The sequence below is a fragment of the Marmota monax genome, unplaced genomic scaffold, assembly GCF_021218885.2.
Source record: "Marmota monax isolate L192 unplaced genomic scaffold, Marmota_monax_Labrador192_F-V1.1 WCK01_AAM20220418_F8-fsc00083, whole genome shotgun sequence".
NCBI lineage: Eukaryota > Metazoa > Chordata > Mammalia > Rodentia > Sciuridae > Marmota > Marmota monax.
This window is the reverse complement of record NW_026692848.1, coordinates 132,303-274,120: the sequence shown is the minus strand read 5'-3', so window position 1 is coordinate 274,120 and position 141,818 is coordinate 132,303. Positions and strand designations below refer to the sequence as shown.

Below are 141,818 nucleotides of genomic sequence, written 5' to 3'. Positions count from 1 at the left end.
AGGTCATGGTCAGCACAGACGAAAACAGAAGCAGACCTAAGCCACATTCGCCAAAGGCAAGAAAGGCTCAGACACAGCTCTCCTCGCCTCCTGCCCACTGTGCCCACTCTCGAAGGGCTCCATGTCCACTGGCTTTCCAGTGTACAGTATTGTTTCTTTCAAGAAAAACCCCAAAGGGGCTTCATTTTCTTTCAACTTTATAAGGAGTACTTTCTCCACAGCCCACATGGAGGGGCTGATGTCAATGACCTGACTCCATGGAGCACCCTACTCCCTACTTCCTGCCCACGCTTGACTCTGATCTTGGCTGGCCAGCATCCTGATGCCCAGGATGTCCCTCTGCTCACCTCTGAAAGCCCTGAATCCTGGAGCAAAGCCTCCGCACTGGGTAAACAGGGAAGCCCTGCAAGCCTGAAAACCTGCCCGCTGCCTGCACTGGGCACTCACTGGGCCTGGACTAAACCTCAGGGTCAGCCTGCGGTGTCAGTGCCTACTCGGCCCCGGGCACACAGATGTGAGCCAATATCTGTGTTCAGGGCTGCTCAGCTCCCTGCAGAGTGCTTTCAGAGGGGCGAGGAGATGCCAGCTCAGCAGTCTCCAGGACAGAACGCGGTAATGCCCGGCACTTCCTCATAGGGAGCACGGGGTTTGGCCCTCTGGTCATCAGGGGCGAGTGGCTGCCAGCACCAGGCACGACTCTCCATCTCACTCAAGAGCTCTGACGCCCGCAGCGGGGATCCCGGGGAGCGACGCTACTGATCTTGGACCCAGAAAACCAAGCGGACTGCGGGAACGAACGCACGTGTGCGCCTGTGCGCAGGAGCACGGGTACGCGAGGTACGCGAGGTACGCGAGGTACGCGAGGTACGCGAGGTACGCGAGGTACGCGAGGTAGGTACGCGAGGTACGCGAGGTAGGTACGCGAGGTACGCGAGGTAGGTACGCGAGGTACGCGAGGTAGGTACGCGAGGTACGCGAGGTAGGTACGCGAGGTACGCGAGGTAGGTACGCGAGGTACGCGAGGTAGGTACGCGAGGTACGCGAGGTAGGTACGCGAGGTACGCGAGGTAGGTACGCGAGGTACGCGAGGTAGGTACGCGAGGTACGCGAGGTAGGTACGCGAGGTAGGGGCTAAGTGTCCAAGGCAGCCAAGAGTGGAAAGCAGAACTCGAGTGCCTGCAGGACAACGGGACGAATAAATCACAGAAGAGGGAGGAGGGTCAGACAGTCTGTTCTGAGGTGGAAGATTTGAGAAAGAAGAGGAGCTCCAAGGAATGGTCATAAACAACTCCTGGATAAAAGCAGAGAGAACTGGGCTCCCCGCCACTGGAGCAGAAGTCGGGTTTCTTCAAGTCCCCCTTTCCCCAGAGCTCCACAGGACATTTCCGGAGCTTGTTTCCACGCCTGCGGGAGGCACTGGAGGGTGGGGGCACAGGACATCTTTGGCCCTGCTCACACCAACTCTTCCTGGCAGACGTTCTTGTTTCCAGGAGCCTGACGTTCTTGGTGGAAGGATGCACCTGTCTAGGAGCTGGGAAGGAGCAAGCTGAGGGAACACTGGATTCCCCGAGAAACAGAAACTCCAGGAGGACACCATGACTCAAAGGTTATGGTGCCCTACACATCTGCTGTCTCATGGCCCTGGGGTAACCTGCCTGTCCATGCACCCTGAGTCCACAACCACAGACCAGAGTTTATGCCATTTGCCACCACACTTCAAAGACAGCTCGCAAACATGTAGAGAAAACATGGAATGAATCAACTCCAACTACCTAAAAGAGAAAACAACTCATGAAGACATTCACTACCACACACTGCAGGGAGGGATGAGAATCACTAACACACCTTGCTCATGATGATGAGGTTCCAAGTCAGAAAAAATGGAAGCTCCCTGATACTGGGTCTCCTCCCTGCAGTCGGACACCAACCCAGAGCTATGGGCCTCCCCTGTGTGTCCACCTGCAGTGGGACACCAACCCCTGAGCTGTGGGCCTCCCCTGGGTGTCCATCTCTTCTCCCTGCAGTGAGTCACTAAGTCCTAACCTGTGGGCCTCCCCTGGGTGTCACCTCTGCCCTCAGAAATGTGAGGACCTATGACCATTCCCCAAGTAGCAGGAAACCCTGTTGACCTTGCAGATGGTGACACTGTGTCCTTCAGCTGCTGCCCTCACACACCTGGATGTCAGCTCTGCAGAGCTTCAACACAGTACCTGGACACTGGACCTCAGGGAGGGGAGCTGGCTCTGAGCCGAGGCTCCACCGCGTCACCCGTGGGCGGCTGGCTCCATGCCTCTGAGCCTGTGTGGAGGCAGAACATCATCCCAGGGTCCATGTTTTGGAGGAAAGCTGCTCACCCCATGGTGGATGCAAAGAGAGAAGTCTGGGTCCCAATGTCCCCTTCTAGGGCAGGCCCCAGTGACTGAACTCCCTCCCGCTAGGCCTATGACCTCAAGGTCGCACCACCTTCAGTAGCACCACAGGCTGGTGGCCAGCCCTGCCATACCTGGGCCTTTGGGATCACCAGACCACAGCACCCCAGACACGCATGCCTGTTCCTCACAAGATGCTGGGCATTCAGACAGCTGTGGTGGTGTTCCCCATGATCCCAGCTACTGGGAGGCAGAGGTAGGAGTATCATCATTTCCAGGTCAGCCTCAGAAACTTTTAGGTAAATAAAATAAAATTAAAATTAAATTAAAAAGTCAAAGGCCAAACGTTCTCTCTGATATGTGGATGCGAACAAACAACAGGGGGGAGAATAGAAGTTGATTGGATTAGACAAAAGGGAATGAGGGAATCGGGAGGATGGGAATGGGAAGGACAGTAGAATGGATGGACATCACTCTCCTCTGTTCATGTATGAACACACGACCAGTGAAACCCACGGCATGCTCAGCCACAAGAATGGGATCCTAGTTAGAATAAATTATACTCCATGTATGTACCATACGTCAAAATGCACTCTACTATCATGTATAGCTAAAAAGAACAAATAAAAAATTTTGAATATATAAGGGCCTGGGATGTAGCTCAAGTGTAAAACGCCTCTGTGTTCAATCCCAGTACTGAAGGGCGGGGCAGGAGGGTCTAGCAACCACCCTGAGACACTGGTTGAGTTCTGGGCTTTGGACCGTGGTGAGCTGAGCCGCTCACCTGTGTGTTGCCCTCACGTGGCCCTCCTAGGAACCAGGCTCTTTGCTGGCCTTCATCCCTGGCCTCCTCCTGACATGCTGGATTCCAGAGAAGTCTGGGCCAGTGACCAGGAGCCAGGCCCAGCCCTGCAGGGCTGCCTAGGACCTCTGCCAAGAGTCCCAGAAGTCATCTCAGATGTGGGAATTTACCATGGCTGGGGAGGAAGCTGAAATCCCACAGAGAGTCCTTATAGCCCTCAGGTCCTAGCTGCCTGCCACTCAGGCACATGGTTCCAGAGGGGGCATATTCCTCACCTATCACGAGCTTCGCTCTACCTGATGCTCTCACTTCTGGGTGACCCATGTCAGTGTGAGGGGAAGGACAGGATTTTAGTTTAGCCAGGTGTTTTCCAGAGAATTCTGTTCAGGAGTCAAATACCACATCATACTGAGACCTTCCTGTGGGGGCCAGCTCCTTCCATCTGCTTATTCTAGAACCTTCTGGAACTGAGGGCCATAGCCCTATTCTTAGAGATTATGGCAATGATCAGCAAACTGTCCTGGTAAGAAGTAAGATGCCCCAAACGGTCCCAGGGCCAGGTGGTACAGCAGCGGGGCCTCACAGTCGCTGCCCAGGGAAGCTGCCCACCACCCAGGGACAGTGTGCCTGAGTGGCCTTGTTGAGAACACAGGCAGAGACATCCAAAGGAGGTCTCCATCACAGGTGGGAGAGGCCGAAACCTGAGCTCTGCAGCTGGTAGTCACACGGCTGCAGAAACCATGACCTGGGCTGCGCTGGCTCCCGCTCTGGGCAGGCTGAGGAGTGTGTGTGCTGCAGCCTGACCCTCACAGCATGCCGCTCTGTGCCAAATCTGCATCTCAACTCCAGCCGAGCCCTGCACCTGCCGTGCAGGAGGAGGACAGCCGTGGCGGGAGGCCACAGGACCTGGCCGCGGCTCTGCACACAGGTGATGTAGGCGGGAAGGCAGCTCCCTGGTCTGGTTTCCTCAGAGCGTGTGAGGCCGGGAGAGTCCAAGGAGGGTCCAGTCCCTTAGCAAACCCCTGGGGGAGCAGACTGCCCCAGCAGGAAGGGCAGTGAGTCTGGAGCACGTCCTCCTCTGTGTGCACCATGCCTGCGGACCACTCTCTCCCCTGCCGGACCAAGGGCCTGGCCTTGCCTGGGGGCAGAGCTGAGCCTGGGATCTCAGAGCGTTTGCCGACCTGGATCACAGCAAAGGCCTGCGTTGGGGTGCAGGGCGATGTTGAGCACCTGTGGTCTTCACCAGCACCACAGGTCTTCCCACCACCCTAGACTTGACACAGGGAGGGGGCCAGCCATCTTCCAGTGACCACTTATGCTCTGCCTGAACTCCCAGCCCCCACCCACTGTGGCACCAGGGATGCCACCAACTGAGCCAGAGGGAGCGGCCTAATGGCACCTTGCAGGATCCGACTGAAATGTCTCCAGGAGGCTAGAGACAGACTGAAAAAGGATACAGTTTCTATTGGCAGGAAATTCCCCGAAACAGGTTATGGGACACCAGCGTCCCAGTTGCCTTCCACCGTGGACCTGGTCAGAAGGAGCACAGTTCCCTCCTCCCCACAGCCCCCACATGTGTGGCCCATAAGATGCAGACCTGTGGCAGACTCTTCTGTGAGTCCTTGCTCTGGAGGCAGCTTCCGCTCTGGCTAGATGGATGGCACCTGAACTCACCCTCAAGGTGCAAATGTGAAGGCTGAGCCAGGTGCCTCCTAACCTTGGCTGAGGGCCGCGTCCTGCCCCCAGAGCTGGGAGACTTAGCCGAGCAGCTTCCAGGTTGTTGCTAATGCAGAATTACCTGCCCGGTGACACAGCGGCCTGTGCCCCCTGAACAGCAGGGCCAAGCGAGCAGAGGACAGCCACCCCACAGCCCTCTGCACACTCACCGCCATGAGCCAGGTTTTCTTCCAGTGATGCGCCAGTCTGCCAGAGAAAACAGGGGAGATGCGTCAGCAATGAGTGCCCGAGTTCTCTAGGACCCTCATGCAGAAGCCGCGGCCAGAGAGGAAGTCAGAAACAAGTGCCCCAGCAGGACTCCACTCCAGGTCCCCGGAGGCTCCCACCTGGAGCCAGGCCAGGGCAGGGGCGGAGCCGGACACCTGTGCTGGGGTGTCTGTGAGATTTTGCTGATTCACCAAAGCCCCGTCGCAGCGTCTACCTACAGGACCACCACATCGCCACACCAGTGGACTCCATCTCCTCCTTGTGTTCTGACCAGGTTCACACTGACACGCCCCCTCATGAGACAGCTCCTAGGTGTCATCCCAGCTGCGGGCTCCGTGACCTCCTTAGGTTCTGACCAGGTTCACACACTTTGTGAGACCTCGTGACACAGCTCCTGTGTGCTGCCGTCCTCTGGAGTCTCCTCAGTCCAGAAAGAGCAACCCTGCACAGATGGAATCCTGCACCCCTGCCTTGTGGGTGGGACAGACCTGCCTGGGTGCATGGTCCTGACAAGTGGGAACCCAGAGTCTCACCAACGCCCCTGCTTCCTTTTCGAGCTCTACCTGTGGTCTCAGTGTCATTTCCCAATCCAGTAACATTACTTTATGCAAGGGGCCTTGGGCCTTGGAGAGCAACAGGAAGACGAGCAGGCTATGACAATGGCCACAGGCCACCTGTGCTGAAGAGAAGGTGGTGAGGCCCTGCCCAGGGGGCCTGGGGCCTGGCCTGTGCCCTCTCAGGGCCTCTCTCCTCTGCGTGTCTGTCCAAGGGGCCTGCGGCAGGCAGGCACCCCACAGCAGAAGGAAGACTGAACCATGGCCCTCCAGCGTGAGGCCTGCAAGATGCAAAGTGCCAGCAGTGGCCTGCGCCTGAGATCAGAGACAGGGCGGCCCGGAGCCCTCCCCAGCACTGGGCAGGGCCAGCACAAAGCTTCCATTCACTGACAACTGTGCACTCTCTGTGGCTTTTCTCGGGTCCCAGGGAGCCCTGTGCCCTCCCTGTTCCCAGGCCATGCTGAAGTGGCAGCTGTACCACACACCTTTGTGTTGCCGTCCACTGCAGAAGGGGGCTGCGGATCTGCAGACTGGCTGACTTCAGAAGTGGATGCCCAGGTCCCCCTGACCCAAGTGCCTCTCCAGGAATAAGAGTGCAACACACTCAGCACATGCAGGAGGGGTGGACATCAAGGCCACCAGGCATCACCAAGCTAGCTCCCTAGTGTGGTAGATTGTCATAGCCCAGTGAGGATCACAGGTAATTTTTAGTCCCAAAGCCAGAACGTGAAGAAGTGCCTCTATCTCAGTGTCAGGCTTGCTTGGCTCGTGCAGGGAGCTCGGCTGGCAGCCCGTCCTCTGCTCTGCTCAGGGCACAGCTGCTGTCTGGCGCTGGCGGCACTCCCTGCGCCTGCCGCTCTGCTGGGCTGTCTGCCCGGGTGCCATGCTGCTGTGGCGGCTGCCCAGCCAGCTCAGTGGGCTCCTTGACGCCTTGGCAGGCTCACTTCCTGCCTGCGGTGTCCCCTCACTGTCCCTCACTGCCCCCTCACTGTCCCGCTGGCTCTGTGGTTCCAGACGTGCCATGGCTTGAGCAAGTGCCCTCCGCCCTGCACAGGAGCAGAAGCTCTGAACCTGAGTCGACAGATTTTTCAGCAAAATCAGCTGGATTCTCCACCAAATGTTACTTGTAGGGCAGACACTGTTTCTTTCAAACCTTGACTAGAAAGTTTGACAACGTCTGCCAGGAGATGTTAAGATCTGTGAAAGATTTGATATGGTGGGACATTCACGAGAACCGGGTGGCCGTGAGGATGCAGGCTGGAGAGCACATGCAGATGCTGGGAAAGGCAGAAGCCCACCATCAGAATGCCCCCTAGTCTGTGGCCCCCCTTCTGTGTCTTTCCTACTGTGGGTTTACGCTGCCAATCAGACAGACTTAGAGAGCAACCCAGGCATGTTCCTGTGCAGGGGAGACCATCTCAGCCGAGACCGGGGGACTGGAGGCAGACTTCACTGCTGGCTTCTGATGGGGGAGGGGCGTGACTGGATCCTCAATGCCAAATCATAGGCCTCAGCCTGGAGGGACAGAGCTGAGCACATCTGTTGTAGAACAGTAAAGGCAGCCTTTGTGTGGAAGCCAGGGCCCTGTCTCTCTTGAGGGAAAGAAGCATTAACTGAAAATTTCTTAAATCGGCGCAGCCCTGGGGCCTGCAGGAGGTACAGGTGAAGTCACCCACAGGCTGGGGGGAACCTGTCCTGAACATCTGGACCCTGGCACACGGGGAGGATGGTCGACTGGCTACTTAAGGGGAGGGTGGGACAAGGCGCCTCCCCGCAGGGGCAGAAAAGCAGTGCTGGGTGGTCTTCACGGGAATAAGTGCCCGGGTTTCTGCTCTGTCAGTTGCTGACCTTAGAAAGACCATGGTTTTCCCATCAGTCTGCTTCCCACAGCACTTAAAGCCACGTGGGAGGTGTTGTTCATCCCCCATGTGACGCACTCTTGGCAGAGAATCAGCCTCACATCAAGATAAAGCCAGCGAGTGACCACTCAGGCCAAGGCCAGCAGTGGGAGCACCTGGAAGGAGGAAGGCTTGGATGGGTCCTGATGCCTGTGACCCCCTCCTCACCGTGCTCTGGCTCAAGGACGCCCAGGGTCCTGGCCCCTGCGGCCCCCTCTCCCCCACATACACCCACGCTCTGGCTCAAGGACGCCCAGGGTCCTGGCCCCTGCAGCCCCCTCTCCCCCACATACACCCATGCTCTGGCTCAAGGACGCCCAGGGTCCTGGCCCCTGCAGCCCCCTCTCCCCCACATACACCCACGCTGTGGATCAAGGACCCCCAGGGTCCTGATGCCTGGGACCCCCTCCTCACCGTGCTCTGGCTCAAGGACGCCCAGGGTCCTGGCCCTTCAGTCCCATCTCCCCACAGACACCCACACTGTGGATCAAGGACCCCCACGGGTCCTGGCCCCTGAGGTCCCCTCTCCCCTGTGTGGGACACTGGGGGTTTGGTAGGCTGCCTCTCCCTCTTTCCCTCTCTCCACCTGCTCACTGCTTCCACCATTGGCAGTGGGAGTACAGGACCCAGTGGCCAGAACAGCTCCTTTGGCCTCAGGCGAAAACTACCCAAGAAAGATGAGTGCAAGCCACTATCCAGGGGTGTGTGGGATTAGCACCAGCAGTGGGCAGTCAAAGGGCGTGGAGACCTGAGAGGCACCAGCTCATGGTTGTACATCTCTCTGCCCAGGAGCATCCACAGCAATGCACACGGAGCCTTGCCCCAAACCCCTGTACCTGCTCCTTCCCTATGCGTGGGCCTATGCCTGGAAACTGGGTGTGAAAGACTGAAGGTTAGGGGAGAGCCCTGGATTCCCATCAGTTCAGACTCAGCAGATAGCACCTGAACAATGCTGCAGAGTCCCAGAACCAAAGGCAAGCACTGCCTTGACCTGATACCTTCCCGTTAAGTGAAGTACACCTTTCGGGCTGTAACTGAAAACTGGGGTTTTCACCACTGACCAACATGCTTTCTGTTCCCGCCACCCAACCTCCAGCCACCTCCAGCCACTTCCAGGTGGGGTCAGGGGCACACAGCTGCTGCCTGATCTGACCAAGGAGCCCTGGTCCAAGAGGACATGGCAGTGCAGCTTGTGGTGGAACATGTGGAAGGTGAGACACTCTGTCCTCCTGGTGTCCACTGTGATGGAAGCATGTGGTCAGGGCCAGATCTTGGGGCAGGTGGGCATTGTGCAGGCTGCATCCAGCTCAAAGGGGACTTGACCTTGGAGTAGGATCACAGGTCTCTGTGTCAACTTGTCATTGTTCCCAAAAACATACCAGTGCAGATTCAGGTGGGAGGGCCTGACAGGGGCATCCACAAACAGTCCAAGTGTGGCTCAGAGGGACGCAGCTGCCCAGCCTTGCAGACCATTCAGGTATTCCCTGACAAGGCCAGGAGTCAGGGTCATGCCCTGAGAGAGTCTGTGGAGGGCAAAGAGGTCTCTGTTGCAGAGAGGTCATCTGGGATAGTCCCCGCCCACAAGAACTCCCACAGACATGATCCCCACAGTCACTCTCCAGAAGCCCATTCCTGCCTAGCCTGGACAGCGCCCACTGACTCCCCAGGTCTCAGCTCTGGTGCCCCACTCAGGGCAGAGGTCTGTGCTTGGTTGTGGCAGAGCATGTAGAGGGTGGGACACTCTGGGCTCACAGGCCAGGTTTACCACGTGTGGCTTCTCATACAATTCAGAAGACCCCAGTCCTGGGTGGGAGACATGCATGTCTCCCAGATGCTTCATGGGCAAGGCCACCAGGCCTGCACATCCACCAGACCAACAGGTCCTGATTCACAGGAACAACTGCCCCCCAGCTAATGACAGAGAGCAGAAGCCCAGGTCAGAGGGGGTTGGAGTGGAGTTCTGGGTCACACAGGAATGCACGTGGAAGCAGGCTGGAGGGAACACAGGGGGGCCAAGAGGCTCTAGGGAAGGTGCAGAGAGTGCTCAACCCACTCTCAGGAATCTGGCCAGCCCTTAGGAGGTGTGTGCTGAGCAGCAGAAGAGGGAGAAAGCACATGAGCATTCGGGTTAGCAGGTGTGTGCTGAGCAGCAGAAGGGGGGAGAAAGCCCATGAGCATGCATGTTAGCAGGTGTGTGCTGAGCAGCAGAAGGGGTAGAAAGCCCATGAACATGCATGTTAGCAGGTGTGTGCTGAGCAGCAGAAGGTAGGAGATAGCCCATGAGGATGCATGTTAGCAGGTGTGTGCTGAGCAGCAGAAGGGGGAGAAAGCCAATGAGGATGCATGTTAGCAGGTGTGTGCTGAGCAGCAGAAGGGGGAGAAAGCCCATGAGCATGCATGTTAGCAGGTGTGTGCTGAGCAGCAGAAGGGGAGAGAAAGTCCATGAGCATGCATGTTAGCAGGTGTGTGCTGAGCAGCAGAAGGGGGGAGAAACCCCATGAGGATGCATGTTAGCAGGTGTGTGCTGAGCAGCAGAAGGGGGGAGAAACCCCATGAGGATGCATGTTAGCAGGTGTGTGCTGAGCAGCAGAAGGGGGGAGAAAGACCATGAACATGCATGTTAGCAGGTGTGTGCTGAGCAGCAGAAGGGGGGAGAAAGCCCATGAGCATGCATGTTAGCAGGTGTGTGCTGAGCAGCAGAAGGGGTAGAAAGCCCATGAACATGCATGTTAGCAGGTGTGTGCTGAGCAGCAGAAGGTAGGAGATAGCCTATGAGGATGCATGTTAGCAGGTGTGTGCTGAGCAGCAGAAGGGGGAGAAAGCCCATGAGCATGCATGTTAGCAGGTGTGTGCTGAGCAGCAGAAGGGGAGAGAAAGCCCATGAGCATGCATGTTAGCAGGTGTGTGCTGAGCAGCAGAAGGGGAGAGAAAGTCCATGAGCATGCATGTTAGCAGGTGTGTGCTGAGCAGCAGAAGGGGGGAGAAAGCCCATGAGCATGCATGTTAGCAGGTGTGTGCTGAGCAGCAGAAGGGGGGAGAAACCCCATGAGCATGCATGTTAGCAGGTGTGTGCTGAGCAGCAGAAGGGGGGAGAAAGACCATGAACATGCATGTTAGCAGGTGTTTGCTGAGCAGCAGAAGGGGGGAGAAAGCCCATGAGCATGCATGTTAGCAGGTGTGTGCTGAGCAGCAGAAGGGGTAGAAAGCCCATGAACATGCATGTTAGCAGGTGTGTGCTGAGCAGCAGAAGGTAGGAGATAGCCTATGAGGATGCATGTTAGCAGGTGTGTGCTGAGCAGCAGAAGGGGGAGAAAGCCCATGAGCATGCATGTTAGCAGGTGTGTGCTGAGCAGCAGAAGGGGAGAGAAAGCCCATGAGCATGCATGTTAGCAGGTGTGTGCTGAGCAGCAGAAGGGGGGAGAAAGCCCATGAGGATGCATGTTAGCAGGTGTGTGCTGAGCAGCAGAAGGGGGAGAAAGCCCATGAGCATGCATGTTAGCAGGTGTGTGCTGGGCAGAAGGGGGAGAAAGCCCATGAGGATGCATGTTAGCAGGTGTGTGCTGAGCAGCAGAAGGGGGAGAAAGCCCATGAGGATGCATGTTAGCAGGTGTGTGCTGAGCAGCAGAAGGGGGGAGAAAGCCCATGAGCATGCATGTTAGCAGGTGTGTGCTGAGCAGCAAAAGGGGGAAGAAAGCCCATGAGCATGCATGTTAGCAGGTGTGTGCTGAGCAGCAGAAGGGGGGAGAAAGCCCATGAGCATGCATGTTAGCAGGTGTGTGCTGAGCAGCAGAAGGGGAGAGAAAGCCCATGAGGATGCATGTTAGCAGGTGTGTGCTGAGCAGCAGACGGGGGGAGAAAGTCCATGAGCATGCATGTTAGCAGGTGTGTGCTGAGCAGCAGAAGGGGGGAGAAACCCCATGAGGATGCATGTTAGCAGGTGTGTGCTGAGCAGCAGAAGGGGGGAGAAAGCCCATGAGCATGCGGGTTAGCAGGTGTGTGCTGGGCAGCAGAAGGGGAGAGAAAGCCCATGAGGATGCATGTTAGCAGGTGTGTGCTGAGCAACAGAAGGGGAGAGAAAGCCCATGAGGATGCATGTTAGCAGGTGTGTGCTGAGCAGCAGAAGGGGGGAGAAAGCCCATGAGCATGCATGTTAGCAGGTGTGTGCTGAGCAGCAGAAGGGGGGAGAAAGCCCATGAGCATGCATGTTAGCAGGTGTGTGCTGAGCAGCAGAAGGGGGGAGAAAGCCCATGAGCATGCGGGTTAGCAGGTGTGTGCTGAGCAGCAGAAGGGGGGAGAAACCCCATGAGCATGCATGTTAGCAGGTGTGTGCTGAGCAGCAGAAGGGGGGAGAAAGCCCATGAGCATGCATGTTAGCAGGTGTGTGCTGAGCAGCAGAAGGGGGGAGAAAGCCCATGAGCATGCGGGTTAGCAGGTGTGTGCTGAGCAGCAGAAGGGGGGAGAAAGCCCATGAACATGCATGTTAGCAGGTGTGTGCTGAGCAGCAGAAGGGGAGGGAAAGCCCATGAGGATGCATGTTAGCAGGTGTGTACTGAGCAGCAGAAGGGGGGAGAAAGCCCATGAGGATGCATGTTAGCAGGTGTGTCCTGAGCAGCAGAAGGGGGGAGAAAGCCCATGAGGATGCGGGTTAGCAGGTGTGTGCTGAGCAGCAGAAGGGGGAGAAAGCCCATGAGCATGCATGTTAGCAGGTGTGTGCTGAGCAGCAGAAGGGGGGAGAAAGCCCATGAGCATGCATGTTAGCAGGTGTGTGCTGAGCAGCAGAATGGGGGAGAAAGCCCATGAGGATGCATGTTAGCAGGTATGTGCTGAGCAGCAGAAGGGGGGAGAAAGCCCATGAGCATGCATGTTAGCAGGTGTGTGCTGAGCAGCAGAAGGGGTAGAAAGCCCATGAGGATGCATGTTAGCAGGTGTGTGCTGAGCAGCAGAAGGGGAGGGAAAGCCCATGAGCATGCATGTTAGCATGCAGAACGCAATGCTACACAAGCTCGGCTGAGCCACCTCCAGACACCAGGAGCCCCACTCAAAAGTCTCTCACCAGCACGTAGGGCCTCTGGAGGCTTAGCAAGGAGTTCACCATATCATGCAGGCCTGAGACATTCCCTGGAACCCCAATGCCTCTCTGGATTTATGTGATTGGCAGCTCACTGGCCTTCATCTCAGATGTCTAACTTCTCTCTTCCCCTGTATGACAATAACTTGGTCATTTGAGAGACCCAGACACTTTGGCAAGATAGCAAAAGATACTAAGCACAACAACTCACAGCTACCCAACATCCTGGGCAGTTTTAAGAGTGTCATGTGATTACAAGACCCAAGGTGAAAAGCGCCAGTCCAGGTGGCCCAAATCTCTGGTGCCATCTGCATCCCTAGTTTAGCACTGAAGTGAAATGAAAGCCCCTGCATGTGAGGCCACACAGAGTCTGCAGGCAGCACTCATCAGCAATGGGACCCAGCCTTGTTCCCACATTACCAACTTCAACTAAAGTGAAGCCCCCAAAACCCAGAGCCCACCTCTCCCAGGACCCTGGATCAGAATGCTGGGCTGCCGCCTGTGTGATCCTCAGACCCCATGGAAAATCAGAGAGGGTCAGGCAGTCTGCTGGGGGCGGGCACTCCCGAGAAGTGCCCATGGGATTCTCATTCCTGCAGCACAAGAGCAAATGTCCCTCAGCCTCCTCTTAGGAAGGAGCACATCCCAAGTGCCAGACCCAGGAGATGGTGGGCCAAGACTGAGACACTGTCCTCAAACCTGTTTCCCAGGGTCTCCACAGGCATACATTGGGGAAAAGCAGATCTTCAGGCAGCAAGACCCTAAGTGGGCTTTAGAGTTCACCAAGAGGAAGCCCAAGTTCATATGTAGACCAAAATGTAAATAGGTCATTTCAAGTTTGCAAAAAATAAAATAAAAAAATTGAAGTATCTAAACTTAGTGCTGGCAGAGATAAAGGAAATATGCCCCATCATACACGCTGCAGGGAACGCACTGCTGCACTTCTGGAGTAAGGTGCAGCACAGACTCAGGAACTTTGAGGGCTCTGGGTACAGCTTGGTGGAGGAGCACTTGGCTAGCATATATGAGGCCCTGGGTTGTGTCCCCAGCACTGAGGAAATAAAAAATAGAACAACATTTAAAAAGAGCCTGGGAGGGCTGGTGCTGTAGCTCAGTGGTAGGGCACTTGCCTAGCATGTGTGGGCACTGGGTTCAATCCTCAGCACCACATATAAATAAATAAAAATGAAAGTTCACTGACAACTAAAAAATATATTTTAAAAAAAGCCTAGGAAATTGAGGGTTGTCTGCCATTTCACCAGTGAATCTGATTCCCAAGTTTGTCTTACAGAGTTAGCTCTCTAGGATGGGTGTGGGGGCCAAGAATCTGTCTCAAAATAAAAAAGGCTGGGGATGTGGCTCAGTGATAAAGAATCCTTGGGTTCAATCCCTCTACTGAGGGGGAAATAAGTGAACTCTAAGTTCACAGAACAAATTTTATATGAGGACATTCATCAAAGTTTTACTCAATAATAATAATAATAAACAGATGTCACATTGGTAACCTATGAAGGATGGAGCTATAGAATATGTAAATGAATGCCTTGAAGACATTCTAAATTGCATCCTGAGGGATATTTGGTAACAGGGAGATGCTCACAACAAGCAAGTCCAGGAATGGTGAACCCACATCTATACGAGGTGGAAAGACCCTGACCTGCACATGGAGACAGGCAGCAATGGGCGTTGGTAAGTATTCACCCAATTTATAAAACCCTGGAATGAAAATCAAGGACACCAATTGTGAGCAGGACGTACATAATGCTGATTCATAGGGAGTGGAGAGCCATGGATGTGCCTGATGCTGACCTAGGAGGAGGAGGAGGGTGATGAGGATGTTCCTGATGCCAACCTATGAGGAGGTGGAGGGAAATGGAGATGTTCCTAATGCTGAATTAGGAAGAGGTGGAGGGAGATGGGGACGTTCCTAATGCTGACCTAGGAGGAGGTGGAGGGTGATGAGGATGTTGCTGATGCCGACCTAGGAGGAGGTGGAGGGTGATGAGGATGTTCCTGATCCTGACCTAGGAGGAGGTGCAGGGAGATGGGGATGTTCCTGATCCTGACCAAGGAGGAGGTGGAGAATGTTGAGGACGTTCCTGATGCTGACCAAGGAGGAGGAGGAGGGAGATGAGGACGTTCCTGATGTGACCTAGGAGGAGGTGGAAGGAGATGGGGACATTCCTGATGTGACCTAGGAGGAGGTGGAGGGAGATGGGGACAATCCAGATGCTGACCTAGGAGGAGGTAGAAGGAGATGGGGACGTTCCTGATGTGACCTAGGAGGAGGTGGAGGGAGATGGGGACCTTCCTGATGCTGACCTAGGAGCAGGTGGAGGGAGATGGGGACCTTCCGGATGCTGACCAAGGAGGAGGTGGAGGGAGATGGGGACAATCCTGATGCTGACCTAGGAGGAGATGGAGGGAGATGGGGACAATCCTGATGTGACCTAGGAGGAGGTGGAGGGAGATGGGGACGTTCCTGATGTGACCTAGGAGGAGGTGGAGGGAGATGGGGACAATGCTGACGCTGACCTAGGAGGAGGTGCAGGGAGATGGAGACATTCCTGATGTGACCTAGGAGGAGGTGGAGGGAGATGGGGACAATCCTGATGCTGACCTAGGAGGAGTGCAGGGAGATGGGGATGTTCCTGATGCTGACCTAGGAGGAGGTGGAGGGAGATGGAGACATTCCTGATGTGACCTAGGTGGAGGTGGAAGGAGATGGGGACATTCCTGATGCTGACCTAGGAGGAGGTGGAGGGTGATGGGGACAATCCTAATGTGACCGAGGAGGAGGCGGAGGGAGATGGAGACATTCCTGATGTGACCTAGGAGGACGTAGAATGAGATGGGGACAATCCTGATGTGACCTAGGAGGAGGTGGAGGGTGATGGGGACAATCCTGATGCTGACCTAGGAGGAGGTGCAGGGAGATGGTGACGTTTCTGATGCTGACCTAGGAGGAGGTGGAAGGAGATGGGGACGTTCCTGATGCTGACCTAGGAGGAGGTGGAGGGTGATGGGGACGTTCCTGATGCTGACCTAGGAGGAGGTGGAGGGAGATGGGGACAATCCTGATGCTGACCTAGGAGGAGGTGGAGGGAGATGGGGACGTTCCTGATGTGACCTAGGAGGAGGTAGAAGGAGATGGGGACCTTCCTGATGTGACCTAGGAGGAGGTGGAGGGAGATGGGGACCTTCCTGATGCTGACCTAGGAGGAGGTGGAGGGAGATGGGGACAATCCTGATGCTGACCTAGGAGGAGGTGGAGGGAGATGGGGACAATCCTGATGTGACCTAGGAGGAGGTAGACGGAGATGGGGACAATCCTAATGTGACCTAGGAGGAGGTGGAGGGAGATGGGGACAATCCTGATGCTGACCTAGGAGGAGGTAGAAGGAGATGGGGACGTTCCTGATATCACCTAGGAGGAGGTAGAAGGAGATGGGGACGTTCCTGATGCTGACCTAGGAGGAGGTGCAGGGAGATGGGGACGTTCCTGATGCTGACCTAGGAGGAGGTGGAGGGAGATGGGGATGTTCCTGATGCTGACCTAGGAGGAGGTGGAGGGTGATGGGGACGTTCCTGATGCTGACCAAGGAGGAGGTGGAGGGAGATGGGGACGTTCCTGATGCTGACCTAGGAGGAGGTGGAGGGAGATCGAGACCTTCCTGATGCTGACCTAGGAGGAGGTGGAGGGAGATGGGGATATTCCTGATGCTGACCTAGGAGGAGGTGGAGGGAGATGGGGACCTTCCTGATGCTGACCAAGGAGGAGGTGGAGGGTGATGGGGACAATCCTGATGTGACCTAGGAGGAGGTGGAGGGAGATGGGGACGTTCCTGATGCTGACCTAGGAGGAGGTGGAGGGTGATGGGGACCTTCTGGATCCTGACCTAGGAGGAGGTGGAGGGAGATGGGGACGTTCCTGATGCTTACCAAGGAGGAGGTGGAGGGAGATGGGGACAATCCTGATGCTGACCAGGGAGGAGGTGGAGAGTGATGGGGACAATCCTAATGTGACCTAGGAGTAGGTGGAGGAAGATGGGGACATTCCTGATGTGACCTAGGAGGAGGTAGAAGGAGATGGGGTCCTTCCTGATGTGACCTAGGAGGAGGTGGAGGGAGATGGGGACCTTCCTGATGCTGACCTAGGAGGAGGTGGAGGGTGATCGGGACATTCCTGATGCTGACCTAGGAGGAGGTGGAGGGAGATGGGGACGTTCCTGATGCTGACCTAGGAGGAGGTGGAGGGAGATGGGGACGTTCCTGATGCTGACCTAGGAGGAAGTGAGGGGATAATGGGACGTTCCTGATGCTGACCTAGGAGGAGGTGGAAGGAGATTGGGACCTTCCTGATGTGACCTAGGAGGAGTTGGAGGGAGATGGGGACCTTCCTTATGCTGACCTAGGAGGAGGAGGAGGGTGATGGGGACAATCCTGATGCTGACCTTGGAGGAGGTGGAGGGAGATGGGGACGTTCCTGATGTGACCTAGGAGGAGGTAGAAGGAGATGGGGACGTTGTTGATGTGACCTAGGAGGAGGTGGCGGGAGATGGGGACCTTCCTGATGTGACCTAGTAGGAGGTGGAGGGAGATGGGGACGTTCCTGATGTGACCTAGTAGGAGGTGGAGGGAGATGGGGACAATCCTGATGTGACCTAGGAGGAGGTGGAAGGAGATGGGGACAATCCTGATGCTGACCTAGGAGGAGGTGGAGGGAGATGGGGACAATCCTGATGTGACCTAGGAGGAGGTAGACGGAGATGGGGACAATCCTCATGCTGACCTAGGAGGAGGTAGAAGGAGATGTGGACATTCCTGATGCTGACCTAGGAGGAGGTGGAGGGAGATGGGGACATTCCTGATGCTGACCTAGGAGGAGGTGGAGGGAGATGGGGACAATCCTGATGTGACCTAGGAGGAGGTAGACGGAGATGGGGACAATCCTAATGTGACCTAGGAGGAGGTGGAGGGAGATGGGGACAATCCTGATGCTGACGTAGGACGAGGTGGAGGGAGATGGGGACATTCCTGATGCTGACCTAGGAGGAGGTGGAGGGTGATGGGGACAATCCTGATGCTGACCTTGGAGGAGGTGGAGGGAGATGTGGACATTCCTGATGTGACCTATGAGGAGGTAGAAGGAGATGGGGATCTTCCTGATGTGACCTAGGAAGAGGTGGAGGGAGATGGGGACCTTCCTGATGCTCACCAAGGAGGAGGTGGAGGGAGATGGGGACATTCCTGATGTGACCTAGGAGGAGGTGGAGGGAGATGGGGACCTTCCTGATGCTGACCTAGGAGGAGGTGGAGGGTGATGGGGAGGTTCCTGATGCTGACCTAGGAGGAGGTGGAGGGAGATGGGGACGTTCCTGATGCTGACCTAGGAGGAGGTGGAGGGAGATGGGGACGTTCCTGATGCTGACCTAGGAGGAGGTGGAGGGAAATGGCGACGTTCCTGATGTGACCTAGAAGGAGGTGGAGGGAGATGGGGACGTTCCTGATGCTGACCTACGAGGAGGTAGAGGGAGATGGGGACGTTCCTGATGCTTACCTAGGAGGAGGTGGAGGGAGATGGAGACGTTCCTGATGCTGACCTAGGAGGAGGTAGAAGGAGATGGGGACATTCCTGATGCTGACCTAGGAGGAGGTTAAAGGAGATGGGGACCTTCCTGATGCTGACCTAGGAGGAGGTGGAGGGAGATGTGGACATTCCTGATGTGACCTATGAGGAGGTAGAAGGAGATGGGGATCTTCCTGATGCTGACCTAGGAGGAGGTGGAGGGAGATGGGGACGTTCCTGATGCTTACCTAGGAGGAGGTGGAGGGAGATGGGGACGTTCCTGATGTGACCTAGGAGGAGGTGGAGGGAGATGGGGACAATCCTGATGTGACCTAGGAGGAGGTGCAGGGAGATGGGGACGTTCCTGATGCTTACGTAGGAGGAGGTGGAGGGAGATGGGGACATTCCTGATGCTGACCTAGGAGGAGGTGGAGGGAGATGGGGACCTTCCTGATGCTGACCTAGGAGGAGGTGGAGGGATATGGGGACATTCCTGATGCTGACCTAGGAGGAGGTGGAGGGAGATGGAGACATTCCTGATGCTGACCTAGAAGGAGGTGGAGGGAGATGGGGACCTTCCTGATGCTGACCTAGGAGGAGGTGAAGGGAGATGGGGACATTCCTGATGCTGACCTAGGAGGAGGTGGAGGGAGATGGGGACGTTCCTGATGTGACCTAGGAGGAGGTGGAGGGAGATGGGGACAATCCTGATGTGACCTAGGAGGAGGTGCAGGGAGATGGGGACATTCCTGATGCTGACCTAGGAGGAGGTGGAGGGAGATGGGGACGTTCCTGATGCTGACCTAGGAGGAGGTGGAGGGAGATGGGGACGTTCCTGATGCTGACCTAGGAGGACGTGGAGGGAGATGGGGATGTTCCTGATGCTGACCTAGGAGGAGGTGGAGGGAGATGGGGACGTTCCTGATGCTGACCCAGGAGGAGGTTGAGGGAGATGGGGATGTTCCTGATGTGACCTAAGAGGAGGTAGAAGGAGATGGGGACGTTCCTGATGCTGACCTAGGAGGAGGTGGAGGGAGATGGGGACCTTCCTGATGCTGACCTAGGAGGAGGTGGAGGGTGATGGGGACATTCCTGTTCCTGACCACGGAGGAGGTCGAGGGAGATGGCGACATTCCTGATGCCGCCTTAGGAGGCGGTGGAGAGTGTTGGGGATGTTCCTGATGCTGACCTAGGACGAGGGGAAGGGTGATATGGTGTCCCTGATGCCGACCAGGAGGAGGGTTACAGCAGCTGTGTTCAAGCTCCTTTCCGGCATTCTCTGCATCTCCCCAACATGTGTACCGCCTGGGTCAGTAGGAAAATCGTAGACTTCCTGCCACATTCCCACCTCTCCAGGGCTCTAGTCCTGGATAGTTTTTAGGTTTTAGCTTTTAGAAACAAATTTTACTCCTGATTAAAAAAAAATGAAGAAAATAACCCCAGCATTGTCTGTAAAAGTGTTCACCATTTCAAATATCCAGTTAACAATTTAAATGAATTTCATAAGTCGTATAGTCTGTGGAACACAGACACAATGGTGCTGGGCCTGGGGACACATACTCACTCAGAAACAGACTGCTCTGCGCCTGACATGTGCCACAGTTCACAGCTTAGCAGGCACCCCTGCAGCACCCAGATTTGGCAGACCTGAGCTTCAGGATTCTGGGAAGACTGCATTTCCCACTCATCTCTGCCTAGATTTCCCAGAGGTAGCTGTTGTTGCTTTTGAACTGAAACAAACAATAAATTTCATTTCTAAGTGTAGAAATCAGGGTGAGGTTTCCCTTCCCTCCAGGGAGAGGTATTCTGAGGTCAATGCTTTTCACCCTAGTGTTTGCTGCCTGCTCCCGGGGGCTGTCTCAGCCCCCTGCCCTGCTGGCCCCAGGCTGACTGGGGGTCATCAGCTTGGACACAGCCTGGAGGAGACAGGTCTCCCAGCATGAGTGCAATTGTAACAGGGAAGCCTGCCACTAGGGCCACCCAAAAGGTCTCGCAACTCGCGCGTAAAGCTTTTGAACACAGCACGTCCCAGGAGGCTCATTTGAGGGAACCCACACCTGCTCACATGACCCCACTTATACAGAGAGACACCTTGTCAGTGCACGTGTGTGTGAAGACACACACACCAGATGCTATACAGGCACACCACACCCCCGACAGACACACACCCCCACACACCAACAAACCAACATACCCCGGAGACAGAGACACCCAGACATATCCACACACCCAGACACAGAGACTCCTGAACACCCACACACCCAGACAGGCAGACAAACCCACACAGACACATACCAACACACCCAGACACACCCACATGCCCAGATACAGAGATATCTAGACACACCCACACACCCAGAAACAGAGATACCTGGACACCCACCCACCCAGACAGGCAGACACACCCACACAGACACACACAGACGCACCCATGCACCCATGCACACACCAACACACCCAGACACACCCACATACCCAGACACAGATACACCTGGACATCCACACATCCAGACAGGCAGACATACCCACACAGACACACATCAATACACACAGACGCACACATGCACACACCAACACACCCAGACACACTTACACATCTAGATACAGAGACACCCAGACACACCCAGACGGGCAGACACACCCACACAGACACACAGACACACATCAGCACACACCAACATACCCTGACACGGAGACACCTGGACACCCACATCCCCAGACAGGCAGACACACCCACACAGACACACATCAACACACACCCACACACCCAGACACAGAGACACCAGGACACCCACACCCCTGACAGGCAGACACACCATCCATACAGACACACAAGCATACATCAACACACACCAACACACCCAGACACAGAGACATTTGGACACTCACATCCCCAGGCATGCAGACACACCCACACAGACACACATCAACACACACCAACACACCCAGATACACCCACATACCCAGATACAGAGACATCCAGACACACCCACACACCCCGACACAGAGACACCTGGATACCCACACACCCAGACAGGTAGACACACCCACACAGACACACATAGACACATCCATGCACACACCAACACACCCAGTCACACCCACACATCCAGATACAGAGACACCTGGACATCCACACCCCCAGACAGGCAGACACACCCATTCACACCCACATACCAACACACCCAGTCACATACTAACACATAGACAAATGCAGACACACCAACATACCAATATACCCAGACACACACACACACACATACATACATACACACACACCAACAAACCAACACACCCAGCCACATACCAACATAACAACATACCCAGACACAGAGACACCCAGACACACCCACACACCCAGTCACAGAGACACCTGGACATACACACACACCAGTACACACCAACATACCAATACATCCAAACACACCAACATACCAACATACCCAAACACAGATACAAAAACATACCATCACACCCAGACACACCAACACATATTAACATATCTACACACCCAGAGAGACACCCAGACATACCAGTATACCCACACCTAGATACATACTAACACATCCAGACACACCAACACGTCCTCTCACACCAACACACCCACATGAACATACCCAGACACAGCGAATGCCCACCAACATATGAACATAGCCAGACATGCCTACACACACACTAATACACCCAGACATACAAACACATCCAGATACACCCACACACACCAACCAGTCAACACACCAACACACCCAGACACATGTCTACAAGAATAGTCTCCTCCACTCCATGGTCCTCTCCAGAGACACCGCCATTTTTTGTTTGTTTGTTTTGGTATTGGGCTTAAACTCAGGGGCACCCGACCCCTGAGCCACATCCCCAGCCCTATTTAGTATTTTATTTAGAGACAGGGTCTCACTGAGTTTCTTAGTGCCTCACCATTGCTGAGGCTGGCTTTGAACTCACGATTCTCCTGTCTCAGCCTCTCAAGCTGCTGGGATTACAGGCATGTGCCACCGTGCCCACCCAGTGACACTGCCCTTTTAATGAAGTAAGAAGGTCCACCTAAGAGCGTGCAGGGTGGAGTTTCCATTCCCTGAGGTTGTAAAGAATGAGGCCCTCTCCTCTGTCAACTGCCCTGCCCCTAGGGACCGGAAGTTTACAAGAATTTCCTTCTGGACACCAATGGGGCTCTCCTGGCTGACGCCCTTTGCAAAGACCAGAAGATAAAGGGGGAATTGGGAGCTCATACCAAGAGGAGTGAGGTCAGCTCAAGAGAACAAGGCACCCCACAGGGCAGGGCAGGTGACTGACAAGGTCAAAGCAAGCACTAGGGCTCTGGGAGCTGCACACTTGGTGCTGGCCAGCATGGAGTGTTGAGGCACAGATTGAATTAAAACACTCAGCATGTGTTGTCTTTAACCCTGCTACCTAGATAGAAAGCTCCAAAAGCTGATCTGTGGGTCAGGGGCTGAAAGGGAGCGCAGTGGCGGGCAGCAGCTCCCAGGAGGGCCTGCAGAAGGGGTAGAGGTGGCCAGTGGCACACCGCCAGAGGCCTGGACACCTGACGCCTGGCGGACGGGGCGGCAAGATGGAAGCGCCAAGTGTTTGCCACACCTAGCTTTGACCTCGCCAGACCCTGCTGCCGCCATCTGCTCTCCTAATTCCTCTGCAGAGTCTGTATCTGCCTGTATCTGCGGCTCCCTCCCACAAAGGCGGGGCGGAGGGAGAGCTCCCAGCTCAGGCCTGTGCTCTGGTTGGCTGGCCTGCTGGCCACAAGGCATCTGCTCCTATTTCTCACTTTCCCCAGCCTACTGTGAGATGCCGTTTCTTCCCAAGGTGGCCCTCTGCACACTGCCAGCCCTGATGTGCTCCACCCGCCTGTTCCCACGCTGCAGCCCTTGCCTGCTGCTGCCTCTGCTGGCTGCTGTCCGGGATCTAGGATACTGTGGCTGAGTTGTGCCAGCAGCCCTGGCCCTGCACACCAGGACATGCAGCCTGGGAGGCCGGTGTGGTGGGAGGTGCCTGCTCCCAGCAAGCACTGCCAAGGGCCGAGCAGCGCCACACCCCCTGCCCTGGCTCTCTTTCTACTTCAGCTTAAAGTGCACTTTTACCTAAAACGCTCTGTTTTCTCCAGGTTCTTGACCTGGCTGCTGTGCTCTGTGAGAAGGTGTGTGCATGGATGCCATTCTTCATGTCTAGCTGTGAACACCTTCTGCTAACAGGGTGCCATCCAGCTGCTGCTGACCACAGGATCTCACACTCACCATCTGACCTGCTTGTGGCGGTGTCTGTCCTCCTCCTGGAGCTGGTCTCAGGGGGATGCATGCTGGGCCCCGGGGGGAGGAGCAGTGGGGGAAGGGAGGGGAGGGGCAGCCTCCCCATGGGACGCCCTGGGAATGGCACCTCACACCTCCCAGGAGCAAATGGTCTCCAGCAAATGGCCAGGTGTGTGGAGAGCCTCAGAGCCTGCAGTGGAGTGATTTAGCACTGGGAGTTGGCAGGTGACTCCTCTGCTGTTGGAAGAGGCTTCTTGTTGTGGAATGCTGTAGCAGAGGCCAGCGTCCGGCAGAGGGGCTGTGCGTCCCAGTTGAGGCCCAAGGAGGCACCACAAGGGCAGCCTCATTCACAAGCGAGGCCACAGGCCTGGCTGAACGTGGACATCTCTACACTCCTGCTGCCCCTAGCGCTGCCCATAGCGGCAGTTGACGTGCCAAGGGTCCCGGGCACGGCAGCACCCCTCTGTCCTCTGCTTCCTCTCCTCCTTCCTGCGGAGTCATCTGTGGGCCTCCCGTGGGAGTCCCTATCACTGTGCTCTTCCCAGAGCTTCTCCTGCTGCAGCGAGGCCTGGCCCAGGCCGCAGCAGCCTGAACTCCATGTGCAGGCCGCAGTATGTCAGGTGGGAGTCCTGCAGCTCCAAGAAGACAAGCTGGGGGCCAGCTTCCAAGGAGCGGCCATCACTGCCCTGACGGCCCCGAAGGGCAGCACTGGCACAGAGTCTGTCCTTTTCTTAAGGGTTGTTAAAACACGTCTTTGAAAATAGGCTTTGTTTATACAACTTGTTGAAGGTTCCTCTAGGTGCACTTTTCTTCTTGGAAGACTGGCTGGGGGCTGGTCAGTCTGAGGCTCTGCAATTGGCCACAGGGTTCAGCAGGCCTGTGTGGTGGACTGCAGAGGCCAGGTGGCCAGGCACCCCATACCAGCTGTGGAGGCAAGGTGTAGCACCACACGGCTGCCCACCTTCCCTGTGTCCTCTGTGCTGGTTACAGAAATGGCCTGGTTGGTCCTCACTACCTCCCGGGGGTGGATGGGAGAGGAGATGGCCTTCTACAACCTGTGTTTAAACAGAGAGACCGAAGCCTGGGAGAGGCTTTCTGAGGAGCAGGTGGAGCGCCACGTAACTGAGCCCTTGCTGTTTCTAACAGCTCACAGCTCCTCTGCCTGAGGCTGGCCTCTGCTTCAGCTTCCGTAAGGAGAGGGGACAAGTCTTCCCAGCAAGAGCTGTCGCCTTCCGTCGGTTGGTCGGTTGGTTCAATGGTCTGAAAAGCCCAAGGCAGAAAGGGAAAGAGGCTGGATTCTCACTGACCAGCTTGCGGCTCCCACCTGTGGACGCTCAAAGAGCAGACATCCATCCTGAACCCGAAAGAGAGTCCCCCAAGACTCTACGCCTCAGGCGGGAAGCAGACAGCTGCCCTGCCCTGTTCGGCCTATAAGTGGGGGTCTAGCCGGTCAGACATGAGTGCAGCTAACTAGCCACAGTGGCCATTCCGTGTCAAATAGAACGGAAGTGTGGAGACCATGCCACAGAAGGAGCCATGCGCAGAAGGTCCAAGTGCTCTCCACAGGATCTCCCCTCAGCCCACGGCGCCCACGCTATACCACTACCTCACTGTGGACACATGGCCTTCAAGACTCTCATGACATGCCAGGGAGGAGTCCGAGTCCCATTCAGAGAGGGGCAGTACAGCTAAGTCCACACAGCTACAAAGAGTAGACAGAGCTTAGCCCTCTCCACCACAGCCACCTGCCCAGGGCTGAGTTCCAGCCCAGCAGGACCCTCAATGGGTTGTTGTTGTTGTTGTTGTTGTTGTTTCCTTTAGTACCAGGGATTGAACTCAGGGACACTGAACCACTGAGCCACATCCCCAGCCCTATTTTGTATTTTACAGGGTCTCACTGAGTTGCTGAGGCTGGCTGTGAACTCACCATCCTCCTGCCTTAGCCTCCCAAGATGCTGGGATTACAGGCATGTGTCACTGTGCCTGGCTGACCCTCAAGGGATCAGACACACACACTTCAAGATGGCCTTTCTCCACCTTTGTCCCATCCGTGGCCACTTCAGCATCTCAACTTAATACCACACCAACCAGGTCAAGAGTGTGCACCAAATTTTCACTAAAATGCCTGCCTGACCTACACTGACTCATCTAAACCTGGATCTGCAGCCGATGTCCACCTGTGCCACCAGCAACAAGCTCAAGTGGCAGCAAATGAAGCTTGACACTGAGGGAAGGAGTGAGGTCTGGTCATCCTGTCTGTGGTCACATCGGGGAGGGAATCTCGGCAAGTCTAGAGCACCCTTCCCTAGCTCTCTGCAAGGAGGGACCAGAGCAGGTCAAACGCCCAGGGTCAGACAGCTCTCCCAGCAGCTGGGGCTGCCAGGCCAGTCGTCTCCCTGCCCACCCTTGTCTCCCTGTGGTTCCGTGATCACCAGGATGTTTGGTGTTGGATACTCGGTACTGAGTCCCAAGCCAGGGTGGAAGGCTTGGTGCAAGTCTAGAAACAGACTTGCTGGAACACTGCATACCCGCCAGAGGCACTCAGCTTGTCCAGAACCCAGCATGTGACGCCTTGCGGAACCTCTGCTCTCCTGAGTGCTGCTGTCCTCTCCGGCCAGGCTGCAGATGAGATGTTCTCAACCTGACCTCCACCCACCTGCACAGAGCAGTCCTAACCAGGGAACACCACGGTGGTGGCACCTCCTCAGAGGCCACCTACAATCAGCCCTGACAGACGGACACCTGGTAAGACAGAGAATGTGCCAGGGTGTGAACACTGCTCCCGGCAGGAGGCAGAGCCATCCAGGAGCACTCTACACTCCACACACAATGCTCACTGAGGTGGCCGGCCACATCGCTGTCAAGCTGTGTAGGTGGCACCCTACAAGCACAGCCAGAACCAGTTCTGCCTTCCAGGCCACCCAAAGCAAGGTTTCCAGCCCTTGACCCAGGATGCCCCATACAACACAATTCCAGGTTCTTAGCTGAAGTTTCCAAGAGAACCACAGTACAATGTCATCTGCCTGTCCCCGGTATCCTCAATATTATGTAAGGAACCACAGAACCGAGATGCCACGTATCCGCTGGCTCCTCAGGCCCACCGTCTCCAGCTATGGGCCTGCTGGCCATGAGCACCCCGCCATGCCTGGCAAGCAGACAGCACACCATTACCCTTGAAAAGTCCCGGGAGCCAGCCACTCGCTCTTCTGCATCAGGACAGATACTGCTGAGACACTGCCAGGTGGACCCACCATCTAGCTGAGCAGCCAGACAAAACTCACAGGAAGGGAGTCCCTCCCCACTCCCGCCTGGCCTGGGGTGAGGGTAAGCTCAGCTGTGTTTGCACATGATGGAGGTCAGGGATCTTAGGAATCTGATACAGAAAAAATGAGACACACATGCTAATTCAGTGCTTCTGTCTTTTAAATCAGCTGACCACGCATCCAACAGGGGCCAAGTGTGTGCCTCGGCTGTGCTACACTCAAAGGAAAGAGAGGCGGGGACACTGTGTGGGGCCACCACCGCGCTGTGCTGGGATGAGCTTGTGCCGGGGACAGTGGGGATTTTCCTAAGAACAGGGTGGAAAGAGAACTTCACTGGCAGAATCTCCAGAGGCCGCAGGAGATGGAGGTCCTGGCACCCGCAGAGCAGGGCTTCTCCTGGGAGAAAGCAGGGTGGGAGGGACCTACAGGATGCACATCCCCCCACCCCGCCCGTAGCCAGGGCTGTTTGTTAAAGCAGACTTTGGAAACCACGTGGATCTTCTTGATCTTCCCTGCGGCCTTGGTTCTGTGGTTCTTACCATACCTCTATCAGCTGTGGTCCTCAGGCCCAGCCAGTCTCCAGCCAGGTGGAGAGCACTTGGATCCTCTTCCTTGGAAATAAATATTTTGTCCTTTTTTAGCTTTTTGCTGTTTTGCCAAGTACCTTTTCCGCCTAACCAGTGCCAGTCCCACAGCCCTGGGTGCAAGGAGCACAGCGCCAGGCAGATGACGGCCATCATGCTGAGTAGAGAACTGCACGGCTTTGGAAGAGGAGTCTCCGTGGGCCAGCGAGAAACCCCACCAACCCATCAAGGCGAGAGTCATGGACCGGGCAGAGGAGGGGCTGCCTGAGCACTCTTCCAGAAAGCCACTGGTCCGTCCGCACCAACAAGCACCCACTACAAATCAGCCTTATACCCAACAGTGGAGAATAAGATGTAAAATATACAATAAAGAAAGCCCAGTCCCCCAGAGGAACCCCCTGAGAGGGAGGCAGTCAGAGTAGCCAACCACACAGCGTGCTACTGCCCTTCCTCCTAGACTAGCCCCAGGCCTCGGAGGCCAGCCCAGGCGGCAGTCTCCCGCGGGCTTCTGAATCAGGCCGTGTGGGACTTGGGAGCCCTGCCAAGGTATTTCCCTGTGTTTCTCCCAGAGCTCCTGCCTTGAAAACACTGCGGACAGGAGCTGTTACTAGCAGGCCCAAAGAGAGAGCTCTGGGGCACTAGGGAGGCAGCAGGTGGAGAGGAACAGAGCTGGCTGGGGGCCCAGACTCTGAATGAGACAGGCCGATCAGGCCCCCAGACCCAGAGCAGAAGCCCATCAAGGCAGAGGGGAAGGCTGCCACCTGCCCCGGAAAGCCCTTTGCCACCCCAGGAGGCCAGAGCTGAGGCAGCGGGCCACAGCCAGAGGGTTCTAGCAGCAGGGGGCGGGCCCAGGGCAGGGCAGGGCCCCTTCCAGTGGGCCATGCAGGGTCTGTCTCTGTTTTTCACCTACTGCTCCCCTCCTCCTCTGTCTCCATGTCTGTCTCGGGCTCTCTCCCTGTCTATCTGCCTAGGTCTCTCCCTGCCTGTCTCTACCTCTATCTCTCCCTGTCTCTACCTCTCTCTCCTTGTCTCTCTCCATCTCTTTCCTCTCTGTGTCTCTCTGTCTCTCTCATCTGTCTCTGTCTCTCTCTCCTTTAGCTGTCCCAGGCTTCAGAGTCACTGGCAGTTGCCATGAGGCTTGGCCTGTCTGGGGGCAGTGTCACCACGAAGAGCCATCTCTCTGTGGAGGATGAAGTCTCCTTGGACGGTCTCGCCATGAGAAGTGGGGAAAGCTCATCCATGCCCAGGTCAGATGAGGTGAGCAGTGCTTTGTGCAGTAACATGGACAAGAACCTCCTAGCCAAGACAGCACTGGCCCCCGTGTCTCCAGGTGCAGGATGGAGCTCTTGCTAAGAGACACTGGCGATGTGCAGACTCCGGTGGGCAGGGTTCTTCCCCACACCACATCCACCACATCCTGTCGGGGAGCTGTCACAGTTGGAAAATGAATCTGCTTCCCGAGAAACCAGGGCCCATGAGCTCTCCACTTTTGCCTAAAAGAAAAGTAAGCAGAACACGGGTTTCCCTCTGTCACCAATATCCACGAGGAAGAGTTTTGTTGGGGATTATAGTCTTGGGACCGTGGGAATCATCACTGATCTTTCTCAGGTCACCATGCTGGGGGCTCGAGAGGATGCCACCACAGGATGGCTCTCTGGAAAGTCAGGGGATGAGGCCATGCAGACAGCTCTGGCCATCATTTCCTACCAGCCCACCCATCAGTCACAAGGCCCTTTGCCCTCCGTGGTTCTCCATGGGCCCTGCAGTGTTATTCCGTTAAATTCCCCCTGTGCCCTCTGCCTGTTGGCTTTGTGTGCTTGTCCTGGTGAGGTTATTGCCTGAAGGCATGTGTTTTGCTGGGGGACCTATTGTCTAGCTGGGGCTGGGAGTGATGTTGGTCAGGAGGAGGTGACACTGTGGCCCAAGGGCATGCACATTCTCCTGTACTGAACTCCCACATCCACATCCTCAGTATTCCTGGGCCTCTGAGAGCAGGACACCCAGCTGGGCGGGGAAGTCCCTGTGATAGCTCATCAAGCCTGCTCTGGCTTGGCGTGGAATGTGGAGTGAAGCCTCTCTAGCCCAGGCACTTCTAACCTGAGTGCCCAAGAGCCTCCTGGAGTGCACATACAATGTGACCTCGAGCGTCCCACCACCGAGGACACTGCCAAAAGACAGCCATGGACTTCCAACACTCAGGCCTCTCGAGACACTGGTGGTATGGAAACATCTGCAGAAGCTGCCACGTCTGTATGCCGGGAGCCATAACCAAGTCCACCCTGCTTGAGAGCTGCCCCTCACGGATGACAACATGAAGACATGGGACAAGGAGGCAGGGGTGGGGGGAGCTCCTCATTCCTAACCCTCGGGGTCTCTTTCTTCTCCCTTTGTTTTCTTCATGTAAAGCAGTGTGGGCTGAGGCCACGTCCCCAGCCGGGTGCTCCAAGCCTTTTCTTCACAGTTACCTGCAGAAGGCAATGGTGCTGACCACAGATGGTGGCTGCAGTGGCTTTCTGCCTGGCTTTTTCCTGCAGACCGAGGCCTGGCCTTGCACAGCCAGCTGCTACAATTGGTCCAGAGCACACGGCACCACAGGGCCTCCCACAGCTGTGATCGGCACAAACCAGCATGTCTGCATCACCACCACGGGGCAAAAATAAAACTTCCTGCCAATAAATGGCCAAATCAAAATAGAACTTCTTTTTTTGGTTCATCGCTGTCACACAAAGACCTATCTTGGGAGTTGGCTGAGGTGCGTGGAACACTTGATCCCACCCTCGTCTGGCCCTACAAAACTGGAGGTCAGCTGACCCTCTGGTGGGAGGCAGTACTTTGCCACTGGGCTATTGCTGCCACGGGTAGCTGGCTCACCAGCCCTGTTCGAGACGCTGTGGGCTCCCTGGGCGTCCAGCACATGGCTCCTGCCCTGGAAGAGCTGGCCAACTGGGTGGCATGGACCACAATACAGGTGGCCCAGACACTTGCCGGCTGATAGGAACCAAGCATGACCCTCAAAAAGTTCGCAGTCAGAGAGAAGGGGGCTCTTCCTCAGTGTCATAAGCTTCCTTATAAACTTGCTGTGGCCTGAGGTGTGTGAAGTACATTTGGCTCAGCACATGGCAGTTCCCTCTGGGCGCAGGGAGTGTGAGTGGGAACCAGCGCTGAGCCCAGCTCCACCAAGCACTTTCACAAACTCCACTGAGCCCTCATGGCAGTACCGAGGAGGATGCTGCCCCCATTTTTCAAGGTCAGGAAACAGGTCCAGAGGATTTGAATTACCTAAGCAAGGAGCTGATGAACATGCCCCAAGAGAGTGCTGGTTGCCAGGCCCCAGACTCCTGGTCCCCAAAGGCAATCTAACCCTCTGCTATTGCAGTCAAGTATCTGGGTGAATCCAAGAAATGAGAGAAAGGAGACCTTTTAACTGCTGTAGGCCAGGCCTTTGTGGATATCACAAAACCAAAAAGGCTTCATGCTCCCCAGGCACCTTGCCCTGCTCCTGAGAGCTGGCACCCCAGGGCCCTTCTGCCCTGATCCCTGTGGCCACCACTGCTTTGAGAAGCAAGTCATCTGCTAACACGTTTCTGGGGATTTGTCTGATACATGGTTAGTGCTAAAAAAAAGAAATAGAAGAAGAAGAGGAGGAGGAGGAGGAAGAGGAGGAGGAAGGAGAAAAGAAAAGAGAAGAAAATGGATCTGTAGACAAGTTCTCTGAAGCACATGAAGTCCAAGTGTGGCCCAGAGTTGGACCAACCATCAACTTCAACAAAATTCCTGGGGCTAAATGAGTGGAAATGGGGCCCAGAGCTCCTCTGTCTGGCCAGTTCTAGTGAGAGGCTGGACAGGGCCAGGCACCAGGAAGCTCTCTCACCTTTGTGAAGCCTGGGGTCCTGCAGCCAGCCGCAAAGGGCACCAGCCTTCAGAGTTGCAGCGAGAGACATAGACCATGTGTGCAGGCACCAGGTGGCCACCACACATGCCTGGATCTCCCTGGCCCAGCTCTGTCAGTGCTCTGGAGACAGAAAGTTGGTTTGGGAATTTCCTCGGATTCCTGGGTTCAGAGTGCAGATGTGACCTGGCCCCTGATGCGCCTCCTGCCTCACTGCCAGCAGGTTGAAGGACAGCAGAATTCCCCCTGGCTACACTCAACTTCCCAGGAAATGGAGCAAAAGACCAAGAGGAGGAGGCAGCAGAGGCCAGCCTGACATGCAGGATGTCAGGCCACTCATCCCAGCACGAGCTGTGGGGATCCCCAGCTGCTGCCAGCTCCACGCTGCAGGTGAGCAGGCCAGGGCCTCTCAGTCTGACTGGGGACGTCTCAGGTCTGGCCGGTGTGCTGGCGGCAAACCCCAGCAGCTGCCCTCTTTGGCAGATAAATTTGTTCTTGATCCACAAACAGTAATACAAATTAAAGTAAAACCAGACTTTTTATGAGGAAAATAATGAAAAGGGCCCTAGACGTTCCTGATGTATTCTGATAACCCTAGAGAATTTGAAAGAAGTTACAGCAACACTGGAAAGGAATGATTTATTATGGAAGAAGATCAAACAAACCGTTAGGAAAACTGTGAATATTCTATTACATAAAGGTGAAAGAAAAATTATTCATCTGCAAAAGAGACTGCTCGTGGCCCAACAGTGTAATTAAATGATTCCTCTTTCTACGTCACAGAAATGTTCATGAAGAAGCTGGTGAAACAGGGACCCTTACACGTGGGCGGTGCTGCCGTTGGTGCCATATTCAGGGAGATATGGCCCCATGTGTGGAGAAGCAGAACCACATTGGTGTCTTGGGACTGGATGGTAGAAGCAGCATGGGGCGCACGGCCCGTCAGTGTCCTTCATGGTGGCGAGGAATGGAGAAGGAGACAGGATGCCCAAGAGGAGGAGGCAGGCTCTGAGCAGGCCCTGGGGAGATGCAAGGTGAGGGAGGACCATGTGGACATGCCTCAGGAGTCCGTCTGGTTCAGGCTTGGTCAGGACGGCAGCCCAGCTCTCCAAGGCTGTGGTTCCCCTGCGGCAGCACAACCCTGGGGAGACCAGCATGGAGACAAGGCGGTCACTGTGAGTGCCCCTCTCCAGCCCAGGGAACGGCAGTGCTGCAGAAGGGAGAGCTGGGTTCCACGGTCCAGGGTGCGCCATGGGTCTGGTTTCCTCTCAGCATCCCCCGAGTCACCAGGCACCAAGGAGAACATGGGCAGAATCCATAGCCTTCTGCACACACACGCCTATCTCCAGGGGTGCGAGGTCCCCACTGCCCTTCCTAAAGAGAAGACACTCCTCCCGGCCTCAGCCTGGCCCCAGGCACCCTGAGTGTGCCCCCAGCTCAGGGTGCCCCCACAGAACAGCATGTCTTCACAGTTGCTCCCAGTCCACAGTGTGGACTTCCAAACTGCAGTGTAGACTGCAACAAGGCCTGTGGACTTGTGAGCACTGAATGGCAGGCTTTCAGCGCCAGCAGGGACACACACAGCTCCCACACAGTGTGGGGCAGAGCCTGGTCTTGGCGTGAGCCTGGTCTTCATCCCACCTTAGTACGTGCAGCTACCATTCGTTAATCTTTGTCCTCCCAAGGCAACACATTCAGAGGACCAGGTGGGGACCTGAGTGTGGGCCCACACGTCACCCTCGGCATCTCTGGGACTCAGCCACTGCCATGTCCTTGCCATCATGATGCACTGTGGTGAGGAAGAATTGGGATTTTCTCGGGGTGTCAAATGACTCAACACCCATGTACCTCCCAAAATACCCACACAAACACCCATGTGCCTGCTGGCAACCCCACAACACCCACATACACCCACAGCACCAGCACACATCCCCACACACTCACCCCAGCCCACGCACCCACAACACCTGAGCACATACCCATGTGCCCGCCCACACCCCCCCCAGTCCCACCCACACACTTGCCCATACCACACACCCGCAACACCCATGCATATACCCACACGCACCCCCACCCCAGCCCCCCTGACACAATACATACACACACACACCCCACAATACTCTCACACACCCTCAACAAACCGCCCACAAACCCACCATACACTCATTCACACACCCACAAAACAGCTTTCACGAAACACCTGCTCCCAGATGGCCGACAGACCCACAGCAAGATGCCCTGGAGCTGAGCCCAGCCTCCGCAGGTAAGACGGCTGCTGAGGGTTGGGCCGTCTGCATCTTCTATGATTCTCTCCCTTAAGGTCAGAACTTTGAAGCTGGTTTGTGCTGAGATTCGCGTCTTCTGTGCTCTGTTTATTAAAGTAACTGCCGACTCTTTTCCTGTCTTGCACTGACCCCAGGGAAGGACTTGTTTCCCGTGTTTCCATTCTGGGACTTCACTGTGCTGTGGCTTCCGTGGAAAGACCTGACCTGGAGGAGGTGGAAGAAACTCCCTTTGGACAGGACGCACTCCTGCACTTGGTGCCAGGCAGCCCAGGGCTGCAGTGAGTCCACAAAGGCCTCCTCCCAGCAGCCTCTGGAGATAGGAACAATGCCATCAACCTGGGTGACCAGGATGCCACTGAAGTCAGGGGACCTGGTAACATGGTCATGGCCTGTTTTGCCTCCTGCAAGGCCCAGCCCAGGGTCCCTCTCTCCTGGTGTGGTAGGGAGTGCTGTTCTCTGAACACAGGTGCCCAGGGTAGGCACTGATCTTCCTAGAGCAGACTGACAAGACACCACCAGCGTCTGTGGGCCCAGTGAAAGGCCTCCACCTGCCAGGCCAGAGGCACAGGAGAGTCTGAAACCCCCCCAGCCCCCCACCCCCCAGCAGGGGATCCCAGTAGAAAGGGTGCCCCACCTCCCATTTAGAGCTGGCAAGGCCATGAGCATCTTGGGACAATCAGAGAGTGAGGAGCAGGTATGTCAGGGGCCTTTCATGCACAGTGCTGCTGAGCATGTCCACCCGCCATTATTTAAAAAACTAGAACCAAACCAAAGTGAGGTGGTTGGGAGAGGAAGAACTGCCAGGCATGGGGTTTGAGATTGGTGGGCTCCCTGGCTCCTGCTTGCAGGCCTGGGGCACCAGAGCTAAAGGCCCTGTGGCCTGAGCAGCCACAACACAGGCTCTAGGTGCTGTGGACACATTGCTAAGTTCTGCTTTGTTTTTCAAAAGATTGAAGGTTGGGCTGACAGGATATGGTGAGGATGTGTCTCTTGAAACACTCAGAAAAACTGCTTCCATCACCAAATCCAACACACTGCCATTCCTCCTCCTATTCCTTCTCCTCCTCCTCCTCCTCCTTCTCTTTCGTCTTCCTCCTCCTTCATCTCATCTTTGTCCTCCTCCTCCTTCTCTTTCATCTTTCTCCTCCTCCTCCTCCATCTTCCTCCTCCTCCTTCATCTTCCTTCTCCTCCAGTGACACAGGACAGTGCCTCTAGGGGCATCCTATTGGTACATCCCAACCCTCCTGCACACTGCCACCATGTGCAGTCTGGTCTAGAACATTCTTTTGTGTATACCCACATGGGCCGTCCTGGGACACCTGCAGGTCCAGGGATCCTGTAGGTGTCTCCAGTTACAGGAACACACCATTCTCACCTTCTTTCTCTTCCCTGGATGCTTTGAACAAATGGGGACCAGAAAGTGCTGAAGAGAATCTGACAACAGATGTGTTTGACCAGCACCTTTGATTCTTGGTAAAGAAAGCATCTCTGCACCCCAAGCCTTACATCCACTCAGTGCCTCCTCACATGCCCTGTGCTGGAACAGGATCTTTGCTGCAGTTAAGGAGAGGTCACATTAGTAGAGGCTGGTGTCCCCCTAAGGAGAGGAGAGTCATGCAGGGGACACAGGAAGGCCACAGGAGGCAGAGGCAGAGACCAGGATGCATCCATAAGACAGAAAACCTAAGCTCCAAATCTGGGCTTGCTACTCAGATTGACTGGATACTCCCACTTTACTGTGGGTCAGTGGACTGTAGGAAAAGGCAAAGACCACACCTTCCCACTGTCCTGAGAATGAGGAGATCCTGTCCAGAGTCCAGCTGGGGCTGCTCCTGGCTGCTCAGATGGAACCCTGTGCGTCTGGAGAAACATGCAGACCGTGCCTCAGTGAGAGATATCTCGCCCGAACCCTCTGGCACCGTGGATGGGCCCAAATGACACCCGGGCGAGTGAGCTCTTGCTTCTTGAAGGTAACATCCTTCCCTTGATTCTGAAACACCTGTTGCTGTGTTGAGCCTCATAGCCCTAAGCAGATCTCTCTGCCCCGGCTACGTGTGGCGAGCAGGAGAATCTGCAATCACCAAACCAAAGAAAACAGCTCCACTGTGGCTTAAGACAGCAGCTCAGAGCGTGACTGGAAGTCCAGAGTGGACACTCTTGGTGTCTGGCAGCTCCAGGTCTGAATCATGGAGACCACAGAGCACTGCTGATGGTAGACAGCCCATGTACAAGCCTGGGTCTCACTTCACTTCCTGTGCAGGAATTGATACCCTGCACATCTGTCTCATGGCCATAAACTCCCTACTGTGAGCAGCACAGGCCGGGCACAGAGAAGCTCAGTAAAGATTTGTGGAGTGTGTGGTGTGAGCGTCCATTGGCTTCAGTGTGTCCAGCCTTATCCACAGGACAAGTCAGGTGGGGACTCTGCCTGGCAGAGCACTGAATGGCAGTAGGTCAGATGGCCAGGTTGCCCATCACCCGGTGTGGTTCTCAGTGCCCCCAGTGCCCGTGTGACAGCAGTAGGATATAAACTCTGAGAGCCCGTCACAGCCTGGGTTTGCAAAGGAGCCAGCGATCCCGTCTCAAAATGATGCCGGTGGAAGATGGAGCACTGTTTTGAGCCAACTGCAGGGTTAGTGGCCTGCCTCTTCCCAGCTCCCTTGCCTCTTGACTCAGCTTGCAAATACAGTGTTGCTGCAACAAGAAAAGGCGAGAAAGAACCCCTGAGCCTTCAGAGCCGATGCTGCTGAAGACCTTGGCTTCCCCACAGAAAGCAGGCTTGAAAGAAGAGGCCATGAGTCAGCAGCAGCTGCTCCGGGCACCTGTTATGCACTCCCATTGCTGACATCCTCGTGGCATCTGGGAAAGAACTGAGCATTTTCCTGGAGAAGTACCCTGGTTCTGGGCACACAGTTGCCTAAGACAAAAGGGTCTGGGAGGTGCACCCACAACAGAACAGGTCCTGCCCCTCCCTCCTCCCTGCCTGCCCTGTGCTCATCTCTGCTGGGACAGGGGTCATAGAGGAGGGTTGGGATCTCCATAGAATTCCACCTGTGTAGGACAGCTGGAATAAGAATCCTCATGGAACAGAAAAGAGCTCTGATCATGGGACCTCTGATGCTAGCAGCAGGCTGCTAGGAAATGCTGGGCCCGGACCAGCCCCCGACCTCTCCCTGCCTACTTGCAGCTCTCCTGAGGGGCTGTGGTTCACCCGGGCCCTCACTGCCATGACAGCATCACAACAGTGGCTTGGACAACACAGGCACTATCTCCTTCACAACACACACATCTCCGTGACAACACACATCTCCGTGACAACACACACTGTCTCCTTAGGCTTCTGCAGGTCTACACAGCTGCACTGTACAAACGCAGGTGTTGACAGGGCTGGTTCCTCTCCAAGGCTCCGGGAGGACCCACCTCCTGCTTCTGGAGGCCTGTGCAAGTCTTCTGGCCCCTGCTGCACCCTCAGAGCCAGCACCATCCTCCTCCCTCTGACTTGGCCTGCCTCTGTCCTCTGACCTCCTGCTCCTCTCTGGCTATGGTGCGTCCTGCTTTCCCTTGGGAGACACAAAGGGCCCCAGGTAGTCCAGGAGACCCCCCGTCTCAAGGCTCTTGGCTTAATCGATCACACAGCCAGGTCCTGTTGCCATACAAGGTGATGGGCTTGCAGGGCCAGGGCCAGGGGCTAAGTGACTGGCCTGCCCACTGCACCATTGTTGCCCTCCAGCTTCAGTCGCCTGTGCCCTCACCCCTCACCAGCCATCACCAGGGTGGGGGTCTTTCAGGACTCCAGATGGAAGGAGTGGCCAGCAAGTGGTCCCTCCCTCACTCTGCTGACCACATCCCCCGGCCCAGTTGAGGACGAGGTCAGAGGAGCGTGGCTTCAGCAGGAGCCAAGCAGGAACCCCCTGAGCGCAGGCCCTGGTGAGGCGCAGAGGTGAGTTTGGTCCACGGAAAGGAGTTCAGCCCACTTCTCACTGGGCCTGGCTGGGCCACCCCGAGCAGGGTCCTCTGAGGAGGCTGGTATGAAGGCAGTGTGCAGCAGCTTCGAGGCCTGCTCCTGACCACCTGAGCTCCTTGCAGAAGGGCTCATAGCCTCAGGTCCTCTTGGTTCCCCAAAGTTTCTGAAACTCCTTCTCTTTGGCCAAGATGCCTGCGCACTTGGACGCTTCCATTCATGCTTTCAGAATCCCTCCTCTTGGGTACGATAGTGTCCACGCTCCTGCAGCATGGCCTCGGAAGGTGTTTGGTGTAATGACACATAAGCGAACCCTGTGGTGGCCCAGGCCTTTGAACATGGTACTGAATTCGGGTTCTGAATCATTTAAAAACACTTCCAGTTTAATCCGATAAGTGCCAGACCTTTTCTCACTTAGGTGGAGGGAAAGGACTTGGGACCAGGATTCAGATTTGGTTTGTGGGAATGGCTAGGTCACTCAGGCTCTGGCCGGACACACTGGCTGCCCGTGCTGCTGGCCTGTGCCAAGTGTGTCAAATCCCCCACCCTGTGCTCTTGAGCTCCTCCTGAGCCCAGAGGGGTCAGCCTCTTCCTGGAGGGGTGTGATCGCCCCAGTGCTGACCAAGACAGGATCATGGCTCTCATGAGGACAGCTGAGTATGTTCCATAGCATTGGACAGCTCTGTTCTGGCCCTACTGGAGGCAGCTCTGACCCCCAATTTTTCCATGTTTCCTGCCTTCATCTGGCAAGGACATTGTCCCTTGCTGGGGAGACTCCATTCACCCGTGTCTCTTCTTCAGCAAATGTCCCTAAACTCACCTGAGGCTGAGTTCATGAGGCTCTCCCATGTGTCCCTTGACTTCAGGCCAAAGAAGACAAAGCCTGGCTGGACTGCTGCTGAGAAGTGCAGGGAACGACAAAGGCTCCTCTCAGTGAGACCCCAGTGGCCAGGACTCCACTGGCACCTTAGCCTCCCGGGCCCACATCAAAATCACAGGAGGAGGTTGTGCCTCCATCAGGTGCAGCCGGATCTCACTGCACAGCAGTGGATGCTGCAGAATGGGGCACAGGGACTTTGAGCAGCACGCAGAGCCACCTCCTGGCTCCTGTTTACTCTGAGGTACTTGGAACGTCCCCAGCCGTGACAGAGCTGCTGAGGAAGACTGAGCTTGCCTGCCGACTTGGTCAGTGTGAAAATGAATCAGGGCCTAACTCCTGTTTCTTTAGCCAGATGGTCTTTGTGCACAGGTGTGCTTAGGATAAAGGATGTGCATGTGCAGAGATAAAGGAGCAGACCAGGAAGGGAGGGGCGGCAAGGGAGGAGGAATGTGCTAGAAGCTGCGCCCAGAACTGCTGCTCTTTGTGCTGAAGTAAATGATCACATTTTCACCCAGAATCTGTATTTCTAAGACAGCAATCAGGAGGGTGGGTGAAGTGAGAGCAGGTGAGGCAGCCTGCACGGTCTGCCTTACAGTGGTCTCACACACAGGGCCCCTGACCACACCTCATGCCCTGCTGTTTGGGCAGCAACTCCTCGCCAGGCCAAACCTGGCCTCTGGACCTCCTAGAGGAGCCCACTGTGAGCAGGCCGCCTGGGACCTTCTACGGTGGCTGCCTTGAAGGAGTCCCAGGAGGCTGGGCTCAAGAAGGGAGGACAGAGACCAAGGCCATCAGCCCCTGGAGGGCATTCATGACCTCAGCAGAAACTGCAGCCGTTTGCAGGACCCACAGGAGCCAGGCCCACGCTTTCCACATGGGCAGAGGGAACAGGAGGGCTGCCCACAGCCTGCCCCGCCCACTGGCATGCAGGGAGCGGCCCCTTCAGCGCCCCCCCATCCTGACACTGCAGCAGCACAGCTACAGCTCCAAAACACCGAGAGCCCTCCCATACGAACCTCCACAGCTGGTGACTCGGGGCAGTGGACAGCAAGGTGCTGCCCAAAGCTCTCGGGCAGATTTCTGGTCTTAAACCCATCCCCCTCTGTGCTTAATGTGGTTGTGTCTTACTGCATGTGAGTCATGGCTTGAGTAATGTTGATTTTAAAAACAAAGACAAAACTACAACCACACAATTAAAAAGCCCCAAACACACAGGTGTTCTCTGAATAATTCAAGGGGTCTGTGGAGGGGAAGTCCCAGCAAACCAACAGTCCTTTCAGAAGGAGCTATCCCCTTGGGCCTGGCTGGTCTTGGAATAATTTCATTTCTAGAAAATTATTATAATAAAAAACGAAAACCATCCATGACTGAAGCACATGTAAGTTCAATGAAATATTATTAGGTGGCCAACATTTGGAAATAAACTGAACATCTTAATAAGAAAAGGATTAAAATGTGCTAGGATACAGTTAGAGAAAAGCAAATCTCTGTCTTCTTCCAACCAGGATTTGCCAGCCACATCATGAATACTGAGTCCTTCTGTTTATTGGTTGGTTAATTCAAACATCAAATTTTGAAGTCAAGTTCTTTTTGAAGGACTTGGTGCAGTCCCCACACAAAAGATCTCAAGAGGTGCTACAGCTCTTGGGAGGCAAAGAGAGCCCAGAGATCTGGCCTTGTATGTGCTGCTGCAGCCAAAAGCACCTTTCTCTCACCCCCCTCCCAGGTCCTAGGCCCCAGCAATCACATGGTCACACACAACTCCACGACTGGGGAGCTTCAGGTCTCTGTGCTCCCAAGGAGGAAGAGCTGAACCAGGTGAACATCACATGCACTCTCTTCCCCATTCATTTGGTCACTCTTAACCCCTCCCCATAATGCAGACCAGCATGGCCACGGGGGAAGTACTCAGAGAGTGTGCACAGGGATCAATGAGCTGCACTTAAAAGCGACACAAATTTTCCAGAAAACACACAGCACAAGGACAGACTTGTAGAGGCAGGCAGCTCAGGCCTTGGCTCCTACATCCATCTCACTCCACTCAGATCAGAGTAACCAATCACTGAGAGGCGTTTGTCACCCATTCTTCAAGATGGGAAGGGAGAAAGATGACCAGGAGAAGCCGTGCAGATTCTTCTTCCAAATCCACCAGCACACATATCAGGTGGGTGTGCAGGAGCACCCATGCACTCTCCACACAATTACCGCATGCCTGTATGCTCAAACACAGGCACAGACACATCTCTACATGCATATGTGCAGAAAGACACATGCTGCAATGCAGACACACATATTACACATGCCTGCACACACTTGCTCAAATGCATGTGTGCTCATACATATGTGCACATGTGCACAGGCACCCACACCACATATACGAATACATGCACACACAGGCACTCATCACATACATACATGCTCACCACATGCCTATTCAAATGCATACACACATGCACATGACATGTTCGTGTGTATATATGCCATATGCTGCATACACATGTGTGCATACACACATGCACTCACCACACATAAATGGACACCACATATGCATGTATGCACACACATACACATAATACATGCCTGAAGGCATTACCAGTCCACCATGAGGCCATCAACCACTACCTCAGAAATGAGAGAAGCCCAAGCAGGGACACATGCTTCCCCTGCACAGTGAGAGTATAACTCACCCAGGCTGCTCTATGTGGCTAGGTCCAGAAACCAAGCTCTGGCCAAGCATTCCATCAGGACCTTCCCCTGGAGCCCTCTGCTGTTGCTCTCTCCTGGGAACCCCAGGAGAGAGCAAGCACAGAGTTGAGGACCAGTAGCTCCCAGCACCTTTCCATGGTGCAGAGTGGTCACCCTCACAAGTGCATCCCGGGGTGCTAAGGGTACAGGCACAGATTCCAAAGCTGGAGCCTGCAGAAGACATGCTTTACCTTGAGAGAAAACCATGAGGCAGGAGGGAAGAGGTTTGCAGCTCATTGACTTCCCAGTTCTGCCCTGGTCAGTTTGTTGAACTGAGTTTGTCCTCTGGGGCAGAACTGCTGTGCTAACAAGTGCAGCCTCCATTGGCCTCCATGGAGGCCAGAGGACACTGTGGCTCCTACAGAGCTTCCTACAGGGCAAAGTGTGGGGTGAGCATGCACTGTGCAGGGTGGAAAGCAACCTGAGCGCCAAGGCCAGGGCAGCAGCTGGATGCCAGCTCTACCTCCCCCGGGGTTCTGCATCAGACCCACCTTCCATAGACCTGTCACCAGCCTCAGTGGGTCCCAGCATGTTCCTGAGCCTATCCTTCACTGCAACACATGTCTAAGAATGCCCTTCTTCCTTGTGTGCTGCCACACGAGGGTCTCCCTCTCTCCACCTTCCTGGGCGCAGGGTGCAGCCTGAGGACAAAAAGGGTCTCATGCTGTGCATGTCACAACCAGAGCATGAAGCCCAGAGCCCTCCCCACAACACACCCTCTCAATGCTACCTGTAACTTGGCCTTTCATACCAAATATTTTTCTAGTCTTCTGAGGAAAGGCTGAAATGCACAACATCAAAAAATTATTCTAATTCTTAAAGAACTGATGCTTGCTAGCTGCGCGTGAATAGGCCCCATGGGAAGTGCCCACTGGAGAGCAGAGTGCCCTCCCGTCAGACCTCACAGTGCTCAGGACCAGATGCCCCAGAGCAGAGCTGAAAAACAGCATTAGTCCTGTCAGAGACCCTGAGGCTGCTTCCTTCACCACAGAGTGACCCTAGACGTCCAGCAAAGCACCACCACATCTGACCACTTGAAGCCTCCTCCTGCTGTCACAGGGCTCAGCCTGGCAGGCCCCTGGCAGAAATCCTGATGCTGATCCAGACTGAGTGGCGATTTTAACCATCACGGTCCTGCCGGAGGAGCAAGAGTCCTGGGCCTCAGAGCAGATGATTCAGTAGCATTAAAGCTCAAGTGGACTTAAAAAAAATCAACACACTTTGTGTCAATGTTGATGTCACCATGACAAGCAAACACTGAGTCTGTGGGCACAGGCAGGCTGCCCACTGTGTCCCTCAGCTCTGAGACTCAGAGCACTGGTCAAAGGCCTGCCATCCCTCTGCACAAAGACTCTGCACCCATCTTCTGTGCAGACCTCAGTTTCTCCTTCAAGGATGTGATCAGTGACTGTTCCCTATGCTTCAGGAAAGACAGAGACTGGTGTGTGCTGTCATGCCCTGTCCTGTGTCCACTATCCTTTCTATCAGAATTGAAATTTCTAGAACATGGATCGCCAAGTCCAGATGGGGAGCAGTACATGTTCACTGAGACACAGGAACACAAGCAGAGCTTGCCGATCTCCAGGCATGTGAGTCAGACACGTCGCTGGCACCCACACCTCCCCAGGGACAAGTGACTGGGGAAGTCCTTCAGTCTCTCTAAAACCATTTCGTACTCCCTTCATATCAAAGCTCTTCTGTAAAGAAATGCTAGCATTTTGCTCTGATCCGTGTCCTCTTGAAAAAACATCCCTGCCTTGCGTCCAAATGACAAATACTGAAATTCCAAAGCATTTTGGGGTGTCACACTTGTGGTGGCACCTGCTGTGCACCTGTGCATGAGCCCTCTGGCATTCAGCCCCATGTGCACACTCCAGCATTGATCTTCCCTGAGCCTTTTGCAAGGGCCAGAGTTGAGGGACTCCTAGGGCACCTAAGGCCACTGAGGTACAGCCTGGCTCATGCGGACTGAGGGAAGGGATGGGAGGCAGGCCTGGTCTGTGTGCCACACTGGCTGGCTGTTGGGGATGCTGCCTTTCTGCTAATCCTCCTCTCAGAGCGTGAGCTCCATCTCCAGTGAGGGTCAGCAAGACGTCAGGCAGGCAGGAGGCTGAATGTGCATCGTCAAACAGCGAAGCTGGGGAACCAAAGAAATAAGGTGATGTGGTGCCTCCTCCACACCAAAAAAAAAAAAAAAGCTCTGTTCACAGGTCACCAAGGGAAGTCACTCTCACCACAGCTTTGTGTAGGTGACCTGTTACTAGAATAAAAGCCACATGCTGTGATCATCTCTGCTCAGATGATCTCAGGAGGCTGAGGCAGGGAGATCTCAAGTTTGAAGCCAGCCTGGGCTATTTAGTGAGCTCTATCTCAAAATAAAACCTAGAAGGCACTGGGGGTGTGGCTCACTGGGAGAGCACCCCTGGGCTCAATTCTCCAGTATCAAAAAAAGAGGGCTGGGGATGTGGCTCAAGCAGTAGCGCGCTCGCCTGGCATGCGTGCGGCCCGGGTTCGATCCTCAGCACCACATACAAACAAAGATGTTGTGTCCGCCGAAAACTAAAAAAAAATAAATATTAAAAAAAAAAAAAAAAGAGCAGCTTCTGAGCAACAGGACATCTTTGTGGAGGGGTAGACCTGAGTGACAGCAGAACACAGTTCCATGAGGGTGGAGGGCCCTGTGCAGAAGGCCAGGCTGCCCACAATCAGTGTGGCTGGGGCCAAGAGCGAAAGGGTCAAGAGGAGGAGAATGTGCCCGGAGGCTGCAGAGACAGCCGGGAGCCAGCTCAAGGACCCTGAACTGGCTGAAGGCAGCGGGAAGCCAGGATGGGGTGAGCAGAGCGTTCGCTCAGATCTGTGCTTTGGAAGACAACCTCAAACAGCACAACAGACACAGTGGCCATGGTGCCATCATCCTGCCCCAGGCTCGGCAGTGGCCCCTCCAAGTGCAGAGCCACATGAAGCAGGTGCTGGGTTTGGACAAGGCTCTAGTAAAAAAGTTCTGGGCCAAACTGCTCATCTGTACCCAACTTAATTTACTTTGTTTGCATCTCATAAGTCTTCTCATCTGAAATGTGTGTAGACAAGGCAGAAAACCTCCTGCCATTCATCATACCTGCCACGTGACAGACAGCATTGAGGACCACCTGCAGGTTACTGCACACCTGTGTCTGTTCACTGCAGTTTGTCTCAGTGCTTCTACTTCCACAGAGTTCCTAACACACAAGAGAACAGCGATCATACCCCCATGTACCTACTGCCTTGCTTTGTCCACCAGTGCAGGCCCTCCGGCCTCGGTGTACCACCCACTTTCCAGTACACACATCTTGGAGGGCTTGAAGTAAATCCCATACCTCCTGTTGTTTCTTCCATAATCAGTCCAGAGTTTTCTCTAGCAGATAAGGACTCATTTGCCTATCTAACTCAGTAGTAGCAACACACCACATCTAAAACACTCACCCAGCACATCCACTGCAAAACCACGAACAGCTAGTCAGAGTTTAGATTTCTCCAGTTGGTTCATAAAGTTTTGAACTGCTTCAAGTAGGAACCAGTCCAGGCACCATGTAGGCTGACATGTTAGACTTGACCCATCCATAGGTCCCTTCCATCTCTTTCTTGTTGTCCTGGCAGGTTATCTGACCTGCAGGCTCCCGGGACTCTCCCGTCCTATGACTGGTGCTGAGAGGAAGAACAGTGACTGTGGGCAGGGCTTTCATTTGAAGGTGGGGACACCTCCCCTCTGATGCTGCCTGTCTCCAAAGCTGACTCAGCACACAGTGTGGGGGACCAAGCTGTCCAGGCAACAGGTGAGTGGGCCTCTCAAGGCCTGCCCCACTTATCCCTGGAGGGCTGTCTCTGCTTCCAGCCTCACACGTTGACAACATTGAAGCTGCAGTCGCTGAGCTGGTCATGGCCACACACCCGTAAACCCAAAGGTTCGGGAGCTGAGGCAGGAGGATGACAAGTTGGAGAAGAGCCTGAGCGATTCAGCAAGATCCTGCCTAAAGGTGAACAATACAGAGGGCGGGGAATGCAGCTCAGTGGTGAAGTGCCCTTGGGTTCCATTCCCAATACCAAAGGGGGGAAATGCTTTTCTGCTGTTCTCCACCAGAAGAAACCCAACTTGATGAGAAAAGGGCAAACACAAAGAGCCAGCAAGTCAGAGGGTAGCGAGGGCCACCTCCAGAGAGGCCAGCTGTCAGGACTCACCCCCCTATCTGATGCCTGAGCCACAGATGGTGGTGGTCACTTGCCACCTCTGGGTTGCCCGAGAGCCCACTCTGTATGAATGGGAAGCAAAATTGGGTGCTTATCCTCACCATGGAAAGCCGAGGAACACTGTCGAGGGCTTCAGGGACCAGGAGACCACACAGACCTGTTCTAACAACGAGATTCTTTGTACCATTCTCCCAACTTCTGAAAGTTCAAAGTCATGCGCAAATGGAAAGCGAAAGGGAAAGAACTCAGAGGCCAGCCGCTCCTGCCACCTCAGCCTTCATCTCACTGGTGGGAGTGGGCTGGATGCCCACCTGTCTCAGCTCGGCAGGCGCTTGGGCTGAAGCTCACTCCCATGGAGGGGACCTGTTCTTTCCACCTCCTGCCACCTCACCACCTAGGTGTGCCTGTGGCTCCTCCTTCCTCATTCCTACTGCATGCCTGGGGAGATGCCTGCCTTAAAGAGGTAGCCAGAGGCAAGCCATGGCTGGGCGTCGTTGGCCCAGCGAGTCACCACGGGCCCACACATGTCTGTGTTTCCTTGTGGCTGTTTCTACCAGGGCCCCATGTGTTCCCCACTGAGCTCTGAGTGAAACACTGAGGAAAAGAGAAGGTGCTCTGTCCTGCTTCCCGGATGAAAGATAAGCCTTTCCCTGATGGCAGGACAAGCCCAGGAAGAGGAAAGTGAGAGTAACCTTCACAGAGTGAGCTGTAGGAGACACAGCAGGGTGGCTACTCCTGACACAGGTGAGCCTTAGACTCATGCCCCAGTCTGACTACTTCCCAAGGGGAGAGTGGGACTATCAGTGGCCTGGGGTAGTGAGCGCAAACTTTCCTGGGCACAGCAACACAGAGGTCACCCTGCCCTCCCCAGAAGTGAGCAAGGGGAGAGAGCAAAAGTGGGGTCCTAGGTCCTGCCCCTGCTTCTTGGGAGGGCAAAGTCAGTCATCAGAGGTCCTCATCACTGAGCATTCCTCCTAAACAACAGCTGAGCTGGTCACAGGGTCGGGACAGTGCTGGGGTCCATCTTGGAAACAGAAGCAGCATGGGCACTATGGGCTCCGTGCTGGGCTTGGTCCCTCTCTGTTGTCGGCATCGACTCTCCTCGGCCCTGATCGGGTTGTTTCATACAGAAGAGGAGACATGGGCTGGCTTGCCTCTTCCATCCCACTGATAAGGTTGGGAAGGTGCCATCCTGATGCCTGCATCCTTAGGGCACCACAAATAAGCCACTTTCCCAGTGTGGACTGGTTGTCTGAGTCACAATCCATACCACACTCTCAGACTCAAAAGTCACACCAGATCTGACATCTGTGAAGTCTTCAGGAACTTGCGGGCAAGAAGAAGCTGAGTTCCTGACAGATGATAGTTCAGTGCGGGTCTGCCTAGACTGCCTACTCTGGGTGACACAACCCAGCCAGGAACTCTCCTCAGAGCTTGAACACCCCACCTGTGACCTGTCCAGTGACACTGCAGGCAAGACCAGTCACTGGGTTGATAGGGACCTGTACACAGGAGCTACTCAGTAAAGAGTGGGTTTATTGCTATTATCTACTGCACTCTGACAGCATTTCCATAGAAAGCAACACCTTTTGGAGGCAACTAAAGTCACACATGACTATTATTCTAAGGCAAAAAGCCCTGTCATGCAATATAAAAGTGCTTCATGGCTGCCAGACCTTAAACAAAGTCTTATTCATCTTTTAAAAAATAAGATTCAGAGGAAATAGCTGAGCCTCAGAAATTCCTAAGTACTGACCAAACATGGCATCGAGAAGCATGGACAGCTGCCCTGGCCAGGGCTGCAGGAGCCCCAGGTAGAGGCAGAAAACAGGCTCTCCAGGGACCCAGAGCCAGGCAAGGACTCTACAAGAGACCCAGGGGCCTTGTGCAGTGAGCATGGGAGGAGGATGCCCCAGACAAGGCAAAAGCAGGGACCCACACCTGCACATTGTCATTCGTAGTATTTATTTTGGAAAAATATTTTAAAAAGGAATTTCTTCATTAACAAAACAGTAAAAAAACAAACTCAAATAACATTTGCACAATATTCCATAAATACATTTATATACAAAAAATATAGTCACATAGACCCGAAGTGCCTCTGTACATATTTACCAAAATTTAAATTATAAAAAACAAACATCACAAAATACTCAAGCTTTACAGATATTGTGAAAAATATTTTTACAAATCCAAAAAATAACACACATTTTTCCATCTAGAAAAAACACATTTCAGTATCAAAAAGTACAGTAAAGGCAGTTTGTGTTTCTAGTCGGGAACAAACCGGCTCATAAGAACCCCAGACCTATACGTGGCAGTGCATGCTTCTCAGCAGGGACGGAGCCCGCTAGCTTAAATATATTCTCTTTAAAAGCAACTGTCCATAGTGCAACGGAAGGGTCCCAGCGGGCAGTGCGAGAGCCGAGCCGGAGCCGGTGCGCGGGCCTCGCCTCTGCAGCAGCCGTGGGCTCCTCTCTTTCAGCAGCATTCGTGGGGGCACATATCCTTGGAATCGTGTCTACTTTAGAGGAACGGGAATCTTGCCGCATCTTCCAGCTTACACCTAGGGCCGGGCGGAGCATGAGCAGCAGGAGGCGCGCAGGCCCCACCCGCCAGCCCCGGACGCACGCGCACACTCACCTCAGTTGCTATGACGCACTCGTCCTTCTCGTCTGATATGACGTACACCGACTGGTACTTGGTGTCCTTCGAGGTGGAGTGGAGGGACTCTGGCCTTTTCCTCTCAGGTGCTTCTCCCCTGAAAGGGAAACCGCAGAGCAGTGACAATGGGAGGGGACAGGCCAGGACCGGCCACCCGCTCTCCACCCTCCGCCGGCAGCAGCACGCACCCCCTGAGTGTGGCCACTGTGCCCTTCTCCTCCCCTGTGGAGCCCTGAGGCTGGCACTTGGCATCTCGCTTGCTGTGCGCATCCCTGCCTGCAGCTTCTTCGCCCTTGAGGTCCTGCACGAGGTTATAGTCCACCGCAGGGTACCGGGCCTTGAAACCATTCTTGTCCGCGCCATCCCCCTGGAAGTCGGCCTTCTTGTTGGTGTTCTTAATCTGCGTGGCCCCGATGACGCTGACCGAGACGTCCTTCTCGCGCTGGCAGCTGGCCAGGTTATTCATGGTTTCCGTCTCCCCCCGGCAGGGGTCAGCTGGCGGTCGCTGTTTCTGCAGCCTCAGCCGGACACAGACCACCACAGCAGCGCAGCCCAGCAGCAGCATGAGGACCAGGACTACTCCGGCACACACAGCCACCCAGGGGAAGGGCCCACCCTCGTACTTCACCATGGGGCCGGGTGGCTCAGGGAGCAGGAACTGGCAGTTGGGACCCCCGTAGCCCTGGGCACACTCGCACATGTAGCGCGGGCCCCTCTCGTGGCAGGTGGCCCCGTTGTGGCACGGCATGTGCTCGCACCTGCTCACAGGGGCGCTGCAGTTCCTGCCCGTGTAGCCAGGGGGACAGGTGCAGGAGTAGTCATTCACCCCATCCCGGCAGGTGCCCCCATGCGCACACGGGGAGGAGGCACAGTCGTCCACGTTGTCCTCACAGTGCCTCCCGGAAAAGCCTGCATGGCAGCGGCACAGATAGGCATCCCCGAGGTCCACACACTTGGCACCTGGAACACAGGGAGCATCTTGCCTGTGTCCACAAGAACAAGGCTCACCGAAAGACGGCAGAGAAACCGAGACAGCTCAGGGCCTGTGGGAAGGAATCTAGGGGAAGTCCAACATGCTAGAAGTTCCTGGCTACTACACTAACCTTCGCCACTGTGCCCACAAAGGACACACTGGAGCCAGGTTTCTAATGGGGAAACTAGGCTGAAGGGGGCACCATGGCTGCCTACTGCTACACTGTTAGTGCAAGAGTGAAGTAGGGAGGGAGGGGGGACAGAGAGGAGGAGGGGGAGAGGGAGGAGGAAGAGGAAGAGGAGGAAGGAGAAAGAAGGGAAGCAGGGAAGGAGGAAGGAGGGAGGGGTGGGGAGGAGGGAGAAAAGAGGAAGGACTGAAGAAGGGAGGAAAGGAGAGAAGAGGAATGGAGGGAGGGAGAAGGAAGGAAGGAGGGAGGGAAGAAGGGAGGAGGACAGAAAGGAAGGGTGGAGGGAGAGGCAACCGTGGGGCCCTAGTTTAGTCTCCGAATCTGCCTCAGGTATCCTGCCCTCACTCATAGCCAGAGGCTCTGGGTCCACAGAACAGCCCTCCTCACATACTAAGGCCCCAGACCACTGCCCCTGCTGAGCCAGGGGACTGGGCTCCCTTCCAAAAGCAATACTGCTGTGCTCCTGGCAACATGATCTGCTGCTCTGGGAACAGTCCCCTGCCCCTGAGCAGGGCTGATCCTGGGTAAGCACTGTCTTACAGCCCAGGTTTTCCCCAGAGGGTAGACCCAAGAGCAAGCTCCTGCTGAGGGTGTCTGGATACGTTCAGGCTCAAGGAACTCAAGGCAGCTCACAAGGTGTTGTGGCCATTTGAAATGAGGCCCACAGGAGTTCCCTAAGTGCTGCACTGGACAGTCTGAGCCACTGTAGTCCCTCACCATTAGAGCAGGGTGAAGAGCTGCAGTGATCCATCTTCTTCTCGCAGTTGAAGCCAGAGTAACCCCCAGGGCAGCGGCAGGTGTAGCCCCCTTCAGGATTGTCTGAGCAGCGCCCCCCGTTGAAGCAGGGACCATCTGCACAGGTCATGGCACTCAGCTCACAGATTCTGCCGTAGAAGCCGGGAGGGCAGGTGCAGGAGTAGCCATTCTCCAGGTCCTGCACGAAGGAGTCAAAGGGGGCTTTCCAAAGGCACTCCAAAAAACTCACACCCTGTTTCAAACTGGGGCTCCCAGCTTCAGGTAGGACACCACGGTGTCCACTCACCATGCAGCTCCCTCCATTCTTGCAGGGGCTAGGGTCGCACTCATCCATCTCCAGCTCACAAGTGGCACCCAGGTACCCAGGTCGACAGGAGCATGTGTAACTCCCCTGGCCTGTGTTGGTGCAGGTGGCCCCGTTCTTGCAGGGCTTGTGGTGTGTGCAGTAGTTCAGGTCTGCCAGATGAGAGACAGGAAAAGGCAGGGAGAGGAAGCCCAGCGTCAAAAGCAGGAAGACGTTATTTTTCCAGGGGCCAAAGATCCAGGCAAGTCCAGGGCTGCTCGGGAGGGGACCAGGCAGCCTTGGGAGAGGGGGCTTACCCTGGTTGCAGAAAAGGCCCCCCCAGCCTTCCTGGCAGTTACACTGCCAGGGCTGCTGGCAGGTGCCATGGAGGCAGCCTGGGTATCGGATGCACTGGTCACAGTACCGGCCCTGCCAGCCCACTCTGCACCTTAGAAAAGAAGCATAATACAGTCAGAGGGATACTAGCCATTCCTGGATCCATAACAACATGCATTAGAAATCATTTTTGGCACCAACAAATCCCTGGTTCTCAACTAGGTCACTGTGGCAGCTTGACACCCTGAGCTGGTTCTGCCTCAGAATTCTGAAGACAGGCACAAGGTACCCTGCACTGGCCTCTTAAAGGGCCCTAGGTGATTCTAACATGCAGCAAGGTTTGAGGATGGATGGTCTTTTGTACTAACTTATTTTAAACTGCTGCCTGTACATTGTCATAATGATTAGAAACTTAGATGAATGGCAAACCTCTTCCCTTAAACATTCCCAAAACTTTATTAGATAAAAACTCCAATTACCCCGCCCCCCGCCACTCAACTCCTCTTACCAATTCTTCAAGTAACCACCTCAGGATGCTTTACAAATACTCCATGTATAAAGCATAATAAGAAAAAGTGAGAAACGACTTCTGCAAACTTACTTGCATTCCCCTGGCTTGTCACAAAATCCATGCTGCTCATCACACCCTGGCAGGCAGATTGCTGCAGGCAGATAAAAGCACAGGCTGAACCCCCCAACAGGGCCTCCAGGGCATCACTGCAGGTTGGGGCATAACAGCCAGGGCCCTATCTGTGGGTCCCAGCTGAGTGGATCCCAGGCTGTGGAGCATTGGCCCATCCTGGCTGGCTGCTTTGGACTTTACTTAGCCCTGGGATGAGCATTCTTTTTAACACAGTGGCTGGAGGACAAAAGGGTCTCGGAAGCCCCCAACCCCCACCCCATCCCCTTTTCTTCTAAGAGAGGGTCAGAAGTCTTCCCCCTCCTCCTCCCCCACTTCCTAATTCTATGCACAAAGCTCCACCTCTTAATATCCCAGAAAGTGTGTGTGCAGATAAGAGTGGACAGCTGGTGTGCAGGGTGCCAGGGCAGAACAGCTGCTCCATTGTCTCTGCCCTCCCGGCAGCTGCCCCAGTGCAACAATGCCGCCCCCCACCCGTGCCCCCCCCCACAGTCCTAGCATGTGCACACGGGTGCCGTGCACATACATACATACACACACACACACACACACACAGACACCCCTCTACCAATGGGAGCAGGCAAAGTCCCTGCTGCCTAACCCAGGGAGATCTAATCTATGGCACGCGTGAGGTGGTGAGGAGACTCCAGTGTTTGAATAAGAAGAAAAAAGTTTAGGTTTCTGACTCCCCCAGAATCACTGAGGAAGAGAGAGGAAGCTAGGGTGGGAGGCAGTCCAGAAGGCCAGAGGCACCCGAGGCAGGGTGGGCTGAGGCTTTGAGCTGGCTCGGTTCCCCAGTTATGAAACTCATTAATGAGCAGCTCTGCCAGTTCTTAAGAAAACAGATTCAGCTCAGGCCAAGGCGGGGCTTAAAAGGAGTTCGGGAACACTTCATGAGATGGGAAACTAAGCAATAAGGACATTTAGGCACCCACTGAACACCCCCTACTGTAGGCACAAATCAAAGCTGAGAAACTGCACTCTCCCTTCCACTCCCAAGAGGTTCTGGGCCTCAGAGTTCAAAGTTTACTTGCTTTAGGGCAGGAGAATGAAAGTTCAAAAGGTTGGGGATCTGGGCAGCTCATATGCCAATGGGCTGGAGTGGTGAGCCCCAGAAGTGCCTCAAAGCTGAAGAGAGGCCCACTGAAGTCCAGATGATCCAGAGCCAAGGGGTCCCCCACTGTGGCCCTGGCCCTGGCCCTGGCCCCCTGCCTGCCGGGGCACATTGGACATCAGTACCTACATATTCTTTGCAAACAGGGTGGCAGCACTCAGACAAGACAGGGCACAGACACCTCTCACTTATGAAGCCTGGCAGGCCAACCTCAACCCACACTCCCACACTGTCCACAGATCACAGAAGTAAAGACCCCTCTGGATAGCAAGAATGGTGCAAGTTGTAGGGGACCTTGCAGATGGCTTGCTCTGTACACAGGTCAAGCACTCCAACTCCAGGGAGGAAAGGGCACTTCCCAACGAGGCACTGTCATAGCAAGGAGGGCTTGGTGGAAAGCATGCCCAACAAACTGGCTCTCTGTTCCTCCCTTCCTTCCTCCCCTCCCTCTCCAGTGCACACACCCTGGGGGAGCACAGCCTTGCTTCCTGACCCCTGGCCCTGTCTCCAGCTCCTCCCTCAGAAGAAAAGCAGCTTCCTGTGGGAGGTTAACACTGTCTTGAATGTTAAACTGCCTGAGTTGACCCTAACTTGTTGTATCGCTTTAGCAAGGCAATTCTGCCCCATGGGCCTCAGTTTCCCCCCAGAATATCTCTATAGTCCCCTCTAAATCCAGAACTCTGGAGGCTCATGAATAGTCTCTAAAAGTAGAAATGGCCTCCTGGAGGACTCACGTTCTGTGCAGTACTGGCCCTTCCAGCCGGGGTTGCACACCTTCTCCCCTCTCTCCCCACAGGTGAAGTGGCCGAAGGCATCGTCCCGCGGGCGGCAAAACACAGAGCAGCCCTCCCCATAGTAGTGCTCATCGCATACGAAGCGGTAGGAGTACTTGAGATCTGTGCGGCCACTGCTATGCAGGTCCTGAGACCACTCCTCGCCCACCGTCAGGTGCCTCTGTGTGGCCAGGCGGCTGATGAGCCTTTCTGGGTTTTCTGGGAGGTGGGGGAGAGATGTTTTTGTCAGTTCTGACCAAGAACCCAGAAGCTTGAGACCAAGGGGAGGGGGCAGAGGTGCTCAGTGGGAAGACCAAGGCCCCTCCACCCTGCACTCTGGGGCACCTGCAGTAGGAAAGTCATCAGACGCGGGAGGTAAGTGATGTCAAACACACATCAAGCAGGGGAAGGATCTGTAGTTTTGGGGTCTGGGTTTTGGTCTTACCTGTTGCTAGGTCATCAGGAGAGTCTGTGTGCAGGGCTTCAATGATCAGAGAGAAGGTGCCCTGGGAGAAAGGAGAGGGATATAAAATAAACCAGATTTCTGGATTTTTTTCCCCCTAATCAAAGTCATTGCAGACAAAGCAGGTCAGGAAAAAGGCCTGATGGCCCAGTTCTGTGTGGGGCGCTCAGGGAAGGTCTCCACATCTCTGCCTGCTCTCACCTTCCTTAAGGAAATGAAAACTTTTTAAAAGAGTGATTTCCTGATGCATTTTTTCAGCCTGTTAGTACAGGATATTATGTTTAAAAAAAGAGTGTGTGAGCAGGTGGGGTGGGGTGGTGGACCAGGCCAGAGGGCAGCTGTCATTCGTCTTCCGGGGAGGGGACCTTGAGGGTGGGGGCTGTCACTGAGTGGGTAAGGACAACTAGCGGGCCTGGGACAGGGGCACCAGAACTTTCCCACTGTTAAGAGGTTCCTTCCATTGGCGAGATAGATCATGCAAAATGTCCGGGTCCTTAAAACGGTTGTGGTCCTCGGTGTCCCCTGCTGGCCCAGCAGGGTGACACCCTGCATCTTGGCGGCGCCATTGAAAGGAGGAGTCTAGGCCTCAAGCGAGGCCACCTGCCTGTCGTGGAGCCTGCGTCCGCCCGCTCCTCCCTCCGTCCATCCAGCCCCGCGCGCGCAGGTGCGGCACTCACCGGCCAGGTGAAGCCAAAGGGGAAGCGGATGGGGTTACTGAAAGCAGCGTCGGCTCCGGCGTCCTCGCCGTCGGGCAAGCTGAAGGAATCAACGCCCAACACCGGTGTGACTGCGCTGCCGTAGGTGCAGGGCGGCTCGGGGGACACGCTGGCTTGGTAGTGCTTGAGGCACACGCGGAAGAAGGTCCTGCACGCGCATGGCGGGCCAGCGCCCCCGCGGCAGCAATTGCGATTCCCCAGCAGCCCCTTCTTGTTGACGAACTCCTGCAGCTTCAACTCAAAGACGCCCGAGCTCCAGACCTGCGAGGGGGAGGGCTTGAGGACGCGGCCAGCGCTGGCGGTCTGGGCGCAGGGACCAGCGCGCCTAGCGCCCTATCCGGAGCGTCAGCGAGGTGCCTCGCTCGCTCACGGGGCTCACTTTCAGCGGCCAGATGCCGCTCATCGACTCCCCGCCCTCCACCACGCTGCAGCCCCGCCCGACTGCCTACCTGACACAGCAGGGCGGACACTACAGCTAGGGCCAGCGCACTTCGACGGCCCATGGTCCCCCTGGACGCCGTCGCCCTCCTACTCTCCTCTTCTCCAAAGGGCGGGGATGGCCAGGAGGGCCACTGTGCCCAAGGAGCGCGGGCAGGAAAGCAGCCCCGCTTTGCTTCAGTTGGGACGACCAAGACGCCTGGCTTCAGCGGTGTTCTCTGCTCTTTCAGAGGCTGCGGTTCCGTAGATCCGCCCTCGATGGCTGCCCGCAGCTCCCCGATGGGCGAGAGAAAGGGCTCCCTGTCGAGACGGGAGCCGCAACTTTCCTTTTTCTCCTCTCTTCCAATCCACGAGTAGGTGAGGGTCGCCGGCTTCCTGGTTTTGTCTTAATCCTCTTCGCAGGAAAGAAAGAAGAGAGATGGAAAGAGCGAGAGAGGGAGGGAGGGAAGGAAGGATAGAGAGAGAAGGGAAACGTCCAGATATTCAGCTTAATTCCCAAGAGAGCTACAGAGGCTTCCTTCGGAGGCCGATTAGAAAGCGGCGGTCTGGAAATCCCACGAGCGAGGCGATAATCCGGGGCCCCGCAGGGCGCGCGGAGCCGACGGTCAGCGGTGGCGGGCGGGTGCGCGGCGCGCGCCCTGCGTTCGCGGCCGGGTGTCACTTGGCGGCGGCGGTCGCTACGGTAGTGCTGTGGACCCGAATCTCCTGCGCCACCGCAAAGACTCGCGTCTTCCCGAAGAATCCAGCCAATGCCATCCAAGTAAACGCGCGCAGAAACCAAGGCCCGGGATGTGGGAGGCTCCTTGCGGCTGCCAGTCCTCTCCAGGCGACCTGCCCTCGGCTGGGCCGGTTCTCCGCGGGTGCGCGCCGAGGATCTGGCTCTGGCCGGCGCCTGCCGCCCTTATATTCCGCCGGCCGCCCGCATGGCTAATGAGATGCAAATGAACGGCCCCCCAATCTGGCGAGAGCTGTCACAAAGGAGCCACTTTTCCAAACCCTCCTCTCAATGGATCGCCAAATGGTCAGTGAGCTGTAAAATGTGCAACCCTCCTCCCCGCCCCCACCCTCCCCGCCGCCCCCCCCCCGTCCTTCCCTGCCCCCGCCCCCTCCGCCTTCCTCCCTCACTGCACAAAACGCACTCATTTACATTCCTGCAAAATGTTCGCGGCAAGAATCCCCTCTGCTCCCGGAGCTAGAGCCGCCGCCCCGTCCCCCTCCGCACCCTCCGGGCCGCAGACGCTCAGACCCTCGGCGGCCCTCGGGGGCGGCCCGCGCTGGCCGCCCGCCGCCAACCGCCCTCCTAGCGCGCCGGCCACCGCCTCAGGAACGCTCTGCGCCGCGGCGCCCGCCGCCTGGCCTCTTCGGCCCGCTGCGCCAAGGGGGCTCCGAGGGCGCGTGGAATGAGGCTGGAGTCCAGCGTTCTCGGTCGGTCGCCCTTCCTTCGCGGCTGGCGCTTCCAAAGGAGGAGTCTTCAGGGCGGGGCGGGGCGGGGGCAGGGGAGGGGGCACTGTAGGAAAGGGGCGGGCGGAGCTGGGGGCCAAGGGTGGCGGGAGCCCGGCGTCAGTTTCGGGAAGTTTGGGAGGTCAGACACCGATACACCTCCCGGCGGAGATGGATACTGCGCCTCGGGAAACGTAGATCCGGCGCGCACGGCCGGGGCGCCCCCGGAGACTCGGGCGTCCCCGCCCCCTGGAGTCCGGGCATGGTCCGCTACAACTGGCATGAGGGTCCCTATCCCGGCCACGCGTCCCTGGAGCCCGGAGAACCCGAAGCCTTAAACTACCCTCTCCCCAGTGCACACACATCCTCCCCCGGTCGATTTTCGGGCGCCACCACCTTCCCTGGATCTTGGGCCCCTCTTTCCCGGGTATTCCCCCCTTAGCCTCCCTCCGCTTGGTAAAAGTGAGTTTGGTGTGTGTCGTTCGCGTGGCTGTCATTAAGGCAGTCTGTTATTGTGCGAAGCTGAATCAGTGGCTCTTTGTGCGCTCAGCTGTATGGTAATGCAGACAGCACCTGCTCCCTGCACAATACGAGAGAAAGAGCTCCCCTCCGCGCGCGCCACGGCCTCTGCAACAATGTCCGGCACATGTTCCAAAGGCCCCTCCAGCCCGGCCCCCCAGCCCACAACCTTTACACAACCGTCACCTTATCAGGTTTTTACACGTCCATCAGACACTAGAACTTTTGTTTTCTTTTTCTTTTCTTTCCTTTTTTTTTTTTTTTTTTTGAGGGAAATGAGTTTATTGGGAGGGCCGAGAACACACGTATCACAGTGAATCACCTAAACTACTCTCCTACTTACAGGAGCCAAGCAGGAGTAAGTGGAGGCATAGACTTCTTCTTTGGAGACTCTTCTGGTTTTGTGCTCGGCACGTTGCCACTCTTTCTCCCTGACTGCTCCTTCTTAGAGAAGTGCTGGAGTGACTGTCCCTCTGATTGTATGGCAACCACCAGAGTGGGCCTGCCAGTCTCCTGTTGTAGGTGTTACAGCCCCATGGTGAGGACCTGCACTGTCCTGGCAGTTTCACTGTCATCCGGGTCCTCATATACATCACAAAAATACAGAAAGGGAGTCCTCCAAAACCCAGCAAAGCCACTGGCAACAGGACTGAACAGTTTGTTCCTCTGGCTGTCAGGCAGCTGGAATCATTCATTTCAAGTCACCCAGCCTGTCCTGGCTACCTTGTTTCCCAAGTACCTGTAAAATTTCAGGATAAACAAGAGATTTCACTTTATACTTTCCAACTCTGCCTCATAGAAAACCAAAGTTAACCAAACACCATGTGCACCGGGTATTTAAGGCTGAGGTGAGAAAGGCAGGCTTGGGCCCCACTAAGAATCTCCTACTGTGTGATGTAGAACAAATGGAAGCTTCAAAAGATATTGCCATCCCCAGGACAGAGGCAAACCCAGTGTCCCTGTCCTCTGCAAACTCTGTAGGGACTTGCTACATCATCACAAGACTGGGCCAGCTTGAATACTAATTTAATTTTGCCACCTAGTGTCAGCATCCCTTTTTGACTAGGTTGATGTTTCCTCAGAAACAGAGAGATCTCTGATCCCTGGGGCTCAGAAGCTGTTCCCTATGCTGGGGGGTGAGGGGGTAGGTAGGTGAGAGAATTCCCAGAGCAGGGGAGATGCAAACCAAGAAAGGAATTCGAGATCAGAATGCAGAATCCTGGATGCTTGGAAGACTGAGCACAGATCTCAGGAAGAAATGAAATATCAGGAACCTTTTAATTAGAAAATGGAAATGGAAAACAGTCTCATTTGAATGCCTGTTTAGAAAACTGGAAATAAAAAGTTCCACGCGCAAGGGCTTAAACCTTGAGAGAGAAAAGACTTGCCCCAAATCTTTAACAAACCCCCCTTAGTATCAAGTATTTGTTAAATTGACATAGCACAGATTTCTCGATTACAGCGGCAAAGCGGAACTGAAAGGCATCGTAAAATCCATCAGAATCCTGCCCAAAGCGTTCATTCTTTCCCAACTTAATTTATGCCACGCGATTCTGTATTGAGGAAATCAAGCAGAAAGCCCTTTTCTTCTCCTCCCTCCTCCTCCTGCTCTTCTTCTCCCTTTTCTTTCTCTTTTCCTCTTCTTTTTCCTCCTCTTACTCTTTTTCTTCCTCCTTCACCCCTTTTTCTTCTCTACCTTTTTTTCTGTCCTGCAACCCAAATTGGTTCCTCTTCCCCTCTCTTTTAAAGGCTGAGCTAGCTAACGGGGAGACTGTTTAACTTCAGCGTTTCTATAGGAGCCTGTTGTAGTTTAACTCCTGCGCACCAGTAGCTGGGGTGAACAAAGGAGAGACTCGAGGTCCAACTATTCATCCTTTCTTTGCACTTTAATTTTCATTGATTGGGAAGACAAGGGGAGCCCTTAGGGATTCGAGCTGGAGGGGGATGACACGCCTTTAGACGCCATCAGCCCCCTAGCCAGCCATCTGCTCCAAACCAAATGGCGTTTTTTCACTCCCTAGCTGCATGTCTCTGTACTCCCACAACCAAGTACTCTGAACCCCCCAAATGCAGGAGGGAGCTTAAGCTCGCGTGTGTTAAATAGACTTGCCGCAGTGTCAGCCCTTGCCACCAGATTCCCTCCCCCCCATCCACCATAAATCCTCACCTTGCTCGTTAGGAGAATGCAGAAAACTTCCTTTTAAATACTTTTTGATGTCTCAGCAAATTTACTGTACAAAGTGAGGCTCATTAGGGCTTACATCAGACACAGGGGCGAGGGGGGGGGGCCGGGGACTCTGCTGCCTGGTGGGGGTCCTGTGGTCTGAATAACTCCAGTGTGGAGGGGAGGCTGGATTGGGTGCCAGTCAGAACCATGGTCACGACACACCTCAGTTCTCTGTTCCATAGAGATTATTTTCTTCACCGGGGAATAAAAGTTCCTGTTCATCATTTTATCCAATTAGGTATGTCCGTCCTCAGCAGTGTGTGACCTAAAACTGTGATCACCCAATTCCAGTCCCCTTCACCCAAGAAAGGCTTAACTCCCAAAGTATGTGCCCAGGGTCTGGGCAGATTGCAAGGAACATCCCAAACAAGCTTAGATTCCACCTAGTGCAGGTTCAGTGTTCTGTGTAAACAAGTCTGGAGACTTGAGTGGGGTTTGTGTTTTCTCAGACCAAGTGAATGCTGTATACCCAACAGAGAGGGTCTCTTATTCCCAAGAAGAATCAGGGTCCTTGTTCAAAACAACAAGATAAAAAAAAAAAAACAAAAAAAAAAAACTTCCAGGCAGCAAATCTGGTGTTGATCAAACATTCCATCTTGCCTGAAGAAGAAAGAAGAGGAAGAGGAAGAAAAGGAGGAGAAGGAGGGGGGGGGGAGGAGGAAAGCCTGTTTATTAATTAGCATTAGTGTCACATCTCACCGACACCCCTTCTGCCCATTCTCTCTCAGCCACAGTTGTGGAATCTCAAAGCAGTTAAAATAGCGGAGGACTCCCGCTGCATGCTTGAGACACTGGTAGCCAGAGGGCCTGGTGGCAAACCTCTCCCCCACACAGCCGCTCTGGTAGTGCCCAACTCCTCATCCTTAGGTGTCTTTGGACACACTTCTAGCGTCTCCTTTAACTGCCACACCCACCTGTATGTATAACCTATGTTTACACCTGACTGCAGTTCTGTCTGGCCCTCGCCTTCTAACCTGGGCATCCACTCATCCCAGCCTAACTGGGCTCCCGGTCTATTTAGACTGGAGACTTTGGTCGCGCTAATCCTCAGGTGCAGGTGAGGCTGGCCTCGAGTGGCCGCGTTTGGAGGGGTTCGGTGGCGGCCTCCAGAGTGGATCAACCGCCAACTTCCCCTGTGCGGTGGGGTCACGGCATGTCACGACTTTTTTATTCTTTATTTTTATTTTTTAATGGGAGAGGCGGCTGTATTGTGAAAAAGAAGGAATGCCCAATCCACTGGATGGTCTGGTTTTCGTACAGGTCGGTAGACTGAGCACACTGTGCGCCGGAGACTCCCACTCTGCATGCGTGGACCCCGAGTGGGGGCTGCAGGTCCGCGGAAGTTGCAAAGGCATGTGCTGATCTGCATGAGAAAGGGCGAGTCGCGTGGCTCAGCTGGCGGCCCCGGCGCAGATGACAGATCGCCCCGGCTCGCTGCCCCTCCAGGCCCCGCCCGCCGCTCCTTCCTCCGAACCGCGGGTCATCTGCTCCGGGCTGTCCTGCGCTCATCTCCATGACAAAGCGTGTGTTTACCTGCGGCCGCGGCACCGGCGGGCGCGCCTTTGTCCTGGGATCAGATTACCGCGGCAGCTGCGCGCAGCCTCCCGCGCGAGGCTGCACTGCCCCAGCGAACTCTGTCACCGAGTGTGCCGAGCCGAACGGGATGGGGGTGGGGGCGTCGGGTGGCTCCTATGGCCCGGGAGAGGCTGCTTTCGGTTTGGTACGGGCCGGACCCGGAGCCTCGCGACGGGGAGCCGACGCCCCGAGGGCTTCCTGAAGGAGGCGGAGGCGCCGGGCGGGTGCTGGGAGGGCGCCAGTGCGGAAGCTGGGGCTCAAGCCTTGGTCATCCCTGGCCGCCGAAGGGGTTGCGCACGCGCGAGTTTCGGGGCCTCCGAGCGCCTAAAGCCCGAGTCAGGACCGTTCTACCAGGCCGCTCCCCGGCCCTCGCCCTACCTCGCTGATGCCGCCGGGTAGGGCCGGCTGTGAGACGTCGGGGTGGCAAGCGCCGACAGTCTGGCGCCCTGGGTGAGCTCTCCGCGCAAACCTTGCGCCCCAGAGGGGCAGACTCCACGAGTGCTGCGGCCGCCCCCGCGGGTGGGCTTCTCGCCCTGGCCAGCATGGTCAGGCCTCGGCCTGGGCATCTGTGGGACGCGTGGCAGCCCCTTTCACTACTCCATCAGGGGTCGAGGCCTCACACCTGGAAATGGCAAGCCTGTGACTATGTAAAAAGACGACGCCGAGAAAGGAAAAGGCGTTGAGAGGGTCGTAGGAGCGAAGCCCTACGCTCCCCCGTATGTGCCCCTACCCTGGGGAGGTCGTGGGCACCTGTCGTCCCCATTCCCAGGGAGTCCCATCAATCTCTCACGCTGTACCCTTCTCTCAGGGGCCAGGGTATGGGGTGGTGGTTAAAGCCCAGGCTCACAGAGGACCTAAAAACCCCGAAAGGTGGCCTGCGCCAAAGGGCCTAACTAGGCCCCTGGGATTCCTCTGGGTCACTCCCCAGGCAGGGATGGTCCCACACATACGTTTCAGTTTCCTCCCGGCCTCCCCAGGAGTGTCCTCACTAGGCAGGCCATCGCCCAAGGCCACTATGGAAGAGCCCTGACAAGGCGACCGTGGACGCTTTCCAGTGCGCTGTCCTTCCCTGGCCTCCCCCACCTCCCCTTTTCTGTGAGCATCTGCCCGGGGAAGAACAGATGTGGGCACCTGCGGTGACAGGCTGCATATGTTCCGTCCTATTCACAGGCATTCAAACGTGGCTACAATGAGCGGCCTTTGTGTGCAGAGAGTCACTAAATATATTAATCTGTACTCCCCGGAGCACGGGCTGTTTAATTTTTCACTAGCAATAACATCTGATCTAATCCTTAAATCGGCTCCCCAAAGCCTCGCCTCCCGCCCACCCCCTCTACCGAAAAACGTGTGAAGTTATTCAACTTTCCACCTGTTGCCTGAATTGGGCTGGGTCACTGCAACATCCAAGGCTGGATCAGGCCAGGAGGGGGTGAGTAGTGGGTGGGGGCACTGTATGGGGTGCTGCCTGCCACATGGGCATAGCCAGGGCGTGTTTATCAGAAGGAAAATAAACACCAAGTGTGGAGTGTGGCTCCCCAAATGTTGTGCAAACAAAGAACAATAATTATTGAACAGCTTCCAAAGCAACCCAGCATACTCACCCTTTCTGTGTGAGTTCCTTTAAAAATGTATATAAAGTTCCCATTTATCTTTTTGTTTATTAAACCCTCGTGGTTATTATAAACACTGGTCAATAGGCCACACAGCCAAAAGGTAACATAAATCTCAGATGTAAGACTTAGATTTTTTTTAGCAATTTTGTTGCAGGACTCTTTTATCTTAGCATCCCTTATTCTATTTTGATTTGTTTTCAGCCACAATGAGTCCTTTAGTGCCATTGTGGACGTCACAATGTACATGGACATCAGGCTGTGAATGAAGACAGAGGCAGTTTAAACAAACCAAGCTCTTTCTTTCCTTTCCATCCATTGTCATATGAATGGGCCTTCTGCATTGGCTGCTAGGAGACCAGCTTTGCAAAGCCCTGCTCCAGTAAATGGGCTGGGAGAAAGGGACCCCAATAAACATCTTGAGTACTGGAGAGGAAAAGCAGGGGACACATTTAGGCACCTTTTTTCACCTCAAGTCAACACATTTCTTTAATCTCAGAATGTAAAACATACTTGCTAACCTTGCATTCCTTACACTTCAGCTTCCTTCCTGCTGTCTTAAATTCCTACCCCTCCCTCCACTGCTTCCATCAGGAAACTAGGGGCAGCACTGGGTCACCCTCAACATTTGTTTTCAAAGAGCAATATGTTCTCTCTTCTTTTTAGGAACATGGGCTTGGGCATGCTCATCAGCCATTCTAATGACACAGGGCTGCATGTGCTTTCAGGAGGCACTGAAGCACTGCTAGGCAGTAGGAACACTTGCGAGTCTGTCAGGAATAGTCACACACTGTGATGTGGTGGTTGGGGCTGTTCCTGCTGGTGAACTGTCTGAGGTGGTTCCAGGCTCAGGGTGTGTTGGTAGGAACCACCCCATCAACTGCCAGCAGGTCAGGTCCTCCCTTACCTCTCAGAGCCACATGAAATCAGGCCACTGGAGGTAATGTTACTGCTGTTGGCCGGTGACATTGCTTCCCCAATGTTGAAGAATAACACCAGAAAAGCACGCCGAGGCAAGGTCAGAGTAGAAATTAGAAGTTTATTAAAGGACAGCAGAAAAGACTTCTCCCGGAGGAAGAAGGGGACCCAAAAGGTGGAATCTGTTGGCAGGCAAATGTGTTCCCCTTTTTATAGGTTTGGTGATGGAATGCAAGGGGGAAGGGTTAGGACACAGGTGGGCCAAACAAGTAATCTGGGAAGGAAGAACTTAATTATCACTTTTTTGGGATGGGCTTATCACCTCTCAGGGATGGGCTACCTCCAAATCTGTTGGGGGCTGTTTCCTGGGTTCCATTAACATTTCTTTGGGGTGGACTTTGGCCTAGGGCCTTTCTGGGACTTCATTAACTTTCTATGAGTTGTCCTGTGTTTCCCGGAATCATTGTCAGCACGGCCTCCATTTTAGATGTCACTGGATATTAGACCCGATTTACCTAACTACACTGACTACCTAATTTTAAATCTGGCTTCAGTAACAGCCATGTCCAGGCAAATGGGAAGCCACAAATGACTCAGAGCAAGGGGTATGGTCAGACATGGCAGGAAGAATGGCTCCTTTGGCTCCTCTTTGGTTTTACCTTACTGATCACACAGGGCTTGAGACCAATGTGAGATTGGACCTGTGGTCTGCCACAATACAAATGATAAAATGTCTTGGAGGTGGCTCTTCTGCCTTTCCATTTCTTGAAAAGGTTTGTGCAAGATTAAGAATCTTCCTTAAAAGGATGAGGGATTCACCAAGGGGGCATCAATAACTGAGATTCTCTTTGTGGGAAGTTTTTTACTTACAAATTCAATTTCTTTAATCGATACAGGAATCGCTCAGCTTTTCTATTTCTTCTTTGTTCAGGTCTGGTGATTTGCGTGGTTCTAGGAAACCTGTTTTCATCTGAAGTTATTCAGATAGCCTACTCTACTGTGGTGACATCTGAAGGAATAGGTCCTGCACTTTCTCAATATCCTCAATATCATGATCAGTGCAGCCATTTTGTGTGTGTGTGTGTGTGTGTGTGTTGTCAAAGAACAGACCTTCCTTTTTTGTTAATTTTCTCTGTTGCTCTAGGCAGAAATTAGGGCAGCCATTAGACTCACTTGTGCTTTCTTCTGGTCAGGAATCACCATCTTTACTTCCTATTTTCTATCATCTGAAAACAATAATTCCACACTTCTGTCCAATTTCCTAGTTGTTTACAGTTATGGACAACTTCTATAGGAATTGCTCTTTCTTGGGTGGAAACTGAAACAGGTAAGATACTTTTGGCTCCAAGTAACAGAAAACCCTGATTCTCACAAGGAGAATATTTCATGAGATCAGAAGGAAGGGCTCTAAGTGTGGGTGACTGAGTGGCTCCACCAGGGCCAAGCCCCTCCCTCTGCTGTCTGTGCTGTTAGCTCCATTCCGAACTCTGGGAGATCTGCCAAGGTTCTGAAGTCTTACACAGAGCAATGGCCACTTTCCTCCTAGATGCCACTCTTATCAGCAATGAAATACTCCGGTAACATGTAATGTGCACCAACCATATTTTCAGTTGTGGCATTTCTTCTTTCCCATTTAGATGAACTGTTAGCCAAATAAATATTGGGCATATGTGGTTGTTGCATTCAAAGAAATTCAGTTCAGCATCTAAATGAAACTATCACTAATAAATAGGTATACTGAGAGGATCAACTTGTTACCCTACCATTTCATTTTTCCACATTTCTCTCATCTTTTTCTTCAACTTTTTACCCTCCCTTAGTCCCCATTCAGTCCTGGCTTTTTTTCTTCCTCTTTCTTTTCTATTTCTTTCTTTTATTTATATAAACCTTCAATTCCCTATTTTTAGATTCTCTCCCTAACGAGCAGATTGGGTGTATATACTAAGGCATAGAAAGCATGTCTATGATGTGACGCAAGAGACGAAGGAAGAGGGGTTTAGTCCCCCCCACACACATTGATTTCTATGTACAACTTTTCTTCTAGTCTCCCAGGAAAGAGACCTTGAGGTAGTGTTTGAGTTTTCCTCTCCTTCACTGTAGTATACTCTAATAATCACAATTTAGAATGTAGACAGATTAATTGTGCCATTTGTACTTGTTAAAACTTAAAATTTTCCTTTAACAAATATACTCATCTAAAAATTCAAATAGTGCTGCTTAATTTGTGACAAAAATAGTCTTTGCCCACACTACACATTCCCATTCCCAATTCCTTCCACCACATTTATCTCTTAGCTACTTACTTGGAATTTACTCTGATTTTGAAAAGATCTTTCTTATAAGGCCTTTATTTCCAATGTGTGGACTCTGGATCCTAGCTCTAGCACCCTCACTTCCTGAATGAAAACCCAAGACTACACAGAGTTAGGGTCACCCTCTTTCTTAAAAATGGCTGTGGCCGTACTTTGTCCATTAATGCACCATTCAGTATCTACCTTATCACGTGATGATCATGCACAGCTGAGGCACAGGCTGCAGTTACAACTCCACTTTTGCTGGTTTCAGTTTTTGCCTGGATTTTTGCTCATCAGCTCTCTTGTGTGGCTTTTACTGATCATCACCAAACTCTGAAGATCTTGTTTAAACCTCAAGCACATGAGGTGCTTCACAGCTTCATCTTTGCTGCAGATGTTTCTTCTGGAGGCCTACACTCTCCAAGCTTTTGTCCTGGGTTTCCCCTTCTCTTCTGTTTTATAGGCCCTTAATACTCTTCTTCTTGACTTATTAATTTTGGAGAATATCCTCCACCAGCTTTCTGAGTTATGGTATTTGACAGACAACGTTTTTGCGCTTGCATACTTTAAAGTATCTTTATTCTGCTGAGAATTTAAGATTTTAATGGATTATTTTCTTCGGAATCTTAAACTTAATGGTCTAGCATAGTTTGGCTTTCTGGGATTTTTTTCTTTATTTATTTGCTACTGGGGATTGAACCCAGGGGCCTTTTATCACTGAACTACATCCCCAGACCTTTTTGTTTTTTGAGACAGGGTCTTTCTAAGTTGCCCAGGCTGGTGTGGAACTTGACCAGCCTCATGCCTCATCCTCCTAAATAGCTGGGATTAGAGGTATGCACTATAGTGGGATTCTATAAAGAATTTCCATGCCATTGTAATTTTGTATGCCTTAAATGTGAGCTTTTTTATTTCCCCTTCCAGAAGCTTTAATAAATTTTCTCTCTGATGTTTTGAAATTTTGTAATGATATACCTTGGTGTGGATCCTTTCAAAGTAAGTTTTGTGCTGGGTCCTTGGTGGTTCCTTTCCATGAGAAAATGTCTTCAAGATCTGGAAAGTTTTCTTGCGTCATTTCTTCATCTCCTTCTCATAATTTTCTCTATTCTGCTTTCATGTAATTCCTATTTTTCATGTTAGACCCCTTGAGTTTATCTTCTAATCTTCTTGTGCTCTTTCTCTATCATCTAAGAGTGTTGTTGAATCTGTCTTCTATTAATTCACTGCTTCTTTAATTTTGGGGAGGTCTTTCTTGTTCTCTAGGTGGACTTCTCTTTCATTTGTAATATTATCTTCAGAGACTGCCAACTATAAAGCATTTTATAACATTTCTCCCCTTGCATTTTTTTGATTACTTTTAGATTTTTCTCTTCCTCCAGTGATTGTTGATCCTTGTTATTTATGTACATTCAGGAGTAAGGCAATGTTCTACTCTATGTGGTACCTGAGAATTATAATATAGTGGGCCTTGCCTTCTGGTCATCCCTGACACCCTGCCACTGCTGAATGAGCCTCCTGTTTCTTGGGAGGATGGTTTTCCTGGTTGCTGGGCCATAGCACTTGGTTTTTACCCTTCTCTCCTAGGTTTGCACCTTCTGCCTTAGGTCATTCCTAACCCACTTATTCTTTTACTATCTCCTTGTGGTGTTTCTCATTCCCTCCTGGTCCACTGAGGCTGCTAATGCAAAGTACTGTAGAGGGGGTGGTTTAGAAATAACAGGTTTCTCACAGTCCTGGGACTGGTGACTGAAACTAGAATGGCTGGCTCTCTGAGGGCCCCCATCTGGATTGCAGATTGTCTTCTCCTTGTGTCCTCACCTGGAAGAAAGAAGGTGAGAGAGCCCTACTCTTATTCTCCAAGGCTACACCCTCATGACCCAATCATCTCCCAAAGCCTCACCTCCAAATGCCATCACTGTGGAAATTAGATTTCAACATAACATGATGGCCCTTGCTATATGTCTCACCTGTTTTCTAACATTTCACCCATCAGTTTGTGTCTCCTACCACAATCTGTACTCCTTAAGACTGGATGCTGTTTCACCTGCTTTTGTGATGGAATGCCACCATCCTCAGTCTGCAACGGGTGCTACGCACTGTTTGTTGATTTTACTTGGAAGAAAAAAATTAGTATGAAGCCTCAGCCTCTTGGCTGGAAAGATTCCTTCACAAATCTTTCAGTGATTCTGTGGTGTCACCTCGATTTGGCATTATATTTTGAGTTCTCTATCAAGTGCTTTGCCAGAGATTCTGAAGGAAATCACAAAATGTGTATCCCAGAATGATACCTAAACATCTTACTCCCCTGGCAGAAGCCTCATTAGCTCACCAGGGTTTAGAGCAGACTTACTAGGACACAGTATGCGTCCAGGAAGTCGGATATACATCCTCTTTTGGCCTATTATTATTGGAATGTGTCAATAAGTTAAAAAATGAATTACATTGTTTCCAAGGTCCTGTCATACATGTAGATGCCCAAACGTTCTCCTGATTGTAGAGAAAAGAGTGGAATAGAAACTAGGGGTCGTTCCGGGGGAGCGCGGCCCCCACCCTCTACCCGACGCAGTGACCAGGCACAGCGGCCGCGCCGTCCTCCAAAGCGCCAGCGTGGAGTCCTCGCCCGGATCAGCATGGTGCAGCGGCGGGCCAGGGCCCGCAACCGTCGCAGGATCCGAGCTGCGGGACGTGGAAGTTGGCTTCCGGACACTCGCAATGAGACCTAGGCCTACGAAGAACAAACTGGCACTCCATCCCGCAGGACGCTCTATCTGCAGGGCCGAAAAGGAAAAATGGCGAAGTCCGCTAATCGCCTGAGGAAGTGAGGCCGGAAGTTGTATGGTTGCCGGGGCAACAGGCCGAGGCGTCCTTCCCCCTCCGCGCCAAAGGCTCGCGTACACACACCTCGCGCCCGCCCCCGCTCATACACATGCGCATCTCGCGCTGCGGCCTCCCCCTGCGCCTGCGCACCACGAACCCTGCATTTCGTCCGGGCCGTCCATGCCCCGCCCCGCTTCCACGGCCGGGCGGAAGCACTTGGGCGGAAACGGAAGTGAAGCAGAGGCGGCGGGGCGGAGGGTGGGGTGGGTGTGTTGGCGGTTGTTCTTCGCGTCTCTAGGTAGGGCAGGCCTAGGGACCTGGCAGTGGCCTGTGGGCCGCCGGGGTGGTGGCGAGGGTCCGGAGGGATGGCGGAGGTGCGGACGAGGGGCCCTCTGCGGCGGCCCGGGTGGCGGCCGGGATGGTCGGGGGGCGGTGGCGGAGGCTCGCGCGGGTGCTGGGCGTGCACAGCCAGGAGGCCGGGGGGAGGGGGACGCGGAGGCCGGGAGGGCGAGGTGGGGGCCAGTCGGCCGCGGTGTGCAGAGCCTTTCATTTTTGACGCCAACTCTGTGCATGATCTCTGACCGTCCGGTCCTGGGACTTGCTTTTGGTCCCTTTGCCTCGCTCGCGGCCTTCATGCATTCTCTGATTTTTTTATTTTCTCATCCTTTCCCCCAGCTCCCGCCATAGCCATTGGGTTCCCCTGACCCAGCCGTTCCTTTAGTTTAGAAGCTATAGCTGTGCTTTTTTGCCAGTTGAGCTCTTGGGAAGAAGCGCCACCAGCACAGCAGTGTCAGGTCATTCACTGCTCTTCTAGGCCTCCTTGCCTACCAGTTTTTAAAATCGCTCACCACCTAGTCTTTCAAACCTTTGGCCCACGGAAAGGAATACAGTAGGTGACATCTGAGGTCCCTTGTGGTTTTATAGCAATCCAAGATTCTACCCTATTCCTGAATTGGAATCTGGGTATCATTTATAAGGCAGATTTACTTGAAACTAACGAAGTTCGGTCTTTCATGTCCCTCAATTGCATGGGTTGCTTCCAAGGCCCTGGGAACTCTGCTATCCTGTGTTTATAATTTGTATTTTGTTTTTTACAAAGAAGAACCCCAAGTTGTATATTTCATTCCCTATACAACTTGCCGTTTGTCATATTCTGCTGCCTTGAGATTTACCCTCTTGTCCATCCGACCTTCCCCTCCCTAACTCGTGCTCCTTCATCTTCTAGGGGTGCTCATATGGACGAAGGGGGTTAAGCATGAGCTAACTCAGCTCGTTGGGCAGGACCTTATAACTCTTGCCTTGCAACTGTAAGTGCAGGTATTGTTAGATTCATTTCCCTACAGAGTTGCTACCTCCTTGAGAGGTTGATGGTGAAATGCATAGGAATCTACTTAGCTGAAGTCATGAAAGCACTCCTACCTCCATAGAAACTAGAGTTGTACACTGGGAATTCATTCAGAGGAATTTATTGCAACCTTTATTTTATTACTTTGAAAACAGGGCAATCCTAATGTGATCAGTTATTTTTATAGAGTATAATAATAAACAAATAATTGTATTTTAGTTTGCTTTTGGACATGTTTCTTTGTAAGGTATTTTATTGGGAAATCTTAAGGGATTTTAAAGTTTAAGTTATTAAAATAAACAATAATGCTTAAAGTATTTCTAGAGGAGTTTTTAGTAGTTTAGAGTCTACCAGATTTAGGAGGTAGATTATTATTTTTTACAAGTTATTAGTGAGTACGTAGATTTGTCTTCATTCATAAAGTGAATCTGTGCATTTGTTAGCCAAAAAAAGCCAGCTCCTGAGCACCATCGATTGACATAGTATTGCTCAGTGAGAAAGACTATGTAAGTCAATTTTATTATAGAACTTTTTTTAAATATATTTTTTAGTTGCAGATGGACACAATATCTTTATTTTGTTTATTTTTATGTGATGCTGAGGATCCAACCCAGTGCCTAACACGTGCTAGGCAAGCACTCTACCACTGTGCCACAACCCCTTAGTACTTTTAATATAAAGTCTGCCACATTATATCCTTTAATGTATCTGCTTGCACACATCTGCATATGTATGCCAGGTTCTGTAAAAGTGGTCAGTATTAATACTGTTGCATTAGGAACCCAAATTTAACTCACTACAGATTCTTGCAAATTATTACAAAGTCATTTACAGTATAACCATTGCCAACTTGAAACAGAGAAGCAACTTCCTGAATAGAGATTTTGGGACAATTTAGGTTTTTGCTCATTAAGCACCAAGATAACACATTTAGGATGGAAATTGTTCTATGATATGTTCTTTTTCTGCCTAGTGTGACAAACATTCCTCAGTGGTCTCAAATGAATATTGAACTGTATATAGTTTTTTAATGTTGTGATATAAACAGGGATGCAGATGCAGATCTTTCCTGGAGTTTTTAGGTCTCTGCTTTTTTTTAGTGGGGTCTTTTTTTGTTTTTGTTTTAATTCTTTTCTTTCTTTCTTTTTTTTTTTTTCTTTTAGTTTCCCTGTGTCAGCTGTCAGAACTTCTTACTGCTGTCAGTATACCTGCCTAAGGTTGCCCTTTCCATCATGTATTCTTCTCTACTTGCTACTTTGGGTTCAGTTGTTAGAACTGAGGAGAAAAATAGTCCATAGCCTATAAGAGCCTGAAGGAGTTTCTCCTGAAAATTTTGTTTTAGCTTTAACTTGTGGATTTTTTGATATATATCAGACCTTATTCTGAATCCTGGATAAGTAAGGCAGCATAACTATTTGTAGGTATACTCACATTTTTGTGTGTGTTGAGTGACATCGTTTTCACAGTGCTTCCTGCACTTGTAAGAAGATTTGTAGAACTGCAGTTGGGTAAGGAAAGGCAAAGGGCTGTTGGGAAAAGCCAGAGACCCTCTTGTCACTGTTATCCTTGGAGGGCCCTGGGAATGACTGGGAATAACCTGTGGGTAGGAGACTGTAGGCCCTCCTGGTGTGCAGTGACCAGGTCACCCTCAGATGCATCTGTGTCAGTGGAGAGGTGAGGCCTAAGGAAAGGAAGACAGGCTTTTGAGATTGGTGGGCTTGGATGCTGCCATTCCTGTTAGTTAATATCTGTGGCCTTAAGCAAGTGGTTGTTTTCACCTAGCACACACTGTCAATTTCCTCCCCCATAACTACACCTTTACTGCAATGTGTCCTTGAGAAAAGAGGCTGAACAAAACTGATGTGTGGGACTAGGGGGCCCATCTGCCACGGGGCTTTTGAAATAAATTACACATTTAAAGTGTCCCATTGGTCACATTTTGACATGTGTACGCCTCCAGATTTTCTTCTGTCCTGCAGGAGCCACCATCTGGTTCATACTTTATTCACAGCCCTAGCAGGGCTCTGGAGTGTGGTAAATACTCCTTGGACATTTACTTAGGTGAGTGTGGGAATTTGGTTAGGCTGCCAAGTACAGTTGTCCTTGTGCAGGGGTCAGGCACACGTGAACTGTTCATGTGCCCAAGAGACCTAGAGGAACCTTGGCATAGGTCAGCATCAGGTGGGGCTAGGCTGAGGTGTGCTGCTCTGTCAGTTTCCACAGATGTTTAGAAGTTGAAAGTTAGGAGTAAAGGAGTTCCTGGATTTGTCTTTTTTCCTTCCACTTCACGTTTTAGTAGCCCAGCAGTTGAGACAGGCTTCGCTGTCAGAGGAAAGTGCAGCTTGGCCTAGGAGCAGCAGCCTCCAGATCCACTGTGCCTGCAGTTCCTTGTAGCTCCTCAGAACTTCCTGCATTGATGTTGGTGTTGATTTTGCAAGCCCTGTGTTGGGCTGCTGGAGGATAGCATTTCTTCGCATTCTATCCTAGGATACATGTGGGGTCTCAGAAATCCTTGTGGATTTCTATTCTTTTTATACATTTTCCCTTGCATTTATCTATTATTTCAAATAGATTTGGGGCCCCTTATATGAGACGTTGTGCTAGCTGTTGGGATGAGACAGATAAACATGTCATTGTCCCAAGTGGCCCACCTTAATAGTGGTGATTCCCCAGTGTCCCACACTATATTTAGGGCAGTGAGACTCCTACCTAATGAGACAAGATTTCTACTTTCTTTCTAAACGGCAGTGATCAACATATAAAAAGTTCCTATATGAATTGCAGGGAGAATTAATTGAAATCTAAATTATATGTATTTGTTCAGTCATTCTTTAATAACTGCATTATTATTTCTTTATAGAAGGAGAAGCCTCCATATATGCACTCAACAGTAAAGGGAAAACAAAAAGTAATTATTTGAGGTGATAGGCGTAGTTTCCTGTCCTTTTGGACACTTCTGTCATCTCATGCTGACTGCACTTGTGCTTGGGTGATGCTTCCAGACCTGGCCATCAGGGACGTTGCTCTACAAAGTGGGCGTGGCGAGTATTTAGCTCTTGAATTCATGGAAGTATGGGAAGGCCTCCTTCAGCTTCATGATTCCCAACTCCTTTCCTACCCTGGTTCTTTTTTGTAAATGCCAAAGGAGAACACTTTTTCATGTCGCATACTTGAGGTTTATCTGTGACTCAAATGTGAGAAATTGGCAGTGTGAAAGACAGGAAAAGCTTGTGCTTGTTCAGGTGAAACAGTGGGCTTTTCACTACTAGTGTGAGAAAGGGGCAGAAACATCTGAATAAAAGCAGAGTCTGGGGGCTGGGGATGTGGCTCAAGCGGTAGCGTGCTTGCCAGGCATGCGTGCGGCCTGGGTTCGATCCTCAGCACCACATACAAACAAAGATGTTGTGCCCACCGAGAACTAAAAAATAATAAATATTAAAATTCTCTCTCTCTCTCTCCCCCTGTTTAAAAAAAAAAAAAAAAAAAGCAGAGTCTGGCTTCTTGCAAAATAAAGTGGTTATTTTGAGAAATTTACTGTTGTCATTTACAGTTTCAGTAGAAAATGATTGCATCAAAAAGAAAATTTTTTTTTTAAATGTCAAGGAAAGAAAGACAAGTTCAAATGTGACAAAACCTGCTGTGCAGGTGGGGGCATCATTCTGGAAAGCGATTGGTGGGGTTTCTGTGCCCAACTCTTAGCTCTCTCTCCACCTGTGTGTTGTTTTCTCCTGTGTCTTGAGTGACCCAGCCAGAACTTCCAGGAGCTGTCTGAACTGAGGGCTTATGGGAAAGGAATCAACAGGGGCTAGCCATGCACTCTGGGATATCCCAGCACTCAGCACAGACCTGTGAAGGACATAGAACTGAGTTAGTCTCTGATTTATAAGATTTATCTTTGACCTGCTTAATTCAAAGTAAGGCATAGAATAATAGTCTAGAGTCTATTCTAACCAACATTTGTATTTCTTTCCCAAAGCCTGTCCCCTGCTTACTATGTTATAACAACATTGAGGAATACCTTTAGGAGCCAGGCATATATCTCAGTGGTAGAGCTCTTGCTTAGCTCCTGTGAGGCTATATGTTAGATCTCTAGCACATGAAAAAGCAGTGTAACCATCGTGGAGAAAAGATCCATGTCCATGAATCCAACAGAAACCCAACAGCTAAGAGATAATTATGTTATGAGGCCCAGTTTCTACTGTAGTAGCTCAATACTTTGACTTTGTTTCCATAGCAAACTCTATACTAGTGATAGTGAGTAGTGATCTGAGGCATATGTATTCATATAGTCTCTTTAATAACATATGGTCAGGACTTTGATGAGTTTCCATATATAATAGGTGATATTTATCTCTGCCCATATATTATATATTTTCATTTTTAATGACTATTAAACAGATAGCTTCAGATTAAACCATTACAGGTCAGTGTCCAGTAGCAATAAGTATATTTTTTAAGATAGTCTTATGAGGGTGTCTGTTGTCATCACAGTGATTTGTTTACAGTTCCTTCACTTGTGAGTTAGAACTTTTGATTTCTATAAGGGTTTCTTCTTTTTTTGTTTAAATATTTATTTTTTTTTTAGTTTTAGGTGGACACAATAACTTTATTTTGTTTTTATGTGGTGCTGAGAATCGAACCCAGTGCCTCACTCATGCTAGGCGAGCGCTCTACCATATGAGCCACATCCCCAGCCCTTCTATAAGGGTTTCATTAGAGTTGCCTTATAGATTAAAGTTTGTATGTGTAGATGCCCAATTCAGCATGGTAGCTGGTAAGTGCACTGAAAAATGAGGGCTGCTGATATGTGCTTGGACATGACCCTGATGGTTCAGAAGAAACCATGGTGAATGTGTGCTTGGATGTGGGACCTGACAGCTCAGAGGAGACTGTAGTGATTGTGTGCTTGGATGTGACCCTGATCGCTCAGAGGAAATGATAGTGAATATGTAGACATTGAAATCCAGGAGGTCCTCATAGAATATTTTCTGAGCATTGATGATTTTTCCTTGCCTAAAGGAGGACATCATATGATATAAATGTATTTTGTTCCATTTTTATTTTTATAAACTATTTTAATTCTTTGAGCATTTTCTATTTGATTTTAGCTTTTAGAATGGGCTATTTTTTTCATCAATCACAAATTCAGATAGTACAATGCTTAATATGGTGAATTTGTATGAATTTTTCTTTTCAATTCATTTATTGAGATCTGCTTGATAACAGTTTTCCATATACAGTTTGACAAGTTTTATTATAGCATTATGCAATTGTAAAACTCTCAGCACAAAGTAGTACACTTGTTTATGACCACGTAGTGTCCCCTTGGGAATTCCTTGTGCTTTGCTCCCCACATGGTGGTTACCACTGCTCTGCTTTCTGCCACTACAGACTATCTTAGCTCTAAGGGAGCTAGAACTTTTACAAGTTGAGTCATGTGTATGTCCTTTTTTGTCAGCAAATGTATTTCAAAATATTTTCATTTTGTGTATTGTAATATGTGTTGTAGGTTTTTAAAATACTATTTCAGTTTCTGGATGAGTAATAATTACTTTTTTGGAAAGTGTTGACTTCTCTTTGAATGTGGTTGAGAAATATCTTGAATAATAGTAAAAATTTAAAAGATTGCTACATGTGTTGTCCTTGTGATACTCCTGTCATTAATGTATGCGTAGATTAGATAAAGTGCTTTGTGTTTTAATTGAACACTCTTTAGGCTCCTAGCCAGCATGTCATGTTTGGTGACACGAGTCTTTTGGAATATTAAATATTGCCTTGTGTTTGCTTTGAAAAGTGCCAAATGTCTAGTGAAAATGCCATAGTTGCTAATTATGGATTTCTTTTTCTTTGCAGATCCTTTTCCAGAGTCCAGTTATGGGTGTGAGAGGTCTGCAGGGGTTTGTGGGAAGTACCTGCCCACATATATGTACAGTAGTCAATTTCAGAGAGCTGGCAGAACATCACCGAAGCAAGTACCCTGGATGTACTCCTACTGTTGTGGTGGATGCCATGTGTTGTCTCCGATACTGGTATACTCCAGAGTCTTGGGTCTGTGGTGGCCAATGGCGAGAATACTTTTCTGCTTTGCGAGATTTTGTTGACTCCTTTGCATCTGTTGGCATCAAGTTGGTATTCTTCTTTGATGGTATGGTGGAACAGGGTAAGAGAAATGAGTGGGTGAAACGAAGACTTAAGAACAACAGGGAGATCTCTAGGATTTTCCATTACATCAGGTCACACAGGGAGCAACCCGGCAGAAACATGTTCTTCATCCCCTCGGGGTTGGCTATATTTACACGGTTCGCTCTGAAGACTCTGGGTCAGGAAACTTTGTGTTCATTGAAGGAGGCAGACTATGAGGTGGCTTCCTATGGTCTCCAGTACAATTGTCTTGGGATTCTTGGGGAAGACACTGATTACTTAATTTATGACACGTGCCCCTACTTTTCAATTAGCGAGCTCTGCTTGGAGAGCCTCGAGACCATCATGCTCTGTCGAGAGAAGCTCTGCGAGAGTCTGGGCCTCTGTGTGGCAGACCTTCCCCTGCTAGCCTGCCTACTTGGCAATGACATAATCCCAGAGGGCATGTTTGAAAGCTTTCGTTTCAAGTGCTTATCTTCCTACACTTCTGTAAAAGAGAACTTTGATAAAAAAGGTAACATTATCTTAGCTGTGTCAGATCATATATCCAAAGTTCTTCATTTGCATCAAGGAGAGAAAAAATTAGAAGAGATGTTGCCTTTGGGACCAAACAGGGCTCTTTTTTATAAAGGAGTGGCATCATATCTCTTGCCAGGACAGAGCTCACCATGGTTCTTCCAAAAACCCAAAGGTTTAATAATGTTGGACAAGCAAGTAATTTCCATGAGTTCAGACCCTGAATCCAAGCAAGGAGTTCCCATATGTACAGAGCCTGAATCCAAGCAAGAAGTTCCCATCAGTACAGATCCTGAATCCAAGCAAGAAGTTCCCATCAGTACAGTTCCTGAATCCAAGCAAGAAGTTCCCATATGTACAGTTCCTGAATCCAAACAAGAAGTTCCCATGTGTGTAGAGCCTGAACCCAAACAAGAAGTTCCCATGTGTGCAGAGCCTGAATCCAAACAAGAAGTTCCCATGAGTAAAGAGCCTGAATCCAAACAAGAAGTTCCCACATGTGCACGCCCTGAAATCAAGCAACAGTTACCTGTAGAAACAGACTCTGACTTTAATCTAGAAGTACCCATGTATGCCCATCCTAAAATTAAAGAAGATAAACCCATGGATATGGATTCTGAAATAAAACAACAAGTAACCTTGGTTTCAGATCCTGAAATCCTAAAGGTAGGTGAATGTGCCCACTCCAGTCAAAGATGTTATGATTGGAAATATCTTTACCGATGGATTTGTTAGTAAATATTTAGTGATTGGTGCAGTGGTTAAGGACTTGGGGAGGCACAGATTGGGAACCTTTGAGTTTAGATAGGAAGGCAGATTTTATGTATACTTGATATTGTCACATGAATATGACAGGCAAGAACTGTGGGAATTCTAAGGAGAGAGACTCTTGTGGGTTAAGATAAAGGGAGATGGGCTGGGGATGTGGCTCAAGCGGTAGCGCGCTTGCCTGGCATGCATGCAGCCCAGGTTCGATCCTCAGCACCACATACAAAGAAAGATGTTGTGTCCGCCGAAAACTAAAAAATAAATATTAAAAAATTCTCTCTCTCTCTCTCTTTAAAAAAAAAAAGATAAAGGGAGAAGTACCCCAAAGAGGTGAAACCAGATCCAGATCTCCTTGAGGCCAGCATTTGCTTTGAATAGACAAAACTTGGGGTTGTAAGAGCCCTAAAGCATGTGGTGTTTGGAATCTGTTACTACAGTATGGGTGTGAAGGATGGAAGGACTGGGGAAGGTGGTGTACAGCCAGACTGTGAAGGTTATTAAATGCCACACTAGGAGTTTGCACTAAATCTGAACATGGTATAGAACCTTTGAAGAGTTTTGATGGAGGGCCACTAATAAGTACCGTTTGTGTAAAGTTCTTTGCTTGGCACAATGCTTATCTTTTCTCATTTAACCCTCAACAGCCCTGTGAGATAAGCATTACCTTTCTCCAGTCTCCAGTGATGGGGACGGAATCCAGGGCCTTGCACATGCTAGTCGTTTGCTCTACCCCTAACCTATATTCCCACCCCTAACCCCGGTTTCACAGGTATTTGTCCACTTGAAAGTACAGAGGCATCTCAACAAGTTCAGAAACAAACTGTGCTTACCCAAAACCTTTAGTTGCTCATAGCATCTGAGTTTTGCCATCTTCATTAGTTACACAGCTTTGGACTGGGAATTCTCTCACTTTTCATAGTCAGTCTTCATGACTTTTGACTCTTACCTAGGAAATGAGTTGTGAATTTGTGCAGTGTTCATTTCTGCCACCTCAGTTCCAGCTACTTCTTGTCAGGATGACTGTCATGACCTTTAAGGACATTTTCTGGAGCAGCTTTGCCCCTTCCAGTCTATTTGTCATGCTGTGTATAGAAATAAAGCCCTTTATTTGTACTTTGTAACTCTTAGGACAAACTCTAATGGCTTGAATGTGGCCGCAGTTCACCGGCACCTGGCCACCACCGACTTTCCTCTTTTCCTCCAGCTCTGTAGTATCACTGTCTCACACATGTCCTCCTCCTCCTGGAAAGCTCCCACTGCCCATCTCCTCCTTGACACTGTTCATGTTCTCTTCTCTCACAAGTTGGAGGTCACTTCTCAGAAGCGCTTATGTTATACTCATTCTTGAAGAGAGTTATAGTGGAAAAGGATGAGGATTTAAGAAAAGAAAATGACAACTTTTACTGGGAAGCATTTGTAAGTGCTTTCTGCATGGAAAAGGATGGGACTAGAAACTGAGGAAGGTGGAGTTGGGCCTCCAAGTGGAAGTGTTGACAGGCATGAAGCCGTGACCCTGGTGAAAAGTAGCGAGCACCCGGCTCCTGGGAGGTGTCAAGTGGAAAAAGCAATGATCACTGAAGAGGTAATACTAGTAAGACTGGTGGATGGAGTGAGAAAGGTAAAGGAAAAGGAATATAAACAGAGTTTTAAACTTGGAAGTTCAAAGGAAAGAAAACAAATGCTACTTGATATCATGATTTTGAGTGGCACTCATTTCTTAGTGCCTTCTCAAAACCGGCATGAAATGAAAGTTATTGACTTTCTTTTGAAGGCCACTCACTGTTTTTAAGGAGAAATCCATTGTATCTGAATTTTGAACAGGTTGCCAGGATGCATCACATCCAGGCAGAAAGCTACCTGGTATACAGCATTGTCAGCAGTGGAGAGATCGAGTGCAGCAACACCTTGGAAGATGAGCTTGACCAGGCCTTGCCCAGCCAGGCCTTCGTTTACCGTCCTGTCCGACAGCGTGTTTATACTCTGCTCCTGGGCAGCTGCAGAGGTAAGAGCTGGATGGTCTTTCTCAGTTATAGTTCCGTCTGACAGTTAAGTAGGTTTTGTTTCTCAGTAAAACATTGATTGAGAATAACATCTGTAAATAATTAAGGAACAGTGCCAGGAGATGTCTATTTTAATTAGCAAGCAGTGGATCAGCACTCATTAATGAAGAATGCGTTGTTTATTCCTTAAAAGGACTTGTGTTTTTTTTTTTTTTTTTTTAAATGAACACTCTTTCCTGCCTGAGGACTACAGTTACTTATTATTAGAAGACAGTGTCTACTTAGATGCTGCTCAAACTAATTTTTTATAAAATAATCATACAATATCTAGTCATTTTTTTTCCTTTAGAATTTTGTAATTAAGTTTATATTTTCTTCTATCTCTTATTTCCATTGAATGCTTAGCCATTGATAGTAGAGGACCATGCATGTCCAGAATGGTAAAAAGGACTTGTATACCAGGTGTTAAGGTAATCAGGTCCCATAACTCACTATTAGGAGTAGTTTGAGGGAGTCAGGAGTGAAGAAGAGCTCCGCATATTAGAAACCAGGGGTGCATAATTGTTTAGTTCTTTGTGTGATGCCGCAGTCTGGCTGGGCACAATCAGGAGCCACTTGTCAAAAGAAACTAACTTTATTTTTAGAACCACACACGCCAAACAAAACAGCCTCTCAGGAAAAACCCTCAGAGCCTCAACTGCCACCACCGGCTTTCCACAAGCCTCTCTCTCCCACACAAGCTTCTCTCCACCTCCCACAATCCTCCTGCTCTTGAGGCCGATTGGCTGGGTCACGTGGGTGGAGCCAAAAAAGTCCCCCAATGATCAGCTCCGTGGTCTGAAAGGGCAGGGAAACAGCCCAATGAGCATCACTGCAGAGGAGCCAATCAGCTAGATGTTGCTGGGGCCGCTGTGAGCCAATCATCAGCCGGCAGCTGGAAGTTTGCTGGCAGCTGGAAGTTTGCTGGGGCCCCTTCGAGTGTGGCTCTCAACAGTGTGAAGCCTTGCTTCTCTTAGAAGGAGACCTTAGGCAGGTACTTTATGATTGGACAGGTACTCTGATTGGACAGAACTTTGGTTAAGAACATGGTCTGAAACTAGCAAATAAGAGGATGCTTGGGGCCCATTTGCTTGACTGAGCACCATATTTCCAGACATATCAATATTTTTAAGATCAGTCTGTTATTCCAGAAGGTAGATGTTTGCATAATCTAAAGGTACTGATGCAATTTCCAGATGAAAAAGCTGTCTTCCTTTTGGTTTTGGTTTCTGTTTTGTTGTTTAGTACTAGGGAGTGAACCCAGGCTCTTGTGCAGGGCATACAGCCCTCTACCATTGAGCTACATCTCCCTGTCATTCTTTTGGGAGGAGACAGTAGGGTCTTGGAGTTCCTGGTTGAGTAGACTCCTAGTGCCACACAGCATGCACTGCCTTCTCCCATGTGCTGTGCAGACACAAGGAAGGTGCTAAAGCACAGAAATAAATTTTCTAGGACCAAATGCCAAATGTTTGAACTTGAAATTTTTTTTTTTTTTTTTTTTGGTGGCGGGGTACCAGAGATTTAACCTGGGCACTCAACCACTGAGCCACATCACCAGCCCTATTTTGTATTTTATTTAGAGACAGGGTCTTATTGAGTTGCTTACTGCCTCACTTTTGCTGAGGCTGACTTTGAACCCACAATCCTCCTGCCTCGGTCTCCTGCGCCACCAATGTGGCTTTCTGCCCATATTCTTTCTTTCTTTCTTTTTTTTTTTAGTTGTTGATGGATCTTTATTTTATTTATTTATATATGGTGCTAAGAATCGAACCCAGTGCCTCACACATGATAGGCAAGCGCTCTACCACCGAGCCACAACCCCAGCCCCCATATTCTTTCTTTCTTTTTATTTTTTTTTTAGAGAGAGAATTTTTTAATATTTATGTTTCAGTTTTCGGCAGACACAACATCTCTGTTTGTATATGGTGCTGAGGATGGAACCCGGGCCGCGCGCATGCCAGGCGAGCGCGCTACCGCTTGAGCCACATCCCCAGCCCCCCATATTCTTTCTTAACTTTAATAATTCTATACTCTAGTGATTAAAAGGTGATATCTTCTCAAGAAAAAAAAATTTACATTATAGTATAATATTTACTAGGTATTATGTTTAGACTATTTTGGTAAGTGATATTTACTACCTAGATTTTCTTTCTTAATTTAACTTACTTAGAACCCTACAGATAATGTTATTAGATAACCACATAAATAAGAAAAAATACTCAAATAGAACTTGTCTTCACATTTTATCTTTACTTCCTTTCTTTCCCCCTCAACTTTATGGATTTGCACATGAAGTTTAGTTTCTTAGAATACGAAAATAAAACTGGGCGCAGTGGCACATGCCTGTAATCCCAGTGGCTTGGGAGGATGAGTCAGGAGGATCACAGTTCAAAGCCAGCCGCAGCAAAAGTGAGGTGCTAAGCAACTCAGTGAGATCCTGTCTCTAAATAAAATCCAATATAGGGCTGGGGATATGGCTCAGTGGTCGAGTGCCCCGAGTTCAATCCCTGGTACCAAAAAAAAAAAAAAAAAAAAAGAATATAAAAATAAAATGCTTTGGATTTATCTATGGTGATTAACAGTGGAGTGTGCTCTGTTTTTTGCCTGACTTAAGTTATTGTTCCATGTGTACCTAAAGGTGCTGTGTGTTCTAGTTACAGATTGAAATGTTCTGTGAATGTCAGTGATGTACTGATTTCCTGTCTGCTCATTCTCAGTTGCTGAGAGAAAAGGGCTGATATTTCCAGCTATTACCATGGATTCATCTTTTTTCCTATAGTTCTGTCAGCTTTTGCATTAAGTATTTTAAAACTCAGTTGTGTGGTGCACATACATTGCACCAGTTCATTGTTTCTTAATGAATTGACCCTTGTAAAAAGTTGAAAATTAGATCTTATTTTATTTTTTAATCTGGAATACTCTTTTCCGCAGTTGGCTTTGTCGGGTCACTGTGTACACTCAACTTGTGTCACTGTGTGTATAGTGTCTTTTTTCTGTCCTTTTCCTTGTAAGGTGTTTCTTGTTATCTGAAGTGCACTTTTTGTACATAGCATGTCAAGTCTAACAATCTCTGTGAGTGAAACGGTCAGTCTGTTTGCATTAGTGTGATCGCTGACGTTCTGGAGTTGCCTTCAACTTTGTTCTTTGTTCTGTACTTTCTCCTTTTTTGACTTTAGGATTCATTGGATAATCTTTAGTATTTTTTTTTTTCATGCTCTCATATGGAGTATTTGCCTTTTTTGTTTTTTTTAGTGGTTGCTTTAGGGTTTATCATGTGTATCTTTAACATTACACTTTAGTTTCACATAGTACCTTTCCACCTTTACCTTCTGCATAAAGACCTTTTATTCCTCTCAATATTTTTATTATTATTTCATGTCTTCTGTATGTTTTTAAGAACAAATTTGGAATAATTATAGATTCACAGGAAGTTGCAGAGATAGCACTGAGATTTTCGTGCACCATCTCCCGGCTGGCTTCCTCTAAAGGTGGTGTCCTTTTTTTTTTTAGTTGTAGATGGACACAATACCTTTATTTTGTTTATTTTAAATGGTGCCAGGATCGAACCCAGTGCCCTATGCATGCTTGGCAAGCGATCTACCACTGAGCACAACCCTGACCCAGGTGGCATATTTTTTTGACCCTAATATACATCAAAACCAGGAAGTTGACCCTGCTGCAGTCATACTGCCTGCACCACAAGCTTCTTTGTAACTGTGCAACATGCACATATGCAGTCCCATATAGCTGTCTCCCATGCTAGGATTCCTGTGAGCCCATCCATAAGCAAGGCACAGAGCACTGGCAGGCCCTTAGCATCCTTCCCCTGTGGCTGCTGCGCTGCTCTCCATCTCCTGTTTCTGCTCGAGAATACAGTGGTCTGTGGTATATAACCTCTGGAGATTGCAAACAGGGTTGGACCCCACAATACATGATTGTGACTGTTAGTTTAAGCCAAGCTAGCTTTTTCTGTGAAGGGCAGAAAAGCATCTTAGGCTCTGAGGACCACCATCTGTCTCTGCGGCCTAGGTCTGCTGCTGCAGTGTGAGAGGCCTCCGGTGATGGGGATGTATGTGTGTGACTGCACACCAGCAAACCTCTCTCTGTGACACACCTTGGATTTTACATCATTCCTGAGTCATTAAATGCCCTCCTTTTTTCCCAACCATTTTCTTTCTTATTTATTTATTGGTGCCATTGAACCCAAGGACACTTAATCTCTGAGTCACATCCCCAACCGTTTTTATTTTTTGAGACAGGGTCTTACTAAGTTGCTCAGCCTCAGCCTCCCAAGTTGCTGGGATTACAGGTGTGTGCCACCACACCCAACTCCAACCACTTTAAAATATGAAATGCGTTGTTAGCTTTCAGGCTGTGTGAAAATAAGCAGGCCAGGTTTGGCCATGAATGTAGCTTTCCAACCCCTGTTCCGAACAGCTGTGTTTTAAAGATATCAGAACAGCTGTGTTTTAAAGTCACAGAAAGTGTTTCTGTGCTGTTGCCAGTTCTTCATCCCTCTGCACAGCTGCAGGGTCCAGTCAGTGCTGCCTTCCTTCATCTGAAGAACTTGTCCAACATTGTTGATGGTGCAGCCTTAGATATCCTGAGCATTTTTCCTGAAAATTTATTATTTTCAAGGTTTGGTTTGCTGAATATGGAACTTCAGGCATGTTGTTTTTGCATTCAGCATGTTGAAAGGTCCTGGTGTGTTTCTCCTGTGACATCACAGGTCCTTCACATTGCTTTTTCTGTATGTTCTCTATCTTTTCTTGAGCTGCTCTGGTTTTTCTGCAGTTTTATGAGGAAGAGCTTTGCATTGTTCGAGTTTCTGTTCCCCTGTGAGTTTCTTGAGCTCCTTGGATCTGTGGGCTTTTATTTCCTGTCTGTTTTTGAAAGAAATTGAGCCTCCTTTCATCAAGATTTGCTTGTGGCGTGGCTCCCTTCGCGGCTTCCTCAAGTCTGTCTTGACTTCTCATATTGTGCTTACTCTCTCATCAGGCATCTTTGGTTGGCTTGCTGGAACGTTTAGGTGCTAGGATGGCTGTTGAGGTCTATTATTTTAGCAGTTAATTTTCTAGTCCTTGAAAGTTTATGCCTTGGAGCTGGTACCACCCTGCTCTTTAGGCAGGGCCTTCCTGGGCAGTCACCTGAGCTCCCAAGACCACTTGCCCTGACCTACATGAAATTCACTGCTTCTCCTCTCCTCCTGAATTCCTCCACTCTCTTTAGCCTGGGGATGGGAATCACGCTGGCATCTTTGGCTTTGGGATCGAGCCCCCTTCCCTCCCTCTGGGCTCCAGCTGTCTGCCAAACTCCACATGGCAGAGTCCTCACATTTATACCCAAGCTGTCTCTGGCAGTTCCTGAGGAACTGCCCAGGTTGACAGCACAGAATCTTTCTCTGGCTTAAACCATGCTAACCCTAGGCATAGGTCTGATCAATTCTGTTTATCCCTCAAGTCCTTAAAACTGACTCCCCCATGTCTCCCCTTATTGTCAGTCTAAAGTCCATCGCTCTTATAGCGAATGATGGCTGTCATGCTTAGGCTTTTCACAGTTGTGCTTTCATTCCTGTGCCTGGTTGTCTGTCCTTCTTGCTGGGCTGAAATGTTGGCATGATGTTTTTTTGCTGCCCCTGGTGGGTTTCTTGGTGTGCATCAGGTCTTGAGTTTAAGGGTTTTGAATGTTTAGTTAAAATATTAGATTTTCAAGGGTGTCTACAGTTAGCAATGCAGAGAAGGTAACTTGTGATTGGATTTAACACTCAGGTGGGAGACATGTTCTGCAGCCTTCTCAGGTTGGTAGCAGTCTCCAGGCCAGCCTGAATAAATGGAGGAACCACTCGTTCTCATGGTGCAGACCCAGCCTAGAGCCCAGCCCAGCCTCACGTGGCCTGAGTTGGCAATCTCAAGTCTCAGGCCGTGGGCTGGCGTGCTGGTCCTACAAGCTCCCCCCAAGGATACATTCTGGACCCTGATCTCGGGCATGTCAGCTCACCTGATGTCTCACAGGGAGCCTCAAGGGAGTGTGTGTTGGTATTGCCACATGTGTGCTTTGTGTAGATGAGCATGTGGTGTTTGAATGTCCTAGATGGCATGTGGTCAACAGGGTGGGAGCCCTAAAGTCCCTGCCTTCAGACCCATTCTTGCCTTTGTATCTCTTTTTAAGTCTCCTCTAATGGATATATCATAGCTTGAATCATTCAGTGAAAGCTTCCATTAAACGTAAGGGTGTAAAAGAGACTCCATGTAAGAGGTGGGGTCTGTCTGCTCTGTTCCTGTAGCTATCCTTGGTTGACGGTGTTGGGGGAGCCCAGGCGTGCTGGCAGCCTTGGACCCATTGTCCCTTTTGCCTCATTTCCTTCCAATAGACATCCCAGGAACCAGGGAAACTTCAGGATGGTTGGTATATTGTCAGAGGACAGCCATTGGCCTTCTGAGTCCAGCCCATCCTAAATAGCCACTCAATAGGTAACTTTTCGGATGTGTGTAAAAACTAGCATATGAACTGAGGCCATACACAAACGTATGAACTGAGGCCATACACATACATAGACTAAGGCAGCAATATAAAAATATCAGAACCAAAAGGAAAGATACAGCTTTTGAAAAGTTGGGAGATTATTACCAAATTGGAACATCCCGATAATGAAGGGCTGACATTGCTGCTCCTTCTCTTTCCCCCTGCCCAACGTAGCCCACCCCACTCCTTGATCTTGCCGGTGATGGCGGGAGCTGGTACTTAAGAGCTCGTGTGTGTGTGTGTGTGTGTGTGTATAGTGTCTAGCAGAGTTTTTTAGGTGTGACTGTGTGTGTGACAGTGCCGATCTGGACTAGGGATTGAAAGTGCTGCATCTGAAAGGTCAAACTGGATGTTGACAACACAAGCTTATTCTTCATGGATGCTGACAGGGCTAGCCCTGAGTGCTGTATTTCCTCCTCTCGGCCAGGGGGAAGCAGAGCTGCACAGAGCCTGCCAGCAGAGTCAGATGTGACTTCTGCTAATGCAGAGTCTGGCACACTGTCTGGCTTCCTGGCTCTGATTTAAATGTCCCTGCACCTGTACTCCAAGGGACAGTGCAACTTTAACACCTGTCTATTTATTACCAGTTCTTCTCCTATGCCCTTCCCTGGGGTTTACCAGTTTCAGATGAAATGTTATCTGGGCAATAAAAAATCAAGCCAGCAGTTTAATTAGCTTCTGTCCTCTAGCCAGCTGGTTCTATGGGTGGCAGCCAGGAGTTTTCCTGTGCAGAGTCTGCGTAGTACATAGCTGTCTGTATTCAGCAATTTCCCAAGGATACTCTTGGCAGTGCTGTCTCCAGTGAGGGAGGAAAGCCAGTTGTGGTTTAGCATGTTATCCACCCAGGAACTTCCAGTGCAGCGAAAATCACCTCAGTTGGACCACACAGAGTGGGTGTTTTTGTTGTTTTGTTTTTAACAGCTGTAAGAATACTTTTCAGGGTGTGTGTGTGTGAAATTCAGGATGAGTTGAAGTGTTCATTCAGTTCAGTTCATGAGCGTCTGGTCTGGCCTTCTGCTAAGAACAGAGTTTGCTATGGCAAGCTTAAAGCTGGGGTTGTACCCTGTGGTTAATAAGTGGGCATCAGCAGCACCTGGCCAAAGCTCTGCATTGGAGAGAAGATAGGCATTGCTGTGTGGACTCAAGGCCACAGGCCACACTGAGACGCAAGGAGAGAGGACGTAACCAAGTGGAGAACAAGGGAGGTGGCAAGGGACAGTTCCAGAGCAAAGGAACACTGTAGCCAGCAAAGGAGGAACAGGGAGTGGGAGGCCCTGAGGACCTGCAGCCAGGTAGGCGACCCAGAAGAGTTCTGGGGCAGAGGCAAACAGCGGGCACTTGTATTCAGGAGTATAGCCACTGGGGGAGATCTTAATTAGGCAGCAGCCTGGTTAAATTTTCATTTTAAAAAAGCAAAAGACAAAAAAAAAACCCTCCATTTGCATTGGAGATTGGCTTGGCTGAGGCTAAGACTGCAGATGAGGGCCAAGGACCAAGCCTGCACTCCTCAGTGCCAGTGTGGAGGACAGGGGGTAGGGGGCAATCTCAGGGGCAGTTCTCTTCCCAGGCAGGGCACAGCCTAGATGTGATGGGCATGCCTGGGTACTGGAAGTGGGTAGGAAATGATGTGTGGAGAGACGGTCATGTCCTGGAGAGATGCACCTGGCTTGCCCAAGCCTTCTGCTCAGACCCTGCTCTGGCCTTTTGTTCCTGTTGTGTGATTTACCTGTTGTGCAGTTGTAAGGACTCCATTCAGAATGCGTTTCTGCTGTTGGCCAGTGAGGGCCAGCTCGTGCTGGAGCTCGAGGAGGCATGCTAGAGGCAGTCCCAGAGGCCTAGTTGTGCACCAGGGCAGGACTGAACCTGTGACACTAGCTTTAGGGATGGGCAAGAAGACAGCAGCTTTGCAAAGGAGGAGATGGAGTTGGGAGGAGCCTAGGAGGGATGGGGTGTTGATAGGCAGGGGCCAGTTGCAGGGAGAGTGGAATAAACACACAGTGTCTGCTGGGTAGCGACATCTCAGTAGAGCAGGGTGGGGCAAACCTGAACAAAGGATGTGAGGGCAGTGAGCAAGGCGTTGGCTTCCCAGGTCAGCAGGAAGCAGTGACCCCAGAGGGGTGTGGGGGACTCAGAGACCTGAACAAAAGGAGCTCCGGTGAGAGGCTCAGGAGACAGGAACAATGGCTGCAATGTGTCACAAGTGGTTTCTACAGACTCAGTCTGAGGTGCAGTTAGATTCAACCAAATCTGTCTTATTAACGCTCATTACACTTCAGATACACATCCTAATTCTGAGTCCTAAGCGAGGCTACACACAAGGGTCCCAGGCATTCACCTGTGATGTGTTTTAAGTCCAGGTCATTGGAACTCGATCCATGCCAGAGGAGTCTAGTGCAAGGGGAACAATAGAGACAGAGGTCTCTGTCTCTCTATCGGGGTCTGGTTAGTCCCACTGGCCCCTAGAAGCCTGGGTTTTCAAGTCCTAGTTCAATTGTGCTTGTAGCTGATAACTGGGTGGGCTCTGGGGTCTACCCCCTGGACGTAGACTCTTACAACACTAACTTAAGTCATACCTAAGTTCTGTAGTTAGTATCTGAATTTTGTAGTTTACATTACACCATGGACATAATACTTAAAGTCTTTATCTAACACACACACTAATTAATAGATTATTGACACTAGTCAATGACCCTATTGTATTTTCTGGTACTCATATCATACTGGGTGCAGAGAGCCCTCTAAGCAAGGGAGCCAGTGGCCCTGGGGGCAGGAGGAGGGAGGTGTGGAGCAGGGGCTTGTTCTGTTGCTATGGAGATCCTGCCGCTGTGCCTGAGGGTTTCCAGACCAGCAGGAGTGTTGAGTAGAAAGTGCCCTTCACATTGGCATGCTGAGTGAGACACAGAAGTGAGGTCAAGCTGAGTTTTCCTACAGTTCTTCATCTGTTGTATGTAAGCCCTTTTGTTCTGGATTATTGTACCAACCTTTTTCTTTTCTTTTTTTGGTATTGGGGCTGGAACCAGAGGAGCTCTACCACTGAGCTACATCCCAAACCCATTTTATTTTATTTTGAGACAGGTTCTCACTAAGTTTGCTGAAACTAGTCTCAAATTTGTAATTCTCCTGCCTCAGCCTCCTGAGTTGCTGGGATTTCAGGTTTACACCAATGTGCCTGGCTTATTGAACCAACTTTTTTCAGAGTCTATTAAAGACCGAAAGGACTTTTCTCTCCCAGCATTTTTCTCTCAGTATTTTCTGCCAGAGTATGAATAAAGGGGGAGGAACCTGGCAGGTCTGGTCCCCAGGTTCTGGCTTTCCTTGGAATGAGGGCTGCCCTCAGGCCAGGGAAGGAAAAAGCTGTCAGTGCCTTGACCAAGTCAGGTCCCCTCGGGGAGAGGACCTCTCATGGGGCAGACACGTGCCCACAGACCAAGTGGGCCTCCTGCCCTCTGACCTGCTGTCTTTCCTCAGATGACATCAGCGCCAGTCTGGCTGTGAAGGAGTGGTTCGTGTACCCTGGGAACCCACTGCGGCACCCGGACCTCGTCAGGCCTCTGCCGATGATCATTCCAGGTATAGACGGCCGTGGTCTGTTCGATGTAGGACGTAAGCCCAGTGATGAGTTCTGCGGTGCTGTGCAAACTCTGATTTTCCTTTCAACCTTTGGCCTTAGATGAGCGCATCTCTGGTAAGGTGTTCATGCATTAGAGGACAGGTTCTGGGCCTGTCTGCTGCATGCTTCTGCTTCTTCCTCTTCTTGCTCAAGGCCCAGAGCAGTGGCAAGGAAGAAACGTGAGGCTGTGATCAGAGGCCACTGCCGCCCCGTGCCCTACCTGCCTCTGGGTGCTGAAAGCACCTCTGAACTTACAAGGTAGGGTTCCTGATGTTCTGCTTGAATAAGCTCGTGTCTTCAGAAATATATTTTTTCTAGGGATAGTACTAGAAAGGGGAGATCAAGGAGACTTATTGGATCTGGAAAAGTAAGTTTTCTTTTCATGGCCAATGCCTTAGAGCTTTGTGAAAAGGAAGGAAAAACAAAGGTCATGAAAAACCAGCTGAAGTGAATCCAAACATCAACCTTTCTCTGCACAATTCTCAATATATGAACACTGTTGGGGCACCCAGCAGTTGGGCTGTGTCCTGCGTATTGAATGCTCTGGAGAAGGAAGGGTGGGTTTTAGAATTTATATTTAGTAGCCCATGTCATTATTTTAGAAACAAATATTTTTTCTAAAATTTTGATACTCTATTTTCATATGCTAATTCTTTGGCATTGCCACTTTACATTCCATGAGTGTATATTACCAAATATGGATCCAAGCCCTGCAAGTAGTTTTTTTAATAAGTGAAATTATACCAGGAGAAGTGTCGAGAAAAGTTATTGTAAGGCAATATTTCCTTTTTTGTTTAGCTGTTTTGCTGTGATAGACTCAACCCTAAAAAAGAAGTTATCACAAAAATAGATTAAAGCACATTGACATTTGATTTTACATTAAGAAGAATTTTTTATAGGGTAGCCAAAATGATTTTCCAAGAGTGCTTTGTTATACGTATAACTTCCATCTTATGGTATCTTTCCAAAAGTTACATGGAAATGGCTTATTACAGTTTTCTCATGATTCAAATTAGAATGTTTGGCTGTTCATCATATCATGTGTTAATTTTGAAGTTTGCTGTATATAAACTCTGGAAATCAGGTAAGTATTGGAAACATTCCTTTTGGTGGTCCTGAAAGCATTCTGCCTGGCATCTGGAGCTGCAGATGGTGTGTGCAGTGCCATGGACCATGGCCTGCTGCCTCTTCTGTCCCCAAAGGCCTCGGCTCAGACACGTGTGTGTTCCTTAGCTAGAAAGCTAAAAATAGGACTGGGAACTTCTGTGGCTCTTTGTTTATAGTTATGTTGATAACGATCAGTAAAAAGGATAAGATTTTAACATTTTTAATGCTTTTTAATAGGCATGACGAATATTGTGGAGTGATTTTTGAACTAGAGGGGCAGGCAGAGTGTCTGTTCCCCATCACAGGTGTTCTTGGTGGTGTGATATTGGGTAGCAGTTGTGGGATCCTGCAGACTGACCTTTCCTTCCCCATCAGGAGAGCTTGCAGGGTGCTTTGCTGCCTCCTGTTCTGCTCGTGGCCGTGCCAGGCAGACAGCAGTGCTGCCCTCAACTGAGCGCTGCCTGAGTTTCCTGTCCTTGAGGTGACCTTGGGGCTGGGGTTGTGGCTCAGTGGTAGAGCGCTCGCCTAGCACATGTGAGTGCCTCACTTCTGACAGTGGGAGAAGTACCCCTGAGAACACTGGATGGTTCAAGGGACAAAAGAGAGTGAAGACTTCCTTCTGAGACCCTGGGTTCTGGTGCCTTTTGGTTAGCCGCTCTTGTTTCTTGTTTCTTGGTAAACACATATTTCCTAGTCTGGACATTCAAGAACTTATCTACAACCACCTATCCATAGCCTAATTAGGCATTTTTCAAATTTAATTTTCATTTTTGGGGGGATATAAATTTTTAAATTAAATTTGTATATATTTTTTAAGAGTATTTATTTTGTTAGGTATAGATGGACACAACACAATGCCTTTATTTTTATGTGTTGCTGAGGATCGAACCTGGGTCCCACCCGTGCTAGGCGAGTGCTCTACCGCTGAGCCACAATCCCAGCCCAACACATGGGAGCTCTTACCCCAGCCGTCCCTGTGGTTTTGGCATATGTTGTGTAGCAGTGGCCTGACAGGAGGTCAGAGCTGCTGAGCGTCATGGAGAGGTTTTACCCTCCACCAGTCTCATGGCGGCACCTTCGTGTTTGCTCAGGGTGGAGCTGCCCATGTCTGCTGTGTCTTCCCCACATTCACTGATGCTTTTCCTGACTTAAGTAGATGAAGGGTTTTTCTTTTGACTTTTAAAGAAATTTATGTGTAAAGTACAGAAATGAAACACTAAAAATTAGTTTTTTAGGAATTTTTCTGAAGTTTAGGGCAGTGCTTTCTAGAGCGTGAGGTCGAGATGCCCATATCCTGGCTTGTAGAATCCCTGGCACGCCTCCCCTGAGCAGAACGTCCCCACAGATCCCAGGAAAACACATCCAGTGGTCCTGCAGCCCGTTCTCTTGCACCCCTCACAGCACACCCAGAGGTGTGCCACCACAGGGTGGCGCCCCGTGTCACACTCTGGAATTGCCCAGTGGAGTCTGTTTTCAGAAGCATTTCCAACAGTGGGAGCTAGAGTCCCAGCTTCCCACAGAAGGAGGTTTTCAGTGAAGTATGTGTAGTGACCCTTCAGGTTTTGTTCTCTTTTAAAACTGGGAAGCTGTGTTCATATTTATGTTCCAGTTTCTTTTAAGGTTTGAGGCCTCAAGTATATAATGAAGGAAGAGATGTTTGCACTTGCTGTGTTTCCAGAGGAAGCTTGTTAGTAGTTTGGTTGGTGCTGCAAATAAAAAGAGTAAGAAGGGTTGTTTTTTTTTTAGGGGGAACACCCAGTCTGAGATCCCTGTGGCTGAACCAAGAGGCAGCAGCGCAGGCGCGGCGTGTGGATGCACTCCTAGCCTGTTTCAACCTCTCCTCTTCAAGAGATGAGCTGCTGGCTGTCGAAAGCCCATTGAGAGCTCTGTGCTGCCTCTTGATCTACCTCTTTGTCCAGGTAACACTAAGTTTTGTTGCTGTGTCTGAAGCTGATCTTCACTCTGGCCCATTTTTCCTGGGGTGCTGTGGCTGTCCCTGGGGTATCTTTTCCCAGTGTCTCTTCCATGGAACACTGTTAGTCTTTCGAGTTGCTCACAGAAGAAGAAGGCTCTGTGAGGGCTGGGGTTGTGCTCAGTGATAAGAGTTCTTGCCTAGTCTGTATGAGGCACTGGGTTCAATTCTCAGCTCCACATATAAATAAATGAATAAAATAAAGGTCTATCAACATCTTTAAAAAAAAAAAAACAGGCTTTGTGCTCAGATGGGCTCAAGGGCTGTCTCTGCTCTAAACTCAGGAGTTATGGTACATGTTAGTCAGAAGCTTTGGAAAGGTGAGGTGCTTTGGTTTCACTGTCTCAGGCTGTCACCCCTGCCCTTGGTCCTCCTGTGATTAGTGGGTGGCGTCTGCTTCTATGTCCCTTCTGCTCCTGGGTCCCATAGAGTGGTGGGTGAAAGTGGCTGGCTTCTCCCTTGGTCGCTCTGCCTTTGGGCAGTCCCTGCAGCTTTCTCAGGTCATGTCCATTCCTTTATCCAAAAATGTTTACTGAGTATATAACTTCCTTTTCCAATCTGCAAACGAGATAATAGCAATAGCTGCCTTCTGGGGTTATTGGAAGCCATATTCTAGAGTACGTGAAACGTTTTGCAGTAGTGCCCTGTACGATGTCCACTGATGTCCTCGGTATTCTTGTCACTAATGTTCTCCTGCCTTAAGGAACTCATGTGGCCCTGGCTATGGACTGCGCTGTAAGAATTACAGTGCCAGATCCTTCATGTTAGTGTCACTCAGCAAGTTGGTCTATTTGTTTTTCAGTAGTCTTACACTTAGTTTATGTAAGAAAATCATAAAAGCCAATTAAAAGGCTTTTCTTTGTTTTTTTTCCCCCCATATTTGTGATCGTGGTGGACACTTGTTAAAGGTGTCTCCTTCCCACACTTGTCTTCAGAAACATCATTCCTGCTTGTGGTGTGTGTCTCTTCTACAGCCGTGAGGACAGTCACTAGCCCTGTGAACGTCAGGCCCCATCTCCCTGTTGCCCTCCCTCTGGGGTGGGTCTGCCCTGGCATGTATTGTTCAGCTTCTAGTTGTGTAGAGTGAAATGTCATTCAGTTATTGGTTATCTTTGAAAAACTTCCCTATTGTGGAATTGTACCTGTACACCGACTTTCTTTTTTAAGTATTCTCTGCCCATTCTGTAGCTACCATTTTGTAAAAACAGAATGTGTTTAGACAGATCTTCTGTTACTGATTTTATAGCATATGCTAGTAGAAACTTTAGTTTTTGTTACTGGATTGAGTAGAATACTTCTTTGTACAAGATAGAAAAGCATAAATTTATATAGATGTCAGGAATTTTGTAATATTTAAGTGTTAAAATTTCTTTGGTATGCACGTTAACTGTCCATCAGTATATCATTGGTTACTTTTTTTCATCCATTTTTCATTTATCTTCATATGTCTATGGTTGAATTTGAGATGTAGTGAAAACTGGGAAGCAGTGGATAGCCAGAAAGTGGACTTTTCTCACCCATAACAATGAGTGCTTTGCTGGCAGTACTGTGTGCAGTGGAGTGGCATGCATCAGCACTTTTGGGATGGGCACGTTGAGCGCCTTTTCCCTCAGTGGAGATGGCTTTGTGATCCATCTCTGGTCATGCGACAGCTCTCCTGTGCTCCCCTTCATTGTGCAGGCAGGAAGAGCCCAGCATCCCAGAGCTTAGCGTCATGTCCACTTCATTGAGACTTGGAACAAGGCAGCAGGGAGACAAGGATTCCACCCTGTCCTGACCATGACCTCTCTTGGCGCAAGTGGATATGTCAGTTTGGTTGCAGAGGAACTTTCCACAGGGTGTCCTTGAGGGTGGAAAGGTGCTGTGCTTCCAGATATAGGGATGATGATTCTCAGAATAGGAAGCCACAAAGGTACATTTGTGAAAATATTAGTTTTGTGTAGTTACACTTCAGTTTGGTGTTTTGCTATGCAGTGTGGGATGAAACTGCATGCTGTGCAGTGTATGGAAGCTGTAGAGGAACTCAGTCTTCTTGTTTGGGCAAACCTTCAAGTTAACAGCAATGACAGAAGCAATGACAGAAGACCAGGACTCATGAGGAGGTGGCAGATGAGCGGTTTGCAGTGGAGCAGCTACTATATAAGGTGCGCTGTCTAATGAAAACCACTGCCGACAACAGGAGGTCGGACTTCCCAGCGCAGACTGTGAGGAGTCTCCATGCGTTACAGAGCAGTGCCCTTCTCAGAGGCGGGTGGTGAAGAAGAGCCTGTCGGAGCAACAGTGGCGAGAGGGTGGATTGCAGCCAGCCTCAGTCTGAGCAGAGATATGGGAGTTCATGCTTGGTCTTGCTTCTAAGATTGACATCCTTTTTCCTGATCATGAATACTGTACATAGGCAGCTGTTTTCCTGAAATAATTTACATTACTGTCCCTAGTGTAAAGGTGACAGCACTTTGGAGTAAACATGGAACATGCCCAGATCTTGGTGAGAGCCTATCTGCCTGGGTGGGGTGGCACATACTTGAAGCTCCATGTGGTGTCTTTCCAGTGGTGTCTCGTGGCTGGGGTCAGCAGGATTCCCTAATAGATGGTCTCTCAAAGTTACAGTGGGCCCCTTTGCTGGGAGTGGACGTGCCAGCATTTATTACTCAGAAGGGATCGGGGACCCCGGACTCCTAAGTTCACTGTTGTGCTTCTTCCCCCTAGCCTGCACTTGCCACATTGTGCTGCTGTCCATCTGGGAAAAGCCCTTGCGTTCTTGTGTAGTAGTGGAGTCGGGGGTAACTGGGTAGTGCAGTGGCCACGAGGACAGTGGCAGTCTCAGGTGTGTGCGAGGTAGGAGAGAGGCAGAGGCACAGTCTGTCTCTGCTCTTCCGGCTTCTTCGTTACCACGGCTCACTTGAGACTCAGCTTTCCCACTCTGTCTCTTTCCCTTGTTTCTCTGTCTCTTCTCTGTATTTCTGTTAGCCCTTTTGAATCCACAAAAAATGAGAGGGTTCATGCTGTGGGACTCTGGCAAGAACACAGCTCCATTCAGGTTGTTGGAGGTGGATGTGCCCCTCCTGCCACCCCAGCTCTGCCTAGCTGTGGGTGCTGTCTGGAGAGCCTGTGTGGTCTGCTCTGTGGTGTGTGCCCAAAGTGCTCGCCATATTGCTCTAAGACTTGACTTGGTTGGCACCTCCTGTTCACTCCCAGACAATCTGAGCCTTTCTTCCTGGCTTGAGAGGAGCCAGACCTTACTGGAAATCCAGGTTCCCCTGTCCAGCTTAACCTGAGTCATGTGCACAGCTGAGGACACCAGAGGGCTTTGAGCCGGGGGTTGTGTAGGGGAAGCGGAGCAGCTGCGCTTTCCCACAGGCAGGCCTTATTGCTGCCCCAGCTTAAGAAGCATTGTGTGCCCACCTGTGTTCCTACTTGTGTTTCTGTGTATATGTGGCAGGCCCATGTTCAATGACTCAGGTCAACTACAGAAGCTTTGGATCTTTCTTGTGACCTAATGCAGACCTTTTCTGTTGCTTTCAGGTGGACACACTCTGCCTGGAGGATCTGCATGCCTTTGTTGCCCAGGCCTTGTGCCTCCAGGGAAGATCGACCGCACAGCTTGTGGACCTGCAGGTACAGACCCCACCAGCCAGGTGCCCCGGTCTTGAGATGGCCACTCTGTGACCAGAGGCTGTGTGCTTCCATCCCTTTCCACTGCAGTGGTATTCCATTGACAGGATTAGAAGTCGTATGTGCCGAGGGCTCTTCTCGGGCAGTAGCTTGTCTTCATGCTGCGTGGCTCTGAGATGGGCCCCAGGCCAGATGCTGATGGTGCTGCTGAGTTCCAGGTCCGAGGAAGCCATGGGTTCTCGGCCCTGGCCCGATGGTCTCGTGGTTTTGGAGAAGAGCTTACTGGACTCTTGGTTAGCATTACTGTGGGGAAGTAGCACCTGTTCTGTACCTCCATGTGCATGCTGCATGTGTGTGCATATGTGTGGACTGAACACGTACACACTTTTCCTTGTCACTCCTCACGGCCTTAAACCGTGCAGTGCAGCAACTATTTTTATGACATTCACACTGTGTCAGACGCTATCCATGATCCAGAGATGATTGACAGCACACAGGGGTAGGGACAGGGGTGCAGAGCATACAAAAAGATACATGATCCCATGCGTGCACTTGGCCATCCACAGGCTTGGTTTCTGGGGAGCACTGGGCCAGTCCCCTGCAGGTGCTGAAGGACGATTATTCACCCATTTGTTTACACATGCAGAAATACCCAAGATAGGAAATCAAGAAACACAAGTCCTGAGCTGCAGTAATCACATCAGGAGAACCAGGAGAAAGAAAGAGAAAGGAGTATTTCCATTTAGCAGAGAACAGAACATGGCTTTTTCCATGCTGTGTGAAGGACAGTCCTGCGAATTCTGGGACACTGCTGTTGGGCCTGAGGAGGAACAGGAGCTTCCCTTGGAAGGTCAGACCACATCTTCTGGTCTGCAGGTTGCAGTGTAACTGGCCTCATGGGCTTCTAGCTTATAATTCTGGGGATATGCCTGTGTTTCACCCTTTAGTAGGGTCACATGGTTGATAACAGCCTGTGTGAAAACAAGCATGTGCACACGCCGATGTTTTAGAGTTTGAGTAATTGTCTTTACTCAAATTAAGTAAGTTACTTAAGCACAGAGTTATAAGAACAGACACCAAGAATTCCCTTCTTCAGATGCCTGGAGGACAGGAGCTTGGGTCTTGGCCCCTGAGGAGAGCTCTGCCAGGGCCAAGGAGTGGCTGGCTCAGGTCCCCTGGCTGGGCAGTGTCTTCGTGTGCCCTGACATAAATGCTGTGGACACTGGTGTTTAATGCTCACTTCCCGGGCCCTGCCTTTGTGAAGTGGGAAGAGTCATGAGTGCTGGTTCACTTTGTAACTTCTAACTCAAGTGGGCTACCTGCTGTCTCAGAATTTAAAAGGGGGTGATAGCCACCTTGTCCACCCCACAGTGCTTTGTAGCAATCTGATGTTTGGTCAGAATAAATTCCTCTATAAAACAGGTCTATGGTGGTTTAGATATAGCCTCACTGGGGCCAGCCCTGGCGTCCACACTCTGGGATGCCTCTTGAGCCTGTGCCTGGTCTGGGGTTCAGTGGCCATCTAAAATTCCCTGTGGCCCCTGGAGGACCTGCAGAACTCCTCCAGCTTTCTCTGCCCTCCTGTCGTCTCTATGGGTCTCTGTACAAGAATGCCCCCACCCCCTGCAGCTTTGTCCCCCATTTCTTGTCAAGTGGAAGACTTGTCCCCAAGCTGAAAACTTCTGGATCTTTTTTTCACACTGAGAGCTCAGTGAGCTGGGGTCTCCAAGAGGCTAGCCACCTTTGCATGGCCATTCCTTAAGAAGTTCTTAGTCATATTTTGATTGGGGAATTAGAAGAAAAAAACATTAGTTGATGTTCAGAGAAATCCTTTCACAAAGTCCAAGCTGTGCCCTGGTGAAAAGTGGCTTGTGGGCATGGGCTGCTTCTGCAAGGTGGTCCCAGGGCGAGCGCTGGAGCCCAGGCAGTCCCCCACTGCTCATGGGTGTAGAGCAGAGTTCCTTCAGCCCTGGGTACTCTGAAGGGCAGAGAGGAGCATGGAGAAGCAGGGAGCTAGCTGTGTGCTGACCTGTCCAGGCTGGCGCATCACCAGCGATGGTTCTGCAGGCCTTCACCTAGGGCCCTGTGTGCTCAGCAGTCACCTGACACCAACTTTGCTGCGACAGTTTGTAGCCCTCTGAGCCAGGCATTCTCACATCTTGCACCAAACTCTTGAACCTTTGTTGTTGGGATCTCTGTTGGGTGAGTTGAAACTGCCATCTGTTAGCTTCAGGTTTCTAACAATCTTTGTATCTCCCATGATTCACACATATTTGAAACTTTCACACTCTGATAATTTGGGCTGTAAAGATTCTAGGAATGATTTGGAAGATCTCTTAAAATGTGTCATCTCCACTATTCTCTCCAAAGTGACAGGGCTGCGCTCAGCCCTTGGGGCCTCTCATCAAGGCCCTGGGGCTCAGTCCCTCGAGCAACTGTTCTCTGTGTTCATCCTACCCTCATCTCTTCTGCTGGTTCTGCCTCCTGGCTGGAAAACCCTAGTGTCTTCGACTTAGGATGGTGTTCTCCTCCAGCGTTGCTTCCACTCCTGGGCCTCTCTGGTCATCAGGCCAGCTCTGCGACATGGGTATATATTCCCTCTCTCCTTCATTTCTCCTTCAGTTCCTTCTAGTGAAAATCCTGCTCCCCCTTGCACAGAACCACCAAGGCAGAAGTTAAAAGCCCCTCGATGCCACTCAAGTAGGCACCCAGTCTCTGCACCTCTGGGGTTTCCTCTGCTGAGCCTGTGCTGTCTTTCTACTTCTCTGTTAAGTGCAGCTCTTGCTCTGAGGGTGCGTGCTGCCTCCCTCCACACACACACCTCCCACAAGGTGGGTCTGGAGCATGTCCTGGGCTGGTTGCTCTGTGGGATCCGAGGTCAAGACAGTGAACCACATGCCCTCTGGTGGTTTTCAGAGTGCCTTCCTCTGCCAGACTGTGACCTCTTGGAAGGAAGGGGCCCATGTTTGGCTCCTGGTTATTTTCAGTACCCAGTACACTGCCAACAAACATTATCCTCTGCAGTTGAAAGGTACACCAGCAGTTCCTGAGATGGGCGGTGTCCATCTGGACCAGTCATGTGGCTGTTTAATTGCATGTAGTGCTGCATGAAGCTGCCTTTGCAAATGTTCCCTGACCTTCCCTGTGGGGTTCCCAGCAGTACCCTTGGAAGAGCTGATTGCGGGGTGTGGCACTGGCCCTGGGATCCCAGAAAGTCAGAAGAGAGTGCCTTTCCTCCCTCTGGAGACACCCACTCCATTGCATGGAAGTGCTGCAGGTCTGTTAACTTGGTGAAGCCAGGAGCCCCTTGGCACATGTGGGTGTGGATAACTGGAATGATTTGGGGATTGCTTGGTGGGCTCCTAGGTTGGAAAGCCAGTTAGGGCTCTGGTGTTGATGGTGTCAAGGGAGGGAGAAGAACATGTGCCCTGTGGCAGCGCACCCCTGCTGCCAGGATCCGTGTTGGCTGAGCACCACATTCTGCCTATGTCCTGTGGTTCCTATCTGGAGGCTGCCTCTTCTAATTTCAGCACCTTCATGTGAGAGAAGCCGTGAGCACTTCAAGGCCATCCGGATTTTGAGACCAGGTATCATAAAGCAAAGCCATGGGAGGTGTGGGTCTGCACAGCTGCACCTGTGAGTTGAGGATGTGGGTGTGGGTGATACCTGGGGCTTTCCGAGATAGTGGGTGGGAGAGTTGGGATCTATTTACTGCCTGGTCTCACATCCTTGCCTTGCCACGTGGGCATCTGTGGTGGCCTGGGTGATGCATCCTTGGCCTTTTAAAACTAGAGGTGGCTCTTGGACCTTACCTTTATATTTTGTCCCTGTTTTCAAATAATGTCTGAAAAAAGAGATTGTGAACAGTGTTTTCAGTGATACAGACACTGGGCCATGACCCTGTGAGTCCCCTGTGGGACAGAGGGCTCCTGGGGAGGATTTATCTCAGAGAGTTGTTTGCTAAGCAGTGGAGCTGGCTCTCCCAGCTGAGCTGTGAAAAGGAGATGACTTTCCAAGCCTAGCAGGGTCGTGGAGGAGGGTCCACTTCGACTTCAGGTGGCCCAGTGGGAGAACTAATGTGGGAGAGGGGCCATTTAGACTTCAGGGGGCCCAGTGGGAGAACTAATGTGGGAGAGGGGCCATTTAGACTTCAGGGGGCCCACTAGGAGAACGAAGGCATGCCACCCAGTCAGAGGGCTGCTTCCAGTGAGGGGCAGTGTGGAATGCAACCTTTCAGTGATAGGTCCAGAGTCCAGGCTTGAGATACAACCAGGTCTTTCTCCACTGGTTAGGAGGGGCACTGTGTTGCAACCATTGAGTCAGGTTCTGCTGCCCAAAGACTGGTAGGATGCAGAGTGCCCCCAAAGCAACCCTGTGATGTGGGATGGGGGACTGCCACACTGTCTCACTTGCCCAAAGGGAGAGGGGTGATAGAGAAAGGGTGTGACTTGGGTGGCCATCCCACTGGAACCTACTGGAGTGGGGAGGGCACAAGGGAACACTTCCCAGGACTCTTGGCCACCTGCCCATCAGATAGGAAGATGGGTGAGGAGAATCAGAGAAGATCATGCTCTGAGATGCATGGGGGGTGGGGCTGTGCTGAGCTCACTGAGGTGTAGGATTTGCAGGAGACCAAAGGACCATGGATGCGAGGAGTTTCCTGTCATTGCGTGCTGTTGAAAAGCATTTTGCTATTTACCAGCAAATAGGTAATTTGTTGAAATAAACACATCAAGTGAACAGTGATTCCGGCCTTGTTCTGCCTTTAGTCCTGTTGGTTGTGGATGTGATACACAGAGCCCCACAGGTCTTTCTCAGCCTGACACCAGGAGCTTGGGGTCATTTCTGATAGGGGCTCTTTTTCCTTTAAGTGCTGTATCCACATTTAGGCCCTGATAGAGAAAGCATGAAGTAGAACCTGCCCACACCATACATTTTTAAATGGTAAGGGAGAAGTCAAAAGAAGAATGAGACATCATGATGTGAAAATCACATTAAATGAACGTTTCAGTGCCTGAAGTCAAGTTTTATGGCACTCAGCAATTCTCATTCATTGTGCTGTGTTGTCTGGGAAGCAGAGTTGAGACACTGTGAAGGAGCCATGTGCTCTTGCAGATACGCTGGTTCCTGGCTCATGTGAGCAGGTAGGACAGCAGGCTCAGGGATGGCAGAAGGGCAGGAGTGTACCCATGTCCTTGAATGGGATCTACCAGCCAAATACACCCCAGGATACCTTGAGTCCCTGCATGAGGCGGGCAAGTTTGTGATGATTCTGAGGTCTTCTGTGGTTAGTTCTGATGCCATTCTTTTGAGGTGAATGGGTCTCATCTTGTTTTGCAGGTAGAAATGAAGTCATCAAGAGCTCTGCATCTTGTAGTGGTTCCCAGGAGGACAGAGAGCTGTGAATTTGAGTTCCTAACTCTTGAGTTCTGCTCCACCCAGTTGTACAATAGAACCTGATTCGGAAGTCCACAGGCACTGAGGATGTGGCTCTGCCACCTGTGGATGCTCTGTTCTTCCAGATTGCCTTATTCCTGTCAAGTACCTAAGTTGCAGTACTGCTGCATAGTGGGAGGCCAGACTACCTTGCCCAGCTCCTCAATCTCACACACAGGAAGCTCTGCAGCCTAGTTTGGTGGAACCATTAGCTCAGGGTCTAGGTACTGGTGCTGTGGGAAATGAGGAAGAGGCTAGGGTCTGGGTTTCATTCCTTCTACAGCACCTCTGAATGATGCTCAAGGATGTTGTGTGTAGAAGGTGTGCCTACGACCCTTCTGTATGAAGATCCCTCCTAGTGCTGCTCTTGCCGGTGAACCCTGAAGTTCTGTGGATAGAACCAAAATACTTGGGGAGTACATTAATCAAACCCTCAGAGTAGTGCTTTCCTGAATAAACCCTAAAACATCAGCACAATCAGAATTGTCTAAACATGTACTTAAGAGGCATTTAGAAAAGTGCTTTATTTTATTATCGTTAAATAAAACTGCAGGAATGAAACAATAGATGTGTGTCAGTTTGGGTAGCCACAACAGACCTTTGTGGACAGAGTTGCTTAAACCACAAACATTTCGTTTCTCACAGTTTTGAAGACTTAAATCCCAAGTGAGACTCCCACAGGTTTGGTGTCTGGGGAGGGCCCTCCAGTTGAGGTGCCGGTGCCCCCTTTGTTTCCTTGCTCCAGCAAGGCGGACACAACATCTTTGTATGTGGTGCTGAGGATCGAACCCGGGCCGCACGCATGCCAGGCAAGCGCGCTACCCCGCTTGAGCCACATTCCCAGCCCCTATTATAGATTTTTAAACAATCACATTAAATAAATAACCTTCTGAAAGCAAAAACTTTGAAAAAAATGGGAGTTCATTGCCAAAAATAATAAAATTTACTTGGACAAGAAAATAAGACCTTCGTGTTGTGGCCTCACGAGGTGGAGCTTGTCTCTGGTGTGGTCTCTGGCTTTTAGGGGCTTTGTGCCTCTCCTGTCCTGCCACCAATAGCCACCTTGCATTCCTGGAAACTGTCTTTCCTTAGCCTGCTTAGGATGGGATTCCATATCCAGGTTTGAGCTCTCCACTTGTCTGAATTGCCAGTAAGAAATGGGTTTAATGTGAAAACTGCAGCAGGCATAGAAGCAGCGATGGCACCTGTCTTGGCTAAGTGGGTGCCACAGGGCCAAGGCTCCTGGCCTGGCTCTCTAGGCAGCTTCAGGGATTCAGGGATGTTTCAGAAAATAGGGCGGAGAAACTCCATGGAGGTTTGGGAGCCGCCGGTGGGCGACTCTGAATAGTATATTTCATGGTTCAGTTTGTAGTGAGGAAGCCTAGGGTTCATGGAGCTGCAGGCACATGGAAGTGCAGAGCCTGTCCTGGGGCTGGGGCCGGCCATTCAGAGCTTCATGCAGGAAAGTGAGAGGACTCTGGGGACTGCGTGTTGGGCATGTGTCACCAGAGGGTGGAGCCGAGCTGGGCATGCAAGGGCCTGTGAGGACATGAACTGGGACAGTGGAGTTGAAGTTTGAGTTGGAGAGGGAGGGCAAGAATGTTAACAGAATTGTCAGTTGGCAGTGGTGTGTATCTGTGATCCCAGTAACTTGGGAGGCTAAGGCAGGAGGATCGCAACCTCCACCATTTAGTGAGACCTTCAGCAACTTAGTGAGACCCGATCTCAAAAACCAAGAAGGGCTGGGGATGTAGCTCAGTGGTTGATTTTGTAACCTGCTACTTTGCTGAATTTGCATATTGCTCTAGCAGTCTTCTGGTGGAACATTTTGGATCTTCTAATTATCAGATCATGTCATCTGAAAACAGTGATGATTTAACTGCTTCTTTTTCTATTTTTATCCTTTTTTTTTGCCCCTTCTCTTGCCTAATTGCTTTGGCTAGAATTTTTAATACTATATTGAATAGGAATGGATGGAGTGGACATCCTTGTCTGGTTCCAGATTTTAAAGGAAATGCTTTTCGTTTACCTCATTTGCTATGTTGTTGGCTTTGGGTTTGTCATATGTAGCTTTATGATGTTGAGGTGAGTTTCTTCTGTCCCTAGTTGTTTCAGTGTTTTTATCATGAGTGGGGGGCTGATTTTGAGATAATTGATTTTTGTTCTTAATTGTATTTATTCGATGCATTATATTTATTGATTTGCGTTTGTTAAACCATCTTTGCATTTCTCGGTTAAAACCAAATGGTTATGATGATCAATCTTCTTAATATAGTCTTGATTATAATTTGCTAATATTTTATTCAGGATTTTTGCATCATAAGTTCATTGGGGATATTGGTTCATAGTTGTGTTTTTTTTTTCCTTGAGGTTTTCTTACCTGGTTTTGATATGCTTTTGATACTGGCTTCACAGAATGAATTTGAAAATGTTGCTTGAATGAATTTTGAAGTTTCTATTCTATGGAATAATTTGAGGAATGTTGGCATTTGTTCTTTTTTAAAGTCTAATAGAATTTAGCTAAGAATCCATTCAGTCCTGGACTTTTCTTTGTTGCAAGGCTTTTTATTACTAATTTTATTAGTAGTGAGATAGACTTAACTTAGGTGACTTAACATCTGTTAAGACAGTTTTATAATATTTTTTCAAGTCTGAAGATTATTCACTGAGTTTATGTTTGGATGACCTATCTTTCAGTGAGAAAAGTATGTTGAAACCACCCAATATTATTGTATTGGAGTCTGAATCTTTAATTTGAATATTGTTTTATGTAACTAGGTGCACCAATGTTTGGGGCATAAATATTAACTATTGTTATATCTTTTTGTTCCCTTTGCCAGTATGGAGTGACCTTCTTTGTCTCTTTTGAGGAATTTTGGCTTGAAGCCTGCTTTGTCAGATACGAGAGTAGCTACTCCTGCTTGGTTTGGGGCTCCATTTGCATGGTATATCAATTTCCATTCTTTTACTTTCAGCCGGTGGTGGTCTTTACCTGTAAGGTGCATCTCTTGCAAACAACATATAGTTGGGTCTTGTTTTTTAATCCCTTCTGCCAACGTGTCTTTTAATTGGAGAATTGAAATTTATATTCATTTTTATTAGAGAGAGCTGTGTATAAATACCTATCATTTGATTCATATCTAATGTTTAATTTGGTTTTGTTTCTCATTTGCTTAACCACCTTTTAGATAAGATTTGTCATTTGTGAGCTCTGGAGGTTTTTTTTTATTCTGTTTGAAGTGTTTCTTTAAATAAGTTTTTTAGTGCTGACTTAGTAGCAAGGAATTCTTTTAGTTTCTGTTTATCTTGCAAGATTTTTATTTCCCTTCAGTTTTGAAGAATATCTTTGCTGGGGGCTGGGGATGTGGCTTGAGCGGTGGCGCGCTCGCCTGGCATGTGTGCGGCCCGGGTTCAATCCTCAGCACCACATACAAAGATGTTGTGTCCGCCGAAAACTAAAAAATAAATATTTAAAAAAAAAAAAGAATATCTTTGCTGGATGTAGCAATGTTGGTTGACAGTTATTTTCTTTCAGAGCTTCAACCCAGCATTCCAGCCCTCCTCACTTTAAAGTTTTTTTTTTTTTTTTTTAATGGTTGTAGGTGGATATCATGCCTTTATTTGTTTAGTTTTTATGCGGTGCTAAGGATCAAACCTAGTGCCTCACACATGCTAGGCAAGCACTCTGCCACTGAGCTATAGCTTCAGCTCCACTTTAAGAGTTTTTACTGAGAAATCAGAAATAATTCTGACTGTCTTGCCTCTAAATGTGTTCTGATGTTTTCTCTCGAGGCCTTTAAAATTCTGTTCTTGTTTTGTTTGTTTTAATGTATCACAGAGTGGTTCTTTTTTGATTGTGTCTATTTGGGGTTCTGAATGCTTCCTGTATCTGGAGGTCCATCTCATTCCCAAGGTTTAAATTTTTTCTGTTATTATTTCCCTGAAGAGGTTATCCATGCCATTAGTCTGTGTTTCATCATCTTCTTCAATTCCGGTGATTTTTTTAGCTTGGTCTCTTACTGTCCTAGAGTTCTTGCATATTCTGGTCTGGTTTCTTTCTTTCTTTAGTACTGTCTGAATGTTCAAGGTTGGCATTTTGTCTTCCAGCTCTGAGATCATGTCTTTAGCATGATCTACTCTGTTAGACATTAACCTGAACATTTCATTTGATTTATTATTATCTTTCATTTCCAAGATTTCTGTGGTTCTTTTTCAGTATCTCTCCTTATCGAATTTATTGTTCGTACCCTGTACTGACTTCATTGATGGAGTTGTATGTGTGTGTTTTCTTGGAATTTATTGATCGTTTACACAACCATTTTGTAAAATTCTTTATCTGGTATTGCATTCACTTCAGTATCTTTAGAGTCACTTGCTGGTGAATCGTGAGCTTTAGGAAGTGTTGTGCTACCTTGCATTTTCATGTCTCTTGATTTACTCTGTTGGGTTTCAGGCATCTGTTGGAATGAACTTCTCTCTCTCTCTCATGTATGGGCCTTCTCTTGCCAGTGTGTCCTCACACAATCTAGACGGAGACCTCTTCCTAGGTTTGGTGTCCCAGCCTTGGTGCTAACTCTGGTTTTGCCATGGCAGTGGATGTCCATGAGTGGGACTGGGGAGCTACCACTCCACCCTAATTGTTAGTTGGGGGTTTGTTTTTTCTCCTTTTTTTTTTTTTTTATATTGGAGTGCAGTGGAGTTTGAATGTCATCTGTGTATGGTGCAAGGTGTGCTGTCTTTTGGCTGAGTTGAGTTTAGCAGTAGACTCTCCATCCTGTGAACTCGCACAGTGTCCCTGTGGATTCCCAAAATCTCACAGAAAAGGAGAACAAAACAGTAACAACAAAAGCAAACAACATATGGCATTAAAACAAATACCTGTTGCTACTATGACATCTACAACACCATTACCACAAAAACAGGAATGGTAGGGATGCCAGCAGCAAAAACAATAAATGACCATGAACTAGATCTAGCATTGAAATAAAAAGTAGGTATCAATTGTCTTCCACAGCACTAATAACTGCAATAACATGAGTGGTGGGGAAAGGAGTCACATAAACCAAATAGTTCTAAAAAAACTATTTAAAAAATTCATTAAGAGAAAATAAAATGTGGTAAGAAGGTAGAAGAGTTTAGAGTGTTCAAAATGTGAACAGTAAATGCAGAAGAGATGTGGCAAGTGGTGATTATAAAGTAGGAGGATAAAAATAGGAAAAAAAGTAAATGAAGAGAGAAAGAATAAGAATTTAGCTGAAAAGAGGAGGAGAGAAAAATAAGGGAAAAAATGCAAAACAAAAGTCCTAACCCTCAAAAGATAAGAAAAAGTAATTATCATAAAAATGCTAAAACTGAGAGAGAAACAAATATGGATACGTACATGTGTATCCATGGACCAATGAGCGCAGCGAGGTCGTGAAGACACATAGCTAATGGAAGAGTCATCCCCACTGAGGTGGTCAGAACACTTGACAAGGATGGGTGGGTGCTCACTGCTGTGCCAGACTGTCCTTTCCAGTTCTTTTGGGGCTGAGAGAGAAGAGGATTGGTGCTTTTCAACCCCTTCCCCTTTTTTTTTCCTGTTGTTCACTGCTGAGGGCTGGAATGGCCTAAAACTGAAGCTGATTGAAATTGCTCTGTGTGTGAGACCCTGCATGGTCACAGGTCCTCAGGGAGGAGGAGGAGTAAGGCCGCCCAGGACTTCTAGAGTAGGGAGCAGCTCTGTATGACACTTCTTGGTGGGATTTTGTCATTAAGCATTTGTCAGAACCATGGAATCTACAGCATAGAGTGAGCTCTCCTGAAAGCTATGGACGTTGGTTGGCGAGTTAGTAGGCCCATTAATTTTGATAGACAATCAATCCCTGGTGGGGTGTTGAGAGCAGGGCTGGCTCTGCATGTAGTTGCAGGATGTATCTAAAGAATTTTTTTGAAAAAAATAAGTAAAATCAGTAACCTCTGAGAATCTGTAAGAATTGGAGAAGTTCAGTTGCCAGTAGAAGGAGTGTACATACATAGCACACTGCTCACATAAAGATGCAGTGGGAGAACTTCCTGCTGGTACAGGAGAGCTCAGGTCAGTGGAACCCTCTCTGTGGGCGTTGGGCCTGGTGCCAGTGACATGTGAGGAGACAGGCTGCTTGAGCCATTGTCTGTAGAAAATTTGCCCCACAGAGACCTCCAGGCCAGAGGGCTCCTGTGAGTTTCCCAGACCCCTGAGGAGCAGCTGGGTAAGGAAAGGCTCTCTAAGCACTTTTTATGAGTTCAGCTGAACCTTGATACCAAAATCTAACAGCAGCATGATGAAAAATGAACATTTTAGCCCTGTTTCATGAAAAATAATTCAAATTTCCAAGAAAAAAAAAAAGCAAATTGAGTCTAGTAGTAATATGTAAAAGCTTATGGGACATGATAGGCAAGCGGGTTTATTTTTGTAATCCACGGTTGATTTAACACTTGAAAATTACCATGGTTGGTGGGGGGGGGGGGAGGAGCGCTGGGGTTGTGGCTCAGTGGTATAGCGCTTGCCTAGCATGCACGAGGCACTGGGTTTGATCCTCAGCACCAATATAAATGTAAAATAAAGGGGCTGGGGATGTGGCTCAAGTGGTAATGCGCTCGCCTAGCATGCGTGAGCCACTGGATTCGATTCTCAGCACCACATAGAAACAAAATAAAGATATTGTGTTCACCTAAAATTAAAAACTAAATATTTTAAAAAAATAAATGTAAAATAAAAATATTGTGTACACCTAAAACTAAAAAAAAAATTACCATGGTTTGCTTTCTTAACACAGTGATGAGGGAAAAGGTGGTTACATGAATGGATTCCAAAAAGCGTTTGATTAAATTAAGTTTATTTATGGTAAAGGCAGCAGAGACCATGAGGCCTGACCTGGTGGCCACTGCTGTGCCCCAGGTATTGACTGCTATTCTTCACTTTGTCTCTGCAGCTCGAGTACATCAGCCCCAGAGCTGTGCAACTGGGTTCCCTTCTTGTCCGTGGCCTCACCACTCTCGCCCTGGTCAATAGTGCGTGTGGCTTCCCCTGGAAGACAAGTGAGTTCATGCCCTGGAACGTGTTTGATGGGAAGCTTTTCCATCTGAAATACCTACAGTCTGAAAAAGGATATTCTGTGGAGGCTCTTTTGGAACAAAATGTGAGTTCTGGTTTTTGCACGTTCGAAAACAAATCCAGCAACCTGAAATTGCAGAGTCCTAGAGTTGACATCGGAAGACAAACTAGCTGTCAGTCCTAATGGGTGTGTTGCTTTAGGAAAACAAACGTGCTCCCCAGAAACCTCCCTACCATCCCAGGCACTGAGGAGTCTCGGCTGACCTTGGGGCACTGGCTGTTTCCATGGCTGCTCTCCATAGCACCAGACGTGCGCTGTAGCTCACTCTCCCGGCAGAGGGGCCTACAAACACTAGGCCAGCCTGGGAACCTTGACCCCTGGAGGCTCCCCATGTTGTTGAGGTCATGTGCTGCTCCTGATTTCTAGGCACCATTGCTGCCCATCCCTGCAAGACTTCTAAGTAAGGTTCACACCTAGCTCATGTGGAGTGTTTCAGGGGAAACATTTGGTAATGCATCCACCATCATTTTTCAACGAAAAAAGAAAAAATGTCCAGGGTGGTATAGGGCTATTAAGTATTCAGAACTTGGGAGCAACCCAAATGAAGAGCAGAAAGCAAAAGCTGAATAAGAGGAAAAGCATGCCTCAGTTGTGGGCATCACTGCCACAGAGGCTACAGGAGACAGCCAGAGGGTGCTGCTGGGAGTCCTTTCACAGGCCTCTTTCTTGTACCTGGTCTCTGGCCAGCACAGGTGACAGCAGGTTTGTTTTGTTTGTTTTTTAAAGAGAGAGAGAATTTTTTAATATTTATTTTTTAGTTTTCGGTGGACACCTCATTATTTTATTTTTATATGATGCTGAGGATCGAACCCAGCGCCCAAGGATCCAGGCATACAAGGCAGAGTGCTCACTAGTAAGAGGAGGCTGCAAGGAGAGAGCGCGCTGCCTCCCCATCTGCCGCTATCTGTGACCTTGGTCTCCCCAGTGAGTGCTCTTGCATGGAGATGGGAAACAAGGTGTGTTAATTGCACAGGCTTTTCAGCCAGATTGTGTGGCAGTCACCCAGCTGGTTACAGCAGGGCTACAGGTCGGTTTAACCTATGGAAGACGAAACAGGCACAGCTGCGTGCTGGTGCTTTGCCAGGGGGTATGAGGGAACAGACTTCCAAGCCCTCTTGTCAGGCCTCCATCCTTGCTGGTGCAGTGACCTTGGGCACAGGGCCCCTCGTGGGTGTGACCTTGCTATTTATGTGACACAGAACTAGCTCTCAATTGCATCTGATCTGTTTGCAGAGGTCCTGGCTCACCAGATTCCACAACCTGAAAGCAGTGGTCTGCAAGGCCTGCATGAAGGAGAACCGACGCATTGTGGGCAGAGGGCACTGGAGCTCACACCACACAGGTGGGCAAGGGGTGGGCATTGTAGCACACCTGTCACTGGGTGTTGTGGGCCCAGGATAGACCCAGTCACTTCTGTGGTTTTTTGGTAAGAACTCCAAAAAGAGGTGGATAGAAGTTCAAGAAAAGGTTAACCTTGATGGGATAGGACTTTACCAAATGGTTTAAATTCGGTCCCATTGAGAAAGTGTTCAGAAGGGAGCCATTTGTTCTTGAGTGATGAGGAGCTCTCTCTGTGCATGTCCTGCCTTCCACATTCTCCTAGGACAGAGATCACCAGGGAGTGTTAATAAAACAAAGAAAAGCTCAGGAGTATTGGGCTGGGGATGTGGCTCAAGCAGTAGTGTGCTTGCCTGGCATGCGTGCGGCGCTGGGTTCGATCCTCAGCACCACATACAAATAAAGATGTTGTGTCTGCTGAAAACTAAAAAATAAATATTAAAAAATTTCTCTCTCTCTCTCTCTTAAAAAAGAAAGAAAGAAAGAAAAGCTTAAGAGTATAAAGAAAGTAAGAAAGGAAACATAGAAGCCTCTCATTCTGTCACCCTGAGGGACAGGTGTTGAGGACTGGTTGCTGTGAGCTTTTCTTGTGCTTCAGCTTTGAGGTCCACTCTCCATGTGGCTTTGCCATGCAGCACGTAGCATGTGGCTCTGAGATGGCCACAGGCTTTCGATTTCCCCCTTCAGAGCTTCGCAACTGTTTCCAACTTTCTTGTGGCTCACAGTGCTTCTGTGTGTGTTATTTCCTTAACAGAGCATTGTAGGTCAAGTGTAGTTGAATTCAGGGAAGTGTGGCCAGCGTGTGTTCTGTAATCCATTTCATCTCTTCGCACCTTTACCAGCAGTGACCAAAGGTCTTAGGAGGCACACTTGAGAGCACCTAAGGGTGTATTCCTTTTCATTCATCTCATTGATTGGATGCTTCTGTGTATCGTGGTGTGGGACACCCCACTGCTTATCTTGTTGGTGGTTGTCTCGTTGTTCTCCCTGTCTTTGTTTGGTTGGTCTCTGAACCCTTGGCAGCCTGATGTTCTTGCTGATGGAGTGAGAGCTCACCCCAGACCCTGCCCATTAGGCTATCTTCATGAGCCTCAGTTGCACCAGCCTTGCAGACTTCACCTTGGAGGCTGTGTGTGATTGGAGCACCCATCCTTTCAGGTGTCCAGTCCTCCTAACTTTGAGTGTGGACCCATTAGGGAGAACAGCTGGGTGGGGAGCTGCCCCAGACCAGGAAAGGGTGGTGCCTTTATCCATTTGCTAACCTTTCCTCCGTTTTTTGGCTTTAACCTAACAGCTGAAGTTGGGTAGAATTTGAGACCCAAAAGCACTACAGAATAATTGTGCTACCATCTCTGCATTACTGTTCTCAGGGTAGTCGACAGTCTGGGCTCAGCCTGCCTATGGATGGATGTGTTCCTAATTCAACTCAAGAGTGGGACAGATGGCAGAGAGCCTTGCTGAAGGCTGTGTGCCGGGTGTTTTGAGGTGGCCATTGTCACTGGGCTTTGCATACCCAGACTTCTCTCTGGTCACGCTGTCCATGTGTGCTGTGAGAAGATGCCTGGTGCTAAGGTTGCTGCCTGCTCACACAGCTGCATGGTGGCTTCCCCATAGCCCACCTCCCTTGAGTTGGCTTCTAGACTCAACAGCCATGAACACAGGGTCACACGCAGCTCAGTATGCTGGCGCGGATCCAGCGTTGCCCCCACAGAAACCTCCAGAGCTGGAGGTGTGATGTGATAGTCGGATACAGTGGACACATGACAAACAGGTAGCTCAGCAGCAAGGGTAGCAGTCACGGCTCGCCAGGGAAGCCCAGGGCTGGAGCCATGGCAAGCAGGTGGAAGGCCACTGGTTAGATTTGGGTACATCACCACAGTGGGAGATGAACCAGGAAAGGTTAGTAGGAGCTGGATACAGGAGACTGTTGATTGCCACGTTTAAGAGTTGACATTTTTATCCAGTGCAAATCAAGAGAGCTTTTGAAGGCTTTTAAAGTGAAGCAGTCAGAAATACTGCTCTCATCTGGATGCAGTGGTGCACGCCTATGATCCTAGGGACTCGGGAGGCTGATGTAGGAGGATCACAAGTTCAAGACCAGCCTCAGTAACTTACTAAACCCTGTCTTAAAATAAAAAACAAAACAGCTGGGGATTTAGCTCAATAGTGGAGTGCCTCTTGGTTCAATCCCTGGTACCAAAAAAAGAAATACCATTTAGGAAGGTGTCCTTATCAGCAGCAGAGAATGGGGATGAGGAAGCAGACTGGAGGCCGTCTTGGGCCCAGACAAGTGGTGCTGGAAGGGGAGCCAGGATGACTCTGGCAGCATGTGGCTGCTCCCTTGAGTGCAGTCTTCTTCCTTTACCGTGATTAGAACTCCAAGGGCTGTGGACTGTTCCTTGTGTCCATAGTGGCTCCAGGCAGAAGAGGGGCTGTGCCTGAGACACCAGGGAACACTGGCCAAGGCCATGCTGCTCGGTCCGTGTGGCCCAGAGCTGTAAGCAGCAGTGTAGCACCCACATCTCAACTTCTGTCTTTGTAAATCACTGTGGAGCACCAGAACACTGAAGGAGATAGTACTGAGTCAGGTCTTCTAGTAGAGACAGATGGCAAAAGGTAGAGGGTTTGGGAAGTTATGAACACTGTGAAGTGTGTACCCACGAGTTTGAGGAGCTCATGAAGTCCTAGGTAGAACGTCCCCTAAGGATGAGTTGGCCAAGGGATTCAGAGGTGGGGCCCATACCTCTTTTCAGGGGTGGAGCTCCTGGCCCCATCGCCCTCGAGGCCCCAGTGAACCTGAGACCTCCTTTGGAAGGAACATGTTTGGCTGTTGCCCTCGGCCCTGGGCACAGGATCACATTCCCTGCAGCAGCTCCTGTGCTGCAGTCCTGTCTGTGCACCCACAGCGCCTTTCCATCGCAAGCCCACTGAACATGTGGGGACTGCTGACTCGGTGCCACCTGCCATGTTGTTGGACCTGAGGCAGGGCAAGCGTGCTATGCTGACATGCTGACTGTGTTCCCACAGGGAGGTGGGGAAGGCAGGGCTCCAGCTCCCACAGGACAAGCTCTTCGTGTGGCCATTCTGGGCAAGGACAGCCGTGGAGAGACCAGGGTCCAGGTAAGAAGCCATGTGTGCCAGCCTCCATGCACGGTCTGGCCAAACTGCTCCTCCTGTCCCGAGTGTGCGGTTCACTGCTGAGACGCGTCGTGTGTGGGCATCTGTCTGCTCCCGGCCACTTCATTCATCACCCAAGTACCCAGCTTTTGGAGTTTCCTTAACAAAGGCTCTTACAGAGTTACATGTCAAAAGGTCACCCTTCTACTGAAGAGTGAAGCACAAATAGGAAGATTCTGGTCATGTTCATGTCACAGCCATATACATGAGGGATACACACACACGTAAATGTGGTGTGGGAGATGAGCCTTATCCTTGGTTTCTTGTACATGTAGCACAGGTATCTAGTGCACATATTTTGCTGAATTTAGTATGTAATATTCACATCTAAATACATAGAAAACCTCATTGTTATTTAAGCTCAGATTCCTTAGAGAATCAAACTTTACAGACTTTAGAATTATCTAAAATTTATCATTTTATTCTTTCATGCACACTTTTAATTCATGATGTTTTTATGTTTCTAACCTCTAAATCGTGTGGTAGCTTCTCACATGGCTCAGTTTACTTTCAAGGCACAGTAGGTCTTGAGCGTTAACCCAGTTGTTGTGTGTGGCACCACCTCTGAGAACAGCTCATGCAGGTCGTCACCAAGATGCTTGCCTCAGAGATCTGAGCACAGTCTTGCCCAATGCTGAGTCTTGTCCTGGTTTGCACATTGAGCAAACACCAGAGCCGATGGGTATCTCTGCAGGGCCCACCCCCAGGCAGTAGAAGGGCTCTGCTAATGTAGGCTTAGATTGCTTGGACATTTCCCTGAGCTGAAACCTGCAGACCTTGCTCTTCCACATCCTGCCTGCCACCTGGGCCTCCCTGGCCAAGTGGACCTCCTCAGTCACCTACCTTCTCTCATGGTCTCTAGTGTAACAACACATGAGGGTCACAGCCACCTCACTGCCAGTTAAGCAATCTGCTCATCTGCCTAAGCAGTATAACTTCCTGTTCAGAATACTTGAGCTTGCTCTTAATTTAGGAGATACTAAAATTCACTGGACTAAACCACCAACAGGGACCCTGCAAATGACCAGACGGCCTTTGACTTGCCTAGAATGAGATGGTGCAACCCATGGGTAGCCCTGGGGTCCTGCTGCAGGGCACATGGGCCAGCTGGTGCTGGCCTGTAGAATCCATCTCTGCTGGGCAGAGCATGTATGGGCTGCCTGAGAAGAGTGTGGTGTTTTGGCTTCTCAGTCTGTAAGGCTGATAGGGTTCCAAGTGAGCTGGGTACAAAATGAAATGCAGACCTCATGGCTGACCTGCCCCCTGCTAGTTCAGTGAGGAGTCTGAGAAGGCTTCCCACTAGCAGTGTATAAGCAAAGACTTGATGGGGGTGGGAGCAGCTGCCAGGTGTATGAGGGACATGGGGCAGAGAGGGGATGGCCAGCAGGGAGCAGGAGGTCTGTGTTTGCAGAAGGAAAGGAGCTAGCACTTGAAATTGATTGCAGAGGGACATTTGGCCTTAGTTACCAGTGGCCATCCAAAGTGCTACAAGCCTGCTGTGTTAAGCTGGCCCTGATACACAATGGCTTGAAACAAGCAAGGGGCTGGCTTGGAGTAGCCAATTGGGGTGAGGGAGCTCTAATGCCTGGCACCCAATGAAGGTCAGGGCTATGCACTGAGGCTTTGGCCCCTGGATGAAGCCAGTCATGCAAGCCGGGTGGGACTAGACTGTGGCAGGAGCTGGTGGCCTCACATTGAGCCAGCTGATCTGACAGGATTGGAATAGGTCTCCCCTGCAGAAGCCACAGTTACTCCCAGCCAGGTGAGGAGCTACCCTACTTCCAACCTTTCCAGTGAGCAGTCCCCACACTTGCCCAAGAGTGCTGAGGAAGGTGACCTTGTGCTTACACTTTTTTAGCTTTGGATTGTCCCTTTCCTTGCTCTGTCCAGATCCTAGGTGAGGATAGGTGGTGACCGGGCCAGCAGGGCAGGGAAGAGGCTGTGTGCTACAGGCAGGGTCAGCACACTGCCCCTGATGAGAAGAGTACAGCCCTGCTTGGAAGTCACCAGGTCTCCTGAGAGGGACAATATCTTGGGTGACTTCCCAGGTTCTTCATGCTTTTCATCAGGAAACTAGACTGGATTGCTTCTCTGTCTCCATAGCTCTGCAATTTTGATCCTGGTTTTTCAGAGTGGGTGAGCAATAATCAGTGGTACACCAAAGGGACAAATAGAGGAAGGTGGGGTGGGTGTCATAGAGCGGCCATCAAAGACAGGCCCAGTCCCAGCCCTAGTTCTGTGCCTGGGCCTGCCGCCCATGGCATAGTGAAGGTTGCAGGCTTTCTTACCTGCTGCAGTCTCCAGAGGAAGCCCATAGCTTTCCACAGCAGGTCCCATCTGCAGGCTGGGCTCCACTCCTTTACCGCAAGCCTGCAAACCTCTCTGGTCCTCAGGTGTTGCCAGCACTCAAGGTTCCTAGCACAGCTGTGCTCCCCTCATCAGCACTTACCTGGGATCACCATCGCCATTCTGAGCCTTGTCCCAAGCATTTCAGTGTTACCTTCCTGGCCTTGATTATAGCGTTTTACCTAATGTTTATGTGGAACCATTTCCTATCAAAAACAAAATAGTCGCTTTTACCTCAGTGTATTTGCTTTCAAAATAATAAAGCAAGAAACCCCACCGAAACCCCCATGAGCAGCCATCTTCCAGGCACCAGGATTGACCAGGGCATGGCCTTCAGGCTGAGTGCATGCCCCAGCCCACATTGCAAGTTTTCTGTTCTTTTCCTTGGGTGGTTGTGGAGAGACAGGAGCATTCCGGAGTTTGGCGGTGACCTCTCTTCCCGGCTTTGGTAGGAAACAGAGTTGGTTTCTTCAGATGCAGTTAGCAGAGAGTACCAACCGTATCCAAAACCCTGTCCTCCTCAGGCAGTTAAAGACAGTCGTGGCCTTCCCTAGGGCAGAGAGCAGGTATGTCCTGGGCTGGAGGGAGTGTGCAACCTGGCGCCCGTGCAAGGGCAGCAACTCTTTGGGCCTCTGTGTGCACGTTAGCCTGTCCTAGCCCAAGCCCTTGCTGGTCCCACAGGAGACCAGGGCCATCGTGTTTTTGCAGGCCCCACCTGTGGGCAGCTGTTCTGGCCTGTGATACTGCAGTGCAGGCTTAGGGTGATGGTGGCACTGAGCACCCATGGGGGCGGGCAGCTCTGCAGGGCCTGGACTGTGGGCACTTGTCATGCGGGGTGGTCAGGAGAAGATTGCCCTGTGAGTAGAGTCCAGAGAGGCAAGGAGCCGGCAGACTGGCTCTGTGGAGGTGAGGTGGGTGTGGGCCCAGGAGGGATGGGCTCATAAGGGGTCATGTCCTGTACTCCTTTCTGGACAGGACAGGCTGCCCCATGAGAAACTGGAGACCTGGCACAGGACCCAGGGTTATACCTAGCCCTGCAGCCTCCCCCATCCCCTCCTCAGCCCCACTAGGCTCTTCCTCTTTGAACATCAGTGGTCACACCTCAGCCTGGTCTATGGAAACTCTTCTCTCTGCCTGAGGTGTCCCTTCTTCCCTCAGGGTTTGGTCCTCCCTAGGCTCCAGGCCCTGGTGCCATTGCCATACCAGGTGTGCATTCTGTAGGAACTAAGTGCACACTGAGCCAATGAAGCAGAGGCTCAGTGGGCAGCACCGTGTGGCTGTGGGCTGCCTGGCACCCGTGTCCTGCTCTTACCATGTGGACTTGCGTGTGCTTGAGCTAGGCCTCGGTGCTGAGGTGGAGAGTCTTGGCTCTCTCTTGCTGGATGTTGTGTTTAATGCCAGCCCACTGTCACGGGCCCCAGGTTCTGGCTTTAATTCCAGCGCACACATGTTCACATTTCATTCCTGACATACGTTGCCTTAGGGTTCCAGGCACATATCTAAAGTTGGGTACTGGAAATGGTGTAGCTCCTCCTGACCCCGAGCGGAGCAGAGGTAGAGTGTGGGCAGCAAGGTGTCGACGGGCAGGCACCAGGACACACAGGTCTGGGCGCCTGCAGCCACCTGCTGGGGGGTGTCGAGGGCAGGCTCAGGCACAGCCTCAGCGTCCTAGTCCTCAGGCTGGCCGCTGGTGCAGGTGTCTTCTGCTTCCAGACGTTCTGTGTGAGATGCTGCTGCAGAGTCAGGCTTGGGACTGGGGTGTAGGTTTTCACTGGTTGCCGCTGTGTTTTGCCCACCTTGAACTCCCATTTTTGTATTTCTTGCAGATATTGAAATAGTCTGAGTAGAAAGTTGCCACTATGTCCAGGACAGTGTCAGTAGGCAAAAGTCTTTCTGTTAGGAAAAAAACACCAAGAACCTTGTAACTAAAGGGTCTAGTTGCTGCCAGAGTTGGCAGGTTCCAGCGCCCTGCTCTGGCCTGACCACCGTGTGCTGTGTGGAGCTGAGGCCCCAGGGTCTTAGCAGGGAAGGCCTCTGGGAAGACTGGGCTACACCCCAGAGGTGGCGCACATGAAAGCCTAGGGCCCAGCTTTTGTGAACAACCTCCCCTCGCACTGCTCAGCCCCACCAGCAAAGGGTCCTGTGTGCAATTCCAGTCAGAAGCTGAAAGGTGCCTGTGAGTCTCACCTTCTCTTCTCTGTGGTGGGTCTGAAGAAGGCTCTGCTTATCCGGGCAGCATGGTGGGAACCATGCCCTCTGGAATCCACCTCAGCTACCAGCCTCCTTCTGGAGCCAGAGCCCTCACACGGGGTTGTCAGGTGTGGCCGTGGGGCTGTGCTTCCTTTTGCCAGAAGAAAACTAAGAGTAGGCATGAAATTTGTAGGTAAGTGTCACTTTTAAGCTAGGAAAACTCTGACCTTTCTTACCAGGGGGTGGGTTCTGCCCAGGTCCTTTCTCAGCACTCCCTCTCTCTCAGAAAGGCAGAAAGCAGCCAGTGCCCTGTGGGCTGGGGACAGAAGCTCTGGGCTCAGCAGCCACACACTCTGTCTGTGAGCCCTGTGAATGGGAGAGCCATCTTGGCAGTGGGCTTTGTGTAGACGGTGGGACCTGGTGTTCAGAGGGCAGTTCTGATGTCAGCTTCCACTCATAGCCCGACCTCTGGAGTGACTGCTTCCACTCTAATGGATGATTGTAGAACAAAATTTTAATGCCTGGTGGCCACTGCTGGAAAGAGAGTAAACTTCTGTTCTTGTGTGCACTCAGAAACATGTGGCTTTCTGTTGGATTGTGAGGAAGGTTTCTGACTTGGGCTGTCATGTTGTTTGGTGCAGGAAGCAGAACCCACGAGCATGACCAGTGGAGGAGGTACTAGTGTCTCCACCTGCATCCCCAGAAGTGCCTGGAGAAGCCGTCTACCACTGAGTCTTGCCGAGTGCCCGGCTTCCCAGGGCTCACATGCTGCTGGATTTGACAAGTTCGCCTCCTGCAGTTAAGATGAGGAGGACGCAGCACCTGAACCCCACCCTGCCCAGCTGCACCTGCAAGGAAAGTGGCTGTGGGACCAGAGATCCCTTGAAAAGAGCAAAGACCCTTGCCAGCGACTTCTCCCCATGTGTCCCGGGTTGTGCTTGATTGCAGGGCCCAGAACAGTCATCATTAACTTCTGCGTTACGTAACACGTGATTGACATCTTTCTCCAGGAGATTGGCGCCTGACCTCACCTGTTCTTTAACTGGACACTACATTGTGAGGATACTTTCCCATGTCCCTGCGAGGCGCTGGACGTGTGGTATCTGACAGTCATGTGGCATTTCACAAATTGTTTTCTCGTTGGAAATTCTAACAAGTCAAGTTTCCAACTGTTTCTTCTCTTGGTTCTTGGAAATGTTTGAAAGAAAGGAAGGAACAGCTGGGCACGATGGCTTATGCATGCAGTTCCAGCAACTCAGGAGGCTGAAGCAGGAGGATCACAAGTTCACAACCAAAATAAGGTCCTGTCTCAAAATAAAAAAAATTTAAGTAGGTGCCTGGGGATATGGCTCAGTGGTAAAGTGCTTCTGGGTTCATTCCTCAGTACAAAAAAAAAAAAAAGAAGAAGAAGAAGAAAGGAAGGCACAAGTACACATACCTTCCCGGTGGGAGGTGTCCTGCTGGGGCTCACCTGGTCACTCTGCCTTTTCAGTTCTTTCAGCAGTGCACACAAGGGCAGGCTGGTTCTCAACAGCCAGATGGGAGGCCCAGGGCGATGACCCTGGGAGTGGTACACCCACTGCTCTTTTCCTCTGAGCAATGAAGAGCCTCTGTTTTTAAAAAATGTTTTAAATGAATCCAAGTTCAGAGTAGCTCTTTCCACCGAATTTTCAAGTAACCCCAGAATTGGAAATTGGACCCCCCACACTGTAGGAGCTTCACCTCTGGGGAGTGGAGGTGGAAAGCGTTCAGGGTGAGGCTGAGAAGACTGTGTAACCTCAGGCTGCTGCCTGACTCCACTTGGTCCCTGAGAGCTGGCTGCCCCTGTCAGGGTCCTTCCCAGGCCACACAGCACAGCTCTGGAGAGGCTTGGTTCTCTTAGGAAATGCTCCCTTCTGGTTGCTGCCGTGTTTAAACTCAAACCCCCGGCACACTGACATCCAGGTTCCCTCTGCACCTGAGGGAGTGCCCTGCCCAGCACTGCACCTGCTGCTTGTCTTGTACTTGGCAGAGCAGGCTGTGATCTCCAGACGCTGAGCACATTTGTGTTTCTTAGGTTCGAAAACCCAGTGGCCACTCGGTGCAGCTGTTGCTGAGGATGTCCATGTGCCTGCTTATGCTTCATGTGAGTCCGCAGCGTCTGCAGCTCTGCCTCCTGGCTTTGGAAATAGGTGTTTCCCGCTCTGCCTGTGAGTGCCATGTACCTGAGTATCCACTTCCTGTTCATTCTTTTGCTCCTTTGAAACCACAGCTGCCTTTAGCAATCCTCTTTCTTTGCTGCTTGTGTGTGTTTCTGTGAAATTTCTCACCCCTTAGACTGAAAATGGACTTCTGAGACAGACATTTCCCTTCGTAGTACCTAAATTCTGATTCATCAATAAAATATTTATGTTCTTTTCACAAGCTTGTGTTGGTGTGACCTGCATTCCATTTGAAAACCAGGGCACTGGATGTTTTGTAATCTTAATATTGTTTGTTTATAAGTTATTTCTGAGTTTAGTTTCCTGATAGAATCTATATGTATCAATTTTTAATTGCAAAGATCGTTTACTCATAATTTACATTTTCTTAAATTTGGAAGACATTTCAACATTCAGTAAATTGGGATGTTTATGAAGAAAGAGAGGCTGTTGGGAGGCCTGTGTCCCTATGGGATAGGCCCAGGAAGATGGAGGAGGTGCAGGCCCTGCACAGCCCCGTATGTGTGACGTGGCCTCAGACTGCACAAGATTTCATTTCCTGCATTGATATTATTGAAAAAATGTCCTCTAGAATCAGAAGTTAATTTGTTGGGGACCCAAAGCTATGCAGAATGTTTCTGTATCTAACATTCCATGAACCACACTCTGCTGCTACATGTGCAGTGTTAGCGTTTGGATGTGAAGCGTCCCCAAAAAACTCATGTGTGAGACCATGCAGGAAGGTTTAGAGGAGAAATTTCACCCTTATAATCATAGATCCTTAACCTAATCAGTTAATTGATTCCCTGATGGGATTAACCGAGTGGGGGCCTGAGGCAGGTGGCGAGTGGCTAGAGGAGGTGGTTCACTGGGGGTGTGCTGGTGGGGTATGTTTTGTGTCTGGTCAGTGGAGTCTCTCAGCTCTCTGATCATCCTTTGCCACACTCCTCACCCTGATGTCCTGCCTCACCTTGAGCCCCGAGGAATGCAGTCTGCTGTCCATAAACAGACCTATGAAACCATGAGCCCCCAAATCGACTCCTCCCACCCCTAAAATTGTTCTGGTCAGATCTTTTAGTCACAGCAGAGAAAGAGCTGACTAAAACATGGTATGTGTCTGTGCGAATCAATGTAAAAAGATGGTATTTTATCGTATGTATCTAAAATTTTGAGTGATGCTATCAAATTACACTCAAAAACAGTGGTGTCCTCTCATCCCGGTCTTCACTGATCAGTCACACCAGGTATGAGTAGCCAGCTCTCTGTGCCTGTCTCTCTCGTGCAATCTTCAGCCTGGTGTGGCCCCTGCACCCTGCACAGTGCATCACCCAGAACTGGGTGTCGGCCCAGACCGAGTCAGGAGTTCAGGCTGGGCATGGTGGTCACGGGCCACTCCACCACACATGGGCGCCCACTCCTCGCTCTCGCCTGGGGAACTTGCCTGCAAGGCTGGCGTGGACTTCTTCCCAGAGGGGCTTCTGGAGGTGCAGGACGAGCATCTCCAACGCTGGAGAGCCAGGCAGCAGTCCTGTCCCTCTCACAGCCTTGCCTCAAGTCCTGCAGCATCTCGTTTTTGCCCTTTTCTTTTCACGCAGGTATCTAAAAAGGCCTGTCCAATTCAGGAGATGAAGCTGATACTCCTGCTAGGCAGGAGCAGGGTTCTGAAGGGTCTGCCATGGCCAGCCCCGCCAACGTTCCCCCTTACATACAGCAGCACGCTGAATCTCATTCCATCCAGCTGTCACCCCCCCCAGGAAGCTGTGGTCCTTCAGCCTTCTCAGGGTTTTAGCTCTCTGCTTTCTCAGCTGTTGACTTCACCTGTGGCCTTGCTGCTCCCTCGTGACCTTAGCTTCAAACACTTCCCTGCAGCATCTAGAGTTGGTAGCCCTTCAGGTCTGACCGCCAGCCCACTGACCTGGCACGTGCAGCTGTGTGTCAGCCTGCCTGTCCTTGCTGCTTAGCCTCTGCCTAGCAGAGTGGTTTCTTGTGTCCTCTGCTTCTGTATAGTCTTTATGCTGTTAAGGCCAGGGCAAAGGACAGGTAGCTGATTATCAAAGAAAAGGAAATGAGTAGATACCACCCCCATCTCCTGGTTACTAACAGCCTGCGGGGGAGTGGGGGGGACACACTTTCCAACACAAGCAATCACCCCTGACACTCTCCTCCTGCCCTTTTGGTCAGTTTTTAAAAGGACAAGACTCTCTCTCCCTTCCTCTCTCCCTCTTTGCCTTAATAAAATCTACTTTGTGCTCTTGCCCCAGTGTTTCTTGGGTATTTGGTCTTCGACACTGGGGGACCTGGTCCTAATTTTCAAGACTGGTTTCATTGTGAGACCGCATACCTGGGTTAAACCCAACTCTGCGTTTGGACTATGGCTAGGGAAAGCCCTGCTGCCATCCTTGCTGTGCCCACCCTAAGTTCATGCTCCCCAGCCTCAGTGAGCCCTGCACTGCGCAGCACCATCCATGCTTCCACTCTCCAGAGCCAGCTGCGTGTGTCCCTCTGCTGTGTTCCATGTTCCTCCCACCCTCGAGCGCTGGGTCATCCGGTCAGAACTCACAGGCAGGGTGCTGGGGGAGGACACTCAGGGTAGCTTGAGACAATGTCCACATTTTGTCTGCTCTTGGGCAAGGTGATCATGCATCTCCAGGAGAGGACTGAAGCTCTCGACCACACTGAGGCAACAGCCACTTCCTCTCTAACCCTCCTATCTTTCCAAGAGGAAATGGATGCTTCAGCAAAATGGGCCCTTCATTTTAACAAGAATGCTGGGAGCAAGCAAAGAAATCAGTAAAATGCACAGGTATTGCCAGGAAATTACTAACCAAAAGCAAATAAATAAGCAAAAACAATTGTGAGACCAAAGTCCCAGGTTATTATAAGGAAAGTGATGTGTGTTTCTGGGTAATGTGATAAAAAGGCATACTACTTAGAACGTAGGTTTCTGTCAAATCCAGATATGTATACTAAAATGTATGTTACAGTGTGTGCTAAAAAGTAAGGAAATACACTAGAATTAAAAAAAAAAAGGAGGGTCTTACCAATTTTAATCTTTATACTGAAATCATAAATTGAAATTTTAAGTAAATACAAGGAGAAATTGGTATGATGTTTTAACACATTTCACAGGAATCAACATGTCAAGTAGACCAAGAATAATGACATACGTTTGAACACGTCAATGAACAAGTTTGTTTTAAGAGATACATGTCAATAGATGTCTTATTTTCACTCTTACCGAATACATGTAGACAGTTCATAATGACATATTAGACTCCAAATTAAACTTCAATCAGAGGCAAAATGGACTTTGCCTCTGTTCCCAATCAAAATAATGAGAAGCAAATTTACTGAAATCCTATAAGCCATATTTTCTGTTTATAAGAAAATAAATAATTATAAATCAACAAAAAAATAAATAAAAAGCAAAAGTCTTTTTACTTAGAAATTAACCATTCTAGAATACTTATTGAAGAAATAAAAGTCAGAACTTTTAAAAATCATTCCTGTTCTGCCATGTGGTAGAACAGGAAGAAGTGGTATCTGTGACCCACCTTGGTGACAGCTGCCCTGGCACAGGCTGTCTGACACTATTCTGCAACTCTGGAGCCTAAATTTGTGTGGATGCTAAGTTGTGGTTAATTCCCACCCGTGTGGCAGACAGCCTCGTGTGCCGCCTATTGCAAGAGACCTTGACCTCTAAACACTGGGCTGCCAAGAAGCAGGAGCAGGCTGACCACCACTGTCCCACCCCTGACTGAAGTGACTCCCACAGGAGTTAGAGGAACAACACCTGTTGGCCTTCAGAGGTTTATTTTTGCTCTTTTGGGAACTAGATGTTTAAGGATCAGGACCTTCAAAAGCAACCATGTATCAGAGGAATTTGCAAAACCACCAAGTGTGGTCAGGAAAACAGGAGTCTGAGAAGATCTGAAACTGCCCCTTTAGGTTGATCACCAACACAGAGGCACTCTTTACCAATCCAAAAAGAATAAAAACAGAAAAACATGGATGCCTGAGGCACTTCCGGATCCTAGAGTCTCAACATGGACATGCACCAAAGGAACTTCCAGATCCTAGAGCCTAAACACGTTCGTGCAACTGAGGAACTTTTGGATCCGGGGGCCTAAACATGGAGGACGGAGGAACGTCCAGATCCAAGGGCCCAAAGATGGATGTGCACCTAAGGAACTTCCGGATCTGGGGGCCTAAACATGGCTGTGCACCTGAGGAACCTCCGGATCTGTGGGCCTAAATATGGACACCTGAGGAACTTCTGAATCCTAGAGCCTAAACATGGACGTGCACCTGAGGCACTTCCGGATGCTATGGCCTAAACATGGATGTGCGCCTGAGGAACTTCCGGATCCGGGCGCCTAAACATGGACATGCACCTTTGGAACTTCCAGATCCAGGGGCCTAAACATGGATGTCTGAGGAACTTCTGGATCCAGGGGCCTAAACATGGATGCTTGAGGCACTTCCAGATCTGAGGGCCTAAACATGGACGTGTCCCTGGAACTTTTGGTTCCTTGTGCCTATAAAGGGCAGGGCGTGACTCTCAGAAGGGATATGGCCCATGAAGGGGAGCTGAGTATGGGGCCTGCTGGGGGGCAGACGGAGCTGTCGCACCCTGAGCTTGAATGTGACAGTGGCCTCACTTCTAGGCCTTCCCCTGGGTGTCACTTCCTCCCCTTCCAGGCAGTGCCGGGGAGGAAATGAGACAAGGCACAGGGGCCAGGCCCTGAGGAGGGACACCATCTTTCTCCTCACTTAGCCAGGTGCCCCGCCTGGCTGGGGATGGGGATGTCTTGTGACACTGGCTGCCTCCTGCATCCCTGCCCCAGGACCTCAGGGACCATAGGTGGGGACTGTCACCATGATTCTCCCCTGGCTGGCTGCTGATTCTACCTCAGCCCTGGGGTCTGCCCAGGGAGAGCTCTGTCTCCCAGAGGGTCAGGGGGCCCCTGTGACCTGCTGCTCCTTACCCACCGTCATCCTGGGCGAGCACAGGTCAGGACACCAGACACTACTGAGAGTGACATCTCCTGGATGGGCGGCTGTGGACTTTGCCTCTGTTCCCAGGCCTCGGACACCGGATGATCCCCCTCAGAGACAGAAAATAACCCCACACTGCCCAAGACTTATTTTTAAGCTTTGTATTCTGAAATTTTCCTGCTGCCACCTTCTTTGTGAAGCCAATTTTTCAACAGAGACAATATTCCAGGGGGAAAAACAACAACAACATGGAGTCAATCAAACCAAGCTGACACATCTGGTCCTCCAAGAGAAATCTGGATTGGAGGGAGAACAGCCATTCTCAACTGGCGAAATAGTGAAGTTCCCTTGTCCTTATTTTGTGTAAGAAAAATAAATAATCTGATGTTAACTTATCAAATTATTTTTGATGAGTGCTTGGCTCATAGGAAAACTGTTTTATGGAATGAAGTGTTATCTGATTTTAAAATTAAAAACGAAGCCAATTGGGATTGTTAAAAAAAAAAGAATAAGAACATTAAAGAGGTAGATAATTTGATTTCCAGAGGTGCATTGTAAGATTCACATGTTTTTCATCAAAATGTCACAAAGCACACAAAGAGGCAGAAAAGTATCGTTCCTGCAAAGGAACAAAACCATGGGACAGAATTTGCCCTGAAGAACAGACCTTAGAGTTACTAGGAAAGACTTCTTAAAACAATTACTTTAAAGATGCTCACAGAGCTAAAAGAAGGCATGGACGAAGTCCATTAAATGATGTACAAACAAAATGAGACTAAATAAATAGATACAAATTATAAAAAGGAACTAAAAAATTCTAGAACCGAAAAGTACAATAACTAAAACGAAAAATTCCTTAGAGATATTCAAAAACAGATTTGAGTAGACAGAGGGAAAAAAATCCACAAACTTGAAGACAGAAGGATATCAAGCTTAGAAAAATTAAAGAATGAAGAAAAGTAAACAGCTTAAGGACCTCAAGTGGACCAAGATACACATTGTGAGAATCTTTAATTAAAGACAGTGAGAAAGAGGCAGAAAAAAACTATTTAAATACACACTGCTGAAAAATCCCTAGATTTGATAAAGGAAATCTACAAATAAAATGATTTGGAAAGAGATCTACACTGAAGCACATTGTAGCCCAACTGTCAAGGCCCAAAAACAAAGAATCTTGAAGGCAGCAATGAGAAGTCATTTATCACAAGGAGCCCTCAATAGGCTCATCATTGATTTCTTGTCAGAGGTCTTGGAGGGTAGAAGGTATGGGTTGATACATTCGCAACAGTGAGAGAAAAGTTGAAAAACTGAGAACTCCGTCCAGCAAAACTTTTAAAAATGAAGAAGTTAAAATAATCCCAAACATAAACTAAGGATTCATTAATACTAAGCTTGCTCAAGAAATGCTGAAGAAAGTACATCAGGTTGAAATAAAGGACACAAGTAACTTAAAGCCACCTGAAGAAATAAAGACCTCCAGGAAAGATAAATACATAGTAGCAATTATTAAGAGCTATCTTTATTGTAATTTGCATTTGCAACTTTGCTTTTTATTTTCTACATGATTTGAAATGCATAAGAAGCATCCCAAGTCCCACCTGAGCAGGAAGTGCTGTTTGTGTTGCTGAGGCTCCCGCCTGTCTCCAGGTCATCAGGAGGGCGGGATATGCACTGGGGGTCCACGCGCACAGGCGCGCGCGCACACACACACACACACACATCACTTGCCTCCCAGAGCCAGCATCCGGCTCCAGGCAAGCTTCTGTCTCTGCTTCTGTCTCTCCCTTCATGCCCTGTGGCTATTCCTTCTTCTGCTTCCATGGCACCTGTGGACAAGGAGCCATGGAGGTCCAGCCTGCCTTCCTTCCCAGCACACCTGTGCCTGATGGAGGGCTGCGCAAAGCCAAATCCTACCTCTTGTGTCTGGGAGCCTTTCTGGATGACGCTGATGTCATGCTCCTGTTTCTCTGGCTTGGCTGCTCGCCTGGGAGGTTGCACCAGTGCGATTGTCCAGGGACTGGCTTTCCTATTCACTCCAGCCTCACTGTCCTTGGCTCTGCTCTGGAAAGTTTGCTCATCTATCTCCTCCAGGTTGCTACTTGTGGCCTCTGAGGACTCAGGATGCCCCTTTTCTGCAGCACTCTGTCAGGCTAACACATTTTCTTCTGCATCTCTGAGGATGTCAATGATGCCAAAAGTGTTGTTCCATCTCTTTTCTTCTTTCTGCAGCGGCCCATGACCTGTCAGTCATGTTGCCCGTGAGATCTCCCAAGAGTCAAGGAGACCAGTCAGGAGAGGTGCCCCACTCCCACGTGGAAGCTCCTGTGTTCAGGGCCCTGCAGACTTGCCCCACATGCCCCTTGTCTGAGTGGCTGGCTGTGCTTTTAAAAAAATCCCCTGTGGTAGAGCAGCTGTGTGAGTAGCTCAGCCATCCATCAAGTCCCATAGGGGCCATGAGCATCCCCTGATGCTGCCGGCCAGAGGACGGGTGAACCCCCCAGGCCCCTGAGGCACCTGAAGGGGACAGTGCTGGGCACTGACTCTCACCCCTTGGAGTCTGATGCTGCCTCTGATGACAAGGGTGTGCCAGATGTGGGCCGCTGGCATCTGCCCACCATGTTGTGTGCCTGAGTGTGCACTTGGTGAGGCTGAGGCCAGAAAGAAGGTCTGCCCCTGAGAAAGGTGGATTCAGGAGCCAGAGGGACACAGGGTCCTGGTCAGAGTCACAGGTCGGGGCCAGCATCTGTCACTCCCCCATTCATCTCAGAGGTGTGCTCTACACCTTGGGCTGCCAGACAGGGCCCAGGCTGGCAGGGGTGGCGTGCCCATGAGGCGTCTGCTGGAAGCTGGCCAGGCTTCCTCCCAGGCACCAAGCAAGCTAGGCTTGCACTGTCCTGCTCGGCAGGGCTGGCCTCCCGCTCTGTCCATGGGAGCTGGGGGTAAGGACTCTAGGCACCTCCCACACTCTGCACTGAGGGGAGTGTGGTGTGGTGGGAGGAGACAGGTGGGGAGAGGAGGAGTCAGAGGCAGCGGTGCAGGAGGACTGCAGGAAACATGGGGGCGGCAGGTAGCCGTGGGGGCACCCTGTGGAGGCCGCAGGAAGAGGGGTCACTGTTTCTCCAGAGGTGCCTCCGGCAAGTCTGCCTGACTTCCGGATGTCTCTGGTCTCTGGCATCCTTAGCACAGCTGGGCTCCCTCTTTCCTTGGAGAACTCTCCCACTGGGGTTTCCTGGCAGGGGACAGCATAGCAGGTGAGTGAGGAAGACGCAGCCCTCGGAGTCTGGCAGCCCAGCCCTCACAAGGCAGAGTGGTTTCTGCCCTTGGCCTTGCCTCATGAGGCTGGCATTCTGGGCTGCAGTGGCTGGTGGCCCCGCCAGCTGGAGCCACAGCTGAAGGGGGCCAGGCAGCAGCACACCCCGGCGGGCAACAGGAGGCAGGGAGGCAGGCTGGAGACCACCACCACAGCTTCAGAATCAGGCTGGCTTTTCCTGAATGTGCACTGCACCTTTAGAGGGAGCTGGGCTCAGCGCTCACCTGCATCACACTCGCTCTCTCTCTCTCTCTCTCTTTTAAAAACAATCTCACGACTCTTTAAAACAAATCAGTAAAAAAATAATGTGGATATGTTTTTGCAATGAAGAGTGTGCTCACGGCGGTGCCGTGTGCTGTCTGGACCCTTGGAGACACTGCCGTGGTGTCTGGGGTTGCTGAGCCAGAGGCTCACTCCCTCCTAGACTCAGGACACACCTGAGGCCCTGTCCTGCGTGGAGCAGGTAGGAGTCCAGTGGGAGGCAGTGGGGCTGCTGCGTGGGAGCTCCAGGATGGCAAGTGCTTCTCTGAGCCCTTCACCTGACCCAGGTTCATTCTCCTGGTCATGAGGAGCAGCCGCCCTGAGGCACACAGCTGCTGCCTGCCCTCCACTGCCTGCCAGAGTTGAGATGGCACCAGGCCCTCCAACCTTCCTTCATAAGTCACCCAGTTCAAGCACTGTGTTGCAGCACAGGAGTTGGGAGGCAGCCTGAACCCCACCTCACCTGCCCAGGGCTGACTCCAGATGTGCCATCCTGACTTGAATTCTGCCGTGAGGTTCCGGCCAGTGTGCCAGGCCCTGACAGTTGTTTTGCTCTTCCCCTTTGGCCAACTGGTCCACCAAAAATTTAAACCCAGAAATCCTCACCCTGCAGGACGTGAGGTGGATAAAAAGAGGTAGCCCCAGGCTGTGGAGCCCTGGCACAGCCAGTGGGTCCCAGAGGGGGTGTCTCTGACCCTACCTTCAGGCTGCGTGGCCTCTTGTAGGCTGCTTGGTCTCAGCTGCAACCATGGGCTGTATCTAGTCCCATGTTACCACAGGCTCCCAGTGTGCAGAGAGGTCCCATGTGTGGCCTGCTGTCTCCCAGCTGTGGTGACCACCCTCTGGTGGGCAGTCAGTGGGACTGGCAGCTCTGCCAAGGGTGATGGAGAGTAGTCTGTGGGCAGCGCAAGAATGCAGGAGGTGGACCAGGGAAGGCCATCTGGACTAGGGCTACCGTCCCCCTCACACATCCAGCCACTTGTTGGAGCACCCAGGCCGCAGCTGCCCAGCCTATGTCCTGAGCAGCCTGCCTCTGGCTGCCTGGCACTGCACTGCTGTCTTGAGGCCCCAGGTGAACACAGACCCCAAGTTGTCCTCTGCTGCAGCCACCTGCAGCCAAAGGAAGGCAGGGTCCGTGCAGCTGCCTGGGTAGGTGAAGAGAGCCAGCAGTGCCCAGCTCCCAAGTTCCCAGATTGGTAGCTCACAATGCTGCCCCCATGCTTCCCCTTGGGCAGGTTGGTAGCCTTGTCTGCCCAAATGACATTCACTCAGGGAAAGTGGGCTGATTATAAAGTGTCTTAGGAAAAACACAATTAGGGTACTAAAGCTTCCACCAAGTGATGGTATGATTCCAGGGCCAAGTGTGGGTGATGGTGCAAGGCTGTCCCCAAGGCAGCTGCCTCCCAGGAGCCACATGTCCTGGAGACAGAGGGTGCTGGGTGCAGGCCCATCTCCACTGCATGTTACTGGCCCTCCCAGTCCAGACTGCCAAGGGCAGGGCTCCGTCCTGTATGGTGGGCCCCTACCTCTCCTGGCTCCTGGCATGTCTTGACCACCTGTGTGTGATCATGTGATTGGGTTCTGCAGGGCTTTGGAGTTGCAGGCCATCATGGATGGCCTTTCTAAAACTGCCCTCACCTGGGAGCCCCAGGGCCAGCCCAGTGGGCAAGGTCCCTAGCACTAGGACCCACTGGCTGTGGCAGGTGCTCCACAGCCTGGGAGCACCTTGTTCCCACTGCTCTGCCCCATGGGGATACATCTCAGCTCCTGGTAGAAATGGCTGTTCTGTCACTGGGTCTCCTAGAAGCCATGAGTGAAGGACAGGAAGCAAGACCTTTCTGCAGGAAGGAAAACGAGTGTGCCAGACCTGTGGGCACCTCGAACATGGGGTCCCACCAGGGCAGACCGCCCACAGCTAACTCCTTCTCCAAGTGCCTGTCTTGGGGTGTCCATCTCCTCTGTGGCTCACTGTTGTTCCTTAATTTGCCACACAAGTGTTCACTGTTTTTACTCAACCTGGAGCTTGTTTTTTTTGGAGCACCCTGCTGAGCCATCTCCCCACGCAAGGTAGCCAAGCTATGGATGCCACCTGTCCACCCATTGCCAGTGTTGAGCAGCTTTTGTGCCCACAGCTGGGCTGAGAGTTGCTCCTAGGCCAGCTCTGCCACTCAGAGCCCTGCTTGTCCAGAAGCTGTGGGTGGGACTGGGGTTCCAGGCAGTGTTGGAAGGGGACAAGAAGGGGCTCACAGTGCTCCCTGGGGACCGGGGCCCATGCAAGCACCTGGGTCTTGATACAAGATCTGTGCTCCAGGACCTTTGCTCAGCCAGCATCTAGATAACTCCTGTCTGCCAGGCCATCAGTCAGCCACTCAGAAGTCTGTATCCATCTGGCTTTATTGTTCCTGAAAATACCAAAATCCAAGAGAAAAATACATGGATGAAGTCAGCTGAGTTCCAGGCAGAACAAAATTATTAATTGACATTCAGAACACCAGTGGGTAGGATTTGCCCTTCCACCTTTGCCAAGCTGCCTGTCCTATGACAAGCCAAAACAGTGTCTGCCACAAGGAGAGCAGCCCAGCAAGGCCTGCAGGCCCTTGAGCCTCTCAGCCTGTAGCACTGCTGAGGACAGATTTGAGTGTGTATTCCTCTACTTGTCCACAGGCAGTGTCTGTGCAGCCCCAGGGTGGGTGACCAGGCCTTGAATCCCTGCCTGGGTCCTGCCTCTCCTGAGGTTCCCAGCAGGTAGTGGGTGCAACATGCCCCCAAAGCAGTGCTTGTCACTTTTTAAATGATGAGGACCGCTCCAGAGGCTCATGGTGAAGGAGGCGAGATGAACCCCTTCTCCATGTCCTTACCTGGCAGGGCAAGGGGCACAAGTACTGGCAGAGAGGCAGGAAGAAGCAGTTCATCATGCACCTGGCCCTTCCTGTCAAGTCTGAGAAAGCCAGTCACAGCATCGCCTGCCCAGAGGCTCCAGTGAGATGCTGGGAGTGACAACTCCGTGCCGACAGCCCTCTGCCTGCAGCAGGGATCTTGCTGCCCCGTGACCCCTCAATGTGTAAATAAATAAAGCAGCATTTGTGTTGAGGGCTCAGTGACAGGAGAGCCACTCCCGGGGGCCCAGCTGGATGCTGCAGGGGCCAGCTCTGCATGCACAGCCCCCAAGGCCTGACCTCTGGGACCCTTGCCAGCAAAAGAGGACCTGGCCCTCCACATCCCCAGGGAGCTGCTGCTGCTGCTGCTGACAGGGCGCCTGGACAGGGGTCAGCGTCCTCTCAGGTCCCTGTCCGCCTTTCATCCCACAGGAAGGCTCCAGCAGGGCAAGGCCAGGGGTGAAGACATGGCGGTGGTCCCAGCTCCTCACTGCCCTGGGCCTTGCCTCCTGGTGGTGGTGTCACCCCCTTGACCTTACCAGGGTTGTCACAGACCTCTCTTGGACATACATGTCCAAGAGCTCAGAGATGGGGTGGGAACGTGGCACGTGCAGGCCAGCCACCCTACGACCCTAGGTGGCAGGCTTAGCTCTGGGAGCCCCCACTGGGGAAGGAGAGGGGGCGTTATACTCCCCACCAGCTTGGGGGCTGCAAAGGGACTCAGGTGTGAGGGAACCCAGGACCTGAGATGAGGCTGCCCTGGGCCGTCTGCCTAGGCTCCCCAGTGATCATTAGGAGGGCAGGCAGTCAGAGAGAAGCAGGTGGGAGAGCTGCGGCCACCAGCCAAGGAGTACACAGTCTCAGGATCTGGGAAGGATGGGTCGGCCCTCCCTGGAGGTCAGGAGGAGCCCCCTGGGGAGGCCTTGCTCTCAGAGTCAGGCCCCACTGTGAGATGAGCCTGTGCTGCTTTGCACTTCCAGGTTGGTGGTGGTTTGTTACTGCAGCCCAGGAGAAATCTTGTCCAGTCTGTGAGGTGCACAAGAGATTAGGAGCGAGAGTTTATGAGGACCTCTGCAGACTGGATGACTCAGCTGCTGTCGCGAGCCACCCGTGGGCTGTGTGTGAACTGTGTGCATTTGTGCATACAAGGGGTCTGGCATTATGCGTTTTGAGGGCTGTGCCACACATGAGTGCCTTTACTCTCACTCTGCCTGTGATCCCACACAGCACCTGAGATGGGTGTGGCTTTCCAAGGTGTCAATCAACCTGCTGACCACAAGACATCACCAAGCAAGGCCAGCCTTTAAAACCCAATCCCTTGCCTTATTTGAGTAGAATATTCTATGAATGGCTTTTCCACAATAAATAGTGTGGGGGGTGGGGGTTCAGGTGTGCTCTCTCTCTTGCCTCTTGCCTCCCTTGCTCCCCTTGCCCTCCAGCATGGGAGCTGACACCTGAGGCCTCAGAGCCATCTCTGACCCCCCCAAAAAGGTATTTCTGTGTTTGTATGGTTTTCAGTTGCCAGCCCACACAGCCACTGGGCTGCCACCTTTGCCTCTAGCAAACTCCTGTCCTGTCTCAGGCCCAGTTACAGACCTCGGGTGTGGAGGGGGACTCCCTCCCTCATCTCAGACCTCAGCTGATGAGGGCCAGAGGCCTGGCTGGTGCCCACAGCCCCAGGGAGCACAACAGCCAGACCTGAGACAGAGCAGCTGCCACTCAAGGGAGCCTTCCAGGAGTGCCACTCCAGTGCCACCAGTTGAACGTCCACTCTGTTCATTCAGACCAGCGCTGGAGGGGTTCCTAGACAACTGTTGCCCTGTGCTTTGGGCTACAACTGTGGGTGACACATTTCTTCATTCAGGATTAAAATGGCCAGGGCTGAGTTTAACCTCAGCATTTCCATACTGTGGCCTAACCATGCAGTAGAAGCTTCTAGAAACTCTGTATTGAACTCCCAGATGGGCAGCACAGCTAGCGAGATGGCACGTGAACCGCATATGATGAGGACTAGGGACAGCACTGTGGGGGTGGCAGGCATGGCTGCATCAAGACAGACAAAAGGCAGCAGGTGCCACTGTGGGCAGGCAAGGCTCTTCCTCTGTGCAGGGCTGTCAGTTCACATGCACACAGAACACAGGCTGCATCGCCAGGCCAGCGTGCTCAGGCGCTCACTTATGGCCACCACCAGGGAACACCAGAGCAAGACCATTACAGCAAGGAGTGGGGGTCGCAGGCCACCTGCATGAAGCAGACTTCAAAGACTGCAGGGGCAGGTGTCCACCGGGGACAGAGGGCTGCTCAGTAACTGCAGCAGTCAACTACAGTCCAAGGATCCCAAGAAAACTCAGACAAAAGCAAAATCCAGCGGAGTCCAAGACACCTCACGCACCTGTCACTGTGTGTGTGGAATCTCCTATTTCTCCCAGCCGAGTGGAGCCCAGAGGAACCCCACTCTCCTCACACCATGAGCATGACACCCTCATGTTCCCCTCACCCAGTGACCCGTGTCACACCGTGAGCATGACACCCTCATGTTCCCCTCACCCAGTGACCCGTGTCACACCGTGAGCATGACACCCTCATGTTCCCCTCACCCAGTGACCCATGTCACACCGTGAGCATGACCCCCTCATGTTCCCCTCACCCGGTGACCCAAGGCACCTCATGGCACTCCATGAGCATGACACCCTCATGTTCCCCTCACCCAGTGACCCATGTCACACCATGAGCATGGCACCCTCATGTTCCCCTCACCCAGTGACCCGTGTCACACCGTGAGCATGACCCCCTCATGTTCCCCTCACCCAGTGACCCGTGTCACACCGTGAGCATGACACCCTCATGTTCCTCTCACCCAGTGACCCGTGTCACACCGTGAGCATGACCCCCTCATGTTCCCCTCACCCAGTGACCCGTGTCATACCGTGAGCATGACACCCTCATGTTCCCCTCACCCAGTGACCCGTGTCACACCGTGAGCATGACACCCTCATGTTCCCCTCACCCAGTGACCCAAGGCACCTCATGGCACTCCATGAGCATGACACCCTCATGTTCCCCTCACCCAGTGACCCATGTCACACCATGAGCATGACACCCTCATGTTCCCCTCACCCAGTGACCCGTGTCACACCGTGAGCATGACCCCCTCATGTTCCCCTCACCCAGTGACCCGTGTCACACCGTGAGCATGACACCCTCATGTTCCCCTCACCAGCAGTGGTCCTGGCTGTCAGCATGGATGGACTGGCAGGTGCCATCATGAGAGGTCAGCCCTGACCCAGCTGGGAATCTGCTTCCATAGAAAGTGGATCTGTCTCTCTGGTCGCTCAGGGTTGCTTAACTGCGCCTTATCTGGTGTGGAGAAGAGGACGACCAAGTGGCTCCTCATGGCCTCTTCTAGTGACGTTCAGACTGGGAGACGGATTTCTGCTACATCTGATCCAGGGGCAGAGTTCAGAAGGCATCTCCACACTCCCCAGGGCAGAGCCCTGCTCAGGACCGAGACTCATCTCACCTGCGCAGAAGCCAGAGGTCGATGTTCCTGCAGTGGGGTGGAGCCAGGGAGGTTTGCCTGGGGTCCTGGAGTAGATGGCTCTTGTCACTGGGCTTCAGTGAGTGGTGGACTCACAGGGTCTTGAATTGGGCAGAGGCCAATTGAGAGCACCGCCAGGCCTCAGAACAGAGACCATGGACATAATGAGGGCCCAAAGGCCTGCCCACTGAGGACATATTAGGCCCAGGGACACTGCAGAAAGGAGTCCAGGGCAAGCATTTGTCACCTTTCTTGGTGGCAGTGGACCCCGTGCTGAGCCCACTCCAGCCCTCCAGCCCAGACACAGCCAGGTCTTTTGCCCAGTAATTGCAGGCCAGGGCCTTCCCAGAGTGTGCTGGGCCTGGCGGTCTGGAACCTGGAGCTCGCTGGCTGTTGGTGGGGAACATGCAGGCTGGCTCCACAAGACCCAGGGTAAGACAGCTCTGTGAGAGCCTGCGCTTAGAGATGCCGTCACAGCCCTGGGTGGTGCCCATGCTGTCGACATCCCCCGTCACCACTTCCAGGGCAAGTCAAATGTGGAGAATACCTGAGGCCCTGGAGCCAAGCACACTGGGTCCCCTCAGCTAGAGGCCTCTCCCCAAAGGTACCCAGCCTCTGCCCACTGTAACCCTCAAAATGCTTAGTGGAGACCTGGCTCTCCCTTGGCTCCTACAAAAGGAACTTTGATTTCTGCTGTAAAAAGCCACAGAAAGCAGAGGCTATCAGGTAACCCAGGCACAGGGTTGCTGCTGAGGGTCTTGCAGCACCGTCAGTTGCACCAGAGCTGCACTGGGGTGTCAGTAATGGGTGCCCCAGCAGCCCCCATGCTCTTCAGGCCCCTGCTGATCTGCCTGCTCTCCAACAATGCTGCCTCAGCGGGAGGGGGGAGAAGGAAATGTCAGGTTATGTCCCAGGCCACCTCCCGCCCACCCGCCATCTGTGCCCGTGTCAGGCTCACGGGAACATATGCCGCCTGTTGCTCACTGACCATCTGTTCACAGAGCTATGAAGTGTGCCCGTTACCCTGGAGACAAGGCTCTTGATTGGCGGCTGCTCTGCAAACATTTACTGCTCAGGTTTCACTTTTATCTGTGCTCTGGAATGGGGCTGGGGGCAGGCAGGGGCGGAGCTTGGGAAGGGACAGGCCGGAGGTGCTTCTCCACATTCTCCTTCCTCAGTATTCCTGCCTGGGCTCCCTCTACACTCCACCCATAACTCTGCCCCCACCCCAGCAGGTAGCATGGAAGCAGGCCCCTAAATCTGAGAGTGGGGCCCTGGCCTGTCCTCATGGGCCCCAGTCCAGAGCAGGCCTTGGCAGGACCACAGACTGGCATCTGAGCACAGTCTTACCAGTGCATCCAGCCACAGGGTGGGATATCTGTCCACCCCATGCTGGTTAGAGCTGGGTCAGGGGAGCAGATAAGCTGTCCTTAGCTGCCTGGGAAGCAGTCTGCTCATTCCTGTGAGTAGAGGAGTGGTACTGTGCTGCGGCAGCTGCAGAGGACTCTGAATGTTGAACTTGGATGGAAGAAGTGGTCAGCCAGTCCAGGCAAAGTGCCTCCTGACTTCCTCCTGGCTGCCTGGACCTTGCATGGGACCCAAACCTTGGCACAAGACCAGCGTCTCACTGAACCTTTGTTCTTTTCTGTGTCAGATGGAATCAGGTATCACAAAGTCTAAATGGCACTTCTGCCCTTCCACAGTCAGCAGCAATGTGGGAGCCTCCTCTGTGCCTAGCAGAAACCAAAGTTCCTGGAGGCTCAGAGTGGCTCTGCCTGCAGGCACACGGAGGCCGCAATGAGCTCATCTCAGGGAAGTGTGTTCACATACCTCAGGATGAAAGGCCCAGGCCTGGCCTCCAGCACACCAGGCCCAGGGCCAAGGCCAGGCTTTGCTCTATCTCCCTGGGGCATCCTCAGTCTGGGTGCAGGCAGAGTGGAGTGAGGATGCACAATGGCACTTCCACATGTCACAGGGAGCCCACTGGGAAAAGAAGAAGCCACAACTGAAAATAGCCAGCCCAAGCTCCTGAAGTCCTAACCAGGCTGCCCTTAGTCCTCGCTTCTGGTGGTCACAGCCCCAGAATCCTGCTCTGGCTGCTGGAAATGTCCCTCCGGAGCAGGAGAACATGCCCTGTCCTCGGTGCGGGGCCTGCGCAAGTCCCAGATGTGGGCCAGGCCAGCGAGTCTGGAGGGAGCCGCTCTGGGAGCTGGGCCCCGCCCCCCAGGAGTTGGACCCTTTATCTGATGGCCTTGCCTCCTGTGAGATTGGACCCAACCTTTGTTCAGCCGGTGTTCCAGAGCCTTCCTCATTGTGCTCTTGCAGAAGCCAAGTTATATCAGTAGACTAAACTGGGGCTGGGGCTCAGCGGTAGCACACTTGCCTGTGTGAGGCACTGGATTCGATTGTCAGCACCGCATATAACTACCTAAATAAAGGTCTAGCAACAACTAAAAAAATATGAAAAAAATAAATATCCAGCTTATTTAGTTTTAAAATAAATAAATAAACTAAACTCTGGATTTGACTTACAATTAACAGCATGTGCTGGGAACAAATTGGACTTGGAATCTTCACAGGTTTCCTACTCTTACACTTTATTATCACAGATGCCTGTAAAAGACCTGTTTCCAGGCGACCTGGCTGAAGAATGAAAGAGGTCGATTTACAGCTGTGCTGTACCCCAATCCATTCCAACATGTTTTTAGCTGTTCCCAAGCCCATGTCACATTACCACCAAAAAGATCCATGTAAAGAAACGCACCACCCATTCTTGTGTCTTTAAAAATCGATGTGGAAACCCTAAATAGCGCCTTTGGGAAGCGCATCCCAGGGCATGTGAAGGCCGCACACAGGACTGGAGGAGGCAGGAACTGGCGGTGCCACCACTCCCGAGAACAGCGAGGCTGCGGCCGCGACCTCTGCTAAGATGCCAAGACGTGGACGAAGCCCAGCGTCCAGACTTGTGCACACAGAGGAGAAAGCACTCACTGGTCGAGGATGAAGTCGACAAAAGGGGCGGGACTCTGGGCCATGCGGTTGGGACAGGAGAAGGGGACACAGAAGTGGAGAAGGAGGTCAGGTGGTTCCCTGCTGGGGTGCGGCTGGAACACCGCAAACCAGCCAGCGGTCCCTGCTCTGGACACAGAATGGCTGGGAAAAGGGGGAGAGAAAACCTCACAGGGCCCAGGGAAGGAGGCCTCTGGAGACGTGGTGGGAAGAATGTGTGAGACCCACAGCTGGAGCCCAGCCATGTGTCCAAGGGACCTGCAGACTGAGGCCTGGCCACCAGAGCTCTGAACCTCAGATAAACAGTGGTGTTTTTCAACCATTAGGGCCAAATCCGCGTGTGAAGAGGTAAACAAGAGTAGACAAGGCAATCCTGAAAAACAAACAAATAATGGAGCAACTAGTTCTACAAGACAGTGAAACATGCCCTGAGGTCCTGCGTAACACTGCAGGCTGCCCCAGCAGAGCATGTGGCAAGTGGCAATCTCTGGACCTTCCCAGGAGCCTCCCAGAGAAACTGGCAGCAGCTCTGAACCTCACCAACATGAACCCCAGGCAGATGGAAGAGTGAAATCCAAAAAACGTCTTAAAAGGGGTTTGGTGGAGAAAAGGAACACTGTGCTGGAGGAAAGGACAGGGGACTCTGTGGTTCTGAGACGCAGGCGGTCCGGGACAGCACAGACCCAGAAGCTGTCTACTAAATGTGATTCCACACAAGACCCCGCTGGTTCCAGGAAGAGTGGTCACCCTACCTTCAGGCCAGCCGAGAGGAAAAGAAGGGCGGGGGTCTCCAGAGCCCCAGAGTCAGTCCAAGGCTCTGTGGGCTGCCAGGACGGGAAGCCAGCTGCCCCGCACCTAAGCACGCCACACATGCATGGCCACCCAGCCCTGGCCCTCCCCAGGGAGGAAGAGTGGCCCATCTGCAGGAGTGAGCAGCACCGCACTCAGCCCAGAAGGCCTACTGCTATGGTCTGTTCTGCTGACAGAGTTGCCCACAGAGAGGACACTTGGGCAGCTGTTCACAGAGGTGTCGCTGTGCAGGCTGGAGGAAGCACCTGCAGCCGTGTGCTGACCACAGGCTGGCACCTTCCCTGGCACACCTGCGCTCCACAGGTGTGACTGCTCCCAGACACAGCTGGTTCCTCACCTGCCCCATCCCTCAGAGTCCCTCTTGGGGTGTCCTGTCGAGGGCTGGGCAGTGCTGGCAGGACAGGTGAGGGAACAGCTTGGCCACTGTGGTCCCCAGAACTCTCAGCAGTGTGGAGGCTGCGTGAAGGGCCTATGCACTGGCTATCCCATGCCTGTCTGACCACAGGCCATCCTACAGAGGGCTGCATGGACACGGGTGAACCCAGACAGAGGCGATTGGAGGGAACTCCCACCACTCCTGCTTCCAGGACACTGTACGGGGCACCTACTGTCCCTTCACTCTGAGGCCCTGCCCACACATGCATCCGAAGCTCCTCAGCAAGCCCAGGATGACAGTCCCTGACAGTCCCTGGCCAGGGGAGGAAGCCCTGGGCCTGCAGACCTCCAGGGCCTAGCAAAAGCCAACAAGTGAGAGAACCAGGAGGGCAGAGTGCTGACCTGTTGTCCCCCAGGGCTGCCTGTGAGCCCTGGTGCTCACCTGTGCACACATGGACGGCTGCCCTCGGATTAGAGGAGTTTCTGAGCTCCCAATGTTCATCTAGAATGTCTGCCTCCCCCCACCCCGAAAGGACCAGCTGTCAGAGAGTGCCCAGTGTCTACATCTGGCCCCGGGCCTCCCTGGACCTGGATCCTGGAGGCTGCAGGCCCGGAGAGAGGGAGTGCCCAGGAATTGTGGTGGGTGTGGAGAGCAAAAGCTGTCTGGGGCTGACCGTGGCTTCTGCTAAGGAACAGGAAGACAGGGTGCTGAACAGGCAGCTCCCTGGTGAGACTTAGACAGACGGGGACTCCCAGGAGTCACTGCCCAGGCCAGCAGCTGTCGAGGGCCATGTGTCAGCTGAGGGACAGGCACGGCCTGGCTGAGGGCTCAGGGCAGATGCCTGTGGCCTTCCCAATGTCATCTTCCCTCAGCTAGGCCACACTGCTGCCATGGAATCCCCAGTCGTGCTGAGGACGCCGTGAGGGGAGGAGTGGGGGTCAGCTCACCTGCCCCTCGCACTGGCCTGGGCTGCTGAGATGCTGGTGTCCACCACGGGGTGGGGGGTGGAGGCACCAGTGGTCTTTGCTTGGCCCTGTGGCTGGTGCTCCTGGAAGCCTTGCCCTGCTTCTGGGGAAAGGGCTTGAAAGGGCTGGCCTGGAGGTCAGCAGCACACCCTCAGGCCCTGGCCTGCTGCTGTATGCAGTTGGCACCATCCTGCTCATCACATGAGTGGTCACATTGAGCGGACGCAGACTCAGCAGTGGAAGCTTGTTCATAAGAGGTACCCACTCAAGATCCCTTTCACGTGGTCCCAGCATCGTCCCTGCCCCAGGCCCCCGCACTTCCCTTGCTCTGTTCACTGAGACCTCACCTCCCCTCCCCCTGGCTGTGGATGCACACCGGGTTGGAGATGCTGAGGCCCAGTGGGCAGCTCCTGACATGGCTTCCCCGTCTCTCTCCTTCCCACGCTGGCCCAAGTTTCCTGATGACCCTCTTGTCTGAAAGGAAACCAAAGTGTCTTCTGCAGCATGTGTAACTGCAACGGAACCAGGTCTGGGTGCAGCCTGCTCTGTCCTAAGCTGTTTGACTGGGGTGGAGACCGGGCTGTAACAGGCAGGTGCCACGTGTCAAGCCTAAAGGAGCCAGCAGGCTGGGGTAGCAGCCTGCTCTTTGGGGACTGACCCAGGCTGCCCTCAGGGAGCCTGCATCATGAAGAACACAGTGGTGCTAGGAAGACAACGGCGCTGATTACCCAGCAGTGGGAGTTTTGCCCCTAGAGAGGGATTCCATCTTGACTGTGTGAGTTCCATCACGATGTTTCCAGTTTATGGACTCCACGAAGCAGCTGCCTCTCAGGGTCTTTAGGCCGACACACATGGAGAATCTGGGCTGCTGCTGTGTCTCTCATGGGCCTGTCCCGTGGCCGCCTGCATCTGGCCAGCAGGGCAGCTGTGAAGCGGGGGTGCCCAGTGCCTCACGCACACCAGCTCTTCAGACTTGGTGAGCACAGAAGGAGGCCATGCTGCAGATTCACAGCACCTGACGTGAATTCAGGCCACCAGCCCACACCGCACACCCAGACATGCCACGTGCACGTGCACACACCTGCCTGGCACACGCATACCTGCTGCAAGGAAGCCTCTGGAAGCCTGTTCCCTGCTGTCCAGCCCCACTTTCACGTCCCTGACCCTGTTTGGAGCCATCACAGGTATGTGGCTGGCTCCTGTGTTTTCTAGAAGCGCATTCATGGGTGCTGATGGACTGCAGAACATGGTCCCCTGTGGCCTTTCTAGGCATGTGTGTGTCTCGATGTCCATGGCCACCTCTCTGCCCACCTGGGCCACCTCTCCGTTCCCTACTAGTCCCTCTTTGACCTTCAGGTCATCTTTTTTCAGTTCCACATAGGAGAGCAAACAGATGACACTTGCCTTTCTACGTCTGGCTTACTGCTCCACCACTTTCCTGCCCCTGACGGGAATGTCGCTCCCTGTGTGGAGGGAGGCTCCACCAGCTCTCAAGCCTCATGCCCTTCACCCAGCGTCAGCATCTAGATGGTGCCCGGTTGACCTGGGGCTGAGTTGCAGTGGCAGAGCCACCCTCCACAGGGTGTCTCTTGTGTGCCACTTGGCCACTTCTGCAGTGTGCCCAGAGTGGGAAGGCTGGCTCTGCCCTCAGGCTGAGCTGATTTCCATCCCACCCACAGCTCTACGTGTTCCTCACAGGCATTTGTAAATTTTGCTTTGCTTTGTTTTTGGATATTAGCCATTCTGATTGGGGTGATATGGAATCTCAATGTAGTTTTGATTTGCACTTTCATAATAGCTAAAGGCATTGCTCAATTTTCATGTTTATTTTCCACCAGAGCCTCTCCTGTTCAGATCATTTGCCACTTACTGACGGGGCTGCTTGTTTTTTGTCATTTTGTGTGTGTGTCTCTCTCTCCCCCCCCCCCCGGAATTGAACCCAGGAGCCCTCTACCACTGAGCTGCATCCCCAGCCCTTTGTACTTTTATTTTGAGACAGGGTCTCGATAAGTTGTCCAGCCTGGCCTTTAACTTGCCATCCTCCTGCCTCAGCCTCTGGGTCACTGGGAGTACAGGTGTGGCCACTGTGCTTGGCCAGTTCTTTATTTACTCTGGATATCAATCCTCTGTCAGGTGAGTAGCTGACAAAGATCTATCCCTCACTTTGTTGTGTCTACATGTGGGTACCCAT

The 141,818-nt window shown here is 51.3% G+C and overlaps 2 protein-coding genes across 9 annotated transcripts; one reads left to right on the top strand and one right to left on the bottom strand.

Moving 5' to 3' along the window:
* Positions 1-47,254: 47,254 nt before the first annotated feature.
* Positions 47,255-55,319, bottom strand: Dll1 (delta like canonical Notch ligand 1). Its single transcript, XM_046449410.2, has 11 exons — positions 54,661-55,319; positions 54,173-54,472; positions 53,478-53,538; positions 52,994-53,251; positions 51,107-51,167; positions 50,487-50,617; positions 50,173-50,342; positions 49,848-50,064; positions 48,159-48,930; positions 47,950-48,067; positions 47,255-47,872 (listed from the first exon to the last, which is right to left on the bottom strand). Exons 1-11 carry the CDS (start codon positions 54,712-54,714, stop codon positions 47,867-47,869), a joined length of 2,148 nt encoding a protein of 715 aa, XP_046305366.1. The 5' UTR covers positions 54,715-55,319; the 3' UTR covers positions 47,255-47,866.
* A 181-nt stretch (positions 55,320-55,500) lies between these two features.
* Fam120b (family with sequence similarity 120 member B) lies at positions 55,501-121,739 on the top strand. 8 transcript variants are annotated; one of them, XM_046449406.2, is made up of 10 exons: positions 55,501-55,670; positions 75,248-76,717; positions 78,641-78,821; positions 88,849-88,950; positions 91,844-92,016; positions 95,592-95,684; positions 108,071-108,176; positions 109,487-109,595; positions 112,619-112,711; positions 117,946-121,739. In XM_046449406.2, exons 1-10 carry the CDS (start codon positions 55,656-55,658, stop codon positions 117,965-117,967), a joined length of 2,364 nt encoding a protein of 787 aa, XP_046305362.1. In that variant the 5' UTR covers positions 55,501-55,655; the 3' UTR covers positions 117,968-121,739. The 8 variants fall into 8 exon arrangements, with proteins under 8 accessions (XP_046305362.1, XP_046305358.1, XP_046305361.1 ...); XM_046449402.2 differs by having other exon boundaries at positions 108,071-108,277; XM_046449403.2 differs by lacking the exon at positions 55,501-55,670 and adding an exon at positions 68,277-68,347 and having other exon boundaries at positions 108,071-108,277.
* The last annotated feature ends 20,079 nt before the right edge of the window (positions 121,740-141,818 follow it).

Excerpts from the sequence above, each read along its gene's own strand:
- Dll1 (XM_046449410.2), bottom strand. The coding sequence starts at position 54,714 with ATGGGCCGTCGAAGTGCGCTGGCCCTAGCTGTAGTGTCCGCCCTGCTG. Across the intron at positions 50,065-50,172 it reads AGAATGGAGGGAGCTGCATG|GACCTGGAGAATGGCTACTC; the intron begins GTGAGTGGACAC and ends TCCTTCGTGCAG. Across the intron at positions 48,068-48,158 it reads ACAGTGGCCACACTCAGGGG|GGGAGAAGCACCTGAGAGGA; the intron begins GTGCGTGCTGCT and ends TTTCCCTTTCAG.
- Fam120b (XM_046449402.2), top strand. Across the intron at positions 76,718-78,640 it reads CAGATCCTGAAATCCTAAAG|GTTGCCAGGATGCATCACAT; the intron begins GTAGGTGAATGT and ends AATTTTGAACAG. Across the intron at positions 92,017-95,591 it reads TGATCTACCTCTTTGTCCAG|GTGGACACACTCTGCCTGGA; the intron begins GTAACACTAAGT and ends TGTTGCTTTCAG.